This window comes from Serinus canaria, chromosome 7, assembly GCF_022539315.1.
Source record: "Serinus canaria isolate serCan28SL12 chromosome 7, serCan2020, whole genome shotgun sequence".
NCBI classification, from domain to species: Eukaryota; Metazoa; Chordata; class Aves; order Passeriformes; family Fringillidae; genus Serinus; species Serinus canaria.
In genome coordinates this window covers 10,850,425-10,987,760 of record NC_066321.1, presented here as the reverse complement: position 1 = coordinate 10,987,760, position 137,336 = coordinate 10,850,425, and the positions used below count along the sequence as shown (strand labels likewise).

Below are 137,336 nucleotides of genomic sequence, written 5' to 3'. Positions count from 1 at the left end.
TACCGTCCTTTCGTATGTGCTGCTTGTAACCAAAGGGCTTGTGCTCCATTCCTCACAGCCCACAGCACTTCTTGCTTCTGTAATGCAGGCTCTGAGTTCCCTCTTCCATTTGAGCTGAAAACTATTAAAGGCTGTTGAGAGCTGCAGAACCAGCTGGGTTATATCTAGTGAAGTCTTTTTTTTTTTTTTTTTTTTTTTTTTTAAATTCTTTTTTTTTCTTCTGTGTTCACATCCATCACTTACAGCTCAGGAGTGAAACGCTGCTCCAGTCTTCTCCTGTCAGCTCTCTCAGGAGAAGGCTGGGCTTTTAGCTTTTCTATTAAACACTTATCTGTGATACCCTTGGTCCTAATGTTCATTGTTAGCATCCCTTGTTAGCAACTAAAAGCCAGGGATTTTAGTTCCTTTCTTTGGGTTTTTGCTTCAGTCTGCTCAGCATTTTTACCTGGTGTCACTGTATTACACCTCCTGGGGTCCACTGACCTGTTGGGCTGAAAATGAGCAGAGAAGACATCCCAGTGGTTTTAAAAGATGCTCAGCTCTGAAAGATTTGAGCTTCTTTTCAGCTTAGGGAAGAGCAGGCACTTTTTCATGGAAAGGTTTTTTTTTTCATGCCTACTGCATCCTGCTCTGTCTGGGAGAGGATGCTGCCAGGTCAGAGCAGCTCCACCATCCACAGCACTTTGTGCCTGCTTTTCTCTGGCTCTGCATTTCCTAGCTTGGATTTTCCTGCTCTTGGTCTCTCCTTGGTGGGTGTCTCACAGCTGTGATATTCACTCTGAGGTAGATATTGCCTCCAGCAATTTATTTTACCAGTCTCATGTTGTTGCTTGTGGTGACACCAATCACAGGATTTATTCTGCCTTTCTTAGTCTCCACTGTTTTTCCAGGTTTCTGCTGTGATTTCTCTTGATTCAGACTGTTAAACTCTTGCCAATTTTGTCTTCCTCCTCATGGTTTCCCATTATCAATGCTGTACTTGGAGTCCAAGTGCCCTTCATGCCCCAAATCTGCAAGATAAGTAAACTTAGAAAATCATTAGGGTGGACTTTGACCACTCATGTCTCCATCAAAGACTTGGATTAAATGAAGTCCCTTTGATAAGCCAAGCTGATGGGCCCATTTGGAGTGCACATGTGTATTAGGAGCCTCCCGGGACTTATGATTAAAAGACACGAGAGAACACAGTTATTTAGAGAGCTACCAGGAGATTGCTGTAGCTCACTAGTCACTTCCTTATCAGAACAAAAGAAGAGTCCAGTTCTCCAGGGTGACATGCCGCTCTTGGGAAGTGTCCGTGAGTCCCTAATTGCTGCGGGAGGCGGGGCTGCCGCTTTGATGTGTGCTAGAACTGCGGGAGGGTGCTGCGGAGAAAGCCGCTCCTGTTCCCAGGAGTGGCCATTTCTGTTCCCAAGGCATTTGGTCCAGGACTGAAATCTTCCACACAGGTGGCTTCTTTATCTCTTTCTATGGCTGCTTAGGTTTGTTTGGTTTTTTTTTCCAACACAAACTGCAGTTGCTTTTGCGGCAAGATAGAGCTCAGCTGGGTTTCTTTGCTGTGATCACATCCTGACCGGCACAGGGAGCTCAGTGCAACCAGGACTGACTCCCTGCATCAAATCTTCAAGGCTGGGCTGGATCCTGACCCAACAGGAAAAGTCATGTTAGCTTAGGCTATGCAGCAAGACCTGGAGATGAGAAATGTCTAATTGGACATAAATACAATTCTGCCCGTTTTTTTTTTGGTTTTTTTTTTTTTTTTTTTTTTTTTTTTTTTTTTTTGGTTGTTGTTGTTGTTGTTTTTTTCCCTCAGAGTCAGGCTATTGAGTCAGGGCTGGATAGCATATGTAATTGTAGCAAGGCTATTTTTCTCTCTTTTTTTTTTTTAAAGGAACATTCATGCTGCATTTTAATTACAGCATTTAGAACATGTCCAAATAGCTTGAGCTCAAATTGATCTTGTTTCTCAGCCAGGAAGCTTGTTTTTCATCTATTATTATAATAAATGTGCAATTGATAATAGTTTAGGTGCAATACAGCAAAGCTTTGTGTTATGCATCAGCTCTGGAGGCTCAAAATTTTCTTATTATCCATTACTGACATGACAGTTTACAAATATTTAACAAACAAATTACCAGGTTTTCCTTGTTCCCTCTTAGTTTGCAGTCTCAGTCCTTTTGACAGCTGAATTCAGGATTGATGATGATCTTGTTTAAGACGATTGTTTGCTAGCAAACAGGTTTATTCTCTAAACCTACAAGTACACTAGGAGAACTAACACTGACACTTTGAATTAAATCTCATCCTCAAAACAAATTTTTTAGCTTTATTCCATCCAGTTCTCCAAAGAAGAAATTGGATTTGCCTGGTAAAGTTCTTAAACCTGTTAATAATTTTTCAGTTTATATAGTCATTTTAAATACAAACACTTAACATGAAGGGCTGGAAAAAGGAGTATTTTTTCTCTGCCAGCCCTGAGCTTGCTGGGTCTAGTCAGGCTGTAAATGTTTTAAAATCCTTTCTGAGGACAAGCAGGGGAGCAAAGAGACCACCTTGACCCTCCATGGAAAAGAGAGATGCAGAAGGAGAAGCTGGATTTGAGTCTCTGTAAAGCACTGGGAAACACTGAGCCCAGGTCCTGGGACCACATCCACACTTTGCATCAGCTTCTTCTCCACCTGCTCCAGATCTGAGCATGAGGTGAAGGGCACGGAAAGGGCTGATGGCCAACATCTGCCTGGGAAGGTTGCTTCTGCTGTAGATGGCTGCAGGTGAAGCAAGGAAGGTCCTACACCCCCGGAAAAGCCTGATGCATCCCCAGGGGAATCAGGGGCATCTTCTGGGAGAGAGCATAGAACCAGAATAGAGACTGAAAGAATGTGTGAAGCACCCCCTTCAGAGCACGTCCTGGGCACTGGGCCATCTCTGCCCTGTGGCTTCTGATCTTGGGCTTTGCATGCACAATACAGGAATTCACTGGTGTGGGGGCCTGGCTTTGGAGATGAGAAGTGAATTTGTTCTCAAGAAAAATCACTCTTTGTTGGCAGAAAATCTGTGAGTTGGGTTCCCCAAGGGCATAGTGTTTGAAAATCACCGATGATTAAAAGATAACACATTTGAGGATTAGTTTTGTTTTGTGTTGTTTTGGGGTTTTTTTGCTTTGTTGTTGTTGTTTGTTTGGTTTGGTTTGTTCTTGAGGAAGGTGTTTGTTTTTTTGCCTTTGGGTATGACAAACTGAATGCCACACATAAATTTTTCCACAGCTGACCTGGCCAGAAATTTATTTTTTTTTAACACAAGAAAAACTGAGACTCTCCTTAAAAGAGGAGGCCTCCCACCTGAGCTCTGAAATATCAAATGTCACACCAGCAGAAATAACTAAAGCTGGCAAGCCTCAGTGTAGTTTATCACATCAATCTTAAACAAAGATAAACCAAATCAAATCAGACTTGATGAAATAGAATAAAATCATGCTTGGCTTGAAATAATGTGTTAATAGAGAGTATTTCTTATTATATTTTATTTTATAAGCAATAAAACCACAGACTCACAGTGCATACAGTCGTTTGCAGTGCAAGCACTCATTTCTCACTTCCCATGGAACCAGTTTGGCCAGCATGGAGCAGCAGGGACAGGGACAGGAGCACAGCTGAGGATGTCAGCATCTCCTCCCATGTGTTTTCAACCCTGGAATAATCCCATAATATGGGCATCTTAGCCTGATATTTAAGCCTTCATCTCACTTCTTTTTAAGGCTTGCTTAACACTTTTCCAGTTGATTGATACAGCATCAATCACAGTAATGTGCCAGCTATGATGTTCCTGTTAATAACTCCTGAGGAGATGGGTGGCTCAAGGCCCCAGGCTGAGCACGGGCATTTTCCTTGCAAATGCCAGGGAAGATTCACTGACAACAGCAACTTGCAAAATGTGTGAGACAGCAGCAAGAAAGTGCCCATCATTCCACCCCCAAGCACCTCCCAGTTTGGGAATATGCCTGTCACTGGGCTTACATCCACAGCCTTTTTCTGCTCAGGGGTTTAGCCTTGAGGAAAGTTTGTGAAGTGCAGCTACCAGCTGGACACACCAAGGGTAAACTGGCTCCAATTGCCTGCTTTGCTTATGCCAATTGCCATGTATTACAAATCAAGCCACTCACAAGGAACCAAACTATTAAGCTGCTTTCTCATAATCATTAATTATAAAGATAGCATCACTCGTGTTTGTAAAGTATGAACTATCCTGTGATAGCTGATTTACTTTTTTTCAGTTCAGTGAATTGTGATGGTGAGGCTGCAAACAGTGTTGGCAAGTGATTCCCACAAGGATCAGCTCCTGCAGGTCTGAGCTGGTGAAACCCCCCTGTTCATGACACAAAGCAAGCACAGTGACCTTGCAGGTAGAGATTTATGCTCCCCCCATCCTCCTGGCCACCCTGCACAGTCTCTGGGAAAATCTCAACCCTGCAGAAGAAGGTCAGGTAAATATTGATACCCTTTCAGCCAATTTAAGGAGAACCTTTCAGGCTAAAAGGGTATCACCCTAAAGACTTCCTCTGACATGCTGAGCACCCCAAAACTTTGCTGGGATCCATCCCCATGGGTACTGATTTCTCCTTTGCTTTGCCATCCCTAATGTGTTTAGGTTCAGAGTGGCAGCACAGTGAGAGAGGCACTTAAACCCCTCCCACAGCAAAGGCAACAGTTCTGGGGAGACCCCATGTTTTTTCAGCCCTCTCCCTATTCATCCTGCTGGTGTTCAGCCTTCCTTACACACCTCTGCCATTTCCTGCTGCTGGGTAGGGCGGCCAAATGGGTCAGAATAGGAAAAGCCCTTTAAAGCTGCTCATCCCACCAGGTTAGTCAATGATCTGGAGACTGAACTTCCAGAATGATTTGCCACCACATCACCTGGGACAGTCCTGCACAGTTTTGAGCCAGTGCTGCTTTCTGGACAGATGTGTGCCAGCTGCTCGGTCTGCTCAGACTGCGCAGGAGTGATTGGATCACTGATCGATGCTCCACTGCCATCTGCATCTGCGGAAGAAGTGACAAATCTTCCTCCCCCACAACAGCCATACCTTCCATGAGATTTTGATGAATGAGATCTTTATTGGCTGCTGGGCTAATTAAATAGAAGTTGCATCAGCTTCTAGCTGACAGGCTTTAATTGCTCCTGAGCAGATTTTGAGAGAACCAGATGAATACGAAAAAAAGAGGAAGGACTGTGAATTGGATCCAAGGATGTCTCTGGCTGCATTGAGCTTCAGCTGGAAGTTTGTTCCACCTTTTCCTGAGGAACTGGAAGGGGGACAGGGGGCTCCTGTGCTGTGAGAGTGCTGTCAGAAAAGCCAAAACTAACACAAATAACAAAAAGGAGAAAATAGTATCCTGGTTTTGGATAAGAATTTCTAAAGTCTTATCTTTGAAGTCTCCAGCTTTGGCTTTGACCAGCTGGTGCCCATCCACTCTGTGCTCCTGTTCCCATTTATCACACAGGACTAGCACCTGCTGAGCTACCTGGGATGCTCTGACACAATATGTATTCCTGAGACTGTTTTTCTCTTCTTTCCCCCCCCCTACCCCTCCTGTTTCTTTGAAGTCCAGAGACTGCAAAGGGTGTGTCAGGCATTCATCAGCCCCAGTAGCCAGGCCCAGCCCTTGCAGTTCTGCTGAGAGCTTAGGAGTAGGATGCTCCCCTCCATCAACAAGGACTTTGAGCCTGGCCATGCATTGGCACAGGTCCTTTGAAGACAGAGATGCTGTGTGTGTCCCACAGTGTGTGCTGGCTGCCAGCAAGGGCTGCACAGGCCTCTCAGCCCCTTGCTGCCTTTTCCCCATGCAGGAGCAGGGTAGGGGGCTGATTTGCATCTCCCCTCAAAGCCCACTAGATCTCCAAGTGGGTTATGTTCATGGCTCAACAGGAGAGCCACTGAAAGAAAAAGTTTCTGGGTACACAAGGTTCAGATTGGTGCAGGACAGAGACAGATCTGGTACAGATCAGTAGATTAAAAAGTTAACTGAAATTAATGACCAAGCCCTCAGTGACTTCAGTGGTGTCATGTTTTCCCCAGTGGACTCTGCAGTCTATATCTAGGCACATCCAGCCTAAGAGGCTTGTTCCATGTTTAATTTATGGCATGATGGATGAGTTCTTAGCATACAATGCACTTAATTCTATTTTGGGCTGATTTATGGTGTGATGTGAACTGCACGTGAAGTTTTTAATTCAGTAGGTGGTGACTCCGATCCAGTCTATGGAGTGTGATGGAAGAGATGATAAATTTGGTTCCAAAGGTGATGCATCAACTTCAGTGTGTAGTGCATCAAATGTATCACAAGGCACATTGGTTTCAGTGCATGACACCCCAGCAACGGCAGTGCCAGGACAGTTCAGTGGGATACTTTGACTGCATCTCCAGTGGTCCCCCACACCCACCACCTCCTCAGAAGTAAATGGCCCTTGCTGTTCATCTTTCATTTGATCTTGCAGGTCTTGAACAAAACCATAAAGATGGCCCATTAGGTGCCGTTCAAAATATTTGTCTTCAACTTAATACATGCACCAGGTAAGGCCTTTTGATATCCCACATAATTTCAGATCTCAGGAAGATGCTGCTGCTCTGGGGAACCTCAGCACCAACCAACAAATTGGCTTAATTTTAAGTTAATTTTATCACTCAGTATCTTTGCTTTTAGCTCAACATCTGGCTGACCTATCACACGTCTTGATCAGGAGTTTCTAATGGCATTCACACATCAGTTGTTTGGGACTTGGTGCACACAGTCTGAACAGCCCAGGGTGTGCTGGGCACTGAGGGGCTCCCAGTTCCCCCAGCTCCTTCCCCATCCTCACACTCTGTTACACCAGCACCACTGAATCCAGCTGGGCACTGCAGAGCAGGGCAGAGCACTGAGGCAGCCAAGAAAGACATGAGAGGGCTGATGAGAGGATTTGGTGACAAGCTGAGCAAGAAGTAATTGCTTTTCTTCTTCTCTCCTCCTTTTGCTGCCACAGCCTCTGTGGCAGTGAGGATAAATGCAGTGTACTAGCAGCAGTGAGTGGCAGATTCACTGGTCTGCAATTTAAAACATTGTCTTCCCCAAAATCCCACTGGAGGACATTAGGAAGTTAGCTAAATAAAGGGGGATAAAATTATGAGAGGGTCACTGTGGAAAGGTGTTTGGAAACCCCCAGAAGAGAGGCTGTTTTCTTCTCTCCAACTGTGTTGCTGAGCTCTGAGGGAGGGGTAGTGCTCCTATACCAGATATTAAATTCAATCCAGTAAGAAGGAGCAGATGTTGATGTGCCAAGCCTGTCTGCCACCATGTCTAATGCATAAGGATGGCTGAAAAATCTTCCATCAAAATGTTTTGATTTTTCTTGAAGCAAAAATAAACCTCTGCTGGAAAAAAACAACAACGAACCTTCAGGGCAGAAAACTTCTGGCTGAGAAAACTTTGTCTTCAGACTGTTGATAAAGGGTTGCTGCTGTCAGAGGGGATAAAGAGGAGGATGTTTTTCATCAGTCATGTTAATCTGATCTATCCCTACATGCAGGCTTGTGCAGACAGATAAAATAAAACAGATACTGATACTCTGATGAGCCAAACTCTATCTATTTCCAAGGGACTTTGAGCTGTCTGGATGGAGAAGCAGGGGGTGGATTTGCTTTGAACTTAGTCCCTGGTGAAGGGTGTTAAGCACTGGGAAAGGCACTCAGGCTAATGTGCATCTGGTCTGCCTGGAGGGAGCTGTTTGCAGGCTTGGCCTGTGCTCTGTGCTCCCAACACCTCTATAGCAAACAGGTCATGCTGCTCCTGCTGCTCACAGCCCAATCCCTGCAGGAAGGGGAAGCTTTAAGCCTGGTGTTCCCCTCTCCAAAAGGGTTAAAATCCCCCACAAAGGTATGGTATATATGGTTTAAGGAGTACAAGGAAGGGGAAACACTAAAAATAACTCCTTTCAATAGCAAAAAATGCTCATGAATCTGAACTCCTATTTCAGCACCACCTTGCAAACAGCTTTGTTCATGACCAGGGTAAGAACCACTGAGTATGGGAGGTTGCTGTGCCTGCTCCTCTGTTCCCCAGGGCCCCCCACTGAGGGGATGCTGTTGCCCCACTTAACCCTGGCCGAGGGGAGCAGACAGGCTCAGGGATGCTCCACTGCTGCCATCCACAGAGAATCTCACTGTCTAGATCTGGCTGGAGCTGGCACCAGGAGAAGGGCAGCAAGGAGCATCCCAGCTGAACAGCATGGATTCTGCTCCTGCATCCCAGCCCAGTGAGCCCCTGGCACACACACACTCCTGCAGGACTGTGGAGAAGCCTCCCATGTTTAAGCTGTGGAGAAAATTTATTTATTCATCTATTTGCTTTGCATGGGAGACAAGGCTGCTGGTTTATAATGTGGAACAATCATTTTAACTGACTGAAGTCAGTCCTATAAATCAGTTGCCCTCTCCAGAGCATTAACCAGACCCAGGGATCAGCAGTTTTATGATACCTTTCCATGTTACTCTGGGTGGATTCTGGGCCAGAGTCTCAGCTGGTGTAACTTGGTGTCACTCTCCAAATCCAGGTGATTTACACTATCTAATGCTGCTATGAACTTCTACAAGTTTGACAATCTCGGGTGCCCTAGTTTTTACTGAAGAGTTCATATTGTTGTTTCAAGGTGTTTTAAAATACATTTGACTGAGAGAGAGCACACAGGTCAAACTGTACATCCCAAACAAATGTGTTTGTCACTTCAAAATTAGTCCAGGCTGAAGGACTGGAAGAAAGGATGTCTCTCTCCAGTAGTATGTACTCCAAAGGCTACTGGTCCCAATTAGCCAGGTCTCCTGGAGCCTCAATTCCTTCCTCTTTGCATTGCTGAGGCTCTCAGCAGGTTTGATGGTTTTCCTCCAAATCCTTTGACTATAACCAACAATGAGGCTGCTGGTGCAGCTGGCTGATAGGATGGCTCCTGCCTCCTCCTTGGTTCCCCCTTGTCCACTATTTCCATCCATCCATCCATCCATCCATCCATCCATCCATCCATCCATCCATCCATCCATCCATCCATCCATCCATCCATCATCTTCTATTCAGAGTGCAAGATCCTGGGACAGGGAGTGTCTTTCCTTTTTCTCTTTTATCCCATTCCTTGAGTAGCAGGTATTTATTCACTCACAAATACACACAAAGGGAATTTCTGCCCATGATCTAAAGGATGTGGTTGAGTGAATCTTTTTCCAAGCTGCTTAAGGGTGAGCCCTCACTTCTGATTTAAACTGCAGTTTTTAATTTCTGATGGCTAAAATGAGGAGTTTATGCCTTGTGAGCCACACTGGGCACCCACATGGCATCTCCACAACAGAGTGCGCATCACCACTGGGGAGTCTTCCTACATGCAGGATCCCTCACATCTCTCATGATCAGATGGTCACTCTGTGCTGTTGGATTTCCCGGGGATGTTTGAGACCTGGGTGATTTGCACCATTTTGTCCCTCTCCATTTCCCCATGCTGCTCTGCCACTATTTTTTTTATTTTTTTACACAGAGAAGAGGAAAAAAAGATCTGAGGACTCTGAGGGATACTCATCCTCTGCAAACAGAGTGCAATGCACACTCAGATGGACATGGGCCTGCCCTGGCTTTTGACATGTTTTCTGGTCAGATAGAGCTAAGCTTAGTTTCACCTATAAAATTTCCCATTTAAATGAGAGGATGTTTCAGTTAACTGATAATCCATGATGATGACTTTTCTGTGAACCTTAGATCCCAGGACGTTTGAGGAGAGTGTCTGTTTCTCCCTTTGACATAAGGCATTTGGGAATGGCTGAGTTCCAGGCTGTTTTCTGTACCTCAGCTTTTAAAGAGTGGAAGTTATAAAATTTGGGCAGTTCCTTATTTTGAATCACCTTTCCCCAGTTTCCACCACCAGCATCTCACCTGGCTTTGGCACGTTTTTAATGTATAGCTTCAGCTTGCACACTGAATTGAAATTTTCAGCCACACGGTGCAAGATTTGTAAGTGGTAATTGCATCAACTTAGGATCAATGGAGCAGAATAATATCTGCCCACTATTAACGGCTTAATAAAATTAATAGTGCTGGCTCTGCCATGAATTACTTTAAAATAGAGATTGTAGGATAGTAATGTAAACAATCATTGATTTTTCTTGGGAGAGTACTGTGAGTTAGATATGACTCTCTTCAGTGTGTAGTTGATACCAGACAATGCAGAAAGTGTATCTGAGTACTTTTAAGGTGGGTGGAGAGGGAAAAAGTGAAAGGGCCCCTGTGGCACTGGGGAGGTGATTAGATAAATGAAAGCAACCCAGACCAGAAGATGAAAGCTCAGAGCCTCCTGGCACTCAATATTGCTGCCACCCAACCTGACCCAATTAATAACACATTAGCACAGGACAGGTCTGTTCAATGGTTCAGGTCTGTTAATTGAAATAGTGTGATTAATGGCATTGGAGGGGATGAGGAATACTTAGAAAAATGACAGGAGTCTGCAACCCTGTAATGGAGTTGATGCATTACTCAAGGGTGAGGGAGATGGGAGGTGGCTTTTATTCCCACTGAGATCCTGCCAGCATCCCAGCACTGAGCTTGGTGTCAGTGCCAGAGCTGGAGAGCTGGCAGCTGGAAGAGCCAAATCCACCCTCAGCCCTGCCCACAGGCACGGGGGAACTGTGTGGGCTCCATGGGCCTGTGGGGTCCCATGCTGCTGTCTGGCTGCATCTGGATCTGGGGCAAAGGCATCTGGAGTGAAGGTTGGGCTGGGCATGGAGTCACCCATCTCATGGGGGGCAGCACCCACTGGTACCCTTTGGGGGACACTGGGGCCCTGGCAGCAGCATGGGTCTGTTCCCACCACTCACACAGAGCCAGCATCCCTGCTTCTCCTTCCAGAGGCCAATTTTCCTGTCGATTCCAATTAACCCCAGTGCCGACATCTCAAGGACAGCTCTGGAGGCGGCTTTGCAGAGGAGCAGCAATTTGGAAATGTGTCGTGGGGCGGAGATGGCACTTTAGAGCCCAGCCTTAATTACATCAAATGGCCAGAAAGAGCTGTGCAGTGGTTTGAGCTATTGCCATTTGCAGAATGATTCTGCTGCAAGATTCCCTTCAGTCCTGCTCTTGTCCTGGTGTCTTTCCTTTGCATCGGTGCCTGTGCTTGAACTCTGGGCTCAGCACTGGGGCAGGTGTATGTGATGCACACCCTGGGTGTTTTCCTGGCAAAAACAAGCCTTCTCTTTCTTCTCCCTGTTAAATATACACCCTGCAGCTGGTGCATGAGTGTGTGAGGGAGGGGGCCAGTGGGCTTTTCCAGGGCAAGCTAGCAGCTCATCCCAAACAATTGCCCCTGATTGTAAGGAATGAATCATCATTTCTTCAAGATTTGCTCTGCCTTGGTCCTTTCTGCTGTTTCCATCAACCCCATGAAAGGTGCGGGGGGAGCTCTCCCCCTGTGTCAGCCATTCTCCCACACCTCCCATCTGGTGCATGTGTGGCCACCCTATTTGAAATATCCAAATCCACAAGTTTTTGAAGGACAGTATGGCTAATGGGGACAGTTTAGGCACCTTCATTCCTGGCAGAGGCTGCAAGAGCAGCAGACATGCTGTGTTTGTTTTCCAGTCCTCAGAGGGAAAGCGACAGAACTTCAAGAGCAGCAGCAACACCAGAGAGAAGCGGGTTCAGAAGGACAAGCCAAAGCACAGCTTTTAACTTGGGGAATAATAAATGAATAGAAAGACCCACAGCGCCACAATAAAACATCCCTGAAATCCTTTGTTTTCATTTTGGATGATAAAGGAAAACCATTAGGGCTCAATTAGTCACGAGAGACAGGGGTCCTTATGCATTGCACGGGCTTGAGAAAGCGCCTCCTCTTCAAGAGCACACCCTCCCCATGCAGTGGGGGATCATTAAATATCAAACCCTTTATTTGTGCCATTTGCATTGCTCAGAGTGCCCTTGTGCAGGATGGAGACTTGGCAGAAATAATTGATGTACATGGATTTAAAGGCGCCTGGTTCTCTTAAAACAGGCAGGGAAATGAAGGAGAGGCTCTAAGCAGTGGCTGCCAGTTCTGCTGCAGCAGCACAGCGGGGCAAAAGAGCAAATAAAAAGGGGAAGGAGGGACAGAAGAGTTTAGGTGACCCTGACACGAGGACATAAGGGTTTTGGGTACATTACCTTTCACTTGGGGGTGGAGAGGAGGGGACCAGGTGGGTGACAGCCACTGCTGGACATGATGAGACACAGCTGTGCCACTGGTCCCAGCTTGTCACTGGGATGAATTGGTGCTTCCTCCCTGCTGTGCTGGGGGGAAACTTTGCTGGAACAGGCCATGCACATGTGAACGAGGCCTTTAAATATTTATAATGCAGCAGATGATATCTAGATTCTGGGCAAGAGACTGAGAGGATTCCCAAAGCCCTCTGCACACTGGCCCTGCTGCAAACTTGTTTAGTGGCTGCTGGAACTCTTGGCAATGTCAGCAGGGGGCTCTGGCTTGCGCTGAGCAGACAGAGGACACCCCAAGAGGAAATAAAGGAAATAATCCATTTTAAAATCCTCTGCATCAGAACAAGCTCCCCAAACCCCCCTCTCTTCCCAGAAGAGCCTGTGCTGCACAGAGCCTGTGATTTGTTGGTGTCACCATGTGAAGCACAGCAGCAGAGCATCACTTACTGCTTTATTACCCTTCCTGCTCCCTTCATTTCTTTGCCGAGACTGCAAATAAAAGAGCAGACAAATGGTGGCTGTGCCACTGTCCCTGTCCTCAAAAGCAGGGTGGGCAGAGATGGCCAGAGGGGCAGAGCCCCAGGATGTCCTTGCAGAGAGGAGCACAGGGCACAGAGTGGGACAAACAACAGGGCTGTTCCTTGTTTTGGCACCTGAGAGCCTGTGATGGGCAGAGAGAGCAGCTCCAAGCAGTCACCTCAGGACAGGTCACCACTGGAAACAGGCTCTGGCACAGGGTTACAGCAGGAGCAGGAAGGGCATGGGGTGGAGTTAGGCACTAGGAAGAAAGATGTTTGTGCTGCCACAGGCACATGGACAGCTCTGGAAGGAAAAGCCTGACTGAACCTGCCCAACCTTAAGTAGAAGAGACCTGCTGTGGCTCTGGGACTCAGGGATTTAATTTTTCCTCTCTCTGCAATTTTTTCCTCCCTGCAAGCAGAGTCTGCAGCAGGCTAAACAAATAAGGGGCTGTAATGTAATCTTAGACATATGCTCTTGAATTCACATTTAGAGTGCAAACCATAATATTTTGGTTTATTATTTAATTACAGAGCTTGTAAATGTAAATTAATTTAGACCCTTAATTTTAGGAAGCTTGAATTACCTTCCATTCCTTGTTTAATATTCAGGTGGAGAATTTCCATGTCTGGCTGCAGCATGTTTGGGGTGCAGCAGAGCTGGGTGAGCCAGGCATTTTCACCACTCTGTCTTCTCATTTGTAGGAGCTGGGCCAAATTATGTTTTGCTGTAAAGTGTCTAAAATTAATTAAGTGGTATAGCGTAAGGAGTTGGTTTCAGTCCTTCTTCCTCCAGCAGCACTTTGCAAACTGTGATAACCTCCCTGGTGAAAACCAGGAGGAAATTGAGCCCCCACTCACCGGTTTTGCTTATGCACCTGAAAAAAAATATCCTGTATTTCTCGAAATGTTCCCTTATTAAAAATTGTTTGCCTAATATTCATTGTGTCAGACAAACCCTCCCCAGCTTGAAATGTGGACTCTGTTCCTACCCAGTACTGGTAGCATGAATCTCATTTTAAAATTTATCAAAAAGCTTGAGCATGTGTGTGGGACTGGTGCTGGATTGTTCCAAAGAACTGCTCCTATTCAGTGTGACTGAGGCTTCATGACACCAAAACCTGAGTGGAAACTGCTTTTGAGGCCTCTAGTCTGATCCCCCTGCTCTTGGGGCAGCTCCTGCAGGGGCTGCTGGGGTCACTCCCACAGCAGGAGGGCAGCACCCACATGGCCCCAGTGAGCCCAGGCTCCCGAGCCATGTGCCCCCTGGCCATGCCTCCTGGACATGCCACCAACCAACGGAAGGGAAATTAAGGGAATTGATTCCTTGCCTAAGCAAGGTGCCAGCAGGAACACTGCCACCTGGGAAAGAGGTGGTTATTTAGAAAACTCCATCACTGGGTATTGGCATCCCCCTCCCTGCTGAGCTGTCCAAGTCAGGTCTCACAGAGCCCCTGCTGTGCAGGCTCTTGTCCCAGGAGGCACAGCATTGCTCTGAGGGTTTGGGATGTGGTCCTGGAGGTCCTTCCCTGCTGCCTCCCTGGTGACCACTTGGTGTCTCCACAATTGGACTGAGGCAGGTTTAGGGATGCTTTGCTTGTACCCCATGAGAAGAGGCCTGAAAGCAAGCTGCATCCTTTCCTGCTGTGACCAGAGGCAAAAAGTGATTCATTTTATCTATTTGGAACTGTTGAACTGAGGCTGCTCATGCAATCCAATTCCCATCTCCTCAGGCTGCCTCCCAGCATGAGTGATGTCTGCAGGCAGCTGGTCAGAGCTGTGAGTGACTCCCCAGGGACACTGCACACGGACACATCAAAACCTCTTATTTGCTGTGCAGGCAGACCCCGGCCAAAATCGGGGAGGGGGGCTGCAATCACATCCATGTCTTATCAGGCATGTGCCCACTCCCACCTGGCTTTTGAGCAGAAAGCTATGGATAGTGTAACCTCCAGGCCAGCTCTTGTACACAGAACTCCTGCTTGTTCCCTGCTGAGTAAATAATTTCTCCATGAGAAGAGTCCGTGGAGGGACCTGCTGAGATTGGTAACATATTCTCTGGATGTACACTAAGGAATAAATGTTTATCTTTTCTCCCTCATGGACATCAGATTTTAGCAAAGCCTGGTGGGGGGGTTCATTGTAATGATATATGATTTTAAACTGCTGCATTCAAGCAGATGTGCATTTGGCATCTGGATAGCCAATACAACATAAAGTAACAACCATCTAATTCCTATCCATCTAGATTCACCACATAAATAATCAGAGCAAAGCACCTGGAGAAGGGAGGTGAGGGGGCTGAGCCCATCAGCAACAACGTGCAATAAACAGCAGAAGAAGATGTCAGACCCACACGACGGGTCAGCCTTGATCCCTCACTGCAGTTCAGTACCATAAAAACACCCCCCATTTGAGTTTGGGCTGTTTACACAGCTGGAGCATAAATATTTAGATTTGCAAGAGAAATGCTTGCTCAGCCGAAATCGCTGTGAGATCTCTGGAGGCAGCGGGGGGGGTGTGGAAAGGCCCAGCATTTCCTTGGAAAAAAGAGAATCGATAATAATTAGAGCAGGGAGCTCCATTTCCACAGAACTCCTGTAAAACTAACTCAGCTCAGGTTCTTGTGGGGGTGTGGGGAACTCCTTGTGAGGGTGGGCGAGCGCTGTGCCAAAGCTGCACAAGGGCCACACATGGGGACCTCAGGGACACGGGGGTTGGCATGTGGGGGGTGGTGGGAATGGTGCCAATATTGCTCTGAGAGCTGGAGGTCCTGGGAGAGCCACAGGCGCCTCTATGGGACAAGTTCAGCCTGTGGGACAGCAAGGAGTTTGTCCAGAGAATTTTGTGTCTGTCAGGTGCTCTGTGAGTGGAGTGCCTGCCATTGCCCTGGCCAGGAACCATTGTATGGCCATTAATTGCTTTTTTCCCCTTGCCTTTTGCTATCATAAACTTGGCTGTGGACCCAAGTTCATCTTTTCCCACCTCTTGCCTGGGGAAAGGAAGGCTTTCACTACTCCTCCGTATTACACAGACAGGTAAAGCATCCTCCACCCCAGGGAGGGGACGGAGAACCAAGTTGGCTCCTTCCCACTGAATGATGACAGCCTCCTTTCTAGAAGAAAAAAAATGTTTAAGTGGATTTTTCATCAGGTAAACCCTCACTTTAGGAAAACCATAAGGTATAGCAGTTATTAAAAAGATGATTTCTACTAATGCATCTGCTGCATCTTCATTATGTCAGGGCATCTCCATGAAGGGATTTGCAGAGGAATCCAGCCATTCATTTTCACACATAATTCCTCAATAGCCCATTTACTTCAAAGACTTTTATAGACTTTTACTACTACATGAATCCCCAGATACTTATTTTTTAGGCTCCAGGGGATCCATTGAAAAGAAATTCGTTTTCTGAAGTTTTATGACAAAGGTTTTGCTCTGGATAAAAGCTTCCCGTTACTTCCAACTTCTGTTCTCCACAAAGATGACTTTGGCAGGTCTCTTCATATGGCTGCCATGGAGTGTGAGACATGGGTAGAATTTTAGGTCCCAGAAATAAATAATATATTTAATTAATATATTTAATTAATAACTGGAAAAGGGTCTTTCTTTACCGTCACTGCTTTCAGTAGTGTGGACATTTTTCTACAGATATACAAATGCACATGAACACCTGGGTGTTCATGTGCATTTGTATATCTGTTCACGGTTCATGTGAACCGTGCTTGTTTCCATGTTCTTCCTGTCACCCTCATCTATCTCATCACCTGACTCATCTGGCACAGGCCAGCCCTCCAGGGATGGCCAAAAATGCTCTTATAGATCCCCTTTGTGCCCTCAGTCCTGCCTGAGCAGTGGTGCTCGGGGAGCTGCAGTGAGCAGCAGCTGGTGGAAGAACCTGAGGGTAGGTAGGATGTTGGCCCCTAACCAGCAGGATCCCACCTGGAAAGAGAGGCCATGGAGATGGTGAAAGTTAATAAGAAACAGGCAAAACTAGTAGTAATAAAAACCTCTCTCCCCATTTCCATGATCCTAGTGCAACATTTAAGCCACACAAGGGCAAGGCAAACTCGCAACACTCAAGGAACATTTTATACATCAAGTAGTTTTTTTTTCTTTTGGGAAAGAGCCAAGTCTCTTCTCATTTTGCTTTCCTAAGGATTGGGAATTTCCAAAAGCAAATCATATGCCTTGAAAAATAGGCTAATGTGAGTGTGGGGATATCACACACATTCTCTAGCAAAACAGGCACTCAAGGGAGTCCACAATCCAGGTGTTCCTGCCTTGTGTAGCTCCAGGGTAAGGATGATCTGTGTAAGCTGGAGCAGTCAATGTGCCTTGTTTAATAAAAATATAAACTGTTTGGTACAATCCTGCTCCTGCTGAAGTCCATCAAGATGGCATTTCACTGTCTTCAATAACAGACTGAGTAAAGTGAGGTGATGGAGATGAGGCCAGCAGAGGGTGAGAGGGGAGGATTAGAGGAGAGCAAACATGGCCACACCAGCAGGGCTCCAGAGGCAAAGCCAGATGGTTACACTGCAGCAGCATTGACACAGATAAAAGAAATATTTAGCTGGACTCATTTGCCATGAGGTGTCACTGGAGTTAAGATCCAACATGTCCAGCAAAGGAAGAGGTGCAGCCAGCACTGGGGTTTATGAGGGATACAAGCCACCACACTTCAGAGACTGAGCCAGCCACATTGGAGGGAGGGGAGGAGGAAAGATGCTGTGGACAGGCAGGCAGTTTCTGGCTTTCTCCACGGAAAAATGTGCTGGCAGAAGCCATGGCTGGGTTTGGCGTTAGTTTGCCCAGCGGCGCCATGGCAACACACCAAGGATCACCACTGGCAACTGGCTCCTTATGGAGCTTCTACACCAAACCCAGCTTCTTCCTGCATCCTCTGGCTTGGTCTGTCAGAGCCATGTCCCTGCCCCTTTGCCTGCCCTGCCCCAAGCATCCTGGCAGGGCTCCATGAGCAGCAGTGGGACCACAGTGAGTCCCATGGAAAATTGGGCAGCCATCTCACCCTCCCCGCGCCCGTCCAAAGGACAGCTCCAGACCTTCACAGCCTGATAGTTCTGCCTCAGAAACTGCAACTGGCAGCAAAACAGGGCAATTAGCCATAATCACCCTGAATTATCACAAGTCCTCCTCCGTCCTGGCTTTTCTGCCTCTCCTCCCCCCCGAACTTTGCTCTCTCATTAATCGAAACAGAACCTTTCTGTCACCACTGATTGCACCGTCCAACATCAGCTGCCTGGAAGGATAAAAATAAAAGATGGAAAGTGTGTGCTTTTTGTACAAATAAATAGATGCCAGAGAAGGTAATTTAATTATGAAGGGATTGAATCAGGTGGAAGAAACTGCATTATGCCCACAAAATACCTGCCCTGATGATGGATTTGAGGCATGGTCTCCGTTTAACCAAGTGATGGGGTTTCCTTGGGAGGGCTTGGAGCAGCATGCCATTGGGGCCATTGTGGATGCCTCATCCCCCTTTTTGGCAAATCTGGCTGCTGGCAGAGTGAGGCTGGCATTAAAATGCTCTTGTTGTTCACTACAGATTTTCTGTGCAAGGAAAAATTACTTTAGAGTGGATGAGCCTGATGGCTGGGCTGTGTCCCTCCATTACTGCACCTTCCGTGGAATTAAATGAACAAAATGGAGCAATTAATGGACAAAAAGGAAAAGCTCATCATGGATATGTTCTACTGAAAAGTAAAAGCTATGAGAAGTTTATATATGGGAGGGAAAAAATATGGATTTATAGCCAATAAAGGGTTTCAGGGAGATCCCAGAGCCAAGTGCCCTCATGATGTGCTACAGCCTCAGCACACCTCTAATTAGGATGAATTTCCCTTCTGCTGGAGTTAATGCATTATGTATTGAAATAATTTGTGTTCATTTGTAGCAAATAATTACTTTTAAATGTTATCATTCATTTGGATTTTTTGACTTCTCTATTAATCCTATAAGTAATTGTTTAAAAGATTGTGTTGAGGTTGGTGGAAGGCATTCCTGTTGTGTTGCTGATGTGGTGGAGCAGCTCCCTGTGGTGAGACCATCTGATGAATCAACATCCTCTGATGTGTTGGACCAGCAGAGACCCAGCCTGAGCCCTCCATCCCCAACAGCTTCCCAGTGCCTTTTGGTGACAAGGAAAACACACCAGATCAATGCTGGAAATCACTAGGTGTGTCAAACTTGGTGCCTCTCTCTTAATTGTTAGGAAATGCTCTGATTTCCATATAAAGATGCACCCCTGTCCTTGTTTCCCCTCGCTGTAAATTTTCTGTCCCATGACACCTAAAAGCAAAAGCAATCTTCTTAATCACAGCACTTCTGAGCACAAACAGAGGTACAAGGTAAGAGGCACAGGGCAATGAGCTCCTCTGTTGTGTGCCCTTCAATCTGGCTTGATAAATGGAGAATTTGCTGGGAGATTTTTCATGCATGAGCATTAAAAGGGGAGCAAGGCTATTTTCTTTCCTTGCAAGGCGAGACAAAAGAGCTGTGCTTTCCAACTCAGCAACACTAGTCTTTATTTCAATGGGGGAAATTAAATAAATGAATCTGAACACAGAAAGGAGGGAAAAGCCTTCAGAACAGGATTTAAAAGAATTATTTCTGGGGTTCTTCATGTCCTCCTGCTGTTTCAGCCAAGTCCATAAAGCATTAGGGAAACACATGGATCCTGTAGGCATCCCACCAGCAGCCCCTGGGTGGGCACCCAATGTTCCAACCCAGCAAGCTGCCAAAATTTTAAAAAAGTAACCTGTCAATCAGCAGATTCTCTCTGAAGAATTTAGTCTGGGTAACTTAAAACTTCAGTGAACTTAAAAGCTCACTATGTTTAATTTGATCAAGGCTTTAATAACATCTGGCTGGATTAGTATGTGGGTACTCCTGCTGCCAGCAGTGGGGCTGGAACTGGGTCCCCAGCACCCTTCTTTGCTGTGCTTGAGTCATTTCCCCCCAAGCTCATGTGTTTGCAAGTTAAGAGGAGGCTGTGTGGTTTCGGTGGCTCCTCTGGGAGCTGGGGGTACTGCTAGCACCGACCCCCACTGGTGCTGAGAGGTGCCAGGAGGTGGAGAAGCTGATCCTGACAGAGCCCCTGTCCTGGACTGGGGCAGGAGAGGTTCTGTGGGGTGGCTGAGGGCACAGTGGGGGCAGGGGGGTGCAAGGGCAGGGGATGGGGGCTCAGCCCCTCCTGCATCTTGTGCCATCACTTTGTCTTTCTGTGGGGGGCTTCTCCTGGGGAGGCATCACACACCTCACTCCAGAGAGGGATTTCGCGTGGCCTTAAATCACGCAAAGATGATTTAAGGAACTGAAAGCTTCAAGCCAGGGTTTCTAACTGAAAAGACACATTGATTTTCTGTAGCTGATGGAATAAAAGAATTACTGTGGCACAAGAAAAAAAAAAAAAAAAGGAAGCAAACTTTGTTCAAAAAGCCACCTTGGCACGTGCTGTGCATCAGTGGGGCTGGCATTCCTGGGACAAGATCCTTCAGCAGCCCCAAGCTGCACCGACATACTGGCACGGTTTTGGGTGCCCTGTGGTGGGAGCAGGCAGGGCCCAATGCCCAGAGGAAAGCAGGGCAGTGATGGGGAACCAGGCTCCTCCTTTTGGGAGCGCAGTCTCTACCCCACCCAGTCTGGGGTTTGGGGTAGAGACTGCCTCTCTTAGCAAAGGGGTGCAAAGGGCACCGGGCTGAGGGTGGGGAAGCAGCGGGCTGGGGGTGGGGAAGCAGCGGGCAGGGGCTCTCCTGCCCCCGGGTCTCTCCAGGGGCTGGCAGCAGGCTGCTGGAAGGCTCTCCCTGCCATGGCAGCCGCTCCCTGGCTGTGCAGAATTGGTCTCCCCGGCCGTGCCCCGCTCGCCCCTCACGGTCGCTCCCTTTCCCGGGCAATGTTTGATCCCTGCCCAGGCTCTGGGGAGGGTCCAGCCCGCCCGGCCGGGGGAGAGGCTGGCATAGGGCAGCACAGAGCACAAAAACGCCCTAAAATATGCCCGCAGGGCGCCTCTGGCAGCGATCCCGAGTGGGCCTTCCAGAGAAGGGTGGAACGGCAGGAGGCCGCGGAACGGCCGAGGGGGACCCGCAGGCCCCGGGCCCTTCCCGGCAGGGCTGGGGCTCCATCCCCTGCGGGTCCCGCAGCTGCACAGGCCGGGGGCAGCTCCGGCATCCCCCCCCTGCCCTGGGCTGTCGCACCAGCCCCAGGAGAGCCGGAACAGCATCCTGCAGAGCCGTGAGGAGCTGGCAGCGCTCCCTCGGCCCTCCGCAGAAGCACTTGTTAATTCTCTATTCTCCCTTAATTACGCGAAAGCAATGACCGTTCTATCATCGCTTTACAGCGCTTCAGCTAAATCCACTATTAAGGCAGGAGTGTTGTGGCTCAGACACTTTAATTAACAAGAATGATCTCACCTTTGTCCACAGCATCTTTTTACGTGCTATTATATCAGGTAATTGTTAAACTATTCACTGGTTTGGAGAGGTCTATGCTTTCATTAAAATGTCTTGCTTTTTCTGACCCGGCAGATTACCCACATTTTTACACTTAGAATTTTCAGGTGATTTGAGTTAAATCAATCTGCAGGAAACCAGATGAATTATTTAAAGCGCTAGTGGCCTCACACTAGGAAATGGGATTTGGTCAATGCTTCTCCAAATTTTAGAAGTTTCAAGGTGCTCCCAGAGCTGGCTGGGAAATCAACTCCCTATTGACCAAAGCTATCAAAAGAACTGAATAGTTTAAATTCATTTGAAAACTCCCCACACATGTGGGATAAAAAAAAGGCATTCATTAATTTTTAACATACCCTTTCTTGTTTCTTCTCTCACCAGAAAAAAAGGCTGGGAGAGAAACCAGGGGCTCTTCCCTCAGGAAACAAAAGCCCTCCAACTGTTTTGAGCTTTTCAGAAATGCTGCTCATGGTTTTTTGTTGGTTTTTTTTTTTAAGTGAAATTACACTGAAAATGTGGAATGATGAAATAAAACCCAGCCCAAACCCCCAGATGATAAGTCCTTTCATGTGGATGAAACTTGCTTCTGACCAATTCTGACCACTTGAAAATGTCTGTTCTCTAAATTCAGGGAAAACAGAAATAATTTTTGTGTAAACAATCAGGACTGGCTAAAGCATCTTGGTTGCACCCTGTGTCAGCCCTGAAGGTGGGCAGTGATTAAGCTTCTGTGTAAAACACAGCCCAGGGGGCTGCAGGAGGCCTGGTCCTTCCCAAGAGCATCTCCAGTTCCCGCTTCCAGCATCTGGTGAATGATCAGGTGAGAGCAAGACTGGGATACAGGCACAAGATGAGACTTCTGCCTCAGCTCTTTAAGGACCAAAGCACTGGATAAGCCCTGACATTTGGTCTGAACACCTGAACCTTCATTTCCTCCTCTTCCTCACCCTGAGTTCCTCCTTAGAAGCAGCAGCAAAGCTGATTTAGGACAGACAGGGGAGAAAATCCCACTGCCCCTGTCTTCCCCATCAGCAGCAGGAGTATCACCTGTCCCCAGCCCATGGCAAGTACAGAAACAGGAGCACCTGGGGACCTTCAGGGCCTTGTCCAGACTCAGCTGGGACACACACCTGCACAGGGCACTGGAGCCTCTTGCAGCCCACCCCAGCCACCAGTCAGAAGGGCCTTCCATTACATCATCCCATGGACCTGCTGCTCCCCACAGTGAGTTGTTGTGCTCTGGGTGGTGGTGAGGGCAGAGCTGTGTGTGAGCCACATCATTACCCAAGAATCAGCCTGGGAAAAAGGGCTGGAGGGCACCCTGCATTAAGGGACTGGCTGAATTTTGCCTCCTGTTTGACCCCCACGGGTATGTGCCATTCCCAGGGCTGGGGCAGGTCTGCTGCAGTCACCCATCACTTTGGAGGTGCAGCTGAGGCCTGCAAACCATGTTGGGTGTCAGGGGTCTTGGGCTTTCCTGCCCCTGAGAAGAGCCTCTGGCACTGCTGGGCTGGGGGCCACCTCCATGGCTCCCAAACCCATCCCCAAGGAGAGAGGATGGGGAGTGGCTCTGCCCCTCAGCCCTGTGGATGTGGCTAGGGACAGGGCAGGGAGGCTCCTCTGAGGGCACGGGCAGCCTGGTGTGGCAGTGATGAGAGTTGTGGTTAACTGGGTTAATTATATTCATGTTGCTAGGAACACGGTGAATTATGTTAATAGCAGCATCTGGGGAAATTACATCTTCATTAATTGGTCCTGATTGCTGCTTGGCAGATGCGAGATGTTTCTGACTTTAACATGCAGGACAAAATTTATTGTAATCAGCCCAAGCAGTGACTGCACAAATGCTGTTACCATGCCTTGCTAATTGACTCTCTGAAGAGGAAGGGATGGAAAAGACCTGCATGGCCATCTCATCCTTGCTCTCCTGCCCCAACCAGGACAGGCTTGTCTTCCACTGATTCCTGTTCTAGTGCTTCTTCTGCTAGAGCTCTGAACATCTTTTTGAGTTAATAATGGTAATAATTTGTTTGACAGACACAGGAGAGCAGTCATGGGGCTGAAGATGCTTCTGTTGATGTGGTATGCCCTTGAGCTGGCCTTGCTCTGGCCTTGATCTGCCTTACAAGGCTCCTCCTCATGGATGTAAATTGGGGGCAGTTGGGTCTGTTCACATGCTTGGAGTCAAACTCATTGGTGATTTGGAGACCTTTGATCCCATCAAGTCCCCAGCAGGGCAGTGAGGAGGCTCACCCAGGCAAGGCTGTCCTCAGGGCCCCAGCCTGGGTGGGAGATGGGGCTGCTGGCATGTGGGGAGAGGCCAAAGCAGGGCTAAGCTACCTGCAGTCCGTGGCATTGATCTTTGCAATGCTGCAGCTTCCAGTCAAGGGAGCAGCAGCAAACAAGGAACAAACCACACTGCAGTGAGCTATCACAGCGTGGCAGAAAGCGTCCATTCTTAACCAGGGCAGAGATCCTAATCCCTTTGGATAGACCCCCAAAGCTCCAAGCAAATGCAGAGGTAATACATTACATCTCTGGGGAAGCAGGGGCTGAAATGCAGGCAAGGCACCAAGTCCTTCGTAAGTCATGAGGCTCCTCTGGGGACAGCAATAAGTTGTGTTACAGCCTCCCTTGCTCGGCCTTCTTTTTACATACCACCATCCTTCATTTTAATAGTGATTTTTCAGCCAGCTTTGTTAGGGCTGCTGCTAATTGGGCTGGATTCATGTGTCCCACCAGGGCACAGGATAAGCCTGGCACTGCTCAAAAGGGAAGGGTTTTGCTGCCTGGTGCTTTCAATGGGCATAGCCCAGGCTCTGGGGAGCAGGAGGAGGGGACATGGCAGGGGTGAGAGAGGAATTCAGGAACAATTTTAACTCTTTACCTGGCCTTGAAGCTCATATACCCTCCCTGATGCAGTGATGCAACAGAGAGTGACTCTTCCTGGTACTGGGGGAGGGAACACACCAGGTCTCCACCAGCCAAGAACATCCTGGATGTGTGTGGGGAGATGAATGTGCTAGTCCATCCCACTGCTTGGACTGGCCCTGGGCTGGAGCAAGGCTTTAACTTCAACACCAGGCCCTGCAGCATCCATCTCTTAACTGTCATTCAGCTACAGCAGAGATGACAAGCATGTCACCCCTGTGACCACCCCAGTGATGGCTCTGGGCTATGATCTCAACTGCTGCCGTGCCCACTGCTGACAGTGAGTGGGAAATACTCCTTCTTGGGGGAGAAAGTTTCTATCAGCAGTTGCAGAGGGCTAGCACTGGGTTCCTGCTCTTCTTGGAGACAGGCTGTCACCAGAGAGATCAGGAATCATTTATTTTTAACGCTATGAATATGTAGAAACTTGTCTGAGCTTCTGCAGGCAGTGGCCATGAATTTAGAAGCGGCGTCAGGAATGGTGGCACTCGGCACGCTGCAAGTCGGGTCAGAGCCATAAATTTCTCTTGCTGGTGCACAAGCCATTTGCCATACGTGACTTGCTGAATTTGTGGTCATTTCTCTCTCTGCCCCCGTGTACAGAGTGTTTGGCTGAGATTTTATATTGCACCTCTGAGACACAAAGTCCTTCTGATGCTTTTGCCTTGCATCCTAAACAGCCTCACTTGCTCTTCTCCCTGTCCCCTTGGCTTAATGGCTTCTGGCCACAGCCTGGCCCTTAAATCATGGGCTGCACCTGGACAGGCATAAACTGTGACTGTCCCCAGACAGAGAGGGTGTGATTGGAGTGGTGAGGGATGTGACTGAACACAGCTTAGCCTTGGAAGAATGCTGCTCCTACACTGAGCCTGAGATGGGTCCTCTGGCACAGGCATGTGATCAGGGCAAGTCCTACAAAGACCCCTGACATGTTCAGTGAGCTTTTCCAAGGACAGTCATTTGGAATACAGAGGGATGAAATGTTCAGTGTGGATTTTGTGGGGTGTGTTAAGATGATCTGTGTGTTGGGAGGAAAGCTTAAGCTAAGCAGCTCACACTGTGGGGACTGGAATATGATGCTGCCATCCTCCTCCACTTTACTGCCTGTGCTTCTCCTCCCCCACCTCTATCTGTTCTAGACATAAAAGCTTTTTTATTGCAAGACTATTTTTGCTCAGTGAATTAAAATGAGGCATTTGTAACCCTTCCTTCCCAGTGCAACTGCTTCCAGCAGCAGAGCTCTCTAGGTGGTCCCAGCCCCTGCGGTAGCCTGGGAAAGGCAAGCCCAGCAGTAGGACATGAGCAGGGTCTTGCTAAACCCAGCTCTGCTGAGATGTGCCTGTGTCAAAATGGGTCTGCCCTGTTCCACAGACAGCTCCCTATGAGCCTGGTGAATCACTAAAGGCAGCAGAGGTGACCAAGATGTTTCCTAAGTGATTCCTGACTGAATCCCTTTGTCACAGCAGTGCCACCACACAAACAGGAACTGTATCAACAGGGTTGTTTATTAAATTCTAGTCTGGTTGCAAGGGTGCAACCCCTTTGGTGTAGAAACATGAAACAAGAACAATGGATTTTCTCACATTGCTGAGGTGTAACACCTCAATTGGTCTGAGCCCAATTACCAGGGCAGAGCAGGACACTGGAAACTGCCCATTTGTGGGTCAGAGATGGAGCTTGTGTGGCATCTGCTGCTAACTCACAGCCACTCTTCAAAGCCAGGGTCTCCAGGAAACTACACACACAGCTCTGCTTCCATCAGGGTAAGGTTTCTGTGCTTGTTAAACGTGAACCTTTGAGCCTTTTCAACTTAATCCTCTTCCAAATGTATTAGGTTTTTGGGGAGATTTTTGAAATGGCAAGGTTCCCTGAATTTCTGATTTACTGGTGCATATCTAAAGCCCTTACCATAATTCATCAGGGCCCTGCCAACAATGCAATCTGAATAAAAGCAGAGAGAAAGCACCTTTGCAATCAGGAGTTTTCCACTATAAATTAGTAGAAGGTGATCTTTGTGAAAACAGCACTAGCTACATGTATTTAGCAGGGAATACACACCAAGCAAAGCTGGAGTGCAAGGTTAGGGCTATGGGAACAGGCTGATGATAGAAATTGGTTTATTGGTCTCTAGCAGACACAAGCAAATAGACATTTGAAAAGCAAAGGTTTCACAGGAGCTGAAGCTGTCTCTTGAAGCTGCAGTTAGGGAAAATGCCTCTGTTGCCACCGCAAACAGAAATCAGAGGAGGTGAGCATCCTGGAAGGTGCCAGCAGCTTTCTTCCCAGGTTTTGTTCAAGTCTCCATGCATAGCTTCACGTTAACAAACCTCTTGCCTATATTTCATGTTCCCTAACTTTTCAGTCAAAGAACAACCCAGCCCTCAAAAACAAATCCAAGGATTACTGTCCTTAGAAGAAAGGATGATCTTGTACAGCAACCATTTACAACCAAAAGAAAAAAAATAATATATTTTGATTCTTGTGGTAAGGAGAAGGACAGAGGTAAAAAGTCATAGCTGTTTTGCTTTGTTTTTTAGAGATAGGGGACTGTGCACATATGTCTTTAAATAACTAATAGCAGGAACTTCCCAATGCCCTTACTCTCCCACCTTCAAGAGTTTCTGAACTAGCTAAAGGCTACTTTCTTGCTAAGGGCTTTTGTGTCACTCCAACGTAGAGCTTTGTGACAAAACTGAAGTTATTTAGTGGAATGGAGGAAGTAAACGCATTAGTGAGTGCATTGTCTCTTGGCTGAGGTTTAGGTTTACCTGAATTTGTTATTTCTAATGTAGTCAACTGATTGCTTATTGACCATTTTACTTTAAATGTGGTCAAGGACTACAGTCTACAGTCAGTCAATCTATCTACTCCCACCCTTGGTTCCCCTTTGCTGTGACCATGTCCCAGCACTCCTGTTTTCCATCATCAAGCCATACTTGTTTTGCAGCTCAGAGCTGTAGAACACTGTGAAGATCCCACCTGCACAGCACGGTGGGAGTGTGACTGTGTGTGCTCTCTCTTGTTCATAACACTGAGCAGCTCCCTGACTAAACACACCTTTCTATTCCCAGCCATCACTAACCAGCTATTCTTCTTTCAGCTCAACTTCAACCTGCACTTAACCATTAACTGTGTCTATCTGTACCTAAAAATTACTTGAAATGGAACATTCAATTATTACAGATCTTAAACACGCAGAACAAGGCTGCTGTTTGATTTCTGTTTCAGCAATGATGAAGCACTGCAGCATCACACTCTCATTCTCTCCAACAGCAGCTGAGCCACTAAACTGATGACACGAGGATTAACCAGACAGTCTAATAAGTCATTGGTAGAAAGGGCTGTTTGTGAGGTGCATGGACTACAGTCTGAATCCATTTGATGTGCAGCTGTCTCACAGTCATTACTCATTAGCAATCTCTTCCTCTTGCACTGTAATTTTCCAAAATGTTCTCCTTCATTTTCATGGAGAAGATCTCCACCGTCACTTTCAACTGCAACTGCGCCCACCACACTGGTTTTGTGAGACTGTGGTAAAACCTGAATAAGATGAGGCCCAAAAGGTATGTTCTGCAGCTCTTCTGCTTTGGGTGTTGGAAAGTCACATTCCTGGGTTAGTAATGTGCAGCTCTCTGGTTCACAGCCAGCTTCCCTTCTCTTCCTCTTGCATGAGGTGTCTGTCCTCTGCTTTGCACCATTGCTGCTGGAACGTGCCTGTCCTGACACACTTGTCTCCTGACACTTGAGGTATGCAGACACTGCTTTATTCAGGTACTGAAGATTGATTTCATGGGATGTTGCCTCAACCTAAGAAAACACCCACAATACTCAGTTAAAAGGAGACATGTTTCAATTCAGCCTCGTGTGACTATCTTCCATGAATTACTTTTGCTACATGAAGGGATGGAACTTAAAACTCTTTTTCTCAAAGCAGCATAAAGACTCAGGGGGAGCTAAGCAAAATGTCAGTAATTCTTTGTTATTGCTGCCATAATGGGAGCAGCAGAGGGCTTACCTCCGTGGGATTTAGCCAGAGATCTCCATCACTGGGATTTTCTGCTGATTTTATGGCGCATACCAGCGTTCGAGTTATTGCCTCTTCCACACGGGCTTCATGATCTGCATCCTGCCTCAAGAGAACAGAAGGTTTTAGGGGATAAATTAGCTCATGGATCTCTGCAAAAAGCTGAAAGATCTTAGGAAAAACATAGATGGCCTTAGCTTGAAAGCCACACTCATGAATGGGAAGTCAGTAGAAGGTTTCTGACTCTCTTCCTGTGCAAACCCCCAAACAAGTGACAGCACAGGCTTTGGTGTTGACTGCTCATCTGAATAAGGATTTGCAAAAAACAGTATGTGTATATAATCTTTTCCCTTATTAGTGTTTTGTTAATTAAATCTGGTGCTTGAAATTATAATGCAATATTAGCATTTAATTAATGTGTGCATTTAAACAGCTCTTTAGGACTAGAAGAGCCATAGAGGTACACAGCAAATCTTTATATCTACATATTATGTCTAATTTAAGCAATTAAAACACACAGGATGTTCTAGCAAGGCAGCAGCTATCTAAGGGCTACACAAGCACAAAAGTGAATCTTAAGGAAATTTAGGAAATATTTTATCATGTAACAGCAGCTGACAGACTGCTGCACTTTTGAATAACACCAGAAGGAAAAGCATGTTTGCTCTGAAAAATCTCCTGCAAAACTGAAAATTAACTTATTAAGTTAATAACAGACTCTTTGTTTCAGACCTTCACTTCCTTCATGATCTCCCTTGGACAGATGGATACTAGCTAGATTAGGATAGCAGAAAAAAAACTTTAGAGGATCCTGGCTTTCTTTCCCATTTGAGTTTCTTCTATGAGGAAGGAATGGTAGACTCTCACAGATGGTGGTTTTGTTATCTCAATGAGAAGTACCTAGAAGTGGATGCATATATTTGATTTAATTGAGATGCTTAGATGTATTAATTTTGGAGGGAAGATGCAACATGGTCAACCCACAGCCCTGACCAGTCTAACTGTGGCTCCAGGGAACCTGTCAAGCAAACCACACATCTGGCTAGTACAAGGGCTGAAAGCAGCAAATTGTGCTTGAACCCTAAGCGGAATTTGGGATAGAAGGAGGGGAAAGTGCTCTTGGCATTTTGTGGGTTTGGATGCTAGGCTTTTTAATGGCCTTGTATAAAAACCCACCAAAATACAGAGTTTGTTGTCGACATGTGGAAACTATTTAAGGTGCTGCATTCTTGGTATTCATCCTGGCCTGCTGAACAACAGGGCTGTACTGATTGCATGACAGTATGTTAGAAAGCAAGGAATACTTTTGGGTAGCTCACATCCAGCTGAAAACAAATTAAATTTCTACTCTAAACTCTTGCCAATATAATTAATGGTTTCACTGGGACTGTAATTGTTGGTGTGATTCACATCTGTCAATATGAAAGCAGCTGGTAACAGCTGTGAGCAAGAACTGCTTGGATTGGTAATGCAAATGTTCTCAGAATTGTCTTTTAGAATCCAGAATGTCAGAATTTATTTTATAGATGGAGTGCCCAACTCCTCACAAACAGTGCTGCATCATCAGTTGCAGGGGTGATTTCTGTAAGGACCTTTCACCTGGGCTGCAATAGCCACATTTGCTCATGGCACATACTGATATCTGGGGAGGTTGTGTGTCATTTATCAGCAAGATCCAGCAAACACTCCTCTGCTTATGATACCACACAGCCACTGACTCCTGCTGGCACCAAACAAGATCTTGGTGACTTCTGCAAGACCTTTATGACAGAAAAGGATGTAGAGTTTAGCTCCACTTTTTTGTTTTTCCTATGCAACACATAAGAACTGCAAGAAATGCTCAGGTCCTGCCCCAGCACCTGGGAGCTACCAGCCAAGCTGATCCCACCACAGCCTGCTCCTCCAGAGGAGGACAACTTGTGAGGCCCAGCTTAGGGCACAAGTGTGTGGTGACATCAGGGCCTTCCCAAGTCCAAGGCACACAGCCAGTTCCTCTGAATTACCTCAAAGGCACAAATTCAATGCAGGCTTAAGTGGCTGCTCTAGAATATAATTGGTGCTTTCTCTGGCACTGCAACAGCCTGACTGCATTTAGGGCTGTGTGAGAGCCTGGTCTGGGCTGTGGGCCTGCTGTCCTTGCTAAATACACAGGTTTCATCTCAAAAATTTCTCCATGAGGGAAATATCCAAGTGAGTTCCTCTGCTCTTCTTGGTTTGATGTTGGTGTGAGAAATGCATCCTCTGGTCTTGGAACAGCAGCTGAAAGCATGTGTTCTTTCCCCTGCAGATTTCCAGTCTAATATAGGTTTTAGAAGTAGGAAAAAAAAAAAAAGGCAAAAAGGCAGTGAGTATTTTAGTGAGGCCATTTCACAGGCCATTTCAAAAGGTTTTGTTTTTTTTTTTTAATATTAACCCAGGAATAATAATAAAGTAATGTTAATCAGAAAACATTCTGGAGTATTGAGATGATCTAGTGGAATGTGTCCCTGCTCCTTGTAGAGTGATTGGACTAGACAAGCTTTAAAGGTCCCTTCCAACCCAAACTATTCTATGATTTCATGATATCCCTGGAACCATCCCATATATGCTCATTAACATGAGCAAGAAAAAGCCCAGGGAGAATAAAATTAATTAAATACATGAGGAAATCCAACTTCAGCCAAAGCAAAACTATCACAGAGGAACAAAAATTCAAAAATCTTCTTCTCCTGCCTTTCTATTCACATGAATCTGATTTAAATTCTAATTTAGCTTTGCACATAAGCTTGTCCTTGAGGTGAAGTTCCTGGTTTTTTGTTCTCTATTCAGCACAAAGCTGGCTGGCCCTTAAGAAACTAGGCATGAAAATTTAGCTTGTGTTTAATTGTTTACCTGATTGAAGTAAACTTGAAAGGGGATTCCTGCTGAACTGGGGCTTCAGATCTGGAACCTTGAAAGGTTCTTCTAGAAAAAAATTTATCCATAAGGGCTTTTCCCTCCCCAGCCTCTGAACACAACACACCCAATAGGACTGAACCTGGCAGGCAAGGGACAGAAATCCCTTGGAAGTGCTACACCCCCAGAACATTAAAAGGAAAATACCAGCTCAATCCAAGAGTTGATGCTGACAGTGACAGGATCAATGGATTCCACATAGTGCCACCAGTGCCTTGGGACAAGCAGGACCTGGAATTGGAGACATTGCATTAGGGAACAAGCAGAAGCCTGAAGAAAGACACAGTTTTTTAATTTAGGTGATGTGGGATGTACAGACAGAACAGAGGCAATGACACAGGTGAGAGGTGATGTTTATTTCTCTCTTTTAAAGAGCCTTTTCTCCAGACAAAAATGCCCACTCTGTCAATACTATCATGTAAGAAATGGACATAATCCAGAACTACCTTTCATACAAACTCCTTCCCATATAGTCTCAAGCAGGACTATAACCTTTAACTGCTGTGGGAAAGCAACGTCCAGCAGTACAGAGGGGTGCAGCTGGTGCAGCAGTACATCAGGACTTCAGAGAGTCCCAGCCAAGCAGGAATTATTTTGTAGACCCTCCAGCTGAGCAGACAGACCCTCCAGCTGAGCAGACTTCCCAGTTCCTGTAGGACTGCCAGCTGGTTTTCCCAAAAAGCAGGCATCCCTCTGCCCATCTAGGTGACTAGGTGACAAAGCATAGCTTTAATTCTGGTAAATAATCACCAGTATTAAATTTGTAACTTTTAGTAGACAGGATTTTAAAAGAAAATGTCATGATTTCTGGGACAATCTATTTTAGATCAGAGCTTTACAACAATATCAGGATGATAGCTGTGACAGAAAATTGATTCCAACCCATGGTTTTTATGGTACAAGACACTGATGTTGTTTTGATGATAGAGGACAAGCTTTGCAGATTACTGAACATTAGAGTAACATGGAGCTATCAAGGAAAGCATAAAAGATATTTTTGACAAGTTATAAAAATGGTCAGAGACAGATAAAAATATATACTTCACAACGGGGAAAGTGAAGCAGTGATCTGTATCTGAATTGCAGACAGTTCCTTCTCTTGGTAGACACAAATTACTTAGAAGAATGTTCTGCTACCCAGATAGCCCTGTGCTTCATTACATCAGAACACAGCAAATGAGAAAATGTCTGTGGGGCAAACAATGGCACCAGTCCTGCAAACACTTACAGAACACTTAGAACAGGACACTTAGAACTCTTATTTTTTGGGGCAGATGACAAAATGTTCTCCACAGGCTTAAATTTAAGTCAAACAAAAAGAAGCACTGGCTCTCCAAAGGTCAAAATCATTTGGAAATTATTCTTTAATCCAGTACAGCACACAAAACAGAAAAGGAAGTCAGTCACTAGTTAGTCCTGACATCTAAGTGTATGAAACCCTACAGACTGCAGCCAAACCATGTTTTCTCTGCTGAACAAGTTTCAGAGTTTTGTTTTTATCAAGGAAACATCCACTTTAAATGAACAGTGCAGTTGCATTAGCAGCAATGGGTTTATCTGTAAGGAAGTGTTTTCCAGTTTCACTGACAGCAGAATCATACAACCCCCCCCCCCCCCCCCCAAAAAAAAAAAAATACCCATCTGCTCTGTAGGGGATCTTACACTGAACTCTGCTAAAGACTCTGGGTGCCCTCTAAGTGACTGGGTGTAAAGGTGAACCCTGGCAAACTTTGTGTTACAGCAGAAGAAAGCAGAGCTCCTGTGAGTAGCTCTTTGCACCAATGGGATCCTTCCTGTGAGCCCTGTGCAGAACAGTCATCTCCAGAATGTGGAGGAGGGCAGCAGACACTGGGGAGGTGGTGCAGAGGGACCAGGCAGCAAGGGAACATGAGCAAGAGACAGATTAAGGGAAATGTATAAATGTTTCAGTAAGAGATGCTGCCTGGAAAACCAAGAAGGAAATTAAGCATGGAATGTGCTGGCTCCACATGACTCACATGCAAAATGGAGACAGAATTGCTTTGGAGTGAGCAGGTACAGCCAGAAGGAAAAATACAATCCCCACAACTTGTTCTGTGTTTTCAAACCAGAGGAGGAGCTTGGTCCTTTAGAGACTAATCAGATTTCCCTTGCCAGCAGGTTAAGGGTAATAACTGCAAAGCTGTGTCTCTCTGCAGCTGGCACTGTTTGCTAAGGCAGTTTATAGAAGAGCTACAGAGCTGTGACTCAAATAGGCAAAAGAGGGTCCATAAAGACACTTGCTCTCCCTCCTTTATTGTTGAACAAGCTTATGCTTGTTAAAATTAGGATCTATAGCAACAAGAAGATTGAAATTATCAAAAAGCAAAAGGACTAAAACTTTAATAAAGATGAAGAAATGGAAAAAGGTAATTAAAACTATAAAATACAGTTGGCAAGAGAGCAGAACTAACAAGACCAAAAAAAAAAAACCCTCCAAAAACCCCAACAACCCAGAAAATAAAGGTAGGATTCTTCTACATTTACAAACTAGTATTCTTCTAGGTTTTCAAATTAGAAGCAAATAGAAGCACAACAAAATGAAAGAAACAAAAAAACCCACAACCACCGCTGCCTCTAAGGATCAATTTCACAATTAAAAAAAGCAGACTTCCATATGTTTATGAATATGGGACACAGATTTAGCTACACTCCTATAGGAAATGTCAAAGTAAGCCACAGTGAAACAACATACACAAATGCAGCAAACATTTTACAGGGAAAATGTAAAGTGCAACAGCAAGACAGAACTACTCCAAGCTAAGAGATAATCTTGTGCTAGCCTGCTTTCCACAGAACTTATCTAACTTTATTCGTGCTGGGAAGATACTGATCTAAACAGTAACCAATCAGATAATTTTAATATTTAGGCTAGTGACAGCCAAATATAGCAAATGAAGTTAAAGTAGGACAGAAGTCCCAGAAAAGATAAAATGAGATGCTGTAATGGGAGGAAAGAAACCAAAGGAACAGTTGGGAGAGCAAGTGGAGCAATGCTGAAGACTTGTACAGCACAGAGAACAGAGCAGGTTTGAATTCTCAGTGGACATGATTAACTTGATACAGTGCAAAGGTAGGGCAAAGGTGGAATTGCTTCTAAAGGAGAGCATACCCTGAAGTAAAATATTATACCAAGAAATTCCTGCTCATTAGAAAAAGATATTTAGGTAAATGTGCACAAAAAGGAAGCCAGTGTCACGGGAAGATAAAGACACTGAGCCATGGCGGGGGGGGGGACCCAAGGAAATCCCAGAAGTGTTTGCAACCATGGCAATGAAACATGAAATGAAGTAGGTGCAGGCATAGCCAATTCTGTGGGAACACCACCTGAGGACTGTGTGTGAGCCCTGCAGCCCCAGCCTATGCCTCATCCCAGCTGGAGCCTGGCTGTCTTGGGGCTTGGAAGGTGCTTCTCTCCCTGCCTCCTCCTCCCTCCTGGTGTCTTCCCGCCCACTGAAACGGAGCTCCAAGGGTGACTGGGGTCAGAAACATGGGCACAGCCATGGGGAAAGTCAAAGTGAAGAGGAGGGAGTGGGGCTGCATCAGGCCATGCCCACAGTGACCCAGGTGAGAGAATGAGGGAAGCTCAGGGAAGAGGTGGAGAAGCAGAATCAGGAAATTTCAGCTTTGACCTTTCATTTTTTGAGGCATTCATGGAGTTTTCCATAGGTGTTGCAGGTTGAGCAGTGTTTTTATACCACCAATCCTAGCATAAATTCAGCTCCTGGACTCTTCTGCTTCTTCTGTGATGGAAATCATAGTTCTGGTGTCCTGAGGTTGGGTTGGGCTGTCTGCCTTCTCTATGGGGTGAGTTGGAGCCAGCTCTGCAGTCTCCCATGTGAAAACTATTCCTTCCCCAGAACAGGATTACCAGTCATCTACTATGCATTATGGTATGGCAAACTCTGAATTCTCTTTTAGTAAAATCACTTAAATTCTTCTCCAACAAAAGTGGGTTTTTTTACTGTAACCCCTTTTAAAAAGTCTTTTGTATACTTTGAGCTGGAACATTACACTACCTTTGAATTACTGCATTTCTTGACTTACTAAAACACTTTTCTTTGGTATCAGTTATATTTTTCTTGGCTATCCAGGCTGTGTGCTTCTGTTCCCTACTTTAAGCCCAACCTGATGTTCTCACACCCTTTCTTTAAAGGCAGCACATAGGGAAATCCCTCCTTGACTTCATGAAGATTTCTTGCTCAGGGCTAGGTCAGAAGTCAGAGGTTTGCCTGCACTGTTGGGAGCTCTGCTGCTGAGCAGGATCCCATGGTGTGTTAGATTCTGCAGCAGAAGTCCAAAAAAGAGAAGATACTGCAGCTAAACACAGGAACTGAGTGACAATTGTATTTGTGGCCACATAAATGTGTTTCTCTTAGACTTTGCAAAAGCAGGGGAAGGGAGCTTCTGAGCAGCAGACCATGGTGAGAACCAGCAAGCAGTAGTGTTCATCTTTTTCTAAAATTGTTTTTTTCCCATCCAATGACAATATTCTTCAAGGCCAGAGGGAGGGCATCCTTCTCTAGCCACTGTGCCTCTTGGCTACCTCAGTTAGGCCTTTCCTTGCACTTCTGCACTGCAGCTCCTCTGGCCCGAGGCTGCACTGGGGCACAGGGCCAGGCCACAGGGCAGGCAAGCACTGCCTCCAGCAGCACCTGCCTGGGGTAGCAAGAGGGGGAATGGGATTGCTCACAGGGGCACAGAGTGGCAGCTGCTTGCTTTCCATCCCTTCAGATAAACTCAGATCACTCTGTAGTCTCCCTACCATTGTCTAGTTATGTGGATATGGATTAACAGGGAGATGGATTAAGAGCAATTACATTAGTGAGCAGGAAGGAAGCCAGAAGTCAGTGAGAAGTGGGGCAGAGGAAAGAATGATCAATTATTTTATCCTTCTACAGCATCTCAGTTTTTTGTAGCTTTTTCAGGTGGTATTCATATTTCCTATTTTTAATCATCAAAAAAGTTAAGCATCTATGTGCATAAGCTCCTTCTACAGCCGGTGCTGAAGGACAAGGTGGGATGATTGCTCCTGCAGGACTGTAATTGTGTAAGACAGGAAGGATGAACCACCTTGTTGGGCTGCCAGGTGCCACTGATGGCAAGTAGGACACCTGTCCTGAACAGGATTTAAGCTGAGGGTGACAGATCCCTAACTCTCTTAACACTTGTCCCAGAGCATGGGTAGAAGGTACAAGAATAGATGTGTTTTGTCCCATTTCTGGTCTTTTAGGGAGTATTTTTATATTTGAGAAAAGATTCAAGGTGTTACTAGAAATGCTTCTCCATACTTAATCCTCAGCTTTGCAACCATCACAGACGTGACCAGGTCCAAACATTTATAAGGACCCCCTACATTTGTGTGACACAACCTGAGCTTGTAACTTTGTGGATATAGTCATGTACTGCTGCAAGCTCTTCCACTACTCAGCTGCCTATTTGACTAAGCTTGACATCTAAATGTTTTCATGATTTGTTTCAGAACAGATCACTAATGTATAACCAGAAGTTATGTCTGTTGAAATGTGACTGACAGCCAGTGGTCAGGTACAGGATGAAACCTTATAAAACCTTAAGTCTCAATCAGCTATCAAAATTCATAATAGAGGTTCACCTCTGAACAATACAGTGAAAGGGCACAAAGGATCTATACTGACTGTACACTGGCACAATGTTACATCAAGGAATTCTGCTTTCAGGCAGAAGGGTGTAGAAAAATGGCTGGTAGCAAACATTGACCAGAAGGTGGCATTAGACACATTAAGTTTTTGATATTCAAAGCTGCACTCACTCTACATGCAGCTGCTCTCCTGAATACCTAAGAACACCTTTGTCTTCGTTTTTTCAGCCTTTTATTGTTACAATCATCCAAAATGTTCTGCATACCCTCTGGGAATGAGTGGAGATGCTACATTTTATCATAAAATAAAGATGCCTTCAAATTCTGCAGTAACTGGGCTAATTCTATGTGAAAACCACTGTTAAGCACATATCAAGACATTATTTAGGAATTCTCTCCCTTTTTAATAATGAAGTTCTTCTAGGTCATTCCTTTCCTCTCCATCAAATGGCAGCAGCTCTCAGCCACCTGCCCTGAAAGCTTCTGGATGAGATGCTGGCAAGCACCACACAGAAGGCACTGATAAAATGGACAAAGGCAATACCTCACTGCTCCATCATTGCTTCTGCATTACTTTCCCCCCCAAGAAATCCAAACAGTTCATGGCAATGCAAACAAATTGTATTACTGAGCTGGCTCAAGATCTTTATTCCTAGCAAGATTAATTTGTAATTGCTTTAAGCCTAATTAAAATTAAGATCATATTAAAGGTTCACTAGTACACTTGATCGTTGCAAAGGAGATTATAAATTCAAATAGTATTGGGGATCAGGGATAACGCAGTGCTGAATGGATGTGGCATTTTTATCAATAGTAAAAATTTGTTCTTTGTGCTTTAAATTACTGACTGCTGCAACCTTACAAAGTGCTGAATGTGAAACTAATGATTTGCTTTAGAAGTATGAGTATGAGCTAATGTAGTGCAAACAGTAAAGGCTGATCACAGATTCCCCATTTGCATCTGTACCAACCGCAGAGCATACACTTCCAGTTGAAGGGTATCATCCTTTTGTTGGAAGCTACTATCCTGCCCCACTCTGCCTCCTCAAATATAACTTAATTAGCAAAAATCCACTCTTTAAATTTTTGAAGGCAGCTGGGTTTGCCAGTTAGGGACAGGGGAATGCTCATACAAGTTGTTAAGCTGAGGTCAAAAGAGGTGACAATATCTGGTAGGAGAATGGCGAAAGGGCTTCAGCAGCAGCAACTCCACTGTTTGAGCAATGACCATTGCAAAATTCCTTTGGAAGGGCCTGACAGTTTGAGATGCACAGCAGTGCCTTACCAGGACATGCATGGCTGAACAAATGAAAAAGGGTAATTCAGACTCCAAATACAGACCTTGTTGATTAAATAAAGAAGGACACTATTTACAGCAGGAGACTGGGAATCAAGAGTCCTGAACCCTACTCTCACACTGCTGCTGCCTGCCTGTGTGACTGTAAGCCAGGCACATACAGTTGAACCTTCTCAGTAAAGCAGGATTAAAAACATCCTCACAGCCCTGTAAAGCACCATGAAACCTGTGAATGGTGTGCACTCTAAAAGCAAGTATCATCATTAAAGTATTTATTAAAGCAACAGGAGAAGGCTATTCACTACCAAAATATGAGTTCTTTTGCTAGCTCTATATACTCATTAACCAAATGCATTTTATGGAACATAAATAGAGTATGAGTAGACAGGTCAGAGTTCGAGAAAGTTCTGAAGTAGACAAATTTGAGGCGGTTGCAAGACAGGTGGTTGTATGGAATCAGGCAGCTGATTGAACTCTGATCTATGAATCAGTCAGCTGACTGATGGCTCTCCAAATATCTGCAGCTTTTGTACAAAAATGTCTAGGCAAGTAACTGTCAGTGAAGAAAGCTTCTGTGCTGAGAGAAATCTATAAGGTCTGAATGTGGAGTGAAGGAAGAGGGAAGTTCCACAGTCAATTTGTTAAGATTTCCTAGCCCTTAATTAGGCAGTTAAATAGGAAATTAAATAATGTGAAGCTCGAATGTCAGTGGTACCTGTCCTGGACTGAGGGTAACAACATGGGCTGTTGAGTTCCTAAACTTGGGAAAGCGTTTCAGATCAGGGTTGGCAATGTTGACTTTGCTGAATATGCTGGATTCCTCATAAGGGATCCTGGTAGGATAAAGGAAACTGGTGTCACCAGGTGGGAAGAGGTGCCATCTCTTCCTGAAAATAGAGAGAAGACAAAAAATGTATTCAGTGCATGTCACTTGCAGCAAAGAACTAAAGGCACTAGCAAGGTTTTCAATAAAACATAAATCTGCCTTGCTGTGTGAATCTCCTACGCAGTGAGAACACAGCCAGTGCTTACAGGCTGTCTCCTGAAAGTGTTTTTAAAATATTCCACTTTTTATTTTTTTAACTGAGAAGATTTACAGCTTCTCACCAATCATTTTTAAAGGCAGATAAAATTTAAAAAGCCTCTCCCGTCTGGTTTCTTCTTCCTCCTTTTTACATGCAGCATTTACAGATGCTCAGAGCATTAAAAATTGCTCTATAAACTAGAGGAAATAGTTTTGTTACAGACAATGTATTTTTGTTCACTGAATGAAAAGCTTTCAGAATCTGTATTTGTTTTGAAAGGAGGGCATAGTGTGTTTAGGATGGCAACAGTAAAAGGGTTAGACATTATCTTCTGTTTCCTTATATGGCTGTTAGCCGTGAACCCCCCTATTCTTAAAAATCACCTTGATGTTTCCATGCAAAAAATGGAATTAATAAAAACCCAATACATCCATAGACACAGAAGTATCCTTAAACATATGTAATTTTCTGTGTTATCAGTACCACATGATGAAAATGTGGCTGGTTGTGCATTTAAGAACTTACTGGTGTGACTGAATGTCAGGTGGAGCAGGACAGGGATGTTCTGCTCATGAGGGCACTCATTGCTCCTACATGCCCAAAGAAGCACATGAATGCACCACAGTGCAAAGGCCAAGCAGAGCTGGGACCACACTTTATCCTCAGGAGCTAATGTCTCTATTTCACTTACATAGACCAGACAAAGAGAAAAAAAAAAAAAGAATATGCCAGAACTGGTGGTGCCAGTTTTATGGGCATCATAAATTAAATATCTTAGCAGGTACATATGGTATTTAGAAATAAAAGTTTTAAATGGCAGTACTTTAGGTGGTAGAAATAACCAGAAGGAATACACAAAGAGAATTTATTACATTTAAGAGGTGCTAGACAAACAATGCAACATAACCAATGCACTAAGCAATGGAAATGTAAAGGCAGCACTCTCCAGCACAACTGGAGAGCTTGTGTAGCTCTTCTCTTTTGTTTTGGACTCTAGAAAGGGCTTTTCTTTGTGTCCTTTCCCTTGGCACTCACTTCTTGAATTTTGTCTACTGCTTCTGGTTCTCGATTCTAAGTCACAGATCTGAAAATGGGAGCAAAGCAACCAAATTGCACAAAATCAAAAGGGACAGGAACAGAAGAGATAGGAATAGCAGGATAGTCAGAACTACAGAGACCAGCACAGATGCAAGTGCCATAGGCTGCTGATATTTCTTGGTAATTACCAAAGCAACTGCTGGATGCAAGCACAAAAACCACTTCTCCTGAAACTCAAGCCTTACTGCAACTTTATTTTGCCCTCCAAGCTAGATCCTCTGAGGGGGCAGGGAATGACTAGGTTAGGAGGCTCAGGGTTAATCCTGCAGGCCCACAGCAAAGCAATATCATAAAGCAAAAAATTAAGAAGCCTAAGGGATGCAAGGAGGAAATTCAAGATAGCAACAAAGGGCTAAGGAGCTGTCCCTGGCTTTCCTGCAAAGGCAAATCTATTTAAGTTTAGCATAAGCTTATACTCTGTTACAAAGCCTGTCTTGTTTGTGAGTCTCAAAAGGGAATCTTTCTGCTCTGAAGAAGCACAGGATTCACAAGCTTGTGGAAGTTTGCAATCTATTTACAGGCTTTGTTCTGAAGAGGAAAACAACTTTGTCTTTTCAGGCTGTGCAAGGGCTTTGGATTTCTTTCCCTGAGAGGAAAACGGATTTTGGTCTACTTGAGAGGGAGGAAGTGCCTTGGGAAGGTGGACAGAATTGCTGCATGACACTGGAACTCTGGCTCGAGTTCAACATCTGAAGGTACAGATCAAAGAGGCTTGGCAGGTATTGTGTCTGCTACATCACTGTACTTATTTAGTACACCCAGTATTTAAATGAATCCTTAGAAGATTATGGAATTTAAGTCTCATGGTTTTCATTGAGATTTCTGGCTCCTGAATACAGTAAAGTGTCTGGACTTCAATGCACGATGCTTACTGATGTGATCTGAAGTCTACAGGATTGGCTGCAGCACAGCAGTGCTGAGGGAGGCTTCTAGAATGTCTCTGCTGCACATCCACCCAAGGACCTCAAGGTTGTTTACATACATGACTGAAAACCCTACACAGAGCTACCCTTCTTAGGGGTAAGATGATGACAAATTCATTTACCTCAGGCCTTAAAGCCAGTCAGCATGTGGCACTGCCCAGCTAAAAGGCAACACACCTGACTTCCAATCCTGCACCTTAAAAACACCACCACCACAATCTTACTGTTCTATAAAATGGCAGAGTAATTAATCCCATTGAAAAACCCATAGCAAATTTTTCCTTCCACTCTATACCATCAAACATAGAAAGTGTGTGCAACTTGTTCTGTTACTCTAGCACTACTCTAGCAAAAACAGATAACAACCCAAAAACCAAAAAAAAAAAAAAACCACCAACCCTGAAGCCAATATGCAAGGAAGGGAGAAAAACAAAGAATGGGAAAAAAAAAAAAAAAGACAGCATGCAAACAGGCAGAAAGATACAGCAACAGCCACATGCTCCCAAATGAGTTTGGAGCCTCAAATGTCCCTTTCAACTTTGCTCACAGCTGGCTGCTCCCATCCTGATGGTCCCCTTTTAAATTAATTCTAGCAGGCTATTAGAGGATCTTGCACAGACAATATTGTAAAAGTCTAAAGTAGTTTATTTCTATTTTGTTTGGGGGCTTTTTATTTTTAACTCTTTTCTTTCCTAATTCCAAATTCCTGAATTCATAACTACTAGGAAGATTAAAGTGTTTATAATTGGACCATTTTACCCACAGACTAGAAAATAAAATTGTGTAACTTCAGAACGCCCTGAAGTTCTGCCATTTCCTGTAGAACAGTTAGGGTGCTCTTCAGTCATTGAGAACTCAGAAAACTAAAATAATCAGGACCTAGAATTAATACTAAAAGAGTCCAAAACTAACTTTATGCACAGTATAACTCTCCCCTGTATTTACTGTATGTCTGTGCACTTTTTACCTTCCTTGTACTTGCAACACTAAGTTGCAGCCGTAGGAGTCCAAGTGGCAGGGGGTGTTTGCTCCTTCAGAACCAATCCACAATGTGCTCTCTTTTCCACTTCTTCCAGGAAAACCAAAGTCAGACCACCTTACATCCTACAGCAACAAAAAGGTTTATTTATGTAGGCTGTTGAACTGATTGACATCCTATCCTTAGTTCTGAGTGTCTCCTGTCTTCTCCTTCCACGGCTCATCACTCTTTATCCACTGCAACTGTTTTTTCTTGGTTGGGTTCTGGAACACACACAGTCTGTTCCCCTTCCTCCAAAATTCTCATTCCCACCTTTCATATTACTCAAGTTACTCCTTTGCTCTACAGAAGGATTGCCCAAATTCTCATGGCCACATGGGGCTTCTTTTCCTTTTCAAACACTCTTTTTTATCTTTCTCCACCCTTAACCATCCACCCAAGCTCAGGATTGCTTTTAGAAAAATTCTTACATATGGCATTTAAAAAGATAATGAAAGGAAAGAAGGAAAGAAAAATCCCTATTCCCTTTTCAAACAATTGATAATCTATGTGGAATTTTTGCTCTCGCCTTGCTCCTATTTCAGCTTTCTCCATGTAGTCTGGGAACACAGACTTTACCCCATCTGTGACCCAGTGTTATGCCAGGTTAAGTTTCTTATTATTTAATGGACACATTTGCAAATGCAGAGGCAGTGAACTTAACTTGATGACAGGGTAAGAAAGGGCAGAACAGGTGTACACATATTATGAACACAGTGCTGGATCTTTCCAGTCTGTTGACCCTCCCACAAGCAATCCCTTGGGGCTGACAGTTGGAAAGAGGCACAGTGAGGCATTTTTCAGACAATCCAATGGTTTTGCAGAATGGTTCTGTGTAGCTTGGATAAGGCTTTCCCATGTATCTACAGCTCTCCCTGCCACCTGCAGGGCCTGATCATTTGTTTATTGGAAAGCACTTGAGGAATACTGGCCAGAGATGCTGGCACCTTTTGGCTGGAGCCCCAGACTGAGCCTTAGAAAACAGAGATTAAATTTCTGGCTTCCTGATGATCTTGGGCAAATCACTTCATCTCTGAGTTTTATTTTTCCCATCTTGAAAAGGAAGATAATGGTATTTGTTCCATTTCAGTAAAGCACTTTGGGGTCATTCACATCACCTAACTTTAGGAACCTAATTTAATCTTGGCTCCTGCTCTAGTCAAAGCACTCTCAATCAAGCCTTGGAAAAGCCTCTCTTTTTCTGCTGTCTATAAAGAGAAAATAGGAATCTAGGAGTCCTAATTTAAGTATGTAAGCTTGCTGCTTGCAGACAGGTGGATGACTATCCTTTTTTAAGATCTATGGATGAGGAAAACTACAGCTAGACATTATAAGGATGACTTCACCAGGACTGTGCATCAAGAGAGTCTCAAAGTGAGTGATAGCCTTCCCAAAAATTAGGTGTTGCTAAAGATTCTGAATTTCAGAGTTATTGATTTTAAAGATATCATTTGAAAAAATGCAGAAGTGTAATATAAACATTTGTCAAAGACAGCAAAAAATAAAAAAAAAAAGTTGCTCCTATAGATTTCAGCAGGCATAAAATTTGAAATTCAATACAACTATTTCAGTGAAAAAGTTAAGCGTAGCACCATTTCTAGACTTTAATCTCACACCTAAATAGTTTTTATATTTTGTTACAATTTAAGTGAAAAGAAAGCACACATAATCAATATTAGATTTAAAAGAACTTTTTGAAGATGCTCCTGCTGTAGTTGAAGTGATTATGGGTAAAATAGTTTTTGACCAATGAACTGAAAAGGAACTGGTAGTATTACTGAAATCTTGTCACACTGGGTTCCTTTTCTACAATAAAAAGCCACAGTAAGAAGAAATGCACTAAAAGGTGTTCCAACCATAACAGATGGCACATTACTTGTGATATATATTGATTTCATTAGCTGCTTATAATGAAGTTAATCAGTACCCGTATGTCACTTTAAAAGGTCTCATTTCTATTTAAACCTCATGCATGTATCTTGCTCCTGATTTATATCTCAAATTCTGTAATGAAATATCAACTGAACAAAAAATGTAAGATGCTAGATATTGCTCATAGATTAGAATAATGGAATCATTACCTTAGCCCACACAACTGTAAATGATAAACAGTGCAATCTAAATTTCAAACAACTACTAAATGGCCCTATTAATCACTATAAATAACAGTGCAGTTGGCCTTCTTTTCCCCTTCAAATAACCTCACGTAAATCTAAATAAAATCTAGAAGGAAAAAAAGGAGTTATCATCAAATTCACACAAGAATGGAAGAGAATTTCTACAAAGAACTCCTTTGGCTGGTATAAATTGTATAGCAGTGTTTCAAAAGCCGTATGAGTGTGGAACTGATGAATGCATTTCTCTCCCATGCCTGTGAAAATGGCAGATGACATACACCATATTTGCTTGCATAACACCACCAGTTCTTTCCTTCCCAGATTCTGCTTTTCAAAAAAATCCATGGCATAGCCACTACGTGTGTCTGTTCTAAAACTGTAGAACAATCTGTTGTGTGTTAGGTCAGGTGATCAGGTTGTGGCATGGCACCTGCACAGACTCCTGGAGCCTCAACTTAGATCTTGAATGGGGGCAAGGAAAAGAAAGAGGCAGAAAAATGGTTGTTTCCTTCAAGTGTGAAGGAAGCAGTAGGATATTCAGGACTTCTGAGCTGCTATTGGCATGTGCTGGAAGACACATGGAAATGCTGTCTGTGGAAGCAGAAAAAAAGAAGACCAAGACAGGACCACAGAGAAAGTTGTGCAAAGATCTGGAGAAGCCTGAAACATCCCTGGAGCTCCCAGTTTAGTTCAGATAACACAAACCAGCCCAAGGTTATGTGATCCTGGTTATGTTTCAGTGTGCTCAGGAAGGGAAGGGGGAAAGAAAGGTAAGATGATCTCTGTGACCAATCCTTACCTTCTGACTGAAAGGAAAATCTGAAAAGTCTGAAAGTCTGAAAAAAGACTGATCACTGAAAAACACCAATTTTACAAAAGAATAAAATACATATGAGGAGCATGAGAAATGCTTTCTGAGGAAATAATTAATTTGAGAGAGCTCATCAGTTCATACCCATTGTCACCCCAGTGATACAGTGATTTTACAGGGAATTATGATTCCATTTTCACCTTTCAAAGTATAGAAGTGAATAAGCCTTTACTTACTCTTTATATCTTTTGAAGAAGCACACCTTTTGTATAGCTGTCCTTAATTTTGCCCTCTTACAATTTGCAAGGAGATGTAGCAGAAATGTAGATGAAGCAAGACATTGAAATAGGAGATAGGCACAGAGAAAATAAAAGGCAATACCTTGGGTAGTTGGCCTACTGTGTATGGTAATTACATACTTCCATGGACAGGTTACTTCCTGTATTTTACTGCCTCCACAGAATCTCTCCTCCTCACAAACAGTTAATCTAATTGTATTAAGGGAAAGATCTGAGCTACTTAAGAAAATGAGCCACAAGGCAAAACATGGAGCAAAGCCATGTTACAGCCTTGTTACTACAATGAAATACATGCCATCAATCCTCCCTCCTGAGTGGAGCTATTAATTTGGGTACCATTTGGGTGTAAGGTGGATCTGGCCTAAATGGGAAGAGAGTGATGCCAGGCTGGTAATTATTTTTTGTCACTTGGGGTGGTGTTTCTAAATTTATAAGGAGACCCAGAATTTTCATGGCTGCCATTTGGCAGATTTTAGTTAGCCTGAGAGCTAATACCTTTTATTTCAGAATTTTAAAATAAGTGGCCAAAGGAGCAGAGAGAGATAGCAGTAGAGATTTCAGAAGCTACATTAGATAATTGGCAATGGTTCAGCTAGGAAGAGATAATAATAATGTTTTACCTGGAAAATTTCTGGCTTGTCTTCAAATATCCTGGCAATGTACTTGTAGTCAGCATAAGCCCAGTATTTGGAGTAATCGTAACAACTGAATGGTCCAGAGAGACAAGAAGGCTGCCCACAACTCCAAGCCAAAAACTCCTCAAGTGTAGCTTTCACATAGCTACAACTGGTTTCAAACTGGGGAACTAGAGCAACAAAAGAAAAAATCAAATATTAAATGAGCATTGAGCATAGAACCAGTAAAAATAATACAGGTTCTTTCAGTTGTGGTTAAATGGAACATCAGATACAAATCTGACTAGGTAGCTTGACTCTGGTCAATAAAATGGTTCTCATGACCTTACTCATAAGTAAAGTCTGAGACTATTGCTTTTTCATTAAGGTTTAATTGAATGGCTGTTACCTTGAACTTGCTTTGAGACAAAAGCAGGCCAATAGTTAGTGTTGTTCTTCAGCACAGGAACTCAATAACACACCCAAGTTCACTAAACAACTTTGCTTCATCTACCTTCCTAAGTGTGAGTTGCAAATGTGCACAACAACTATTTCTGTATCCTTTATTTTGCCTGCATAGATTTATGCAGATGGGCTTGTTCATCTTACCCTTTCCCTAAAGCAATGACCAAACCAGTGTGGTCATGCATAGAAAGTGAGGTATGGAACCACACATATTCTGCCAATGATCCATTTTAAATGCTGTGTGCCCTTATTTTTCATTTGGGACTGACAAAAGCATATTGCAGTGTTCCTTGGCAGACACAGAATGTGTTTACCAGCAGGGTTTTGCTCCCAGCATGCTTTGGTCAGGCTGACTGATACAGCCTTTCAGCTCAAGGTCAGGTCACTTGGAGGGCCTGGAAGGTAACCCACATCACAGTATATTTTAATTGCAGTTATTCAGAGATCTTCATTTCCTGCTGCCACTAAGTGTGCCATCTTCAAAGAGACTTATCCAGTTTAAAAAAATATTACTTTACTATAACTACTACTGGGGAAAAATTACTGCAGCCTGCATGAATGACAATGACAGAGCTGCAATTTAATCTTGTGTAACTTGCATAGAGCTTCACAGAAATGGGATCCTTTCACTGCTGTGCAGCAGCAGCCCTTGGTTCTTTACCACTTTCATTTTGTTACTGCAGCAGTTCTCACAGAGTCTCATACAGCTTTTACAAACCTTTATCACTATTATTTTCCATTGTAGTAGCATAGGTAGTGGTTTCCTTCCCACTACTATCAAATCATTACCTTAAAGTGTCAGTGGATGGGCTCCCTACCCAAGGACTGCATACAAGACATATAAACCACTTGCAAGTCACAAAATCACAGCCAAAACGCTCTGTATTTGATCCCCTATCTGTGTTGCAGTCCCTCTCCTGATATCCAGGTTTTAATGCAATGTTTATCATTTTACTAAAAGGTGGTCTGACAGAAAGATTAGACAAAAGATACAAGCACTACTGAGGGTGCCTTAATATCTGTATTACTTTCATGAGAAAAAAGAGGACACTTTTTCACTTCATGACACTCTTAGAGCACTGCCTATTTTCCAAGCTAACTCAGAAGCAAATGTTTTAAAGGCAAGAAATATGCTCTTTCTACCTCACAGCATATTTCACTCTCAGTTTCATTAAAAAAAAATCAAACTATGAAAGGCAAGACTATCTTGTAGAATACAATCTCCTCAGGCCAGGGTTCTTGGTTTGATTTATACCTTATTCAGTACCAAGGTGTGAGTGCTTATGGAAAAAAAATAGTAATAAAAACCATTATTTGGGCAATCTAGACAGTTTGCTTAGATGGGTTTGTAGGTTGTAGGGTGCAACAAGGGTGAAAATGTTAGCAATGAGCAACAGAAACCAAGAACATTGTTAACCAGTTTGCTAATACGTAATGATTTAAAGCTGAGGGTGTTTTGTAATTGACAAATTGCAGATTAAGCCATGCAAGTCTAAAGTAGGCTGCCAGTTCTGTCTGATGACATGGTACCTCAAGGCATAACAGTCCTCCTCTTTCCCCTAATACCACAGATTGAAATTGGAGGGAAGGAGAGAAGGAAAAGGTGGGTTTTAGAGAAGCAGCTCTTCTCCTTAGTTAAGGTCTGGTTCTGACAGTTGCCAACATCTGTTCTTCTCAGAGTGTTTGCAATGTGTACTAAGGAAAATGTAGGAAAAAAAAAAGGTACAATAGCCTTAGAAAACACCTAAAGCTCCATTAAGAATGCAAGTGAAATATCTTCTCAATTTCTTTAAAGAAAACCAAACCCCTATTCACAGCTGCTGGGGAATTAAACAGATAATCTAAGCAAGAAATAGCCACTTCATGCTTTAACAAAGCACAGGCGTACTCACAAACAAAAAAACCTGGCCATGCACATCCAACTCCAATAACCACTTCAGATCTCAGCTTTATGCAACATTTAATCAGTGTACAGTATTTGTACTGTATTTTCAGCCTTCTATTCAGCTACTGATTCTGCAGCCACCTTTGCAGTCTCCCTCTATATCAAACATCAGAGATCTGAATTCTTTTGCCATCCTTAGTGATAAAACCTCTTGGCAAGATGGTCAAGTTGCAGCCCTTTTCTATCCAACTGCACATCTGACAGCATCAGCTCTATCCAGCATCAGTGAGAGAAACATCCTCCAGAGATCCTGTGACTCAGAAACTGATTAGCATGACAGCTTCTTGTTCTCTCCAGCTTCTTCACAGTAAACTCATTGTTGATTCATTTTACTATGCAACCACCAAAAACGGTCAAAGCAAGAAATGGCTGCATACAGAAGTCAGTTCTGTGTAAGTTTTCTTCTTACTTTGTGCTGGTGTGCTCCAGGTAGCCCTCAGACACAATGGCTGTAATGCCACATTTTCTCTGTAAGAAGCAAAACTTCTGAAGCTTTGGCCCATCCCTTATCCCACATCAGAAGAATAAATCTTTTAGTGTGGCTGGAACCAGATGGGTAGGGATTTCCTGATTAATAGCATCTTCACTGTTCTTGTAATGAACTCTGGTACTCTCTTTGAAGGTATGTTTTGTCAATGCTTAGTCCTCTGACTGTAGGTTTTTTCCTCTCTTATGGACATAAACTGTTTAACCTGTATAATCAGACAGAATACTATCAAACACACAGGTACAAATAATGTACACAAATAATACTGCTAGCTCTCACATTTTTTCCATGTTTTGAATGTGCCATCCACGTTGATATGCTTCAGGAAGTTACAAACTAGTAAGAAAAGCAAATATAAAATCCTTGCAACTCTCACGAAGTTGCCCCATTTGCAATTCTCACTCTTGTACATTAAGGAATCTTCAGCTTGGGAAACCCATCCAGATGCAGATGTGGCACTAAAGAAAGATGAGGAGTTGCTGCAGTAAGAGATCTCCATGAATTTTGAGTTTTCCAGATGAACCTCACTTAAATAACCTCAGAAACTCTGAAGCTGCCATTTCAGAGTGTCACTAGAATGTGCCTTTAAGCAGGAGAGTGAATTTTTTCTTCTGCATTTCCAATTCCATAGCAGTAGTGGTCCCACCTAGTCTTAAGGCAATAAACCTCTTGTGGATATGGAAGGAATATTGAGAGAGAGATCAATGCAATTTTAGTTGTATTCTAAAATAAAAATTCTGTTCTCCCTCTGAGCAGATGACTGGCTCTGTTTCACCCAGGAAAGTTAGCAGGAACAATAAGAAAGAGAGGCCCTCATTAAAAGTAGTTTTAAGTATGCAATAGTGAGATCAACCACCTTCCAAATGACAGTGGCACATGGAAGGTATTACATTATTTCAGACTGCAAGATGGCTTGGATAATGGCTTCACTAATATATTCTTATATTGAAAATTTTTTATGGCATCACAGGTCTCATTCAGTTACAATATAACCCCTGAAGGCTGTACCAATCTCCTTGAAGACAATTCCAACCAACATTACCACGTAATGGAGGTGCCTGGAGACAAACTGATTGCTGCACAGGGATAAATGGCTTTAGGAAAAAGTGAAATGCAGTTAGATGCTCCAAGATGTAAATTCCAATTTAAATCCATTCTGTATCTCTAGTGACTACAAGTTATTGTTAAGTGATGACTCTTATCTACTCAGTTGGTAACATCAATCTGTGACTTAGCTACATAACACTCCACCAGTCCAATCAGAAACTCTGCCAGTTGGAACATCCATCTGGCTCTCAAAAAGTGCCTACTAATTAATGGAGAGTAGGACCAAAACTACTTTTTTTTCTGGAAGGCCTTGTGTGTTACAACTCAGATATATTAATGAGGTGTAAGGTAACAAGGTATATAGGGAACAAGGAAAATGTCATATATATATATATATATATATATATATATATATATATATATATATATATGCGCTTCACCTTCTCTATTGGCAATGGGATGCATTTCACACTTAGTGGAAGAATTAGGTGGTACCTCACTGAACTACAGAGATATTGCAATGAAGATGTGTACCAAGGATTTAATTCTACACCTCAGTTTTCCCATCTGCAGAAAGCGAGTAAATAATATCTGTTCCCCCCAGGAATGGCACAGAAATCATTAATCCAGGCTGGTAAAATGCTTTGAAATCCTAACAAGCCAAGCATTTTCCCTCTAACACTTCTTTTTCATCACTTCTCTTGCAAAAATTGAACATGAAATAACATGGTCATGATGCTGTGAAGAAAGCAAATTTCACAGTGTTAAGTAAGACAGTATGATGTAATCCACTTTCACTAGAACTGGCAGACCCTCATCTGGATTCTTTTTGCAGACTCTACATTCCAAGAAAGAGGAAGTCCAACTGAAAAAGGTTAGAAGACTACAGAAAGAATAGTTGTGTGGGGTCTAAAAGACCATGACATATTAAGTATTTTTAAAGTGGATTTTTCTGGCCTAAGGGTTAAAGAAATTCTAAAGGTAGTCAAGATACTTTATAGGCAGAAGGGAGAAAGTGCATGGCAAAATGTATTTTGGTATGTTGTTGGGAGGGCAAAGGATGTAAAGGGCAGGGATAAAGCAGTGCAGATCCTTTCAAGTAGATAGCAGATGGAACATGTTTCTTCTATCTTCCCTCCATGGGAATGAAACTCAGTCTGTCCATGGACACACTACTGTGTGCCTACAGACAGAGATGAAGTTGTGGTATTTAAAATCCAGTCAGAAAATTGTCTTTCTCCCATGGCATATTCCAAGATCTAAGAGTGAATTTGGAGGGTTAGCAGTGAAATTATTGCACTGGTGTCAAATGATTTTCTTAATGCTTTATACTTCTATCATGTCTTTCATCACAGGACCTTAAAGTACTGAAAATCACCTAAGTCTTAAAAACCTCTGGAGGAAGGTGAGAATTACCACCTAACAGATCAATACCCCAAGTCTGGCTAATTATTTAACAGATTCCTTTACACAGTCAGGCTATGGATATGGAAGCTCAGCTTGTGTGAACAATCTGACCATGTGTAAGACTGGGACCAAACACACACTACAGCGCAAGGAAGGAACACTGAGAGACTTGGTTCTTAAATGCTGGTGTTACCCACCAGACCTCCTACTAAGGAAAAACACATGAGAAAGAGAAGGGAGAGTTCTGGGGCCAAATCCCATTCCTAAAAAAAAGGCCTGCAATGAAAAGCAATACATGAGAGAAAGAACAGGTATAATGAAAAAGCAGATAATTGCAGGACCTGGAAAAGAGGCTTGTGACATTAATGCCTGTCCACTTCATTCTCACCTAAATCCACTGTCTTCAGGCCCAGCCTAAACTGGATTGTCTTTCCCTCCAACACAGCAGAAAGGTATTTCACATTCCAGTGCAGGGCTGGCCAGTTGCCAGCCATGTTACAGAAGACTGCAGGTTGCTGTAGAGACATCACAATTTCCTTGGTTTTCTCAGGAGTAAATGGTTTGACATCTGCATCTATGTAAAGAAAAAAAACAGATAGAGATGATTTATCATACATGAAGTGTAACTTACCATCTTCCATGGGACAGAAAACAATAAGGACTAAGACCTTTGTTTATGACTGATTGATTGTTTTATTACATTTGTAGATTTTTTAAAAATCAAAGTTGTACTGCAAACACTGGAAGAACTAAATTAAAGTTTAAAGCTTTAATTAAGTATTAAGCTTTTGTAGTGCATAAAATATAAAGAAAAAAATAAAAATAGGCACATGCTTAGAATTTTCACTTGTATGTTAGGCAATAAAGCACTGTAGCCAAACTGCTTAGAAATAGGGTAACAATAAAACAAACTTGCACATAATGTTCAGAGTTTAGAGAATGTAAATTTAATGAGTAGAGGTTTTTTTGCATGGGATTCTTTCCAAAATTGTAGTGTATTGTCAGAGGTAGCAAACCAGCTCTCCATGTTTTCTCTTTAAACTGAGGAACAGTAGCACAACCAATCACCAGGTATTTTTGAAGTGATTTAAAATTTCATCAACAGAATTTTAGAAAAAGGAAATTATGCCAATCCAAGAACTAAATTAACCCAAGATTTCCATTTATTTCTTTGCTGTTTAGAGATCTATATGCCCCACTGAAACTGTCAAGCTGAAATGCTGGCAATCTTGAATTAACTCAGCACCTTCAGAACAACTTTTCTTAAGGGACACATTCAGAAAGAAAATCTGGAGTGTTTTAAGAGGAATGACATCTCCATTGAGTGGAAGAGGTGGACTGCAGCTTCAGATCATAAAAAAATCCATTCATTATTTTAACCTCTATTAAAGTTAACTCATCCAGAATTTGTATTTGTATAATGGCTAAGATTTAACATACTGAATTGATACACGTGGCTCCTCCTGACTTCCAGCAGTTTATTTAAAACAAACAAACCCATTCAATTCAATCATTGTATTTAGGGGTCAAATGATGGTCTGGCATACACGATGAGTTAAATAAATACAGGCCAAGAAAATTTCCTTCCCCTCTGGATGCTAATTTTGCCTGTCATTCCTCCCCATGAATGGGAGATAGCAGAGAACCACCCAGTGGCACATGGGGCAACCCTGTGGAGACAACTGGGGGAAACACTAGATGACCCACTGGGAACAATGTCACTGAGAAAAGTTCTTCAGGATTAATTTAAATGCAACAAAAATCCAAAATAAATCTATGAATGCTGAAGTGGGAACGGCAGGAATAAGAGGTGTTCTGTGCATGCTGTGTGCTGTATCTTGTTGGTAACTTTTGTGAGTCCCTCTTCTTTCAACAGGGCTTATACTCCCACATAGCTGTGCTTTTTGGTTTTCTAAATTAGGCTGCTATCTTCACACAAACTCAATGGGTCTCTTATTCCACAGACTTCCAGGGAAACCAAATCCCTCACTTTTCCCCTCATGAAAACTCCATTGTGAAGCTTTAAAACTAAAGACCTCTGGTATTTTATCTTCATGGACATAACAATTTTAAATGGCTTCTCTTTCCTAAGGCAGACAACAGGAGGGAATTTGGATTTTGGTATGTTTTCCACATTTGCTCTCATAGGCAGAGCAACACTTGACAGGATGGTGTTGCTGTGACACAGAGATGTCTCTGACACTTGGCCTTCAGTCTCACACCCAGCCACTGACACAACCAGGACATAAGGAGGCCTCATGGGGACCATATGTCTCACCATATGCTCTTCCCTACCCCAGGAGGAGACTCTGGGGCTTCCCAAGGAGCAGGTTGGCACACCTAGGGGAGCAGCTCCAGAGCAGGCACAAAGGCCATCTGCAGACACAGGGCACATGCTGCTGAGCCACCAGGAGCTGCCTGGAGGCATGGCAAGAGGGGAAAGCTCAGCGTGTTTATTCACAGCCATTCTGGTAAGAGCTAACACAAGACTTGGTCCAGATATGAACTCCCCCAGGGGGTTTATAAAACTTCTGTCTTTCACCAGGGCAATTATAATATTGTACAGAGGTGCTTTCACCATGTGGGACCTGGCAGGCCTTACCTACCTTTCAGATTTTCCAGCTCATAAAAATGAAATCACATCTGCTTAGGCCATGTTTATCACTGCGTGGTTGTCTTTTTGACTACTCAGGGTTTTTTTTTTTTTCTTTTAGGGCACTACATTTAAGTATTTTAGAGAATGTAAATGCAAATAAATGCAAGAAACTGGTGACACCTTTTTGGAGGATTTTGTAAAGCTGACTTTTATTGCAAAAGTTTCAGGTTTATCCTGTAACTTCAATGAACAGTTGGGATGTGCTACAAAAGCAGAAATTTTACTGGAAGAGACAGGAAGGCTCTTTGAAGCCAACTGTTGATTCTGTGTGGCTTTCTAATGTGATTTCCACATGCACATCATGCTTTTGCAAGGTGTGGTTTTAACCATAGGGCATACACACACAGTGGGGAGCTCAGAACTGAAGCTACTTGGAGACTAGGCCACTGGCAAACAAAAAACCACAATTAGGCTAAATAGCCTCTCCTCTTCTGAATGATTGTCATGTCACCATGTTTAGTTGTAAACATATTTCCCTATAAAATCAAGGAAAAACAAAAGAGGACAGTCTGTCTTACTAAGATGCTAATAATTCCTATCTTCAAACAGTACTAAAATCTTTGTTAAATGAGTATATATCTTCTCCTGATATAGATAATCACATACAATACCTGTAATGCACAGTGACACCTGAAACATTTTAGAAAATTTAAAGACTTAAATAAATATACATAAGGGATTTTTGCAAAGACAAATGCAGATTCTTGCTAGATCTGTGTGAAGAATCTGTGTCTTGATTCACCTTTGTATATTTCTTGGTGAGAACAGAGTCAGCTAAATGTAATTCTTTCCCTATAACACTTGTCATGCATATCTAAGTGCCTGCTAGAAAAAAGACACTTGATAAAAGGTAAATATCATATAATACAGCAAACAGATATTATGATAATTTGGAGAACTCTGCTCAAGACCAACAGAGATTTCTGATGGAACCATATGCTGCTGTAGGAGTGGAAAAGTAATTAAAAGATATATCTGAAGATAGAAGATCTAAAGAGAGATTAGCAGGGTTATAGTTTAAAATAATAATTTCCTTAGTTATTGTTATCATAGTTTCACAAAAACCTTATAAACTGGGCTGTTGCCTCTTGGTATTTTTTAGCCTGAGATTGATGGTAATTGAGTCCAAGGCAAAACCTGAGGTTGCGTAGCATGTATAAGCACACACATTTTGGATACAGATGTGCATAAGTAAAAGGTGAACAAATAAAATGTGTAGCAAAGAAGAAAAAAATCCATTGCACATCTTAGGCATTAAATATCAAATTCCTGGGGGAGACTGGGTAGCAGGAGAGAATAGAAATGCATATTCCCTTGAAAAAGAAAAGCTCTGTGGGAGTCTTCATTTTCGCAGCTGTACTCTGATCCACAAGAGAAAAGGAATACTTCAGCTTAGCTCTTTCTATCAGGCTCAACAAATGGTGTGACTTCACAGTACAAAAGGAAGCAGGAATAATTTGTCTCATGTTTTGACTTTACCCAAGTCATGTACAGAATCCAACCAGGAACTGAAAAAATGAACCAAGTTTTAGCTCAAGTTTTGTAACTGTAGCAGCTTATATAATTGGGAAAAAACATAGGTGTTCTTTGGAAAGACAACACCTGGCCAAATAGATCTTCCAATTAAAAAAAGAAAGCTCTCCAGTTGTCTTTACACAAAGTACTGTCAAACATTAAGCCTCATCCAGACTTAGCACTGAGGGCAGGTAAAAGAAAAGTAATGAATTGGCCAAGTACTCTCCAGTAGACTTTGTGCTTCTGAAACAGAAAATAATTTAATGTTTCTGATTAACAATTTTTCTGAATAACTGAGTAGGGTTTGGGAATTAACAGTTTAGCACAGCAGGCAGTCTGACTAAAAGTGGACTTGATCAAAGTTGTTCAGAAGTTAAATGTACAGTCATTAAAAAGCTAAATGTACTGTCATTCATTTAAAATAATTTAGCAAATTATAAGAGTTCATTAGTGTGTGGCAGTTGGCTTCTGCCAAAACACCCTGCTGCTTAAATATGAGATTTAATAGAGAGGTATTAAAATTATTTTCTAAAATAGGGAGTACAAGGAAATCCTGGTAATGTATTTGGTACATGCATCATCAAATTGTTTTTCTAGCAAATCTGTAATGCTCCCTTTTCCTTACTTTTATTAAAAAAAAAAAATAGAATTTAAAAAATACATTTTGAATACATTAATACAGAGCAGCCAGGTGAGTAAAAAAAAAATCACCTTAACTATTAGAAACTCTAGAAATTTAACTATTCAACAACCAGGAGTGGGAAAAGAGAAGGTATGGGGGAAGATGAGCAAACTCCCCAAACTAAATATAAGAGACTTGCTTTGGAGGTCAGACTTAATGGTTTCACAGTACATTAACTCTGTAAATTAAAAAACCAACTTTAAATAATCTGCATGTGATTACAACACTATGCACTATAATCAGCCTCCTCTGGGCAAACAGAATGCCTCTACATATACATGTGTAGTTTTCAGGATAGGCTGCACCAATGTCTAGGTATTAGCTGCTAGCCAGCTATTGCTGCTGCTATTAGTTTTGGCTGAGGGAATGTTAATGCTGTGAATGCACACAGCCAGCAGGCAGCTACCCCAGATGTGCAGATGTTTTGGTTGCTGAAGGAGAGGTGGCAGTTGCTTGGAGACTCTGGACAGACCAGTCTGCACTTGTCAGACTGGCAGGCACAGCTCACTCTGGCAGGCTGCAGCCAACACAGCCTTCCTTCCTCTCCAAGACTGCTACCGCAGAAGAAGGGCAGCCAAAGGGAGAAAAGAAAGACGCTAAATGAGGAATTTGGACTCAATTTCCAGTGCTCCTGTGGCAGGGCTGAACATCTTACAGTTTTTCTTACAGGAAGTTGAAGTGACTTCAGACGTGAAATAAGATAGAAGTGGGAGCCATGCCCAAACCTCATCTTGTCCTTCCGATAAAGCAACGGGAATTGCTGCCAGACTCTTTAGGGGGGAGTAGGGGCTGAGCCCAGAACACAGCCCCGGGAGGGACCTCCCCCCGCTGCTCTAAATGACAGTGCATCATCTCAAGCATAGGAAATTCTTCCCCTAAATGCCCTAAGGCTCCTCCTCGAAAGCTCCTCCTGAACCCCTGGCCAGCTCCTGCCTGGTGTCTCTCCTCCATCCTGCCGTGCAGGTTTAGAATGCAGTCCTGCCAGTTTTCAGCTCATGAACTGAATGCCGAATGACCTCAGCTACTCTGGTCTCCTCCAATAGAAGAAATGCTTGAAGGAAAAGGCTGTGGTCTTTAACCAAAACCTTCTACCAGGATATAAAAAGATAGAGTATTCTTCCTTAAGCTAGGCTGCCAAAATTCCACCTTTCTGTTAGTCTGTGGGGTGTAAATTACACACACCTGCTACTGAGGAAATTCAGTAGCTGAACCACTTCTTCCCACTAGCTCATTGGCACTGATACACATTTCTGACATTTCCCAATAAACAGAAAATTTAATACAAAATTCAATACTAATATAGCATTATAATTGAGGGTAAGGGATCTGACATGTCAGGAAGTTAGTATGTATTTCTAAGAAAAAAAACCCAATTTGTTAATATTATAAGAAAAGTTTATTTGTATTAATTTTTTTGCATTTCTTTTTATTTGTATTTCTATTCCTTGTCAGTAGTAAGTATGAAAGCATTACTCTTAAATAGATGAATACATTGTATAAAATTCACTGTCAGTAACTGTAACCAATTGTGACTTTATTGTTGTTCAGTCCTGCAAACTTGACTGACAAGAACTCCAAAATGGCAGCAACAAAAGAATCTAAATCTCATTTCCCATAAGCTGTGTAGTAAATAGTCAATAGTATTCTCAAAATACATGTTTTTTTCCCTACAAGCTATTGTAATAAATAGTAATTAACACAATGGAGCCTTTTGAATTTGATCCTAAGAGGAGTTATGATGGTAGTATACATGACCTTGTTCACCATCATACTGCACAGGATACAAATTATGATTAATGACTGAGTCAATTAGAAGTATAATTAATTGTCAGAATGAAATTATACTTTAAAAGAGTATAAGAAGTTTTTGAATTACATGGATTATCGACTTGAAAGAGATCCACCATATGAACCTCAAGAACAGTTTCTGGAAAGCACAATAAGGGAATTAGATTCAGGGATTGCCTGATTCAGGGATTATTATATGAATACTAAGGAAAAAGCATGGCTATTATTTCATTGTTTACATCATTCCATTTCTTTCAGCTTGGCTAAAACAACCAGAAGTGCCTTTAATCTTTGCTTCAAATTGCTATTTCTGTTCATAAAGAACAGAAATATCGTGCTGCAACATGAATTCTGTCAGTGAAAAACTGTTAACAGTGCATGCTTTGAATCCTGGGGTTCATATAGACCCAGACCATATAGGTTCATGTAAAAATATTGCTTTGACATAATGTCAACAATACACTTGACCAAAACAGCCCACAAAAATGTGAACTACCAAGGTTTTCTAATTTAATTTTCAACCTTAACATGTTCATGTTAGTTCTGGTTTTTAATATAACTATTAAACATAAACTCTTCTTTAGCTGAAAAAGCACAGCCTTTTTACATAGAAGCTCATATTTCACAACTTTGTGATACATTGAACTGCTGCTAGTGATGTCAACGTATCTTTAGCATTTTCCCTCCAGAGATTTCCTTTATCTTTTCTTTTTCAAATAACAACTGCCTGCGAAATTTCTCTATCTGTAAACACCAAGACTAAATATCAGAGAAGATCAAGGACTGCAGGCCCAAGTTTCTACTCAGATCTCCATGAACTCCTGTTGTAATCAGCTGCATCTGCATTTCTGGAGACTGAAGGTGACCTTTAATTATACAACAAACTATGACAGTGCTGCTGCTTTGAATTTTGGAAGTTTCTTGCAATATGCAAAATCTACCAAAACTCAGTATTTTTCAACCTATCAGTAAATAGGGAAAACTCCTTACAGTGGAAGAGTTTCAATATTTTCATATTCTTTTTAAACATTGACATCATTCAACTCAACATTGTCTGATGTAATACTACTATTAGAAGGAATTATGTATTTTATGTCTGATCTTCAAAAGTATGAATTTTACATAGAATTTTAAGATAACCCCCTGAACATTAGCAAAATAATAAAACTGCGAAAGGTTAAAGTTGCACTTTTATACCAAGACATCCAAACTACCTTACCACTGCTCTTTTTAAAAATACTCTTACAGAACCCAACATCTCATGCTACCATATCTACTCCCAAGAATTTCATTGTGTCTGTGATCACAAAGCATAGAATAGTTTAAACTATTTATTAATATATGTCCCTGTTGAGAACAGCACAGACAAAGAAATAATCGATTCAGCGTCTTCTTTCTATATGAAATTACATGACAGAGTCACATTTTCAAAGACACAAGCAACATTTTGTGAGCTTTATGTCCTCAATATGGATTTGATGCCAAACATCTACCCAGGCAATCCGGTCTTCAGACAACTCATTTGCAGAGCTCACAGCATACCTATGGTATGACAGCTAAACGTGACTAGACCAACAGAAACAAACTCCCTAATGTCTACATTGTTAATTATAGTGAGAGAGGTAATTAAGTTACCCCTTGTTGCTACCATGTAAGACAACAGGAGAACAATGGCACAGTTTGATAAGAAATGAGAAACGTGCACCAGAGACACAATGGACAGACAAGTACCAGAGCGCCATGACTCTCTTCTTGCTGCCACCAGAGACAATGAGAGCTGCACTGAGGCAGTCCTAGTGCAAAAAAATGGTGAAGATTTTCACCTTGTACTTCCCAAATCAAGCCTAACATACTGTGACTCAGTTCATTTGCATAATTCTCAGGTTTTCAGGAAGACAGGAAACCATCAGCCTTTGAAAATTAATTTCCTTAACATAACTTTGGGGTGTAAAATACTCCACTGATGTCATTTGCGGTTACTTGCACATGGTGGCCCTGAATAAAATGAGACAATATAGGGGCAGTAGTCTGCTGCAGCTGGAGTTCCAGCACAAACTCCCTAAAATGTCTAAGACATGGAGCCTGAAGGCTAAGTGAGGTAGGGAAGTAGCCAACAAAATTACCTTGATGAAAGACATAATGTATCTTCTACCTCCCCCTCAAAGAAGATACAATCATCACTTACATGTTCATCATTAAGAAGGTGATGAATGGCAGAACAAGCAGAAATGGAGCTCAGAATGCTTTAAATGTGCTCAAAGCCCAAGTGAGATGTGACTTTTGCATCTTCCTTTTGAGAGCTGCAGTAAAGAACCTACAGTGTGGTGTACAGGGAATCTAGTGACACGTCTTTCATTAGCCAGCCACAAAGGCAGACTCCACAAGAAAAGGTGGAAAATCCCACCTCTCCCTAGAGAATCTTACAATGGGCATTGGCTCACCACAATCCTGGAATCATCTACACTACAGTGGTCACTCTGCAGTGGGAATATACAGAGCCTGCAATCAAAAGGTATAAATGAATTCCCCACTGGAAAACACTGAAGTTTGAATTTAAGAATAAAACTGCTCAGCTTTCATAAGCTAAAGCTGTGTCTGGTCTGTATTTTTGCTTCCTGTTGATACTAGAAAAAAGGAAGCACTGTAAAACCTGAAGGACCAGGAAATCATTGTATGACGGTAGAGCTGTAGTTTACATACCTCCCAATAAAAAAGAAAGGCAAGAAAATATGCTGAATGAATACACAGATTGGAAGGTGCCCAAACCAGAGCAGATTTTAACCAACCTGTTCCTGAGCAACTAGAATAGAAACAATGTCAAAACTTGAGGAAGGAAGAACAGGATTTGCTCACAGCTCACAGGCTCACCTTCAGAGGTGTTTTTCAAGATGGGGTGTAAAGAACTCACCCATTACAGATCCCTACAACCATGTTGTTTATGACAGCTCTGAAACTGCACTGTCACAATTCCAGCTGAAGTCTGGAAATTGAGGGAAATCCCTAGTAAAGAGAACTTTTTTTAGATCCTGGAAGGAATTTTCAGAATCTGCAAAATACTACTTTTCAATCTTTGAATTGATTTCGGGTTCTGCCCATTTTGTGCCAAAATGCTTCTAACCTTTATGGGGTATGCAATGACTTGCTGCTTGTCACACTGCGAGGTAGGAGTTGACACAAGAAAGGATAAGATTGTATACATGACATTAGGAGCTGTTGGGAGAGAGGTGTAAGAACCAAGGGGACTCTGGCATTCACTGAATCTCTGAAGAATGTCACATGGAGGGCAAATCTGTCAAAACCATGGTGACAGGAAAGAGCAAATGGCCCTTCCTAATGTGCTAGGAACTGGGGGTTGCCCCACAGGAAGGATGCTCTCCTGGACTGCTGAGCACAACCATTACATGACAGATATGTTTTAGCTGAACTAGACTCTCCAGATGCCCCAAGGTGGTAACAAACCATCAAAGCCTCAGTTTATATTAATAAGCCAATCTTAAATCGGCACACTGCAGGTGCCAACTTGCAAACAGATCCACCAGGCCTGCCTCAGGGATGGCAAGAGCATTTGGAAGCAAGAACAGCCTCAGACATGTAATTTTTGTCTGTCACCACTATTCTATCAGAGCTCCAGGTGACCAGCTCCTCCTAAGATGAATTCCTGAATGTTTTAGGTCAGACACAGGCAGACAGGCATGAATATGGTCACACAACCACCTCAGAGCTTGTAGGAAATGAAGGCACCTACCAATGGACACACTATTGTGCTCAGGCAGTTAGTACCTGCATGGGGATCTGTATCACAGTTTTAGATCTAGGTGTCATTCTGTCCATGCAAGACCTGCCATAGACATGAAAGTTATGGGCCAGGAGAGAAAATAACCTTTCTGCTTGCCTGAATATATGTGCATTACATCTGATAATATTCAAATCTCTTTAGCTACATTATAATGAGGTTAAAGCAAGAAAAATTTCCCCACCTCAAATATTACAAATGTCAGTAATGAGAACAGTAAAAATGTCACCACACGGAGAAAAGAGTGAAATTAGCATATTTAGAGGAGTATTATACCCATGAGTGAAATAATGCAATCACCTAGCTGCAAGATAAAGCTAATTTGGTTTCCAACAGTTTATCAACAATACACTGCTCCTTTACATTAACAAATTTAACCAATACCATATCCTGCAAACAAGAATAATTCACACAGAATATTACACTGTGTTAATTAAATAGCTGGAATAGAAAAGGTCAGGCCATGACTGAAAGATGCACATATGGGTTGCGAAGCTATGAAAAGATGGAGCGATTTCAAATCAAGCAATTAAAATAAATTATTTAAATCATCATTAAGTCAATAATAAATATACTTAAATATTTTTGAGCCTAATTTGACAGCCCCTTTAGTTTGTTGCTGTTTCTCAGAAATTTCTTTCCTGTTGACCTATAAAAGAGTCAAAATATCTTGAAGCCCATCATAAGATGAAGTGTCTTGGATAAGTTATCAAAGAGTTATCCTGCTTATACTCAAGTTTTCATTTGACAATATGCAGACAATATGAGGCATGAGACAAGTTTTGCAGTTAAAAAGGACACCACAAAACCCCACTTGTCTTATTTCTTGATAGGTTTCCTGCCACTAGAACCATGAAACCTCCACAATTACTACAGTTAATTGAAAAATGTTCAAAGAGAGAAGTACTTTTTCACATTGTTTACTTCTTCAAATAGCAGCACTTTGTCTTTGGATGAATGCCAGCAAATCACTTAAATTATAGTTGTAACATACCCTTTTTAAATTGAAAGAACATTTTGGCATGGGCTAAAGTATGCTGAGGTGGTAATGTATGAAAAAGACTTAGGAAAATGGGGAATTAATCTTATTTGGAGCTCCAAAGCACTACTAGAATATATATCAGTCATGAACAAGTCTGAATCACACCCTATGTTTTTACTGTATTTTGTTACTACAGCTGTACACAGCAGCCTCAAATTTGATTTTGCTGTATGTCCCCCATTACTTAATTATGTGTGAATTTTATTTTTCATGGGCCATTTCCTGAAGTTTTGTAGACAAAATATAATTTTCTTTTGATCATAGTTCTCCTGATTTCAGTCAGCATATACTTCGTTGTTGCACTTTCGGTCTAGGAAACTGAGCTGCATGGACTAAAAAAAATGTGATTCTGTTATGTTCTGAGAAGAATTTCATGGGAATGAAATGAAACCTCTGAGGTTTTGGCTGCAAAATTGTGGGATGATGGCCATGTGTAAAATTCAGCTGTGCACTGCCCAGCACATCAACAGTTATGACACTGACACTGGACATAAAACCAGTCTGTGGGGATCCCACCGTTCAGCTCTCCTCATTTAATTACATGGGCATTAATCAAGCCAACTTGCAGACTTGGTGACAGAATGTCTAATCAAGCCACACTGAAATACCCAATATTTTAGGGAACATGAAGCACTGTGCAGCATATGAGCCATTAATTTTATGACAAGTACAGATGGTTGATATACAGATAAATTCTCACATAACCTAATCTAATGAATATATACTTCAATCTATTTAAATGATAATACTAATGAGCATAGTGTTCCCCACATGATGGTATATTGACCCGAATTATTTTTAAATGGACTTCTGTGGATGTTGTATCCGAACCCTGCTATTTTTATCCCTTTCACTTCGGACCATGGTTGATTTGTATCCACCAAAGCAACACGACTTCCTTCTCCCTTTAAGAGGATCGATACCCGAGGGATGCCCTGCTGCAGCACCTCCCTGCGCGAAGGTACCACACTGCGGTGAGGGGCCCGCGGCCGACAGGGACGTGTCGGAGGAGGAGCTGATGGAGGGGCTCGGCGGGTCCGGTCACGGGCCCGGTTATGGCTCCGCTTCAGCCGCCGCTTCACCCTTCCCATATCCGCCCTCGGCCCGGGCCTGGAGCCCCGCGGCGCTGGGGCCCGGGCGGGCCGGGGCGAGGGGCACCTACCCGACGCGGCTGGACGGCAGCTCGGCACCCCGGCCATGCTCCGGCGGCTCTGCCTGCGGGGCGGCTCGGGCGGGCCTCGCTCAGCACCGCCTTCGGCGGCGGAAGGGGCAGCGCGGCCCGGGAGTCGCGGCGGGGCGGAGCCGGTGGCGGCGTGACGGCCGGAGCTCCCCGGCCCTGCCGGTGACAGCCGGGCGGCCGCGCCCGCGGGCCACCGCGTTCCTACCCCAGGCTCCTCTCCCCGGCTCCCCACGGGGTGGCGGCCCGGTGCCTTCCCCGTCCCGCACGCCCTCGCTGCCCGCCGGCGCGGCTCCCTCCCCGCGGGCGGCGGGCCCGGCTCTCCGCGGCGCCGGTTCCCTCCTCCCCTCGCCGGCGGAGGAAGGAGGCGGCAGCCGGCCCTCCCCGACCGCGCATGCGGCAGTGCCGGGCCGGGGCAGCGCTGCCGTGCTCGGGGGCTGTAGTGTGGGTGTCCCTTCCCCCGGCCCCGTCCCCTCCTCCCCTGCGGGCCCCCGGCAGCGCCCCCGCAGATGGGCTTGGGCTGGAGCAGCGCGGAGGAGCGGCGGCCCCTCCTGCCGCAGCCGCCGCAGCAGCCGCGGCCGCAGCCGCGGGGGCCGGCGGGGGTCCCGGCGGGGGTCCCGGCGGGGCGGCTGCCGCCGCTGTCGGGCCGGGTGTACGGGCGGCGGTGGCTGGTGCTGCTGCTGTTCTCGCTGCTGGGCTTCGCGCAGGGCCTGGTGTGGAACACCTGGGGCCCTATCCAGAACTCGGCCCGCCTGGCCTTCGGCTTCAGCGGCTGGGACATCGCCCTGCTCGTCTTCTGGGGGCCCATCGGCTTCGCGCCCTGCTTCTTCTTCATGTGGCTCATGGACAAGAAGGGTGAGCGGGGCCGGGGGCGGCTGGGCCGGGGCTTCGGGACTCCCCGACCTGCTCCTGTGGCTTTCCCCGGGCCAGGCGGGGTCGCCGTGCCCGGGTCCCCCGGCGCCGCGGTCCTGTGGCCGGTGAAGGGGACGCTGCCAGACAGGGGACACTCGGGCCCAGTGGCCTCGGCCCTAAAAAGGGTTGACTAATACTTAAAAAGCATTCTGACTGCTGTTTTCAGTACTCTGCCCAAACGAAGACACATCAAAGTCTATTCACAAGGAAGATACTTAAGCTAAGCGGAATTAGGGCATCTGACGTCGAATTGGAGGTGTGGGTCTTGGAGGAGTGTGCTCCAGGCCGGCATTGCCATCCGGCTGTGACCTGGAGATGGTCGTGATTTCTGGTTACCAGCTGTCAAACAAACACGCGCTGATGGTTCGATCAAGTAATGCCATTGCTCAGGGTGGTCATTGCATTTTGAAAGAAGTTCTTCATTTTTAAAAGCAGGCTGGACATGAAGTCGGTGGTTTTCTTTTCATTGTACTAGGGAGATACAAAGACAGGAAGCACAAGAGAAGTTGCGCTTTGGTGTTTCGAAGAGGAGTACAAGGGAGGGTTTCCTAATTTGTGTTCAGGCCATTGCATCTCGGTAGCAAACTTACAAAAATGGTGTTTGTCTCTGGAGAACTTCTCCAGGGTCTGTGTGGTTCCTCTGTGGTCACCCAGGGGACCATTCAGTGAGGTCAAGCATCTCTGTTTGCAGATTTCAGGCTTTGGGTCTAAATCCACTGAAGGGATTTTTTTTAATTCCTGTTTAAACAGACCTCTAAACAGAAGATAGGCACCAGTGGACCCTTGTGGCTCCTGATCCTAAGTGCTACTTATTCCATTTATTTAGGAATTAATAGCTCATTTGTGGGAAAAGAAGGGGAAGAGGAAGGGAAAGTGAAAGCAGGCAGGGAGAAAAGTTGTATTTGAGAAGGCCTGTTTGAAAACTGGAATTACTTTTCCTAAAACTGAAGAGGCATTGGGGGAATAAAATTTACTGGGTTGGAAGTACATTCTGGAAATGAGTCCATGGTGGCTGTACATCCAGGCTTCTCTCAAGCAGTTTAGACTTAAGTTGGCAATATATGTCTCGACTGATACATAATAGTGTTGTTAATGATCTAAAAATTAAAGCAAGTTATTTTGGTTTGTACAGTGAAGACTGACTGCTTATGGCATGAAGGAAATAAAGGTAAATGTGAACCTGTGCTTAGAGAGCTGAGTCTGTGTTTTTATTTCTACATTTTCTGTGAAGTGATCCTGAGCAATGCAAAATAATACTGGAAAAGTTTTGAAGCAATTAATGGGAAAAGAAACTTAAGTATTTTGTTCTTTTATATTATGATTAGTAGTCTTGTTGTGGGATTTCTTGGTTTCATGTATAGGTTGTTTTGATAGGAATATGTGTAGAAGTGTTTTTCTCATTTCCTTAACTGATTGCTTTGGAGGGTTCTTTTGTGTGTTTGTTTGGGGTTTTTTTATTAATTCTCATGTTCATTGGAGGTGCATATGAGCAAACCCTTTATTCTTGGTTTGTTGCTGTCCTTATTGAGAGATTGTTGGTAGGTAACCTGAACAGAGCATCTCAGCTCATTTGGCCATGTGCATAAGGAGTACTGGAGCAAGTTCTTTCCAGATTTTGTGAGGGCCCTGAATGTTTTCTGATATTTGTTTCATGCTGTTTTCTGGGTCTGGGTGATTCCCACAGAGAATGTGGTGCTGTTCACTTTGGAAGTGATAGTGGAGTCCTGTCACATGGTTCATCATGGAGTAGACATGAGAGCTACTGAGTCTCTAGTCAGCCATGGGGCACACTTAGTGGAGGCATGTTGTGGTGAGGACTTACCTGCTCTTTGGAGTACATGTGTGGCAGCATGATCTTCACTCTACCGCTTTGAAGCTGTAAAGTTGGTTGAATCTGATCTTGCAAGTGTAGTATTTCACTTGCTGTTACACCGGATTTACTCTGGAGAAGCTACACCATTTACTCTTTGACTTGAATCATTTGTCATTGGAGTTGGCTAGTAAAGGAGCTGTCAGGAAAAAATGTATTTGTGAAGTGTCAACATGTAAAACCTGGCAAGTATCAGAAGTATGACACTGTGGATGAGGCATGTCAGAATCTGAGAGGAGATTGTGCTGTTAGATAGTCCTATACTTCACAGTCAGAGGTAAATCTAACTGATAAGTAGCTGCCTGCTGTCACTTAATCTGATTTTGTGTTATGATGCTTCAGAAGAAGTTCAGAAGTATTGGTCTTTTTGGTTTTTAGTTGTACATTTTTAGTTCTACATTTGCAGCACATAGTTCACAGCCTAAATCTGGTATCCATACCAGATTTCTGTTGTGCATTTTGTGCACCTGCTCCTTGTTTCAGTACTGGTTTGGTCCCTGGTAAAGGTTTGGTCACTTTTTTCTTCTTTTTTTTCCCTTCTTAACTAATTGGAAGTTGAAAGAATACATATTCATGAATAGGCATGCTAATAGTTAAAAGAAGCATTTCTTGGACTCCATGATCCACTTCCATTATAGCTTCTCAGAGAAGCGTGGTGCCCTCTGAGAAGAGATGACAGCAGTGTTTACTTATAGTGAGAGGTGTGCTAAATAAGCTCTTTTCTTCAGGTCGGTACAGAAGGGTTCTAGGAGGGCGGAATTACAATTTTTTTGGTTTTCTAACCTCAGAAAATTTATTGGCCTTTGTGACCTTTTTCCCTGTGGCCTGCTGAGGGTATCTCCTGGATTCACTCTGGAGGCCTGGTTGCTGCCAGCCCAAGCCAGGCAATTGGGGAATGGCAGGAATACGTGGACTGGGAAAGGTGTATAGATGGTGTCACTTCTGGCTCCCTTGTGGCAACTGTACGCCTCCCCAGAGGATGACCCAGAAAGGGTCTTGGTGCCAGAAGCAGCATAACAAAAAGTCTTGGTTGACTTAAGACCATGTTCCTATGGATCCATAGGGAGAGCATGTTTTTATGAAATTGAGGATGATTTTTCATCAGGAAGGTAGTGATGGTCTTTACAAGGTATATCTTCACAAAGTATATCTTGCTTGAAGATCTGAGCAGACTCAAAGAAGACATTTTTTGAAACGTGTTCAACACTGTTTTAAAGGGTCTTTGAGGCACTGGAGGAAGCCTGAATTTAGACCATGTCTCTGTAAACTGTGTAAACTAAAAGCTCCTTTGTGGTTTTGCTGAGCTCTTGTTGTCCAAAATACATGTGTTTTCAGATGCATAGTCAGGTTCACATATCACAGCTGAAAGTTCCTTGGGGAATGAGCTCTGTTCCTGTTCCTGCCTCCCAACTTCCTCTGGCTGAATTGTTCCAGCCCTTGGGCATCCTCAGGGGTTTCCATGTTCCATGGCTAGGTGCTGTATAAGGACAGTGGTGACATCTGTCACATTTCTTAGTCCTGTTCTGGGATGGGTGCATGATGAAAATCAGCAATTATATTTGCAAATGGCACTTCTGAGTATGTGCCATTTTGGGTGGGTTTGAAAACTCTTCTATGTGTAGGATTAAAGGTGTTGTCTTGGTTGGTTTCTTAGTGAAGAAAGGTGAAAAGATAGAGGGTGCCATGGAACTGCATATGTTTTATTTGGTGTGTTTTCTTTAGCAGTAGGATTAGAGAGTTTTTGTTTAAATTCTAATTATCTTTAGAGATTTAATAAGACTGAAATTAAATGGGAAATTCACACTTCAGTGTGCTATTGGATGGAACCTTGTTGTTTACATGATTAAAATTAGCTACAATTTGTCACGTGATGCTTGAGTGTTTATGTACATTTTGTGCCTTGAGTGTTTCATTTCCTGAGAACTGTAAATACAACCACACAGGACTGTTAGGATGTTTATATGTCTAACTTGAAATCAAAAGCTTACATGTTTCCCTGGATCTAGTTCAACAAGGGGGTTTTATTAAGCTCCTAGTTACAAAGTGAGGCCTAGAAGCAATATATGTCAGTCTTCATTATGTTCCCATATAAGCAAGAAGAGGCAATGAAGAATGAAATATTTTATGATAGTTTACATTAAACAAATTGAATAGAATGGTGATATTTTTCATTAATTTTGGTATACAGTGAACAGTTTTATATTGAATTTGAAGATGAGACACATTACTTGTAAAAGTGGAATGTAATCTATTTCTTGGTCCTTTTTTATAAAATTATATATGCTTATGTGGGTTGCATAGACAATCTTAGTAACTTTATTTTGATGAAAATGAATTTATTCAGCAATGTTATTCTAGTGATTACATTATGAAGTAGAGAGAAAACTTCAATAATCAGATTCTGGTTTTAATCAAGATTGGCTTGTCCATTGACACCATGAAAGTTTTTATCTGTAAGAGTAGGTACTCCTTTCCTGAATACCAAACTCTTTATTTTTTTGCTGTCTCCTAAATCATGCATCTTGGTTTCCTTCTCTGAAGACGTTTGATAGTTCTTTCTCTTCCACCTGGGAATTTTGAGATTAAATCCTTTAATGCAGTCTGACAAAATTGTCATGAATATTGAGTACAAGTACAAAATCAGACCTTACTAATACAAAAAATGTTCTTAATAACTGTACTCTATAAAATAAACTGCACATGATGTATAAACAGAACTGTGCATGGCAGCTTTGATGTTTGGAGTTCCTGGGTTGTCACTTGGTGCTGCATGCTTACACTGGTTTTGCTTTCAGGGGACCTTTGGATACCTCTACCTCACATAAGGTCACTTGGAAAAAAGGAAGGTGACACCAAGTGAACTTGTTTTCTCCTGAGATTTTAGTCTAGGAGGTGTTTGTGAAATGCCTTTGGGTTTATTTTGAGAGATGTGAAAGTGGGTACAGAGAGAAAGCAGGTTGCCATTCTAGAAGTTGGTGAAAGCATGAATGGCCAAGTGAATCCAACAGGTGGGGAAGATTTTCTAAAATGTTTCCATTATGCTTGGCATTTCAGAGTCCTTTGCTGTCATTTAGGGTTTTGGACAATGTAAGTATAAATTGGAGCATGTTACTAATAACTGAGAAGAATTACTGCAAGTGTAGTTGCTGATAGGTTCCATTGTTAATATAGATGGATTATGTGAAGTAATTTCCATGGTGGCACTCAGAAGAAAGTGGGAGTTTTTGATGGAAGTATTCATAGTTCTGTCATGACACAGATGCTTAACAGAAGGACAAAAGAGGTGACTTGTGAACTTTGAAAGTCAGAGAATTTTCACCTTTGGCAAAGAAATGCATTTTCATCTCCTTTTTGTCATGATCTCAGAAACAGACTTTTCTTACATCAGATTCATGACTGCAAGATGAGTGCCCAGTATTTCAAAGTAACTAATTTGATAATTCATGTGCTGAGTTCAAGTGTGAGCCTCAGCTAAAAACATCTGGGATAAGACTTGGCCTAAGGCTGTAAGACTTCAATTTAGTGGCATCAAGCCAAAAGGATTTACATGCTTCCACAGTAGAAGTTTTTAGGCATTCTGGCTTTGGCAGTTTAGTACAGCCTACAAGAAATACCCATGGGAAAACTTGGAGATTCAGAAATGTGAGTAGAATGGCGAGAGAGCAAGTAAGAAAGGCAAGTGTGATGCAGACATTAGAGAGTAGTCTCATAATAGACAGCTGATTCTACTTAGTATTTATGGTGTTAGGATCCAGTAATTATGATTATTAGAGAGATGCCTCTGCCTGAATTAAGGTGCAAATGAGACCATATGTCCAAGTCCATAGTACGGATTTTATTTAACATAAATGTGAGGTAAAGAGAGATGGGAATAAGAAAAAGAGAGGGAGAAAGGGAGTGACAGATTAAGTAGAAAGGTATCCCTACCCACCGATCCAGACAACATCCCATTGGTCCTCTTCTTGTCTTCTCAGTGGTGGGGGTCCTGAGGTCACTCCAGACTTTCACCGTTTATACATCTTAGCAAACAAAGGAATCAGTGCTCATTTGGCTACACAGTTCTTTTATTCTATTGGTTAAATGATGCCCTCTATTCCAATATTAATTAGTCCCATGTTCAGTCTTTCTCTTTTGAGTTGCTGGGCTTCCCAACTTAAATGGGTGGGCTATGGCCTCCACCTGCTGGACCCAGTCAGAACTTTCAGCCCAGTTTCTGTGTTGGCTTTCAGTGTAGATTCTTTGTGTTTATTACCAGTGCTCCCCTTGCTTGGCTTTTTCTTCCTAATCTGAGATAATTGGAAAATAATACCAGCATTATCTTATCTCAAGTTTCCATCAGGTGGCATAATTTAGTGTCCAAATTCCCAGGAAATCACGGAGTCGTATTCAAGGGGAAGGGGTAGGATGGGGAGCTTGGCGGTCACAGATGAGCAGTTGCTTCTTTATACAGTTTGCCATAGTGGGCAAAGTCCTTAAAACTGTTCAGGCTATTATGACCTTTATGTCTCTTACAAATGGCAAAGGTTTTAACACCAGCAAGAGCAGCAAGAAGCTCTTTGGAATTGAATGAAAGTTAAATGTGAACTTTGGGCTTCAGCTAAGAAAGGAGTCAGGGGAGAATGCCTTGAGTCAAGAAGTGAAAGCTGCATGTTTTTGGTGAAAATGCAAGTGGTTGATGCACTTGAACCAAATACAAAAGAAGTAAGAAGGAAAATACCTTCTTTACTGCAGTCAGTCTCTCTCATCCTGCAGACAGCTACTGCATGCTATTAATGGTCCATATTTCATTATCTTTTAAGTGATACTGATCCACGCCTATCAAATCCTGTGAAAGGGATTAATTTTCCTATGCTAACAAATCTTGGAAGAAATGAGATGAAGTGTTGCTTTTCATGTGTAGAGATGAAAGAAGCAATTAGAGAGCTGAATATAGGTAGGTCCCACTAGAGCAGGTATTTGATCAGCTTGGTTTTACAAAATTTATTTTGATGAGTGCTGGTGTGCATATTTGTATAGGCATACTTTTCCTCTGTATCATCAGAAGAGAAGAAAAAGGAAGACTGAACCAAACTTGGCTTTTGTTGCTGAATTTTATTTACTGTGGCTATATAATTGTTCACAGAATGTTTGTGCAAGTGCTTCCAGAAGTGAGACTCATTAGAGAATTGATTGGCCCACCCTCCTTGGAGTCAGGCATGCTGCAAAAGACCACTTGATACACAGTGATTAGCAACACAGAGTGCTTTAATTACGAGCTTTTGAATTGTATTAACTTGATTCTGCTTTGGTTCATCATAGCAATGCTAGCTTGATTCTTAGTAGTGCTTCCCATACCTCCTGCTGGGCCAGGTTGAGTTGAAAAGCATCTGGCTGTAGATAGATGTCCTCTACTGGAGCTAGGTCTTTCTGTTGGGTGGGGTTCCACCCAACAGAAAGACCTAGCAGCTTCCATACAGCAGCTTCCATACAGCAGCTGCTGTGCATAGGAGAGCAGCATAAAGAGAGAATGTATAGAAAGAACTAGCTCCAGCAGAGGAGCTAGGTCCTCTTTTGCACTCCTCACATGGGTCTTTGCTGCTGAGTAGGGGTACTGGGACAGCTGTTTAAACACCACATGGTGAGGTATATCAGGAAGCTGCATGCTTGATTTGAAAGAACTTTTCCATGGTGGAAAGTAAAATAATTCTGTTTGCATATAGCTCATGTGACAATTGTAATGGCCATGTTATCTGGGGATAATGCTCTTGGGCTTTGGTGCACTGCACATACAAGCACAGTGAGCATGGGGTGATGGCCATAAACTGAAACACAAGGAGTTCCACCTCAGCCTGAGGAAGAAGTTTATGTTGTGAGAGGCAGAGCACTGGAACATGCTGCCCAGGGAGGTTGTGGAGTCATGTCTCCTCACTGGAGACACTCAGAATCCATCTGGATGCATTCCTGTGTAACCTGCTCTGGGTCACCCTGAGCCTTGGCAGAGGGGCTGGACTAGAGGATCTCCAGAGGCCCCTTTCAGCTCTAACAGTTCTGTCATTCTGTATGCCACTTGAAATTGGGAAATTGATGAATAGGGAAATAATTTACCAGTGTAAAATATGATTCCTTGCTTTTCTTGTGCAGCTGCTAACACAGGCAGAGTTAAAGCACTGAAGTATCCCTGAACTGGGTCAGGACACACACAGGAAGATATTTTGTCAACAGAAGGTTTTAGAAATTTACTGCAGGGGTAGTAATACCAGGGCAGCTGTGTACTGATTGTATGCTCACATGTTTTTACTACTCCTCATAACCTTCTCTTGACCCAAGTTCTTTCTAATCTGACTGCTTCTTCTCTACTTCGTACCTCACCTGTCTTGTGGTATGCCCATCTTGTCCTCCTATTTTCCTCTGTTCTCCACTCCTCTTGGTTCTTGAGGAGTAGGAGATGTTGGATGCAAGAAGCTCAAAGGAGTGAGAAAAGCTTGTGGATGGATGAGAAGAGGGATAGAAGGGGAGAGTGTGGAGCAAGGTGGTGGGTGAAGTATGGGAGGCATGAGATTTGAGGTATGAAGTATGAGATGCAGAAATAAGACCTGGAGCCAGAGGGCAAGAAGTGCTGGGAATGGGAAAGGTGGAGGAACACGTTGAGTTGGAAGCTCAGGGAAATTGATACTTTGAGGGGCAGTAGGAAATGGGAGTGCAGCAAATGGGGAGAGGGCAGATGCCTGCACAGCAGTGTAGGTCAGCAGCATGGCTTCTGTGGACTGTCTTGAGAGGCACTTTTAAAACCAAGAGCTGGGAATCTCTTGGGACATAATTGACCTTTTTGCCTTTTTTTATCTCCAGCAAGATCCTGGTGGTTTGGCTCTTCACAGCCAAACCTCTGAACTCTGTCTGGCACTGTCTGTTAGACAAAGGGTGAATTGGCCCTTCCTTCAGCCATGCCTCCCCTGAGGTGTGGTGGGCTGCAGCTCCTGCTGTGGCTGCCTGCAGGACTCTCCGGGCACTGCTGACGCAAAGGAGGGCAGCTCTTCCTTCTGGTGTGGCTTTGGTGGTGACTGAGGTCTGGCCTCGTGATGGAGGCACCAGTGGGATGCAAAAGAGGATGTAGCCCCTCTGGCTGGTATCTCTCTCCTTCTGGAAAGCCTTGTGGAATGGGACAAAAAGTGCTAAAATACTGTTTTGTTTTGCGCTGCCTTGCTGCATTTTAAAAACATTGAATTTTTGCCAGTCTCCTTTTTTTCTGGGAGTTTTTAATAGTGTGGCATCCATGCTGCATAAAGGTAGTTGGTACTAACTTCTAATGTGAATGACAACAATAATTTCTCTATTATCAAAGTCCCCTGGGCTTTCTCATTGGTTTTTATTATGGAAGTAGTCAAGTACTTAGGAAAGTTGTATTGCATTCATTTTGCTAGCTGTATGTTTATACTGTATTTATAATCCCAAGCTATTAGTTTAGAATTCTATTAAAGAGAAAAAGAGTAGATCAGCTCTTGTTCTGCAAAAGCTGAATCTATTTCCTTTAAAGAAAACTCAGGCTTTTCTTCAAAGAATTAACATATTATAATGTTTTTTCTATCAGAAGAAACTAAGTATGAACAAAGAAAGACAATTTTCACTTGGTACTGCTGAACTTACTGAACTTTACTGATTTCTGAATTCTAGTAGAATCATTACACAACTGCATAAGCAAAATAATTTTCATTCATTATTTTCAGCAGATGTTGTTTTTAGGAGTTCATTTTGTGTTACATTTTAGGTGTGAAAAACGAGTCTGAAGCAAACACAAAAATGAGGTTCATTTCTCATTAATAAAGTTTGAATATTTTCTGCATTGCTGATTTTTCACCTGTGGTTTTTTTTTCTTGTAAGAAATGCCTTGCTTGTGGGAAAGGAGCCATGTGAAACAGGGGTATTTGCTTACCTTTTCAGACTTACAAACAGTGCATACATAACACAGCTCCTGAAATAATCTCCCCTGTTGTGAAAATTTCTAGTCTGACATTGTCAAATAAAAATAATTAGTTTATATGAAATATTTGTTTAAAAACACCCAAGCTCCCAAAACCATGGTCAGTGCTGAAAAGAGCAGAAGTAAATTGAAGAAATATGTTTTGGCAGCTGTTTCATTATTTTACAAATTTTCTTTGAGACTATTTGAATTCTTCCACTGACAGTGTGGTATTGCCTTAACTGAGCAGACCAAAGACATGATAAAAAATTCTTTAAGAAGTTTTGTAGTTATGATGATATGATTATATATTATAAATCATATATTCCCAGCACCAGGGAGATTGTGGCTTGCCTTGCCTTTCTCCTAGTGGTGACATTCAGAGCTGTTCCATCACTTCCTGCCATAACTTTGGTTTTTTAATGCTTCTTGCATGCATGTGCTATTGTAGCTCTGTAGCTGTGCTGTAGCTATAATTGTGCTGCAGGAGCTTGTGATCAATGCTCCAACTTCCTCAAAAGCTGTAAATTAAGCTTTCTCATGCAGATTTTTAGTAGAGAGGGTTTTTTAGATTTTTCCTGTTTTCAGAGCTGGAGATCTGTGACTCAGCCAGAGGGAGTGATGTGTTTCGAAAGTGAGAGGTCTTCTGCTTTTTGCAAAGAATGAATGCTGGTGTTTTTCTGGTACATAGGACATCAAGTACAGCCAGTTAGAAACTTTTTTGTTTTGCTTCTTTATTTGTTGATGAGAGCCATCCCTTTAAAATACTTGAGAAAGGTGGTGGTGTTATAAATTTAATTAATCACATGAACCTAAAGAATTGATCAGGACCCTTAAAAAATATGATGGGTTTAGGACTCCTTATAGTGCTGCGAAAGATGTCTTTTAGAATGAACTATGTACCCTGAGTAGTGCCTGATGTATTTTAATGTTCAAGTAACACTGAAACTGTTCACACAGAGAAAATGTGAAAGCTCACTTCAGTGACCTTTCCTATAAGTCACAAGACCTGCATGGATATTACATTAGTGAAGCTCTTGCAGCTCTTTATTTCCCCCTCTCACAGCAGGGAAATAAAAGGAAGAAACCTTGCACTTAGCAGATGCACTAGGCAGTATTTAATGGAGCTGCCCATCCTTGCTGCACAGTTGCTTCTTGATACTCTTGTTGAGGCAAAGCAAAATGCCTCTGTACCTCTTAAAAAGAAGAGTTTCATGCACCATTGAGTGGTGTAAGTACTATCAAGGTAACAACAGAACACCTTCCCTGGAAGGTACGTGTAAGAGGGATTGCTTTTGCTCTCTGTTGCCACAGGTAAGGCTCTGTAGTTAGTGGTGTGGTAACTGAGCCTGCTGTGCATTTGGGAGTCCTTGAAAGGAGTGGAAAGAGAGAAGAAAGTGCTTCGCTCCCCTTGTGTGGTGCTGTAAGTGCTTAAGTTGTTGGTGTTCATTCAGGAGAGTTCGAGCGAAGGCTTCTTGTTGTGCACTTTCTGTCAGCTTGTTAGTGACATCCTTTCTTTAGCTTCAGAGTTAAGGAGGAGGTTTAGCCATTTTTGTTAATTGCTCTGCACCTCTCTCTATGTACACACTAGCACGTACCATTATGTAGATTTAATTTTATCAAAAAGCAAAGATGGATTCAATGATTCGCCTGAATTTTCATGTTTTATTAGATACTGGTGTTGAGACTAGAAAGCAGCTGCCTGTGGTGAGAGAAGAAAGAACAATTCAAACAAACGTATGTTAATATCACAGATTTAGGAAGTACTTAAATAGCTCTTTTTTGTTGTATCCCAGCACTGCACTCACCTCAGGTGAAGATAAAACCTGATTTAACAGACTTTCTAATACTCATGGTGAGACTGGCTCCTGTTTCCCTGTGTTCATAGCCTGAATAAACAAGACAGAGGGCAGGGGGTAGCAGAAGGGAATTGGCCTGCCCAATTTCATATGGCATGTTGGGAGATGCAGGTCCTGCTGCCCCAGGCCTGTGCTCTCTTCTCTCAGTGATGCTCTGCAAGCATTAGGAGAGGTTCATTGCACTTGGATTAATTGCAGATAAAAGGGATGCTTTCTGCAGTAAAATGTGTAATAACAATAATTGGCTAAAATAATTGGTCTCCTTTGAAACCAAGAAACGTGTTATTAAAGAATAGAAGATATTCTAATAGAAGGTCTAAAACTGATTCTAAAATCGTCATTTTGATCTTCAGGCAAATACCATTCAGCTCAGCACTTTGTTTATCTGTTCAGGCAAAATGTCAGGCTCTGGATTGCTGAATAGAATTTACAGCACTTGTATAAACTTGCAATGCGGATTTCTAATTTACATATTTTGCCTTTTTTCCCATTGTTGATGTTAAACTGTTAGGATGCTTCAAAATCCTTCACTGCCATGTGGAAGGAAGCTTCATTACTTGTAAGCTATCTTTTTGTATGTCTGAAAGCTTAGATTAAGCCTGTTCAGTTCTTAAAACCAAGACTTTTTTATTTACAGTACCAGACTTTTAAATCACTGCACAAACTCTGAAATACTGCTTTGTATTTACATGTGTAGAGTGTCACCAACCATGGTTAAATGTCTGGTAGTGGAGGCTACTCTGTAAAGAATTTGCATCATTAAGTCTGTAATTACTAAATGTAGAGGAGTAGAGAGCAGGAGAATTAAGTGATACTTTCCTTGACATATTTTTGGAGATTAATTATGTGCTTACCTAATATTCTGGGATAATGTTAAAAACAGTATAGGTCCACTGTTCATGTGGGCTTGGCTTCATCCATGCAAATGAGATAAAAGCGCCCTGCAGCCTCTTGACGTGGTTCTTTTAGCTTGTTGTTCTTTCTAACAGGTGCAGTCAAGTTCTTGTATCTAGAGCAAACAGAAAAATAAGGACTTTAACATGCTTTAATGAATGTTGGGGAGATGTGTGTGGAGAAGAATAAAAATAAGTTAAAAACAGTATTTACAATACAAACCAAAAGCAAGTCATGCATTTAGAGTGTGTACTTAAGTGTCTTGGTTTCCTTACAATTGAGGTGTGCATAAAAAAAGATGCAGCAGCTCAGGAATTGCAGAGTGGTTGTGTCATTGCTGTAATAACTCTCAATTGCATTCTGTTTAGTTTTGTTTCTCACAATTATGTTCTGTCAGCTTCCATATCTGTTTTAGTGGTTATATGTGTTCAGTTACCTCCCTCATGTGTCTCTGTGAAACACCTGACAGGCTAAATTTTGTGCTTTGAGGCTCTGAGCTATATTGTGTTTTTTTACAAAATTCTTAACTAACCTCAGAATTTGGGAGGGATATCCTCCTTACAAGGATGCACATGATGATGTTTATGCAGAGTGCATGTTCCTCATCTGAGGGGTACACTGGAAAAAAGAAAGCATTTGTATTGGCCTCATGCTTTCAGTTTGCACACAGCCTTGCTATGTCGGTCCAACAAGTGGGAGCAGGAGAGATTACTTTGTCTTTGGGTCAGATCTGGCTGTTGTTACCCCTGTCTTCCTGATTTGGCAGGGACTTCCCTGTGGGTTCCCCCCATCAGTGGTGATGACACTTCTGGGATGTTGGCTCTACTGAAATTTTGACCCTGATGAGAAAGTTTGTCCAAATCACAGGAACTGTTTTACTTGACCTTGTTGTGTTCGTGTACTGAGTTTGCTTTCTCAGATTTAAATTTCGCAAGTAAATCAATTTATATAGAAATGTCAAGCTCCTGCTGATAGCCTTGCTGTTAACTGGGCAGCAATTGCTGACAGATTCTGTTGCAACAGCTGTAAGATACTATAAAGAGAAATTGCCCCTCTGAAGACCATTACCTCCTACGCCTACATTTCAAGAAATTTCTAGTACATATTTCATTTGAGTATCCCAGTCTGCCAGCTGTTTATGTCAGACAGAAATTGGAGCAGTGTCAGGTGGAATCTGCCCTGCAGTCCTCCACTGAAAGGTGGAACTGGACTGTATTGTGGATTAGTACAGGAAAAGATCTTGTGCCCTAGACAAGACTGAGGGTTGAAATGTAGCTCTGGGTTTGATTTATTTCAGATAGGTTCTGTGTGATAGAGCTCGGTTCTTATATTTTGATGCCAGGAGGATGCTGTCACCTGTCTTGCAGAATGTTTAAATTGAGTTAGCTTCATTTTCAATTAGAAAAAAAAAGTACTCAGGTCCTAAATCTTTCCAGTTGAGATTGGGATGCTGTCTTGACAGTGCCACATAAAGCCAGGGAAATGAATGGAAGCACTTGGCTTAAGATTATTTTACAAACAGAGGTTTGAAATGGGGCAATAACAGAAGCATCAGCATTAAGTACTTGGGGAGAAAGGGAGGTCTAGGTTGTGCTTAATAGCACCTAATGGTAGAAGCAGCAATTAATAGCACTAATGATATCTCTGTAATTTTGGATTAGCTACATACAACCTGGTAGTTGTTCTCTCTTGCATTCAGTGTTTGTATTTGGTTCCCAGTTTTTATTGATGCTATTCTTGAGAATGTATTTATTTTCCATTGAGTTTCCAAACACAATTTATGCCACTCTGCAATCAAGTGCCTTTGTGGAATCTGAGGCAGGCCCAATATACTGACTTTTCAAGTTTATTCCATGTGTTAGCAGAAAGACTGGGACCACATCTCAGCTATGAAGTATTTTTACATCAATGAAAAGGTTCTTTTCTTTTGAAAATTGTATTGCTTGATGCAAGGATGCCTCTTCTGAACGAGGATTGCCACTTATCCTCTTTAAATGGCTCTAGTCAATTTGGCAAAGAGCAGGCACAATGCAAGTTTATTCACTGTGTTTAGTAGAAAGCTTTTTTTTTTTGGTATTTTAATCATGGCAAAGATAATTGATGTTATGAGAGTAAATGTTGCAGCTATTAGTATAATTTTGCTAGAATTACATTAAAAATCCAAAGATTTCTGGAGGATGGCATGTGTGTGCAGTGCTTTCAGGATTCCCTGATAAAGAGAGTTGTTTAATTAAGCGTTTTCAAAATTATAGCTAAATGTGTAGGGATATCTTAAAAAGGGACAAAAACAGACCCATTATATGAAACAGAGAACTGGCATCCAGCAAAGAAACCCATTTAAAAATAATGCTTGAGCAATAAGGAGGGTTTTTAAACAAGACATAAAAACAATTCCAAGTCCAGAGAAAAATTGTGGAAGACTTGGAGCTCAATACTTTATTTACTGAACCTAAATGTAAAAGTTGGTTTTTATAGATTAATTTCATAGAAGGAAACGTCCAGGACCTGTGGTTTGTTTTGTAAAGAAGGGCAAAACAAGAACTTTGAATTTGCTTTAAATTGGGAGGAAAAGCACAATTTAACAGTGAATTGTTGAAACAGCTAATGCAGTTTGTGAGTTTTAAATTTCCTGATGTGTGTGGACCAAGACAGACTTTTACATTCTGTTTTCTCTTAGCTAGATATGTTTTAGTCCAAATGATGGGGAAGTCAAGCAAATGCTCTCAGTTCAGTGTCAGGAGGAACAATTTGCGCTTTCAGCCTGGTCTTTAAAAACTGAAAAAGTGCAGGAGCCTGATGTCACATGTTTCTACTCAGAGCCTTGCTGTACTTGGTATTTGTAAGAACTCATATTAGTATCTGCAGGGGAAGCTAGGAAAGCCCTCAAATGTTACTGCATCTAAGAGCAGGTATGTGAGCTGTGTTAGGGAAATCGCTGCTGCCATGCCAGGGGAAGGCCTGAATCCAGCAGCCTTTCCTCTGGCTAATCTTCTACTAAAAAAAAGAGAAAGGTGAAAACTTGTCTGTTCTGCCCATCCAGCTGGGATTTCTCCTAGGATGAATGCTTCATTGTAGGGGGGAAACCAAACTCAAACAATGTGTGCCATGTGTGTGATGCTCTGAGCTAGAAGAGGCTGCTTGCAGCTTGTAGCAGTAGTGGGGAACTGAGGGAGCTGCTGTGCTGGGCTCAGGTGGGGGATGCTCAGGAACAATTTAATCACCTTCTCCTGGTGAATCACAAACTAATGTATAAATTGTTGGAATGAGGACAACAGCATCATTTGTTAAGTTTCTTATTAAACTGGGCATAATAATTCACTCGTTGGGTTACAAGTCAGTAATGTGGCGTGTGGGGGAATGCATTTTCTTTTCATATACTTTGAAAAGCATCTTGAAAGTAATGCATGCTGGAGGAGTTGTGGGGGATGAGCACCCACATCCTGGATGCTCTTGCTTGATGTTGCTGTGAGGGAGCTGAAGAGCAGCTGGGTGCCACTGGCAGCTGCTGCCCCCACATTCCGGCATGGTGGGGTTCTGCTTCTGCTCTGTGTTGGGCTGTGGGTGATGGGGGGTTGTGTCTTGAGAGTTTGGTAAGTCTGTAATAGTGGCCAGAGTTTGGAGACAGTTGTTTTAAAAAGAAATATAAAACAGCAAATGCAGCATTGACTGCTGAAGTCATAAAGCAGATGGTGTTATGAGCCACAGGAGGGTTAAACAGTTGAACAATATCGACTGTTGCACTCATAAATGATAATTAAAACATCCTTTTTATTACTGACTCAATTTCTGCTGCTAGCTTGGACTTTTCGGTTGCTGTCAGTGAAGTTCGGCTGTTCTGAACAAGGCCATAGTTTGCTCAAGAGCCACTGCCACCTGTGGGGCCCAGAAACCTCCTCTAAGAAGAGGATGGGAAGGAGCAGCTAAGGAGACAAGGTGTATAGAACACAAAACTTCCCACATTGGCAGAAAATCTTGTTTAAAGGAATTTCTTTGCCTTCCAGCCATGTGTCAGAAACCTCTGATAGAAAGAAATAGAAACTGAATGATGGATTTTAAGAAGTTGTACTCTCCTCCCTCCCTCCAATTTCTACTTGCATTTACAGGGTAGAATTAATGAAGTTAATTACATCTACACAAAATCTCTTGGTTGAGTGAATTACTTAGATCTTTTAAACTAGAGACATAATTTTCTGCAAGGTTCACAGGCTGTTTTTCAAGCTTGGTTGGTTGCTTTGGTTTATGGTCCCCATGATGCATGGTTGCTATCTTAAGCACTCTGGGGTGCACCTTTTAGAGTAATACAAGCTGTCAAATTCAATGTAGCTACAACTGCAGCATTCAAAACAAAAATACTGAAATAAATAAAAAGACTGGTTTCTGACAAAGATGAAAAAGAGTTAAAATGTAAAGCAAAATAACAGGGTGAAGTGCTTAGAGAGTAAAACTATATTGTGTAATTAGCAAAGAAAATGTCTAATATGCCGCTTGTCTGACAATCTTTTGTTCACTTTGGTGTCATCATTTTCAACATACAGCATTAACCAAAGGAATTTGCAGGAGGGCATTTTTTTTCCACATGTTAAGGTGGAAACAGTAAAAAAGGACAAAGAATAATCTGGGTAATCAAAACATTTTAAAGGAATACCTTACAGTAAATAGTATTCAAGATTAGGACTTCAAAGAATAAAGAGATCAGACATACATGATTGTAAAGCTTTAACAGATAATTTTACTTTAAAATTATCTGACATATGAAGTTGACATTAAAGGTAGGCCTGAATTTAAAGCTGGAGGCAAACTTCAGATTCTAATTATTTTTTTTACCAAATTGCTTATTGGGTTTTTTTTAAGGAAAATTTTGTGCAGATTTAGTTTAAAACTTTCTTGGTTTGTATATATTTTGGTGTAGGGATTTTTTCTTAAAAATTGGAAATTAAGTAGGAGTTTTTAATATGGAAACACTCATTTTATGTCTTGTGGTGATTTAAATTTAAATTTCTGTTTCTCATTTACAGCTGTGTCCTGGGCTTGCCCCTGGCTTGCACTTCAAGCAGGGCCCCATGAGCAGCACCCTCCATGCTGTCATTGTCCTTCTGTCTCTTGAAAGGCAGATTGCACCATGTTTTGTGAAATGTACTTCAAGAAGAGCCTAGTTTAAATGGAAAATAAGGTGGTGTGTACATTACTAGAGCTTCCCTGAAAAATCTGATAGCATTTCCTAATGGAAAACTTCAGGTTTTTCAGATAAAAGATTTGTATTTCAATTTTCCATCAATAAAATTTCAATCCTTGCTGCATACAAATTTTCATTATATACAAAAGCAGTGCTAACAAAGATTAATTTCCAAGAAGAAAAGGCAGAAGCAGCATGTATGCAATGCAGATATGCATAATTGCCCCAGCACAGCACAGGCAGTATGGCAGTGTGGAGTTAAATGTCGCATGAAGACTCATGGTGGCCTGGCAAACACAGGAACATGAAGGTTTTGAACAGCTATATTAAATGGGAATTTATTTAGGGCTCTCTGAAGACACTTGAAAAACCAGTTTATCAGCAGCATTTGCTGGTTGAGCACAGCCAAGCAACTAAGCTGGGGGAGGTATTGGGAAATCCTACCAGGAAAGAAATGTTTTTGGTTGATGATAATTCTTCAGGGCATCAGGGATGTGAAGTGTCCTTTGGAGTCACATCACTGCAGCTGGCATTCCTTGCGTTATCAACTGGGCCTTACCAAAGGAAGTCTCACTTCCATTTCAGAAAACCTGCAACTTAACTTACTAACTTATTTTTCTTTGGGTTGTCTTGGGCTATGCTGGTTGATAGAGAAGCTAACCTTAGGTTTGGTTAGTGCAGTGTCCACCACCAATACCCATGAATGAGGTTCATTAAGAACTGTCACAATATGAGCAAAATTATATCTCACCCAGTAAAATCACATTTTAGTAAAATACCTGGAGACAAAATATTTAATGCAACTATTGCTTGAATTGCACTGATTACAGGAGTCACTAAGAGGGGGAACATTCCTCTGAAGATAAGCAGCTTTAGAAAGAATCAAAGCAGTTTGTTTGATAGGTGACTTATGATACGACAGGTTCATTTACCATCTGTATTTTGGATAATTACTAGTTTTACCTAAATGTTAGAGGTATTGCATGTTTGTCATCATTAATAATTTTTATTATATTCTACTAAGAACATGGAAGCCTTTTATTTTCTATTTATTACTGTGAAATTGTTTCAAAATTTACAACTTCACAGATGCAGACTCTTTCTGTGGATTTTAATTGTGAGTATTTATGATTTTGGTGTTTTGCAAGATTTTGGAGCTTAAGCCCCTCAGCTGTCACTGTTCTCTGCTGCTGATGGAAACACCTTAACAGCATCAAACAAATTGCTGGCAAAAGGAATTGCAGCATGAAGATAAGGTTGTTTCTAATCTAAGCACTTCGCAGTTGAAAATTGCACGAGGGAAAAACATATTCAAAGAATCAGTCAATTGTGGCTTTTTTCTAATGTACGATATTTACAACCTCTGACAATTGGAGCTGAGAGCAGCAAAAATCTGCTCTAATTGCAAGGACTGCAAAAAAATACTTGCACTTTTTTCCCCTGAATAAATGGTTGTTTCTTTGGGATGAAATGCATATCTGCATTATGAAAGAAAACAATAACAGTGCTGTGTCTGTGCTCGTTAAGTGGTTGGAGAAGAATGAACAAGTCCAGATTTTTCTTTGCGTCTGCCCAGATTTCAGATAACACAGTAGAGCGTGTTCCCCAGTGCCTTCAATTCCAATGGGAATACTGTACATTTTGATGATACTTTTATTATTACTTTTCACTTTCAAGAATGTCTGTAAAGATTTTGGATACACTCCTGTGCGTTACTTTGCCAAGAATAAGGTTTTGTAATTCTGGAGTGTAAGTGTAGAAAATAACTCAGGATTTCAAAATGTGTCTGGAATTTATACCAGCAGCAAAGTGCTTATGATTTGAAAGAAACATGTATTATTCCTGTGAGACTGCATGTAAATATATAAAATAAAAAAAACCTATAAAAATCTATAAAAGCAATGTTTCTTTTGCAACATTACTGATTTAACTTGTAAAATCCTGTTATTTTTTCATCTTAGGTCTGAGGGTAACAGTGTTACTAACATCATCCCTCATGGTATTGGGAGCTGGCCTGAGATGTGTTCCAGTTTCAGACCCAGAAATTAGGAAAAAGTAAGTGAATTAATTATTTTTAATACACATATTTTATTCTTTCTGCTAATATGATTTTTGCTGCTACTGCAAAGAAATGTTAGTACCAATTTTTTGTATCAAGCTGATACACCAAATGTTTGTTGTGTGGCCATGGGTTTACATGCTTCTTTGCTTCTTAAATGGATTTTTCTAGTCCTTCTTCTCCATAGTATCTGAAGATCAGAAAACCCTTTACAAGCTTGAGTTAATTTAATCTCACGCCATACTGCATAACTAATATTAATCTGCTTTGCAAATAAGGAACTAGAGATTTAGCGAGGTTCAGAAACTGGCCCAAGATCACACAGGGAGCCATGCCTCAACCCCAAAAATAAGTAATTTGTATGCAAATGTTAAATAATTAGTTCATTTTCTCATAGTGGATGTATGGGATCATGCCGTGAGGCAGATGAATTTGTGCAAAATGGCTTTTTTCATGTAGTCTCTTCCAGTCCATGTTTCAAAGTAGCCTTGTACTTTTTCTGCAGTGAAGTGATTTTCTGCTGTACACATGCCCTTTATGAATCTGTGATAGAAACATATTCCTTCCTAAAAATCCCACAAACCAAACAATTTAATTATTCCATTAGAATATCCTGAATCTAGGAATCATCACTAAGTATAGTAGCACTGCTTGTTTTGTAGAGCCAGGGAACATGGATCACTTGTTCACTTAACTTTCTTTGCCTCTTAGTGTGAAGGAGGTGGGAGTTTGGAGGCATTACTACTCTTTCCTGCTACTTTGAAAGCAGCAGCACTGGTTCTTTGCTAGTTATGCTTGCATAATATGTAAACACTAAGGAAAGGTCTTACAAATAAAATGTTTTATGTGGGCTGGGTTTTTTTCCCCTTGAATTCTCGTCAGTTTGAATTCTGCCATGCATGTGGTGTTTTATGTAGCTTTTCATTTATGATGTATGCCAGAAGACATGTGCTGCCCTAGGCTTTACCAAAACAAGGATGAAGACTATAAATACCTGAGAAGATGAAAACTCCCAGATGAGATTTGGATGTGAGGTATCATTTGGGAGTGGAAAGGAGAGTTTCCAACTTTAAATAAAATTTTCCAGGGTAGCTGCAGGAAGCAGGCCTAGGAAAACAATGAAATACATAGCTAAGGAGAGACATTCAAGGAACAGAGAAAGGCTTTGGACTCTATAGAGTCTGATGGGTGAAATGTATAAAATGTGATGTTAAAATTTATTGAAAACTATATGGGGGAAAAAAGAGTATGAACAGAATACTGATGGAAAAGGTTAATAGTTTCATATATTCATGCTGTGAAAATATGTATCATCTCCAGCTGAAACTGATAAATTTGCCTACTTATCCTACTCCCAAAAAAGAAATTTGCCAGAATTGTAGATCTTCATGGGGAAGTAGCTTGATCTTTTACAAAGTTTAAAAAGATTAAAAAATCTACCAAGAATTAATTAAGGCCAACTATTCATTTGTGGGAAGCAAATGAATAGTTTTCAGTGAAGTTTCTTGAGACTTTGTAAATAATTGTACAGACTGTGTGATGCTATACCATGGAACTTCCATTGTTTTGTGGGTTAAGGCTTAAGGCCAGTTTTCATCCATTCTTTGAAGTGTGATACCAAATATTTATTTTTCTTTTTGAGATGAGCATTTTTGAGTGATGCATTAGCCACAACTGGCTGAGCACCAAATTATGCACTCATTCTGAATGTGTCTATGTCTTAATACAACAATTTGAATGTTACAGAGCCTGTCAGAGGGACAAGATCACATGCAAGCTAATTGGAAGCCAGTGTAACTGGAATTTCTTTAAATGCTTTTGTGTGTTTTGTAATGTGTTCCTTCAGTCTGAGAGTAATCTGTGGGAATATGCTGAAGATTTCCATGGGAAAATGCTGTCTGAGTTAATATACATAAAATTATAAGATGTTCATGACGTTTGTAGGGCTTAGACTGGGGGTTTTGTACTTTGTAGCAGTCTCTGCTCCCTAAGCTCTTGTGATTAAGGTAAAGGAGAGCTACTAAAGCCCACCACCTATCAGAGCAGTCATGGACATAAGGAAATCACTGTTAAGACTGGCATTAATCCTGGCTGCTTTACCTCAAACAGACCTGTAATATCCTAGTGTATTCTTAATCCCCTTTCTAGTCCATACTTACTCTTTTGGTTGTAGTATGTAATATCAGACTAAGACCATGCCCAGTCCTCCAAGTAATGTTTTAAACACGGACCTTAACCTCTCTTTTCAGTACATTTGATGCCTATGCATATGAGGAAAAATTCAAGTTGCACATTTCATTGTGTCTCTTGAAGCAGCTGCGAATTTTCTATGGTGAATTTTTGTTCTCTGCTAGTGTGTGACCTAAAATTGTACTGGAAATCCATGCCAGAACTGCATAAATTCAGGGCAGGCAAAGTGGGAGTACATGGTGAAAATGTTAAAGTGTGAACTTGCATGTCAGATGGAGGATCCATCCTTTAAATGGACTAATAAGTCCCTCTCATGTACATATATGCTTTTACCTGTTTCCCTCCCAGCCCAGTAATCTGTGAGGTTAATGAGTGTATCATACAAGGATGTTAAGAGTAATTTTTCTTAAGTACCATGTGCTTCAAGGAAAAAAAGATGTTACCAAATTGTACCTTTCCCGAATCTTCTTCCCTTCCCTGGAGGTTACCAGAACATCACTAATGTTTTTTTACCTGCATTTTGTCCAGTCCTTTCCTTTCTGACACTTGCTTGTCACTGAGTAAATATTTTCACTGGACTCTTTTTGGATTTGATTATTTTATCTTGAACATTAACATTACTCAGAGGCCATTTTTTTATAGACTAAATCAAAGTTGTTTTTTCTCCTCCACATAACACTTCATATTTACCTTGTATTCTGTGTTTAGGAATAGATTTACATACATCTTATGTCTTAAATCTAGGCAAAAAGCTGTATGAGCTGAAATGTGTAAAAGAAGGAAAGAAAATTAAGAAATCAGCCCACAGCCATAAAACTTTGGCTTTTAAGACTGATTGTGTGATGTAAGACTTCTTAAAATGTTTTGAAAGGCAGGATAATTAAAGGCATGGAAGTAAAGGATGTAACATAATTTGTCATTTGTATTGAACACATTAATTAAGCAATTTATTAGAACTTACGCTGTGGGCTGGTAGTGTTTGTCCTTCACATTAGATTTCACAAATGAGAAGCAGTTATTGAGGACCTTGAATCATGGCAGTGAGAGCATGCTCCTTGGCAGTAAGTACCTTTAAAGTGTTTGTTGGGAATCCAGCAAAATAGCACAGAGGATTACAGTGGAAACAGAGTGGTTGTTTACACATTTATAGGAGACACCCCAATAGCTGGTAGATCCTGTAAATGGGTCTTTTTGTCAATATCAACAGTTCTTAGGATTTTGAATATTTCTCTTTTACATATATTGTAGTGAACTCTTTACTAAATTTGGAGATTCACTCTTAGCACATCTTTGGTACCTTTTGGTTCTATTGGCTAGCTGCAACCTAGTTTGTATTTTACTCTTGTTAGACTGACCCTTTAATGATTCCACATTTTCCCCTTTTCTGTTGCTTAAAGCCCTAAAGAATGAATGGGATCATCTAATTATTTGTCTTTTCTGATCCTAAGGCTGCCATAAGCCACCATTCTTATGCATGGAAAATGCAAAGGGGCATCTCAGAAGAGGTTATTTCAGTAAAGGAAAGACATACTAGGATTCTGAAATTCTCTGGTAATAATGAACACACTCCTGTGCTCAAAAACCCCCAAACAATCCAAATTGGAGCATCTGTGGAGAAAAAGAATTAAAGTGTTCTAGGGAATGAGAAGAGCCTGTTAGGAGAGGAAGGTAGACAAATCAGCCTGTAAGGAATAAAGACAGAGTGTGCTGGGTGTTTTGTGCTCCCTAACTCACTGGGGAAGAGAAATGAAAAAAGGATTTAATCTAAAGTGAGGGTCTAATAAACATACCTGTTTGTGTGCTCTAGCTCAGCAAGCAGAGGGGGAAAAACAATAAAATTGAGCACTTGCCTGGTGCTTTTGGTGCTGATTTGTGCTGCAGTGCTGGGGGAAGGCTGAGCTGGGTTAATCCATGGCATCAGAAAAATAGGAAAGTGGGGAAAAAAGGAAACAGGTCATTCATCAGGAGGTTCACATGGGGGATATTTATTTTTTATGCCTCTGTAATGTAACAGTTTGTTGTGTTTTTATTACTTCCACCGGCTTCATCTTGTACACAGGGTTTATTGTTTAACCTCTGTTCCAAAGCATTTGTTTTAGATTAGAGGTCCTGTATTCTTAAGTGGTTATGATTTTTTTCCAGCTTTGCTTATTTGTTGATGGTAGTGGGGGGTGATTTAGTGTCCCTCTGGCTGCCCAGTGGTCCCGCCTGCCACTGCTCGGGCCACATGTCCTGTGATGCACCTCCTGATCAGCTTGGGGGGCAGCCAAATTGGCTTCTTCTTCAGCTGGATCAGCCCCAGTGGAAAAAGGAGATGACTTGACAGCTCTGGTCATAAATGCTCTTTTTCTTTTGCTCCTGTCCTGGACTTTGGCCATGGTACTGTGGGTGTCATCCACCTGCAACCAGCGTGCCTGCTGAATTAGCAATTTACAGACCCTCTATAAATTCTTGGAGTACATTAAAATAATCTCAGAAAGGGCTTGGTATTGCAGCAGTATTTAGTGGGCAGCACTTCTACAAGGTCTCAGTTAGTACAAGTCTGTTCTGGAAGGAAAGAGAATTTATATTCTCTGTGGAATATTTAGCTTTATCTCATATAATGGCAGGTGGTATCCTTAACTGTAGAATGCTTTTAATTTTTTAATCATACTGAGCTCTTTGCCTTAGTTTGTGAGTCATATTATGGTGGCTAATTTTTGTCCTTAAAGAATTCATATTAATTGAATTTATATTGAAGTTGCTGCAATATAATCAAAACACCCTCTTGCTCTTTCACTCGCTTAAGAAAAATTATTCAGGAATATTTAAATAGGTCTTGTTTATCCCATTCCTTAATTTGCTACATCTCCTGTACACTCCTACTCTTTTACTAAAAAATCCTACTTAGGACCTCTTTTGTATTAAGTAATCCTAATCAGCTTTCTCCCACAGCAGCTCAAATAGCAGCCAATCCTGGTGCACTTCCCTGATAATTTTTTTCAGTATGTTTTGCCTCATTAGCCCATAATGTAATTGCCTACTTCATGTTTACAATGTTGTGTACTTTGGGTCTGTTCGTATTTGATGAGCATGTCCTCTATTAGTGTTGCTTTAAATATTTCTTCTTTTACTAATGGGTTTGTGGAGTTGGTTAGTTTTAAAAGAAGAACAAGAAAACAGAACTTAATACAAAAGCCCCTCAGCTTTGACTTTATGTGCCCTTACCTTTCAAACCTGGATAAAGTGAAGAACCACCCCCCACAGGTGTGTGACAGGTGTGATGGCTGCACAATAACACAGTGTGAGGACACAAGGGAATTTGTCACCACAGTGCCAGGGGTCTCCCTGTACACCCACCTCATCCCTTTCCTCTGTCAGGATGTGTGATGGACACCTCAGGCTCTTTGCCTGAGATTGCTGCTTCCTCTCCTTACAAATACTTGTCTCTCTCAGCGGGCTCTCAGTAATAAGTTTTGGAGTAACTCTGGTTTTCCAGTCCTTTGACTTTAATCCCAAAACTCACTAGCTTTTAGACCATTAGAGCCATGAGGCTGGGATGCCTGGGATGGAGATGCTGTGGTCCCTTCTAAGTCCACTCCCATGATGGTCTGACTGACTATGCTGAGGGGTAAAGCATGAGCCTAATTCATGATGAAAATGACTAAATGTGCATTTCTAAGTTTTTCTCTTTTCTTTTTTATTCTATTTCTGGAGATAATGTACCAAACAATGACTCAGGCTTTCTGCTTTTAATAATATTTCTTACTGATGGGGGAAAAAACAGCTTTAAATTATTCCACATATCAATGGTCCATGCATCAAAAACAAGCTAAAAAAATGCTAATGGCCTCAATCTGTGAATATCCAGAAGGCAGAAAGCTTTTGTAGTATAAATATATATCATTTAATGAAAATATCGAAACGAAGTGCATTTCCATGAAATTCATCTATAGAATGTTATTTTTAATAGATGAATTCATTGCTTTACCCAGAGATATTTTTCTTTCCAGTCTTTTTCCAGACATAGAGCCTTGGTGTTCTCTCTTTAGGGTACAAACAAAACATCATTTGCATTTGCCATACAATGTAGCAGTGAATTGCAGCAAAGCATGAATTTGACCTCCCTAATTTTCTTTGCCCTAAATGTGCCTGAAAAAGTTCCTCTTACTTGGAGGTTCTTTTGTTATATTTATTTTTGTGAATTTAAAGGAAAAGCTCTGTCTACTTCTAGTAGCTTGATTGTGAAGAATCAGAAGTGGTTATTGACAAAACTAATGTTGTTTCCCTCTGAGGTATAATCAGTCTCCTAATATATAATGTGGATAAGTCCATGGCTTTTCATGTGCCTTTTTCTGGGCAAGCAGTTTGCATCAGGACAGACACTCAGTACACGTCAGTACAGACACTCTAGAGTAGGAGGTATTTGCTTGCTTTGTTGCCATATAGTCACAATAAATTCAATAGCACTTGAAAAGTTCTCTGAAGTCCTCCAGTGGAAGGGTCTCTTTCATTTGCTTCCAGGAGCTCCCACAATGAGCTAATCACTACATAAACCTATTTGTCTTCCAAATTAGTAAGAGCTGAACAATCCACTTGTTTCAGTGAATGAAATTGTCAGGCATGTGAAAGAAATATTAGCCATCCATTTCTATAAAACATCAACTTCTTTATCCAGAATTGCTTTTTGCTTTAATTGTTAGGATCAGCAGTTCATGTACTAACCTTTTCCATAGGAAGTGCCACACTGTAGCCCTGTCTTCTGCAGAATAAGCACTCTCCGTGACTTTATTGCTCCTCACACTTTGCCCAACAGCAGCAGAACTGAATTGCAGTTAATTTGTGTTGTATTTGCAGAGAAGTTTGAAAAGTGACTTAAGTGGTCGATTCTCATGGCAGCGAGTGGAAAAGCATGGTAGAAGTTTCATGAACAAAACCTGCACCAGAACCTCCTCTTCTCAGGGCTCTTGAAATGAGCTCTACTTCCTTCTAAGATGAAAAGGAATTGAATTTTCCAGTTGGGCTGGGGTCATTGTGTTTAGAGAGTCAGAGCAACACCCTGGGGTTGGCAGCCCTGCTCCTCACTGTGTTGTCTGCCAAAGAAAAGGTGAAAATGCTTTTTCCACACTGTGAATCAGTTAAAATTCTGATCCAACTTCTCCAGTCTTAGCCTTCCCAGAAAAAGTTCACTTAACATATCTTAGAACTGAACTTATTTTAGTATTGTGGGTTTTAAATCCATTATATCAAAAGTAATTTTTGAGTAAGTAGTTCTCTTTCCAGTGTTGCCATTTTTCCCCCCTCTGAGAACAGAAACTAATGAGATTTTCTTTCATTTAAAATTCTCCTAAGTCCAGGCATTAGACAGTGGTAGGAACACTAAATGTCTGGATTTTTTACCTAGAAAAACCACTTATGTAACACACAGCTTTTAAATAGCTTAACAAATCCAGTACCTGATGTGACTGTGACCATGCATGCAAAGTTTCAACTTGTACAAGGAGAAAAAGAAAAATAAAGCCGACTGTAAATGGAATTGCTTTCCCATCTTAACTGTATGGTATTATCATCAGTCACTAGAACCTTTTTCCAGTGTAATCTCAGTTTTTTCATACCCAGTTTGCTCAGGTATATTGTAATTCCAGCATTTATAGCCTTACATGGTTTTCTTTGTTGCTGCCTGTTAGGATATTTCAACAGTGACTGCAAGAAGTGAGTAAGGAAGGTAGAGCCAGGTCAGTTCCTGATACTAGTATCAAGTCTTCTCAGGGAAGTGGTGAAACTGCATAATTAAAGTTATTTATAATGTGACTTGATAAAAAAAAAATTGGGAAAGATGTGACAGTATAGTACAATAAGAGTTTTTCTTCTCTAATTTCTATTGCTGTATTGGAACTGTCCCTTGTACTATATTTTTGTAGTTCAGAGGCCAGTTCAGGAACAGAAGTGATCTTTATCTTGTGCAAAAATGTCTGTGTTTGTCCATATGTGTATTTTCTTAGACACATAATGTAAATATGTAAGTTACTCATTACTGTGATGCTCTGCCGTGTGATATTTCACACTACCATTTACCATCAGTCCTCAAATATTTATTTTTTTTCTTTAAAAGGGCTCATACAGGGCTCACGCTCAATTGCAAATTACAAGTTTGGCAGAGCACATCAATTCGTTAGTAGGGAGATGTGCAAAAACCTTGACATACCAAAATGAGTCCTGACCTGGTCACTGAGACAGTTAGAAACAAAATATTTTACATAGATGTTTACTTCCCCAATTTTGCTTTAAGCTACAGTCATCAATTATTTTGTTAAGTTGAGAATGAATTTCTGGTGTAACTTTTTTTCCAATTTTCTCTTTCATGATTGTGATTAAAAAGCCTTCTGCTCGTGTTATTTTCTGTCATTTGACCTCAATAGCTTTCTACTTTTTGATACATGAAAATAATTAAATTATGATTGGATAAATAACACATCTGAAAACAGCACTGGGAAAATAACAGATGAACATTACACTTGATAGTGCAATGAGGCTGAGAAATGTTTTTCCATCTGGGTAAGATCGTGAGCTAAAGTTATCTTTTCATCCCTTTCCTCAGGAAAGGGAAAACTTGTGCAGAATGAAATTGGAATAGTGATGGAGAAAAGGCAGTTCCTCTTTGCACCTTTCCAGTAGCAGAAACAAGAAGAAAATCAGGGGATAACAGAAACAAACCTCTCTTGGTCTTGGAGCAATTTTTAGCACTGATGGTGTACGAGAGGAGACTCACAGGCTATGAGACCAAAATCTATTGCAGTGCTGATAAGATGTTGTAACAAACAGCAAAAAGCCACCAATACTGTTATGTTCATATTTTTCTGTCAGGTGGAGCAGCTGCTACATACATCTCCCAGAGCAGCAGCTTAGTAAATGCTCTGAATTGCATTTTGAATCTCTCATCCCTGCCTCTCTGGGGAAATGAGTTAAGGATGTGCAGAAGAACCATGCAAATAATCTTTTTCTCAGGAAAAAGTAGCTTAATTCAAGTCAGTATTTAAAAAGAGATAAAATAGGGTTTAAGCTGTTATCATATGCAGAGATACTTGAGGTAGTAGTCTGTCTATTGATGGCAATTTAGTCTGAAAATAGTGTTTAATAACTCAAATAAGTTGGACTTGAGAAATTAAACAATATGAAGATAAGAGTTGCTCTACCCTGGATGATAATATGAAGCTTGGTAAATGCCAAAACCACAAATCTGTCTGAACAGAGCACACCAGGCAGGAAAAGGGTGGAGAGACAGCAGCCAGGAAAACACCAACAGAGTGTTTGAGAGAGGCAAAATTGGCTCACCCTGTGAAAAAAAAAACCCAACAAATCCAAAACAACAAAGACAAAAAGCTAATATAGAATTAAAATTCTGGATTAAGTTGCTACTTTCTCCCTTGGGATCTGCAAAGTAAAATGAACATTTGTTGCTCCCTTTGAGTATGATTGGTTATAGAGCTTTATTCAGATGATGGAGTTTGATAGGCATAATCTTAAATCTGAAGTACATGGCAAGAACATGTAATCTTCAAAATATATAAATTTGGGCTTTTGTTTGATGGTTTATTTAGAGTTTTTTGTACAAAACTTTTCTTCTTCTGTCAGATGAAGTGCCTACATGACCACAGATGCTGCAGAACTATTGTACTATTTTCTGATTTTACTGAGTTTTATTTGCCTTTGGGATGACTACAGAGGAGGCATATTTGGATTAAACCAATAATACCAGAGTGGTGTCTGTGAACAGAAGTGGTAGTACACGTAAAGCTATAAAGGTTATTTTGTGGAGACACAGTTTGGAACAGGAGGAAATACTAAAATAAAATCATTATATGTTGCAGTAGTTATCTCACTTGCTACTGAAATGCAGTTGTTTCTGGGGATGTGCTGTAGCTCTGCAAATACCCTGGAACATTTTAGAAGTTTGACAATAACTGCAGTGACATAAGTAGAATGAAAATACCAAAGTGCAAAAGAATACCTTGGTTTGTCCCAAATATACTGGAGAGTAACCATGGGATATTGATGGATATTGATGTAATGTATCCTCCAGAAAAATACCAGAGCATTGTTTATATAGAACTTTTTCTTTATTTAAAACAAGTTCATTTTAGTTTAGTGTGTGTGAGAGAGTTTAACAAGCATTGACAAGGCCTGACCATGCCTTGGTGATGTCCATCTGAAGCACATCATCAACACCAGTAATGAAATCTGTCATTTCTGTGTGAGGATTTAAAAACATCCAAAACCATTGAATTGCTTATAAGTAAGAGTGGATATTATTTCTGTCCTAGCTCAGAAAGAGTTGCCTTTAGATGATATATAATAATGCTTCTTTTTTGTATTTTTATAAATTTTGTTTAAAAATTTAATTTCCAATCCACTGAGAATCAATAGCGTCTATTCCTTTCTATTGCAATCTATCTTGTTAATTCCATAAAGAATCTGTAGGCATTTCTTTTGCATATTGTGTTCCTTTGTGTGCTTTAAAAACTCCTGCTACACTGTATATTCAGCCATTTGTGGCTTGAAACACTGCCTAAATGCTGGCTTATGTTTCCCCATTTTCAAGATGGAGCTTTTTATGTCTCACAACTCAAATCTTGCAGCAATAACACTGAGTTCCTGCTATGGCTAGAAAAACACCACCCATTTGAAAATATCATCTGCCACCATTTTATTGCACAATGAATAGATTTACATTGGAGGGTTGCAGTATCTCATGTGACTCTCTAGCTGTGTTTTAGACATGAAGTTTTTATATAAATTCTGAAATTGTTTTACATTCTATGGCTGATTACTTTTTTGAAAAGTCACCGTGGAAGATTTTTGACTGAATTCCATACGTAGGAGACTTCAAAAAGTCCTTTCTGTATTTGTTCATTGTACTAATATTAAGCCAAACTTTGCAGAGACTTCAGTGCTTGGAAGTACTATCTCTGTTCTGTCACCAGCCTTATCTGTTAAATCCCAATGAGTGTGAAAAATGAGAAAAATCTGGGTTTACTTGGCTGTTTCAGCAGTATGTTGAGAATGGCCAGATTGCTGCAGAAGACGACTCTCTTGGAAACCCTAACAGCCCTGCCTTCTCATCTGTAGGCACATAGAGCTCATCTGAGTGTGTAAATAAAAATAAATAATGCAGTGAAAAAATATGCAGAGTGTTTTGCTGAAGTGTTTCAATTTTGGATTTGCCATAACTAATTGAAATCTTCTGTTGGGATTTATGCAGGCACGAGGGTCAGTCAGGCTTACAATGTTTGAAATTTAAAGCTTTTCTCCTACTACACCTTTTCTACTTTTATCTCCTGTCATGATACCTTTTTGCTGCAAAGAAGGTCCCTTTTATTCCCTTTTCCTTTTCTGCTTTGAAGAGAACATTTACTTCTCTTTTTATATGAGGTAATGAGATCAGAGTAGCTCCAGATTCTTTAAATCAATCTAATTTGGCTTCTTTTGGTGAATAGAATATCCTTCTTTTGCACAGGCCTTTCATTTCTTTGTGCAGCAGCTCCATCTCCAGCACTAGGTACCTGTGAAAAATGCATATTTTATGATTGGCTTTTCGCAAATATTAAAATGAATATTATATGTGCGATGTTAGAAAGTTATGCTGTATTAATTTTCTTAAGTAGTGTGTTAAATATAATTTTGGGTTATAACATAATATTAAAATAGAAACTATGAGTATAAGATAGTTTTTTAAAGAAAGGATTTGCAGTGAGATAGCAGCCACAGGACACCTAAATCTTTCAGAGAAAAAGAATTTATTTTCTTATCAGAAAAAACTAACTTCTTCCCACCTCGTTCAGCCGTGAAGATGCCGTTTAGAGGAAGAAGTTGACGATGACCAGACAGAATCCTGTGTTTGAATGGAATTTATGCATCATGTATGGGATGTATGAATATGCAACAGGCTGTTGTTTTTAAGGGTTAATCCTTTGCTAACGTATGTTATTTTTCGGGTTTGTGCTGCCAAGAAAAAGGTACCTGGACGTCCGTAACTGTTTCTATTGTCTCATATTGTCCTAATCCAAATTGTCCAAGTTATTTATATTACTATTTTTATAACCATTTTATTACTACTAATCTTCTAAAATTTTAAAAACAAGTGATTGGCGTTTTTCACAGTACCTCAGGTGCCTTTTTAATCAAGAAGCCCCAGCGAGCGGTTCTCACGCAGACGCGGCGGTCTGTTCTGTCTTGCAGGCTGATCCACGGCGGGCAGCTGTTGAACGGGCTGGCGGGGCCCACGGTGATGAACGCCGCTCCCTTCCTTTCCACCACCTGGTTCTCCCCGGACGAGCGCGCCACGGCCACGGCCATCGCCTCGCTGCTCAACTACCTGGGCTCCGCCGCCGCCTTCCTGGTGGGGCCGCTGGTGGTGCCGCCTCCCAACGGCACGGCTCAGCTGGCGGCGCCCAGCAACACCCAGCACATCAAGGACCGCATCGAGGCCGTGCTCTATGCAGGTGCGGGGCAAGCAGCGCCTAAAACCACCAAATGTGCATGCTTTCCTTCGTGCTTGGTGCTTGAGAACCACTACCCTCTAGTGGCTGGTTTGCACAGGATCTAGTCTGTGCCTAGAAGAAGATAATTAAGTCAGGAGGATTAATTTTTTTAAATAGCCTTTAGTACAGACTGACTTGAAAAGAAGTAGTTCAGTTGTTTGGATCAGCTGATCTTGGGAGAATGTCTTGGAGTTTCCCTGAGCTTCAAAACTGGTTTTTGCTTATTGAATTTTCATTAAAAATATGTTTTCCATGACAAGTTTGGTTTCTTCTACTGTTCCTGTAAGGATGGAAATTCAATAGTCTTTTAGCTTGAAATTCTATTCTGCATTAACTGAGCCTTAATTTATGACCTGCATGTGCCTTTCAAATGTGATTAGATAATTAGTATTTCAGAATCTACAGAATCAGAAACATTGAAATTAAAACATGATAGATTTTGGTTTTCGCTAAAACCACGTAATTCTTACCGGTGAGTAATTTCAATGAAGTGACAACAGTTTAGTGGAAAAAATCACTGATATAAAATTCACCTGATAAAACTTGGGTTTTATATTCTTGCTCTTTTTATTACAATGGCTTCTATGCTTCTTCCTGTCACTTGGAAAAATTAGCAGCAAACTTTAAGGAAACAGAATTGGTTAAGTGGTTAAAGTGTCTACATTCTAATTTTTAGTGAATATAAATTGGTACAGCATTAAGAGTTGCACATGTGATAGGGGTTTTCCCCTCTTATAATTGCATCCTCTGAAATCCAGCCAGGAGTTAGTCCTTAGTGTTCCAGAAGTCCTACATATATATACTGTGTAGTTTATGTGGAGGTTTACTGGATTGAGTTAGCTGTTTGTGATCATTTATTCCTGGATGCTATCCTTATGGAAATTTGTCAAGTTAATATTCCTGTTGGGTGAGGGCCACTTTAATGTTTGTTTTAAAGAAAGTGCAATAGAATTTGGATCATGACTTCAGCAAGTATTTTTGAGTAAGCTACTTTTTACTGGACTCAAATGGAACAACAAGGAAATTCAGGTTTGGCTAAGCCTTTTTCACAAGTAAAAATGGTGTTAGGTTCTGAAAATCTCGTGGCAGATGAAAATGTCTGGTGTGAAAGAAGGAAAAATGAAAGCAAGTCAGGTTTTGTCCTGAGGAGCAGTAGATAAGGGGAGGAAAACCTTAGCAATTTGAGAAGTGCTTTAGCTCTCCCTCCACAGATTTACCATGGAGAGGGAAGAATTCATCTGCCTAAGGAAATACTGTGCTGTGCTTGAAACCACTGTTTGGAGTCTGGTAGCAGTAGAAATGTTGCCTTCAGCAGTGCATTAGATTCCCTTTCTTTTCTGTTTTCTTTCGTGAGGTTTTCCTAAGCATTTTCCTCAGAAACAGGGATGGATGTTGCCACCAACATTCTGCCTCACATCTCAGCATGGCTCTTTCTACCTTTCTGATCTGGCAAGGGTGTGGGAACACCCTTGTAGACCTATTTGGGATCACTGGTCCCAGCAGGTGATGATTCTACAGCAGCTCTTCAGCTTCCTAGGAATTGTGTTTTGTGGGGCATCTGTATTTCTCACTCAGTATTTGAAAGTGCTTTGAAGAGAGATAGTTTCTTTGTGCTGGTGTTTGTGTCCTATGGGATGTGTATTTTCAGGAGCTGCAAACCCTGTAGCTGTTCAGACAATGACAGAGCGTTGCTTTGTGAACATTGCTGGCCTGCAGTGAATCACAGTAATGATGGAAAACCTCCAACTGGTTTAAAATTGCAAAGAACTGTCAAAGAGGAGTTTGCTTTAAATCCCTCATGGGATTTGTTCTGTCTCAGCTTAGCCCTGTTTCCCTGGAGAGCTGAAGGCACAAGGTTCCTTCTGGCTGCTTCCCTGTGCTCTCTTGTGCCCTGTGGGGTCCAGAGGTGGAAGGACAGCTGCTTCATGGTGGGTAACCGTGAACAGACAGCTCTGTTCACCTGTGGGACAAAAAATACCTGGTAGGTGTTGTAGGGTGCTGTTTGTCCCCTTAAACAACTGTGCAGAAAACTAGGCTCAAATTGACTTCACAGATTAGAAGTAAAGGTTTTGCAGAATGTAGAAGAACAAGAAGCTGGACCCAAATGTCCCACTTCCCCACTTGTTCAGCCAGTGTGGTCAGGTTTGGTATGACTTGTTCTTTCAGATACTATGGGAAAGCCAGTTTCACAGGGTAAGCACTCTGCATTTCTAATAAGCTTGTTGCTTTTGTGTGAGCTAGCATTAAATAAGCAGCCTCCAAAAGTTAGATGATGTCTTTTAAAAGACAGTAACGATGTGAATTGTTAACTTGGGATCAGTAGTGTGCCAACAGTGTGCAAATTTTCCAAGGACTTAAGCTCAAACATGATTACAAAGCAATTGCTTATAAACCCATTCTGAAATTGCTCTGTTAACTCCAGTCTCTTCTGTGTTTTAATAAATTGCTGTTTCTTTATCTCAGACACGGACTCAGAGCTCAGCTGAATTGCCACAGCCTCTTTCTGTGTCGTCTGTGTTGCTGCACATTCTGGTTCACAGCTCAAGTAGTATGGATGTAGCAAATCAGGATTGAATTGTATTACCTGAATTGTGTAAGGAAATGAATTATTCCAGACTGCAGCCAGAGCTTTTAGCCTTGTGCTTTCCTAAACATCAATGTAAAATTATTATTTGTTAAAAAAAAAAAAAAGAGGGTATGTGTGTAAGGGGCCCTCATGCACCCTGGAATATTCCCACAGGACAAGGTGGGGAGGAGGGTTTCTGGAATTGAAAATGTTTTTGTGCTATGAGTAGCCTGTCTGAAGGAAAAATACTTTGTTATCAAGGAGTCTTGAACCTCTTTTTTTTTTCCTTCCTTTCTTTTTTTTTTTTTTTTTCTGGTCTGTTGGGGGTTTACACAAGCATCCTGGTGCCTGCTTCCTGGGCTGAGATGCGGGCATCTCTCACATCACAAGTTGCTGTGGTGTGGTACCCAGCTTTTGTGAAGCATTCCAGTTTCACTCCTCAACAAGTACACAGATGTGCACATATCTTTGCCTTTGCACACTAATTTATGAGTTGCCCCATTTCATGTGCTTTGCCTTGTTTGAGAGTATTCATTGCACTTTTGAGAAGCTGGCAGCTTCTAAAGAGCCTCTCTCTTGTGACTGCAGCTCCCTCGTTCTCAGCATTGACCTATTTCTTACCCTCTCAATTTTGCTTACTTTCCCTCACTACTTACCTGCCCAGGAAAAGTTTCAGATTGTATTCCTCTTCCTCTAGTCTGGTAAATTAAATGATGGAAATAAGGGTGTGGGTTTCCTATTAAGGAAGGATTTCAATATGTAAGAAATCAGATGTGTTTGGCAGTACCTGGACTTTTGATAGAGGTGTAAGTATTGTATACAAAGCTAAGATGGCACTAAAACTCATATTCTTCAACAGAGGAAGATGCTTTTATTTCCACAGTGAATTTGTCACTTTTCATTTGGGCATAGGGCTGAGCTATCTGGGCAAATTTGTTAGCCTGCAAAGTATAACACTGGGAAATATTAAAGAGTTGCAAGAAGGTACTACAAGGACAGCACTCTGAACTTAGTAATTTAAAAAAAAAAAAAAAAAAAAAAAGAGAGTTACTGTACTGCTCCTACTACAGCAATTTGACTGGTAGAAATCTTGAGGCAGTGTATAGATGAGACCCCAGATGGACACCTGTTAGGAAATATTTCTATGATTTAAATATTTCTGTGAATCTGCAGAATAAAAACCTGGCCTTTCCCCTTATAGCATTGCAGTATGTCAGTTAAATACTAAGTACCTTGGACAAAATTGATGGGATTGTGTGATCACATTCTTGATTGGCTATACCTGTCTGCAGTCTTAAATCTTCCTTTAATATGTGATTAAAATCTGTGTAATATGTATATCTAAAAACCTATATGTAGACTAGAGGCAGGAGGTGGGGGAATAAACAGCTTTTACTAAAGAACTGTCTAGAATCATCCTGTAGTGACAGAGCATCTCATCCCTTTCTTGGGTCTGGGGTGATCAGTTACTGCCAGTTCTTTATTCACTGCTCATGGTCTCCAAAACAATGTGTACAGAGATAGAAATTCATCTATTTTCTGAAGAGCAGAGTAGTGAGAAGATCTAGTTTAAGTGCCCTTGGCCCTTGAAACATGCAGTTACACCACAGCAGGAAAAGAGACACCACGTAATTCAAAATGAGTCCTTTAGTATTTGATGATGAAAAATGGCATTGTCACACTCCCGATATGCCTTTTTTCCCATATGCCAAATAGAAGCATTCATTTCCCTCCTCCATCTCCAGCTGATCCATTTAGACTCTGAGTGTTATTTACTTTTAAGTTTCCTGAATTTATTTTCTTCTAGTTTAGCAGAAGACCTGGCAAAGTGCCATGTTCATATTGATTTATTAAAAAAGAGAAGAAAAAAAAGAAAATTAAGGCAATTGAGTATCTAGCTCTGCTGGAATTTATTTGTGCTGTCAGTGAACACTTCTTTGTTATAAGATCACAAGTTCTTTTAAGATAACACACTTCAGCTATACATTTTTCTCTCTATCAGCAAAGAATCTTGTTTTCAAAGGCAATAGGAGAAGTACTGGGATTGAGGACTGTGGAGAACATGATATACATTGTAAAGGGCCTGTAAAACAAATTAATTAGACTGACTGTGGGTAGAGTTATTTCTCTTCAGAGTGTCTGCTCATGGGACTTGGTGTTTTCTGTGAAGTGCTCATCACTTCTCAAGCTCAGGTCCAAACTTCTGCTCTGAAATTTTTCAAAGATTTGGAATTCCTGCTGCTAAACAAGCAGAGCATGCACAAACAGCTGTATTCTTTCTTTTTCCCCCTCTTACCTGTACTTTTTCTATTCACAAGCCATGGCTGCTTCTTCTCTTCGTTCTTTATATTCTGTTGCCGTGTAGTACTGTTTGTGTTGGAACGGCTGCCTTGCTTGACCTTTTGTTTGCCTTCATCATCTTGTGCAATGAATAATTGTTATTCCATGCCCTGGGGCTTCCCCAGTCCCATCTGTTTCAAGTCTCTAGCATGCTGTTACCTGCACTGAGTTACTTCCATCGAAAGGAAACGTGGCCAAATCCTCATATTGTGGTTTTGGTTCTCTCTGAAGAGAAAAAGGAAAAGCTTTCCTTTTGCTTCACTCAGTTCTCTGTGTGTGAGCCTTGTTCTCTGCAGCACCTATCACTAGAATGGACTGCCAGTCTCACTAATTCTCCATCTCAATTTGAAATCTTGTTTGGGGAAGGAGAAAGAAATTCCTCTTTCAGGTTACAGAATTCTGTTGTCAGGAGCAGTCAAGCAATTGTGATGGGATTTATGTCTCAGAGGCTGGCTGATAACAGCACTGCAGTGAAATAAGTCTTTCAATGCTAACATCTGTTCTTGGTTTTGTTTTTCTTTGCCCTCTTGTTTAGAATTTGGAATGGTTTCCCTGATATTTTCTGCAGCGTTGGCCTACTTCCCCTCGCGCCCTCCATTCCCCCCCAGCGTGGCTGCAGCGAGCCAGCGGCTCAGCTACAGGAGAAGTTTTTGCAGACTCTTAAGGTAGGACCTCATTGGGTTTCCACTTCAAAGCAGATCAGTGCCTAAGTAAATAAAAACAAGTGTGCTTTAATCTTCTCATTGAGCAAACAAGTTGGTTTGTAGTACTTTTAAACAAAATAAAATTAAATATTAATGTCAAGACATAAAAGGATGCTAACTGCTAAAGAGCAGACATTAAATTTTAAACTACTGTGTTTATCTCCACTCTTCATGCCAATCCTTCAGCACCAGCAGTGCTTTAGTCATCCTGTTAGCATGGCTTTTCTTATGCAATGCTTCTGTTACATCAGGTTATACAAGATTGTTAAAAGTGAGCAGTGAGAAAACAGTGAATAACACTGGGAAAAAGTAACTTCTAAGTAGTTTTTTTCTGTGCTTATTATATTGGAATGAATTTGGGGTTTACTTGTCTTTTGAAGGATTATTCAGCTTTCATTCAACCGTAGAAGCAATGAACTATCTAAAACTGTTATATGATCTATTAAATCTCATTAATTGTATGTTAAAATACAAAGTGGGAATAGGAAAAATGTCTTGAGGTGTGTTTCTGGATAGGCTCAAAGGTGAGCCAGCTTGCTTTGAATTTTTAGGTTAAATAAAAAGAGAGGTTATAAAGAAAGTGACAGTATTTCAACTTCTCCCTCTTGGGTTCTTTTGGTAAGACACAGTCCCACTTCCCCCAGTGTTTGTACAGTGTCTTGTGCAATGTAAATATGATCTGAGAGGAGCAGCTAAAGCAAATGTAATATTAAGGGTGAATAATTGTGAAGGCCCATGCCCTGTAGATGATACTGCACAGAGGAGCTTCTGGGGCAAAGAAGAGCTGCTCCCCTGGTACAGAATATGACTGACCTCACTGGGAAGCTTCTGACTCTTGCTGTAATTGTTGAGTGATGTAGGAGCTGAATCTGCATATAAAGGGTTGCTTGAAGCTCCATAATTGTGCAGCTTTAGACATTTTGTTACTACAGGCCTATTGTGGGCTGTACTTTCAATAATTGTATTTAGAGGCAGTGAAAACAACTCATCCCTTGTCACTGGGTTTTCTTCTGTTTTTGGAGGCTTTTTTTTTCGTTTGGGGGAGTAAATAGTTGGCAAGATGCTTAATCCTGTGTGTTCATCCTGGAGCAGGCTGGCACTCAGGAGGTGTGAGTACAGCTGGGTGGTTAGTCTGCTAAGTGACCTATTCAGGGTACTAAAAAATAGCAGTTCCCTTAAGGACACTTATCACACCCAATAATGCTGTTCTGCACCCAAGCTGATGTGCTGTTAGACCCTGCCTGAGGGCTGTGTTGTAAAAATGTTGCTGTTGAACAGAAATCCAAACAGCAACTGGCTTCGCAGGTGAAATATAAAATTTTAGTTGACAGTGCTCCATTTGGGAGTTTTATAACCATTAGATTCCATGTTCAAAGTGTTGTAAACAGTGGACCTGAGACACTGGTAAGGTCAGGATGTAAATAGCAAAGCTGGCTTACTGTTAACAATAACCAATGAAACTTAAGAAAACAAACTGGACTTTTCAATAATGAATATAGTTTACAGTGTCTCCAAGAACCAAGAGGGCTTTTTTAAAATGTGGACAGGTAGATAACTAAATCTCTCTTGCCTCGGGTCTTGCATTCTTCCATGCTACCCTTTATCAAAGGCACTTTTTCATTCCTCTGTACATGAAACAATCAACAGTTCATCATCAAACCCACTTATCTTGGGGAGCTGTTCAGTAACAATCTGTCATGCAAGGGAGTTTTATAAAAGAAAATGGTATCTGCCATGCTTCAAGAGAAATCCATCATCTGCTTCATTAGGCTTCTAAGCTCTGTTGCCTGACTAATCTAGGCTTCATCTTGGTTTAGAGAGACTTTCTTTAGACTTGGTGGTGTGGACTGAAGGTAACCAGCAGTTGAGTACTAAGAAATCATTATTTCCTTTAACTGTAGACTTACCCTTTGGTGTAAGAATGTGTGTAAGGCATTCAGGATGTGTGTGAGCTGGTGGGCTGACCCAGCAACGCACCAGATACAAGCATGAGAACTGACATGTTCATAATTTTCTTGTCTTCTCCACCAAACTGCAGTTTTATTACTTCAAAATAAAGCAACATAGCATAACTTTACCACTGAAGTCACTGACCTTTTCTCCTTGGACCCCGAGGGGATCTGTCACATCCTTGCAACTCCCACCCTCCTTCATGCCTTCAGGTCCTTTGGCAAGTCTTCTACATGAGGTGCTTCTTGCAGAGTTATTACACCATCAACAGAGGACAACCATCCCCTGTGAGCCCTTTTTGGGGGACTTTCTTAGGACCTTGATTCTTCTGATTTGGAGGCTTCCTCCTTCTGACAGATTGTAACAATTAGTTGATGTCTCATTATCTCCTGATACCAGCTCTCTCAGTCTGCAGTGGGAGACAACAGATTGATCGTGGATTGGGAGCTAAGCCCAAATCTTTTAACAGTCTATCACACACTGTGACAAGTGTAGTTTGAATTTCCATTAGAAAATGTGTGGTGCCCTGTCTCAGTTTCTTGGGTGAAGCAAATATGACTTGTTTTTATTTCCCCAGTTCAGGATATTCCACAAACTTCAATGGAAAAAATTCTAGTACAAGTAAATGTATTAGAAACATTGAAACCAGCGTTAAAACAAATGTGTTGTGATTTTTGTTTTGAAGTAATAAGATACTTTTAGCCAGTTACATGTCTTTTGTATTTTCTAGGGACTATGTAAGCAATTTTGAAATTTTGTATCAGGGGTTTTATGCATCATTATTGCTTTAATGACACTTTCATCAACAACATCATCCAGTAATGGAAGCTGCTCAGAATGTGCCTGATGTTAATAGGCACTGTCAAAGTTACTCTGAAAACGATGACTGACTTTGATGGGGCTCCCCTCTGAACCAGCCTGTCTTACAGATTCTAGTGGCGTTAGGTTTCATATCCCAGCAGAATGGTTTAACAGGGAGGCTAATTCTGATATCCTGTCATTGTTGATAGGATGGAAAACAGTGTGGGTTCAACAGCTGATGGTGTGACAGACAGCACATTTTTCTACTTTCAGTGGAGCAATTGCAAAATTGCAAAAGCTGCGCACAAGTGACTGGAGCCATGAAAAGTGGAGCTGCTACTGAAGATGTGTGTTTGGAATGGCTTTAGCCAGCACGAGGTATTGCTGGGCAAGGGGGCAGACTGGCACCTGGTGATCAGTATCTCTGTCACTGCCAGGCTCCCTTTCTCCTGGTCACCTTCCTTGTTGTGGAGACCAGGCAGGGGAGAAGGCTCTGTCCCTGGAGATTGTCACCATGCAGAGCTGTTACTGTAGGATTGGTACTAGGGGTTGGATGTGGCACAGAGCAGCTATCCCACATCACAGTCTGTCTTGTTGCTTGAGTGACACAAAACAAATACCGCACAGAAAACACTGCTCAAGTAAAGGACAAAGTTCTCCCTCAAAAGTAGCTCATTAATGAAGTTGAGGTACAGATAGCCAAAGATTTTGAATATTCAGCAAGTGTTATTTCAGAGCACTGCATTCAGACTTATTTCCTCCTAGCAGTCTACAATATGGTTCTATAAGGTCCATGCAAAATTCCCTTTTATTTTATTTGACATATGTTGAAATGGCTTTCACATGGATAGTATTAAATAACATCAAATGCCAAGGTGATACAAGATAGACTAGGATAAGAGTATGGCATTCTTAAAAAAGGAGAAAAGTTGTCAGGATGAGAGTAGCATTCAGAGAAATATAACTAATGTGTAGAAGAGCTGAAAGTTTGAGTGTTGTTTTTCTTTGCATTAAAAGATAAATCTGACACGAATGATATTGAAAGCGGAGGATATGTTCATGTGATGGAAATGTGTTATTCAAGAAGAGGATGTGTGGAAAAGAACAGTGCAAAAAGCACTGGCTGCTGCTGTGTTGTGTGTGGAGCATGTAAGGGAGTAAAGCAGCGTAAACTGCAAACTTACAAATGTTTAGGAGAGTAATTGAATCTCTCTCTCCCTCTTGGCTTTTGTAACTGTGTGCTATCAAATTGCCACTGCTTGCCAAGGAACTGGTACTGATCAGGATCAATTTTATATAAATTGTTTGAGACCAGAGGGAGCCATGTTTCGGGTTACACAGACATCCCACGGGATAACCGACCTTGGAATCACCATAAAATCTCTTCAGTTTAAAATATCGCTGTTTCAGATTCCAAAGAATATTTTCTTTCCCATTTGAGACATTTTTGAGGAAAACTTGGATGTCTCTTAGCAAAGATTTCACATTTGTTTTCAGTTACGGTGAGTGGGGAAAATCTTTGGTTAAATTCCTGTTAAGCTCTATACATTGAAGGTGATGATACAGCTTTGACTGTTTCACCTTCACTGAATATTAAAGGCTGAATAATTAGGGGGGAAAGCAAATATGTTGACTATTTAGAGTAGAATATTATATCTGTCTCTGGTTTTTGCCAGTTCAAATTGTCAAAAGTTTCCACTCTTGCAACTGTATCTGCCTCATTTCCAGAGTTTTCCTTGCCTTTCACCAAAATAAAGTGAATTAAAACAGGCTTGGGTTTTTTTTTTTTTGATTTTTTAAGTGCAGTTCAAGAGGGATGAATCTCTGATTTTATTTTTGAAATAAGCTTTTAATCTTTTAAATTAGTGCTTATTATTCTTAACATACACTTAGGCTAAGTAGGTTGCCCATGCCAATGCGTGGAAGAATTGCTTGCAGAAATGAGAAACATATGAGCCCAGCATGTTACAGAAATCTTTGAACTATGTGGAGAGACTGGTGATTTCTATTATCAGTGCTAAGGTGGTAACATATCAGCCACTAGGAATTCAGTGGCATGGCTGGATACCTTTCTTGTTTCCCCTGGCTCACTCCTGCTTCAGACCTTTGCTATTTTTCTTGGTGGGCAGAATATCTAGGGTGTGATTTACTCTCCTGGCTAATCTTGGTGCAATTTTAAATATAAGCTGAGGCTGATGGCAACATTTTATCTTCACAGCAATTTCCGATTCTTGATGATTGCTTTGGCCTATGCGATACCACTGGGTGTTTTCTCTGGCTGGTCTGGTGTTCTGGATTTGATATTAACACCCATTCATGTAAGCCAGGTAAGAATCTCCTGACTGATAATCAGCAGCTGTTTTGTAAGTGGCATGTTTTTATTTTGCACTAGCATGCAGTTTTATCAGGTTTTTGTGTTTAACATGCTGTTAATACATATGGACCACTTTACTCCCTGAAATTTTAAACAAAGTGAACTGTAGCTTTGGCATCCCAAACTGTCAAAACTCTCCCTGCTGACTCTCCATCAGTGATGAGTGTTTTCAGAACTGTACATGCCTTTTAACAAAAAGGAAGAAGTAGGTAAAAAAATGGGAGTATTGTTGGCTGCTGCATCTCTAATGAAAGAAAATAATGTATTTATGGTAGAAAAGATGAAGTGGGGAGAAGATGATTTCTAAGCTTTTGATAGAGTATTAAAAAAAAACAGAGGACGTTACTCAGATTCCATAAAGAGAGGTCGCATTTAGGGCATAGAGTACTTAGTCTTACTTTCTTGTGGTGAATTTATTTCCTTTCCCACAAAAAGCCTTGCACTCCAGATTATTGTAGAGAGCTGTTGTTAGCAGTTTGGAGCTCCTGCACAACACTTGTTTTGAAAGTAACATCATCTTATTTTCTGAGCTTTAACACATTTCTCTATGTTTTGTTTTGGTTTTTTTCCCTGTCAGGTGGATGCAGGCTGGATTGGATTTTGGTCTATAGTTGGAGGTTGTGTTGTTGGCATAGCAATGGCAAGGTAGGAATAATTACAGGTCCTTCTCCATTTCTTCAACTGTGATTGTCATTTAGGTTATCCTCTTAAGAACAGAACTTGTTTTCTCTCATCTTTCAGAAACTTGAAATGAAAAATTCCTTTTGGGGTTATAATGTGTTTCTAGTAAAGCAATAATTCATACCATGTTAGTGCTTGCTGGGGATTGAGAACTCCACATGCATATACCTGAATTTGGAAGTCAGATTCTTGTTCCTGACAATGGCTTCCTGTATGCTGCTTTTAAAGACGGCTCTGGTGAATTCAGCTGCCTGGTATGAGGGGGGAGAGCCTCATTGTAGCACATTTGGAAAGCATTGAAGAAATTATTTGCTGTTTCCTTCCATTAACACTTTTGGGCATATTGTTTCCCAAAGGGATGTAGGGAATGTAGCACAGGCAACCTACCCACAATAACATTATGTTCCTCCACAGAGAAATTAGTCTAGGCCCATTTTGTGCATGTTACTAGATTCCTGAATAGCCTAACTATTTTCTCCTGTATCCTATGGGCTACAGTATGGGTGTCTGCATACTTTTTGTAAACCCAGCCACAGCTATCTCTGGCCATCATGAAAGCTGATGACATGGGGAGTGGAACAGCAAGAAAAGGATTGCCCTTCCAAAAGGCTGCTGTTTCTCATTCATTGAGGTCCCCTTTAGGAAAAGGGATGGTGGGAGGGAAAAAAAGTCTTTTAGGAGGTACCTGAGCAGTGAGTTTATTATGTGATTAAAACCAATGACATGTTCCCCTTGCTTTGGGATACCTGGGATACCTGAGTGTTGTCCTGGCTTCTCCGTGTCCACTCTTTAGACTCCATGTGCAGATATCTGCAGTTGTTGCATCATCATGGTGTTGTGGATGGAGAGAATGATCTTTTTAGGACTCTCTTTTTTTTCTTTTTGAAACTCTCTTGTTTTCACTAGCTTTGCTTCATCAGAGTACACAGTGTATAAAGAAATGTGAGGTTTCACATCCTGACATTTTGCAGGCTGCCTAGCAACTGCAACAGGGAGAGGGAAAAACTCCTGACCTAGGGAAAAGAAACAAGGGCTTTTCTCCCATCCACTCCTGATGCAGGCCAAAGAACTTTATCTAGCCAAACAAAGTTCATGCCTTGATTTCCTCTAAAAAGAGTTGCTTTTGATTAGCCAGGCTCAGATACAATGTTTTCTCTGTAAGAGAATAGATGTTTAAAAGCAACTGCTGCAAGTGACACAGATGCCATAGGTTGCATGTTGAAGCAGGTAGACTGCCATTTTTCATCATGAGTTAATCTCTAGTATATTTGCAGCATTTCAATGGTAGAGCTTTGAAGCTCACTTAACTTTACTAGGAGAGAATCTGCAAACTCTATGTCAACATGCAAATCTCAGACTTTATGGTAGATTAATTTATTTAATATACTGCCTGGGTTTAGTTTCAGGAAATGCAGGCAGTCCGTTTAACTGCTTCAAAATTGATTTCAAACCTTGTTAAATACCTGTATTTTGTAGCATTTAGTAAATTTAAGAAATACCAACAGTCTGTCTCCAAATATGTCTTTCTAACTTGGGCGATGCACAGTTCAGATGGGAGGGTTTGCATACAGAAAGGAAGGGAGGAGGTGATTTGTCACTTCTGATGGATGACTCTCCTTCCTAGGCCTATTCAGCATTTATCTGTGTAGGGTTGAATCAATGATGAGTCTGACTGTAATCTGCTGAAAGTTGTAATTAGGAAAATTAAGTAATGATTCTTGTCAAAGCTGACAAGTTGATATATTTCAGTCAGAACTGTGATTTGCCAAGCAAGCAGCTCTCTCCCTTAACCACCTCTCAAGAAGCTGTTAGTTTTGGGGTGGATTTTTTTTTCCTTTTTTTTTTTCTTCTGCTAATTTGTTAAAGCAAAATTGGTGCATCTTAGGAATTTGTTCCTTCCATTTTTGTCAATGCAGATTCTATAATTTAGAATTTTTAACAACCTGAACCTTGCCCTGGACCATTAGGTCCTGTACATCACAGTAGGTGTTAAATCATCTGTATTTAAAGTAATGCCCAGTTTGGAAATTTGTTTATCTATCTAATTTTCAAAATGCTGCAAGTTCCTCTCAGCGTTATACATAAATCCTTCTACTCTCCACCCACTGCTGTCCTGATAGCCATGAACTTACATGTTTAGCTAATGTGTTTGATGCATTTTTATCATTGAAAAGCCTGGCCTATTTTGGGCAGCTGGTAGATGCTGTACCCTTTGCTGGCAGCTTTCAAATTCTACTAGTTTGAAGAAAAGCAGTGTCAAAGAGCAGCATTCCTATAATTACATGGAAACATAAATCTATTCCCTTTTCTCAGATTTTAAATTTTTTTTCCCCCCACATTTGCCAAGGATCATAGATATTTCTGAGGTTTTGTCCTCTGCAGCTCAGTTTCAGTTCCTGCTTCTAACCTGCAGTGTAGTCAAAATGCTGAAACTTTATGGCATGGTGATAATTTCCTTAGCAACAGACAGTGTTGTCAGCAGTGCAGGTTTGTGATTTTAACTGTGGGATACAACCTTGGGCTGGATCTGCTGGGAGGCTGAAGACTGTTACCAGCAGTAGGCTCAGAGGTGTGTGTCTGGCAAAGTGTACACCTTCTCCCCTGTTGTGCCTACTTCTTTAGCAGTTGCAGGCAACCCCTTACGTGCCAGATGATGTAGAAGGATTTATACAGAGCAAAGGTTTGAAATCAGGTACAGGATCTGAGGATAAAAGTAATTTCTCATATTTTTTGATTAAAGCAAGTATTATGAAGAGTATACTAGATTTACAGTCTTCTTTATTCTCCTGTAACCAGACAAGAAACAGAAGTCCTTCAATTACCAAGTTCAGACTAGGTTATTAGTCATCTTTTTTCAATAATTTCTATTGCTGGCTGAATCCAATAGCTAAATAAACCTTTACTTTGGGGTACATTTGACCCTTTTGGAGTTCTGTGATATCTGAGAGAGCTTTGGAGCACACTGCTACCCAAAAATGGGATCCTTGTGTCAGGAAGAGTGGCAGCTGCTTGCAAAAGGTAGGTATTTTCTCCACTTAGCTGTCATGAGTGGATTAGATGCATATCAGCCTCCCATCCCCACATATCCTAGGTGGTGGGACTGAGACCAAGGATCCTTTAGAGATCACCCCCAGGCCTGTAGTCTGTGAATGTCCCTCCCAAAAGGCTGATATTGCTCCCGTTGTTTCATTAGACAGGATCCACGTCACTGCCCTTGCCTGTAAGGACAGTGATGTTGTCTGCCAGCAGGCAAAGCGGGAGTCTCTGTGGAATAAGCTGGAAGTTTACACTTCGAGATGCTTCTGCAAAGCTTTTAAAATTGCTGATTTTGACCCTAGTGATCCCAAAGAATAATTAAAGAAATTCACTGGCAAACCAGTGAGGCGATCCTGGCTCCTCGATTGGATTGTCAGAAAAAAAGTCCACCAGTAGCAGCTGACCTCTGGCTATTGGAGATGAATGCATAAGCCACTTGAACACTGCAGTCATAAACTTCTCAGATTATATGCAGCATTGATCTCCCACTACTGCTTATTGAATTGCTCACTGCTAAATTCAGTGTGGAATTCAGGCATGGGGAGAATCAAAATACAAGGAAAGAAGTTGGTTTGTGGGAGCAGAGAGTGTTTGAGTGCATTACTCCTACATCTCATATGCTATATTTGGAAGTTCTCAAAATTCTGGCAGCATTTCCAGTTTTATCAAGTAATCCATAAGGTATCTGCTTATAGAATGATCTTTGTCAGGGTAAAGAAGGAAGTTAGCTGGTAGAGAGACAAATTTCATCATGGACCAACCTAGGTGGACTATGCTGCCATTAGCCTAATCAAGGTAGAGCCTGTCAAGGGGGCAGAAGATATGCTTTAGAAATACATACCTAACCTGTCCATCCCAAAAGCACATCTTCTAAGCAGGAGATTATAGAAAATTACTCATGAACAAATGACATTGCTTTTTCTAATATATCTTTCCCAGTAGTTAGGTTGACATCTCCTGTGAAAAGAGCAGTTGATAATTATGCCACACAAGAGCTGCTCATTCTGTTCCTTGAAGGAAAAAGGAAAAAAAAAAAGATGAAAAAAGCAATTGTACCATCAGGTGGTATAAATATCATAATTCCCTCTATATAACAGCCAGACTGCCCAAGGACTTGTGGGGCTGTCCTCCCCCAGTCTGTCAGCAGGGTCTGTGTAGAAGAGGCGCAACACCGAGCTTGTGGTTTCTGGAACTTTTCAACCCAAAACAGGCACTGGCAGAGTGATCCCCTGTGTAAGGAGTTCCTTCCTTGCCTAAGGCACCATGAGCTTCATCACCAATGCATCCAAGGGTTCAGAAGCTGTTCCTTGTCATCTTCAACTATGGATTCTTTGGACTTTTTTGGAGTTTTTCCATTTCCCACAGGAATGAATCTTGACACTTAGCTATGTCTTGAATGAAACGTGGCAGCCTCCTCATATGCTAATGGAGCTCTGTGTCTGCCAAGGGAGACTGGCAAATGCTGACAAAACAGTGATGGAAGTAGTAGTGAGATATTGTGTCCAACAAATGCAGAAGGAAAAAAAACTCTCTTCCAGTGTTTTCATGTGATGCCTTGAGAATTGCTTGAGAATTGTTCTGGTTTGTTTGTTACTTCGTGACAGCTAAAAAATCCATGGCTCTTCAGCTTGACAGCTAGAAATATCACCATTCTATAAAAATACCTTTTTTCTATTTCTGAAAATGAGAAATTACTTTTAAATTACAGTCTTCAAAATGTTTAATAAGGATATACTGAATTAATTGTCAAGCATCAGATTTAAATAATATGAAAATCGGCTTTTGTACTGCTCTGATGTGTGTTTTTATTTTAGATTTGCAGATTTTATCAGGGGCATGCTGAAGTTCATACTGCTGCTGCTTTTATCTGGAGCAACATTAGCATCAACCTGGTTCACTCTCACCTGTCTTACTACTGTCACTCATCTGCCTTTAACCACAGGTATTGACAATGACTTTAATTCCTATTCTTTATAATTGATATTGCGGGCAAATATTTGCAGTCTTCAATATCTTATAACCTGGTTTGGTATCTTTAGTAATATAGCAGTTTAACTGAGACAAAAAAAAGTTTAGAAAGTCTATTGAACCTGAAATATCTTCAGTGCTTTGAATAATTCAATAAAAAGATTAAAAACTTGAAAAACCCAATAACAGGAACCCTGAATACACATTTAAATTTGATTTGGGGACTAAGTGTTTTTCTGCTTTTGAGTCCTTTGGAATAACCGAAGTGAGAAATAAATCAAGAAAAATCAGATGAACGAGAGTAGTATTGCATATAAGAAACAGTGACATGTCTGGGAATTTAGGGGTTTGAAACTTGCATTAGTTATTAGAAACACATGGTGCATTTCAAACCAAGGTGACCCATAGTGTTTTCAGCCATCTAAATCTGTCCCTGCACAGTGCTGTCCTCTTTTTTTGCACCTGCATGCAGGTTCAGGGAACTCTTCCAGCCCAAAATTAACTCAGCCTGCGCCTCAAAAAGACAGAAAAAAAGCAGTTGGCAGGAGTGGGGGAAAAGCTCAGAGGTCTAGTTGGGCTGCCAGCGAGCTGTACCCTTAGTTGAAAGCTAGCACTGCTTAGTTCTTAAAAATCTGTCCTTCACCTTATTATCTGCACCAAAGATTCCAAGACCTTCAACAGAATAGCAAATTACAGTAAAACCTAAGCCATCAAGATTCAAAAAAATTTATTTATATAGTAAAGAATGCTATAAATTCATTTTAAATGAAGGGCCATCTCTGTTGCAAGCAATTTATGCATTCTAGGAGAAATGAAAACTTTTTTTGCCTATTTTTAATAAAAGAGTTTGGTGGGGAGAGTAGTATATATAGAGTAGTGTTTTACTCAAATTAAGTTTGAGTTTCAGTAAGTGTCCTTGGTGCACTGCAAATGTCACAACTATAAACTAAAGTGGGTACAGCAAATTGAAATACATGATCAATTCAGGAGCAACACCATCTGGATGGATAGGTCAAATTTGTGCTTTATCTTGAAATTTCAATGCTTTCAAAAATTCTGCTTAAATAAAACATAATTTAATCAATAAATAAATCAAATTTCATGATGGCTGTTGTCATACTAAATGACTACACATTTCCATCAAATCTAAAATAAAAGCAATAAAAGCTTTTTTCTCATGCTTGCCTGCTTCATCACTACAAGCCTGCAGTAATGTAAATTTTTACAGTAACTCTATCCTCTGAATTGATGCAACAAACCAAACACATAAATGACCCTTCAAGTCTATGCATAAGAATGAAGCAGAAACGTTTCAAGAGGGGAAAGTCATTAAGTACGTACTCACCAGTGTTCCAAAACAAAACTGATGGAGCTCTCTCTGAGTTTATTTTATTGGTTTTTTTGGAAAGAATTCAGCATGCAACATAGATTCTGTAAGAATTCTTATTTTTTATAGCATGTAGTTCCATTGTGCTGGGTTTTTTGGAAAGGTCATCCACTGTCAGGACACAAAAGTAGGTAGGGTGTTTGAGGTTTGATATATAGTGTCCTAAACTAGCATCCCTTGATTCAAATACAGAGATTGGGTTGTGCTTTACATGCAAATACCATTTATCTTAAAATGGATGATTCCTTAGACTAAGTTGTAATTATAGATCAGATTTTTCTGTCAGTGCTTTTCTTATGTATGCTACTGTAAATACTGAATCATTTTCTTTAAAACTCAAGCTTGTTTTGAATAGAAGTGCCAGGAATGTGCTGCATTCCTCAAAAAAAAAAAAAAAAAAAAAAAAAAAAGAAAAAGCAGTCTAAAGCATCAGAGTCTAATGTGCAGCCAGAAAATCAGATCTCTTTTTTCTTCTGTTTAAATTTCATAGATAGGCGGTGGGGCAATCTTCATATCAGGCTTTTTTCATTAAAGTTCTTAAAAAATAGATGTAATGTGCCTGTTCAATTTAGTTCCTTGTACACAGAAAAGCAGTGCTATATCTTTATGAAATACGCTGTTATGGATGAAAACACACAAGCTATTTAAGCTAATTTATAGGACTTCATGCTAGATTATTCCTCAGTGTAATGATGTAACATGATGATGACCTCTGCATTCACAGTAATTGGGAGAAACGGTACATTTGAATTGATTTGGATGAACTTCTTTTTATTCTTCTCCTTTTAATTAAAAGTTTGAGATGTGGAGTGTATTGGAGTATAAATCTAGGAGGTCAAATGCAGGCTGTGGGCTGGCAGCTTTTGGAAGTGATTAGTGGTAGCTGGTACAGGTGGAAGTCACTCTGCATATCAGTGGGCAAGTGTTGACAGTGGACTGCCAAGTAGTTATTCTCTGTGTGTTTTGTAGAGCTTGAAGATGTGCAAAACAAAAGCGGACATCATTGTGGGGCTTTTCCCTCATTCATAATTTTAAAATGTTTTTGGTTGATTTTTTTTTTCATCTAGTATTCTTTTTTCCTCTTTCTTTTCTTTGCTTTTTTTTTTTCTTTTTTTCCAGAAAAGGTCCATAAAATAGTTTTTATTCCAGAGCCATTTTGCAGGCAGCACTGGACACCTGCTGTAAAGCAGGGGTTGTGTTATTCAAGACAGGTTTTGATGTTGCCAGAAGGTTCATAGGCTCCTCCACTTCCACTTGTCCTGTGGCAAAGAGCACAAAAGTTGGGCTTGGCAGTGCTACAGAGCCAGTGACGGACCTCAGTCCACACTTTCAGCCTTCTTCAAATGCTGAGGCAGAGCAAGCAGGGTTCAAAACTGACATGAGAATTTGTGGGGGTGTACATTTGATCTTCCAAAGAGGTTTTCCCTTCCAGCCATGAAGCTCCTGTTTTGGGAGGGACTTCCCCCTCCTCTCTTGGCCTGCCTCCAGTGTTGGTCTCTTGAACAAGTCAGGCTTTGCCCTACAAAGCCACAGGTGTTACCATCTTCAGCAATACCTGAGAACTGCTGAAATTGCCACATGATCTGAAGGATTGCTGGTACAGTTAAAAGGCAGCTTTTTCACAGGACAAAACAGTCATTTCAGGGAGGAGACAAGACAATTTGTAGGAGCTTTTGTACTGGCCCAGGTGTTAAGGCAGGCTTCACCACAGAGATGAAGGCTGGTTAGGACATCATCGTCAGCTGCTGTATCTCCCCTAACAGCTGCTTGATCCATGAATAAAGTTTGCATCTATAGGCAGACCCTGACAGGGGTTTCCCCAGGTCCAAACTCAGTCTCTTCCTTTAGCATGTGAATATTGGGTGACATAAGCTCATAAGCTCATTTCCATCTTCTGAAAACCTTCTTGCTTGGCTCCCACCTGGGCTCAGAGCAAGCAGTAGATGGATGTGTTTTTATGGAAGCATAAAAAAGATGAGAGAGTTTGGCCAATTATTCACCCTAAAAAAAAAAATCTCAAAATATTTGTTTTTAAAATACAAGCAAACCAAAACCCTCTTTTAATTGGTGTTCTTTGTGGCAGTTTTAGTGATATCTGGTTTAAATACTGGGGGAGGGAAGGTATTTGAAAAAATGGTCACAGCAAAATATATTTTCCTCACCTTGTTTGTGTAATATTCTCCTAATTCCTTTTAAATAGGCACAACATCATTTAAAGATATTTTCTACAAAATGTAATTACTTAGAATGGAGACCTTTAATGCAGTTATTAAAAATCAATGACTGCATTTGTGGTTTTAAATTATAGTGTTTAGGATTGTTTGTGTTGAGTAATGCCTGCATTGCTTCGTATTTGCATAATATACTCCATTTTTCCTCCTCCCATGGAGGAAGACAAGTTTTGTTTCATTTGCTGACTTCTTAATGTAACTCCAAAAGACTTTATAAGAAGTGTAGTCATAGTTGTATATATGAACCATAACAGCCAGTGTGGGGAAAAAAAGAAAGCAAGGCAATAATGATACAGTGCCAGCTACTATATCATCTGTCTAAAAACACCTCTCATCAGCTAATCACAGCTCTCCAAAAACCTTGATTCTGGAATTGGTTTATATTTTAGGCAAGCCTGAATTTTATTTTAAGAAATTTTAATTTTAATGTATATTATTTGCATTTCAGTTTCAAAGACAATTTTATGTACACATAGAGCATTAAAATAGTTTTCTCCATTGAATTCTCAGTGCAGCTGCTGATCTGTTTTTCTTTGCCAAGTTCATTGTTAGCTTGCTTTGTACTGAACTTCATTATGTGAATTTATGTACAATGGGATACTTCGACCCAAAATAATTGTGTAAGGCATTGTATTGCCAGTTTCAGTATCTTGCCACTTTGTATTGCTGCTAGGATCTCTGGATACAAATACTAGCATTTTCCAAAAATTGATATGCAACACTAGTTGCTTGCAGCTCAGATTGAATGTTTTCAGTGTAGCATATAAGGAATATTCTAATATTTATGAGCACATTCAGCAGAAGTTTGCTTTACAAAATCTTTTCTAGTGCTGCATGGCAGACACTGAATACAGTGGCAACTCCATAAGCTGATGACTGTATTTAGGTTAAGCAGCCCACACTTTTATTTTCAGGTTCAACAGATTGAACATTGTAAACACATCTGTCTCTCTGTCCTCATCTACAAAGCACAGAAAAATTGAGGTGTTAATAATATAATTCTGATAGGTTTATTATTTCAGTTTAATTTCTAAGTTGTGCTTGGTAAGTGTAAGGCAGGGGAACCCAGAGAATAAAACAATGGCCTGAAAACATTAACCTGCTTAGGGGTTTGGACAAGTCATTACCCCAACTCCTGCTGTGCTTTTCTCACTCATAAGATGGAAATAATGACCTGTGTTTTGCTGACAGCTTCTTTAACTTCACAAATAGAAGAGTGCTTGAACAAGAACTAATTCAGGGGGTTATTTTCTTTAAAAAACAGTGTTTAATAGTATACAGTGCTTGAAATGTGGGAGGAGCATTTCAGAGATGAGTACTTATGAATCTGGGCACTTTAAATATCCATCAATAGCAAACCTCAAATATTGTGTAATTTCCATCCTTCTCTTTTATTTCTTGAGGCTTACTCAGTAATTTTTTCACTTCTTAGTTCTCCAAACCAAATGCTCTGCTTTCAAAGCAAGTTCCACTTGCTTTTCTCATGAGAAGAATGTAGAACAAATCAAATTTGATCAGATTTTTGGTTACTTTCAAAACTATATCATGAGATAGTAATTTGATCAGTGCGTGCTGGAATGGAAATCCAGGCAATGAAACATATTGATGTTATAAATGTGCACTACAGAGACATCTTTCTTCTGTTGTGTTTTTTCATTCCCCTAAGTGAATTACAGTAAAATTTACTGTCTTACCTTAAGGGAGTCACATTTCTCATGGAAAAATTAAGGGTTACTTCTTCCATGACTTTTCTTACCATGGCCAGTAGCAAGAGTTAGATTATAGGGAAGTTTCATTCTACTTTAATGGACTTTAGATTTTGGCAGGAACTAACTTGAATTGTTCAAATTGGTCATGGGGATACTGAAGCACTGAAGTCAACAAAGCTTGCATCCACATGAGGCATCATCCTTTTACTTTGATGTTTGGAATACAGTTATAATGAGCACTGACAAAGTGCCCTAGATCTCCACAGGTTTTGCTTTAAATCGTGTGCTGCTTCCAAGAGAATATATTCCATTGTATTTACTCTCCTGTTTATCTCTATAAAATTTGTGTGAATTTTGGCTGAGTGTGTCTCAAAAGAGAACTGCTACAAAATGCACAGAGTTCAAGAGATTCTGGCAGAGGACTTAGGAAGGAGATACTGTACCACTTGCTTGCACTTGATACAGCATTTCCCATGTAAATTTATCTGAAAACTGGGTTTTTTTAAGAAATGGTAATGCTTCATGTTCTTTGTTAAAAATCAGCCAAGATGCATGTGCCAATGGTTGATACAAACTAGTAACATCAGTTGAGGTCCTTCCATCAATTTCATTTGGGTTTGGATCAGGCTCTGTATTTATACATTTAGTGATGGTATAATTTAAGAGTAAATTGCTAAACATGTTGTAGAACATCCTAGAAAATTCTGGAAAGTTGTTTGTATGTCAGAGATAGTTGAGTCTCCTTCTGCTACATTGAAAGCTCATCTGAGGACACCAAGTGAAAGCTGTCATTTAAATCACTTCCCTGTTTGAATTCCTAACTTTTCCCCCACCTTTTTTTTATTTTAATTGGTAGAAAGCTTATGCCTCAGTTTGTGGCTGGGAGAAGAGGAAGTCTTTCTGGGATGTGGGCATGTATTTGCTATCCAGTAGCTCAAGGCCTGTAGGGGATAAGCCAGTCAGGACCCTTCCTTCTTGGCCCTATTTCTCCTCTTTCTGCTAAGCCACTGTATCACCATCAGTCCCAAGTCATCTAACTGGTAACATCTCTAGTGCTATTATCAAGGCACATTTCATTCCTTGCGTCCTTCCTGGCCAACAGAAAGAGTGCTGAGGGACTAGCAAGGGTTACCTCATACCTCAAGCATGAACATGACATGATGAAACATGGCTTGAGCCTCCTGTTGCAGCAGCTCCTGCCAATTGTCTGAAACAGCTGTGCTGTGGATGGGGTTTTTGCCTTTGCTGATCTTTTTGCAGTGGTCAGCCTTAGAAATAGCTGTTTAATGCACACAAACATCTTTTAAACTATTTCAATTAATATCATGTTTTAAGGAACCTAGCCCAGTTCCATTGTTGATGTCCATAGCTGCCATTGTCTTGGATACACAATCTTGCACAGAACTTCATAGGCAATTAACTGATTCCTTTTCCTAACAAAAAGTGATTTTTTTTTAATAGTAGTAGCATGACACACTTCTCCAGTGTATGCCTATCACACTGGAGAAGTGTGTATTATTTATCCATTATTCTTTAGGACAGAATGTTAGCTTCTTGGTGAATCATCTCTTTTTTTTTTTTTTCTTTTGTCAGTGCTTATATTCATTTCCAAGGACTGTCATTAAGATTGTCTTAATTGAAAGAACATTTGCTGTAACTTGAGCAGCTGTTCCTCTGCAGTATAAAATCATGGTAATTGTTTGTGTTCGTTCAGCACAAGGTCTCTGTGATGGAAAGCAAATGGTCCCTGTTAATAGGTGGTATCTCCCTGCTGTCCTGTCACCCACGAGCTGGAATATGAGATACACTCTTTAGTGTGTGAAATAAAAAACAAAAACCACTTCTGAACTCTGATTTTACTTATTTCTGGGACTTACTTTTCTAGAACTGTGTGTATCTTATCTTTGAGTTGCTGTCAACGACCAGTTGGATTTGTGACTCAGTTGCTAAATTAGTGGAATAAGCTTTCTGTAGCACTCAGGATAACCCTAACTGATTTACAGATGCATGAGATAAAAAGCAGTTTCCCATCACTACAATACCTACCATTTAAAGAAAGCTTTCAGATGTGCACATCTTCCTCATTTTCAGAGCTTCTTTTTGTGGTTTTCCAGTTAAAAGCTATCATTTCCATTAGATGTTAGAATTTAAATTGGCACCTACTAGATGCTATATTCTGTCTGTCCTTTTGCTGTGACATTTCTGCTTATTAATTCCAAAGGTGTGTGTACCTGTACTTCTCCACAGACCTTGTTTTCTCAGTACTAGCTGTGATCTCAGCTGAGGCGCTGTCGTTGGTATTCAGCTGGCAATTCCTGGTGTGCACACACAAGGCAGGCAATACTTTGGGGCAGCCAAAGGGTGATGCCAAAGCTGCTTTGCTCCTCTCAGTGTGGAGGTGTGAGCTGTGTGCCAGTGGGTGTGTTCCTGTGAGAGTCCTGACAAGAAATTTGAGGGTGCTCTTTCTAAGGTACAGAGTTACTGCCCTTGTTCACTTGTGGTCTGATCATCTTAATACCTTGCAGTGAGTGGTGAGCAATGATGTAATTCAACTGGCATATTTTAAACTAGCAAATCTAGTTTGAAGGCTTCTTCTCATTTTATGGAAACCTTGGCACCTACTGTATTAAACAAAATCTGAAGTCTTTAAATGGCTGCTGATTTTTGCTTTCATCTCAGTGACTCTATGTTTCTGGAAATTATATGTCTAGACATTGTCTCTGTTCAGAGGTATGAGTTCCCTTTTCCTGGCTGTTGCTCCTTCTGGAAGATGTTTCAGCCTTCTTGCAGGGGTGTTGCTTCTGACAGTGTGTTCAGTGTTCCACTTTCAGTGGTGCTGTTGGGGCTTTCAGCAGCTTCTCAACTATTTCCACTGTTTGAGTTTCTGATACAGAATTACAGCTGGGTGCCACCTTCTCTTCTTTGGGAGAGGTTCTGAAAACGTTCTCTAGAAGTTACAAATCTATCTATAGACGTCTTCAACTGAGTGTGATAATAAGGAGCAAATGTTCATTTGTCTTAAGAGATTCTTCTGTTTCATTTATGTGTTGGTCTCTCAAGCCAATGCAAAAATTTCCAACTACTGAGTGAGATTGGATATTCTGGGTACACCTGACAGCAGTTAGAAAGATTTAGAGCAATATGCAGCAGTGCTTGAGGTAAATGGGAGCTCAAAGAGTGGTTCATGAAACTTTAATACTGGTGAGGACTTGCAGCAAAAATCTATGGATCTTATAACTAGGGAAGCAGGTCTCCAGTGTTAGCTAGAGGAGTGCATTAGGAAGAACATCCTAATACTGTGTGGGTTTTTTTCTTTCCTCTCTGATGACTCCTGGACGTATCTTGCATCAATTTCTTAGATTTATTCTGCAGTTTATAACAGGAGAATTCAAGAATAGAAAAAGCTACCATGGTTTTTTTGAGGGAGTTGGTTTTGTTTGGTTTTGCAGGTTTTTGTTTGTTTTTCTTAACAGCTCAGAGTACTGTGGTATATTCAAAGAAGTGGGGCCACGTCTCCCTCCTTTGTCCTGTCTCGACAAGTCCTCTGTTGAAAAAGAAATGTTCTTGTGCCTTGGAAGCAAACCACATGAAATAGAGGATGTAATAAATAGCCCTTTCTGCTTCCTAATCCCTTTATTTCTTTTCCATGATTTTTTATATTTTAAAAAGCTGTTTTAAAATTTTTTTTAAGCTGAACATTTCCTGCTTCCCGACAGTTTCTCAGTAGGAAGATTGAGCAGTGCTTAACAAAAGATGAAGTAGAACTGTTTTTGTTTTTCCCTTTCTAAGACAAAAGAGTGTAAATTAAACTGAAATATGTACACATATATATATTTATATGAAAAAAAATTCTAAGGGTTTTGTACCATAGAATCTTTTCACTGCAGCGAAAGGACACTATAAATAATTCACCTCTGACTTCATAACACTTTTGTATTTGAAATATTTTTCTTAAGGTTTTCTTAGTATTTTGGTGGGAGCCTCAGAAATTATTTCAGAGTTTTCTGGTTATTTAAAGCCTTCTCATAATTTCCTTCTTCTTTTTACTTGGTCAGTAACCTCAGGTTATTGAGGTTGCAGGTCAGGAAATCTTCTCTGTCCAAGACAGCACTAAGAAAAAACTTACTTGAATTTCTAAATATATACTAAATTTTTGTGAAGTTTTGTGGTTTTTTTTTTGTTTGTTTTTTTTTTTTTTAGTCCAGAAATAACCATAATAAGTTTATTAAATGATAGTATAAGCATATTAAGCTTCTGTATTAAGTACTGTGAAGTATTTGGCAGAAATTGTAGAACAAAATAGTTGAGGTTGCTGAAGAGACGTCACATTTGTCTGTTGGTTTGTCCAAGAAAAACAATTTGCTGTACAGCAGCAAATAATCTGCATTATCAAATCTGTCCCGTTCCTGTCTGGAGCTGGGTGCCCTTCATTTCCTTTTGAAGCCAGAAGGGATTCAACGTGTTGCAGCTCAGGCTGTGCTGAATACTAATGTCTTGATAGCTGGTAGATCATTAGTATTTATTTGTAAAATGGAAGCAAAATTAGTTTTGACCTTTAGAGCTAAGTCAAAAGGTTAATCCATGTCCATTTCCAATTCGGTGCATTAATTGCTCCCTGTCCTAATTGTGTCTAGGACAATATTTTCTGTTTGTTTCAGAGGTAAATTAAACTGTAGGTGATGCTCTGCATTCATAATTTTGTTGTTTGTTTTACTTATAAGTGAAGTCCAAATCACTGAATGTATCTTCATGCATTCTGTTTAAATAAATAGATAAATAAACCAATCAATATTTCTGATTTTTTTTCTCACATATCAATGCATGCATTCTTCCTAAAGCTAGTGGGATGTGATGTTCTTTTTGATGCACAGAGGATAAAAATAAGATTATGCATTTTTTGGTTATTCAAATACTACTATTCTTGGCAGCTCTGAATAGGAGGGGAAAACACCAGCATGAAATTAATAACTGATTTTGTTTCCATTGTAGCTACACTGTACACATCCTGCATTTTGCTGGGCATATTCCTCAACAGCAGCGTACCAATATTCTTTGAGCTCTTTGTGGAGACAGTCTACCCTGTTCCAGAAGGAATAAGCTGTGGAGTTGTCACCTTTCTGAGTAATGTGTTCATGGGAGTGCTTTTGTTTTTCCTCACATTTTACCATACAGGTAAGAAATATAAGGCACTTGAAAAATGTAATACTCCTTAAGGGCATACCTTTGTCAGTAAAAGGAAGGATTTGCACGTACAATTTCTGTTAATAACCAAATGTTTGAATCCAAGCAAGGGCAGCAAGGAAGGAGAATTTTAATCATTCTTTTCTATATGCATGCTTATAAAAACAAAATTTTTTAGATTCAGGGTAATTCTACTTGAATCTGCTGTAGCCAGAAACCACCAAAGTACACAATGTCATCAAATTTTATAAAGGGCTGGGTAATGTGACCATTAATAATGTTTGTACCTGTGGGTGGTGAGAACCACAGTAAAGCTCACCCCATCTCATGCTCTTGGGTAGAGCTGTATTGCCCAGGAGGGGCAGAGCAGAAATGCCCCATTTACAGCCAGCTCTGTTCAGTGGGTCAGAGGTCCCACTGCCCAAAGACAGAACAAACATTCCTGTGGGAAATCCTGTGGCCTTTTCCAGCTCAACAGGATTTCACTTCAGGTTTTTGTCAATTCATTCAGACTTCCTTGACTCTCAAGTATTATTTGCTTCCTCCTAACTCATAATCATAACTTAAAATTTGCTGTTTAGTAGACTATAATACATATTATTACTCCAAATTGTAAAATAAGAACCCAGCTGGCTTTCAAAGGGAAGTCTTTATTAAAGGTTTTCAAAGACACAGATTTTTTTTCTTTGTATTTTGCTGTTATAGTAAACATTTGCTTCACGGTGTAATATTTGTAAACCATTAGAAAATGTGAGCTTTTATGTATTATTACTTCTTAAGATGTTGTATTTTATAACTAAGAGGAGAGTGACAAATTTCAGATTGAATTCTGCTATAAATTATCAAGATTTCAACCTGGGGCAGATTTTCAGCAGGGTTTGTCTTTCTGCCAGGAAATTGCAAGCAGGATGACAACCTTGTTCCAAATTGTGGTCTGCAAACACAAATGGAGAGAAATTATTTAATTTTTTAATACTGATGCTGAACTGTATCATGTAAAATCTGAATGCCATCTGGACTAGCCTTGGGGTGATGTGAGAGTTAGTCTTTACATTTTAAAGTATACTTTTGATATTAATTGGTGTGAACTCTGTTCACACATACTGTTGTTTCTGAAATCTGTACCTGAACTGGAAAGATGACACAGAATGTTCAGAGAATTTTTTCAGTGTTTGGCATTACATAATAAATGAGGATGGGGATATGGTGTCTCACTTCTGATGAAAAAATTACAATAGAGTGGACTCATTCCCCCATAAATAGAGTATTTGGAACCATTTTTTATCTCTCATATTTCTTTCCCTATGAGATACCACTAAATGCAGGTTAGGATAAACCTGAAATTGGTATACCCATACACTTAAAATATTTTCCCTATTTCTTCAAAAGGAAAGAAAATAAAGTAATTTGTTTTTAGGAAAATTCATTCTTTGATAGAAAGTATGAGAGAGTGTGTGGTCACTGAGGGGGATCAGTGCCAGGGGTGCTATTGGCTCCTCTGATTAAAAAAATCTGTTAGAAGATAGATAATGATCTTAATCATTTGCTTTCATTTGATTCAAATACATCCTGTAATGGCATTTAAGAAGCTTACAGATAAACCAGAACTCAGTCAAATTCATCTTATTCCCTTGGTCTTTCCTTTTAGCCAAATAATCTTTTAGTAGTTTTCATTCCAATTTCTCTTTTTCTCCTTGTACTGATATTGCAAATGCTATGAAGGACCCAAACCCTGGAAGCTTTCCAGTGCACTGAAGATTTTGGTTCAGCTAGCAGAGTGGGGATGTAAACCTCCCTAAAGCTCAGCCTTGCTGCTAGTGCTGTGCCCCAAAACTGCAGCCTCTGGATGAGGTTTCCTTTGCCTTTTCTGCAGGGATTTCCAAGGGAAAAACAAAAGGAAAATGACGTTTCACACGATTGATGCATTCCCTGCATCACCAGTGCTGGCACAAATTCTAGATCAAAAAAGACATGAAGTATTCCCAAGTTAAATTTCATCTTTTAGGATATTTGAGTTAAAATCTGTTTAATCCAACTAAGGAGGAATGTTGTAAGGAAAATAATAGCAAAGCATTTGCCTGTTGACTTCTGGCATTGCATAAGTCTTCTCCAAGCCTAGGAAATTTTTACTATTGTTTTAGTAATAATACTGCCTAAACAAATCCATAAGGGTTTTTGGTGGATCGGCGAGAATTTTGTTGAAAGTTACTGGTTTTGGAAGGTTGATTTTTCAGGCTTTCTGACTGTTGTCATTTGCCTTGTTTAAAATAAATCAGCAATAAATTTCTCTCAGCAAATATAAATTGCAGATTTAAGAAAGTAGCAGTGATGAAGCCTTAATTTTGATTAACTCAGATTTGATTAACTCTTCTGGAGGGAGAGTTTAGATTCTCTAAAATTAAATAATAATAAGGGAAAAAAATAATAAAAGTATAAATCATGGAAAATTTGAAAAAAATGAGTAAAACACTACCCAGTTAAATGAATGTTTTTTTTAGTAAATTTAGACACATGTAGAAAAAAAGAATTTGTTGTACTTGTTTGAAAAAAAAGTGAATCAAACTGCTAATTATTAGTCAAATATCAGATGATAGGATTTCTTGAGTACAGAACACAGACTTTTAAGAGCAGTACGTTACATCAAACAGCTGAAAAGAGGCTTCCAAGGACCTGTTTTTTGCAATGACTTAAACTGAATTGATCCCATTATGCACAAATTTCTTCTGAGGAATTGGTTTTCCCTCCTTATACAATGTAGCAGGTTTGATTCAAAATCAAACCCAGTTTCTCCCTATGCTTTTAATTTTAGTTCTCAACCCATGGAAATCAAGGGACTAATGAGCAGAGTCTTTGGAAGTGGTTTATTCTCCATTAGCAATGATAGATTTTTTTTTCCCCCCATTTTCTTCATTGGCAGGTTGAATAAGGAGGATTTACATTAGCTGGAGGATTGGTTATAAATATCTCTAACTTAAGGTGTCCATGGAGAAGGCTCACAGGCCAAGTTAACCATGGATTGATCAACTGGGAGCTGTCAGGACTTTGTCAGAACACAGTGCTTTCCTTCAAACCTGCCATCAGTCCAAGTTTTGGTTGCTTTAAGCACAGAACATGTTTGATAACTGAGGTTGGGTCTCTGTTCTGCTTTACAGAGTTTTCCTGGTTCAACTGGTGCCTGCCAGGGTCGTGTCTGCTCAGCCTGCTCCTCATCCTGTGCTTCCGCGAGTCCTACGACAGACTCTATCTCGACGTCGTCGTCTCCGTGTGATCACCCCGCACTGGTGAGGGCTTGGAAGAGACTGGAAGTCAGCTTTGCAGTCTGCACATCTGCCTGGATTTGCACAGCTGAACAGCAGAAAAACAAAGAAATTTCAAGACTTAATTGTGGCTTTATTTAGAGAGGATGAGGGATGGGTCGTTCTTACGTTCAAGACCATCTTGATTTGCTATAAATGTGGAACTGGAGTGGTGATGGTGACACCAAATGCACAAAGAGAATCTCTCTGCTGTCCAGGTCCCTGTGCAGGGCTGGGGCTCTCTGTTGAAGAGGCTGTTGATGTAGCAGTGAGGTGTATGTTGTGTGTGTGTGTCTGTGTGCTGACTCACGGTTATACACACCAGGGTACCAGTAATCTTCAGAGTCTTCTATCAGAATGAAAATAGGGAATAATCTTAACAAAAGGAAAAAAAATAAGAAAAGAAAACAAAAATCTTTTCAAGATCTCTTTAAAATCACTAGTCATTTATATGTTGAATGTTCATTAAACATTTAAGCTAATATGATTTGGTGCTTGTACACTACATTTACATTCTAATAAAGTGGGTTCTGATATAAGACACTGGTACCAGGGTTTTTAGCCATACTAAATACCCCAAATAATACCTAAATACCCCTGCAAATAATCCTTGCAGTGTTATTAGAGGTGTATGTTACCACCCTGGAGCACAAGTAAACAATAGCTTTAGATGCCACTGAATCCCAAACCGCACCCACAGTCATCTCTGAAATGCCACCATGGTTCTATCTCCTGAATATGGAGCTTCTGTGGTGTACTGGAGTGTCACTCTAGGTAAATGTTGCTGTTCTAAAGGCCACCACTGTGTCACGTTTCCATCCTCCATCTCCAGTACTGCCTTTTTTACTGTTTGTGCCACTGAATACTGTGGGTGTGGATGTCTGAATCCTGCTAGTTCTCTCCTGATACTCTAAGGTGTGTGTGGTTTTAGGATTAGTTTATGACTGAGGGTGCCTAAACAATATTGCTTGTAACCCAGGTCTGGAGAAATCACTGTTTCCTAAAAAACCCCTTCCAGTTGAGGAGGTGCATTGATGGCGAAATGACAATGATTTTGACAATGAGTAACTCACAAATTCTGGCATGATATGGGAAATTGATGCCAGCTCTTTTTATCAGTACTAATCTGTGGTCGTTCTGGCCCTTACTTGAACATAAATATTAAAGACACTTTGAATAGTTTTTTAACTCAATTTTTAAACCTGCTAATGATTTGTTAATTATATTCTTAGATTTCAGTTCAGCATCATTTAAAATATTTCTGTATGTGTGTGTGTTCTGTGCTTTGTGTTACGGGGGTGTGTTTGTGTGTATGGGGGCGTGCATATTTATATCAATGTATAAACAAATAAAACTTATATATATAAGATAGATATATATATATATATAAGTTGTGCAAGGGTATGTGTTTCCCTAGGTTTACTCCAGGTGATCCTGTCTAGGGAAGGTGATGTGCCCTTGTTTGTAACCAAGCCAGTCACTGCCGTGAGTGGGAATGCCTTGTGTGACAGGGATTGTTTTCAGGGAATGGTTTCCTCTCCTGGCAGTTCTGTGGCAGGGGGTGGGTGCATGTGTTGGAGGAGGCTCTGCATTTCTAGAAGTTGAATCAAGCACCCTCTGCTCCTGTGTGGGGCTCTTCTTTGCCCCTGGGGCAACACCAACACGGTAAGCTCGCTCAAATAAACCCAGAACTACCTTTCAGACACGGATCTGTTCCTTCTGCCTGCTCTCCTTTTGCAGAGAGAATACACCTCTAAGACTTAACTCAGGAGTGTCTCTGTGCAGTAAAATAAAACAAGCTGTTCCCTGCTTTTATGTTTTCAGAGCAATTGATGTACTTACTGTAGTAACTGAAAATGGATTTAGCTCATTGCCTGTATCAGCTCTAAATAGTCTTTCCTGTCTTGAAGCAGGTTCTTTGTGGCAGTGGAGCTAACCTGCATAGGGAAAATTAAATCAGTCCAACCAGCACATTCAGATCCACTGGCATCATCCCTTACTTTTCAGATGAGTAGTGTTAACTGTCCAGCTTCTTTTTACTACATTTTAGTGCCTGGATTAATTTCAGTATCCACTAGCTGCTGCTACCTATTGTCCCTGAAACGAGGGATCGTTTGCCAAGAGACTGGAGTTGCATTGTCATGGCAGAACTGCAAGCTGGGATGGCTCTTCAGAGCTCTGTTTCTGCAATTTACTGTAGCTATATAAAGATTAAAATTGCTGTCCTGAGTGACAGAGATTTCTAATCCTTTCACTGTCCTGACTGTTTTAAGATGGAGAAGCATTTTACACAATACTTAGACTACAACCTATTATTCCTCTGTTCCAGAAGGCATCAAACAATTCAAAATATTTGTCAGTGCTTCCAGGTGCAGGCTCTCCATAGTCAGGGGAGAAGAGTGAACCTCTTGTTTCAAGCCCTGTTGATTGTTTTTCTGAGTCAGAGTGAATGGCTCACTGTGACTGATGCTTTGGTATCTGTTTCTCTGTGTGGTGAGTTGACTGTGGGTGGACACCACGTGCCCAGCAAAGCCACTCTGTCTTTGCCCTCCTCAGCTGGGCAGGGAAGAGAAAATACAATGGAAAGCTCATGAGTTGAAGTAGTGACCATCATGGGCAAGACAGACTCAACTCGTGGACACTAGTTCAGTTTACTAACAATCATATCACAGTAGGATAAAGAGAAATAAACCCTAATCTTGAAACCACCTTTCCCCCATCCCTCCCTTCTTTTCAAGCTTAACTTTACTTGTGGTTTTCTCTCCACCCTCCCCTCAGCAGCACAGGGGGACAGGGAATGGGGGCTGTGGTCAGACCATCCCACATTTCATCCCCTGGGGGCTCCTCACATTCTTCCACTGCTCTAGCATGGGGTCCCTCCCAGGGGAGACAATCCTCCACGAATTTCTCCACTGTGGGCAGAGACCTTTGGGAACAGTCCTGCCAGCTCCAGCCTGAGCTCCTCTCTCCATCCTGCCAGGAGTCTGCTCCAGCAGGTTGCCCACAGCCTCCTTCGGGCATCCAGCTGCATGGCAGGGGGTTCTGCACAGGCTGCAGGTGGATCTCTGCTCCCCATGGGCCACAGGGACACAGCTGCCTCACCATGGTCTGCATCACAGGCTGCAGGGGAATCTGCTCCAGTGCCTGCAGCAGCTCCTGGCCCTCCCTCTGCACTGACCTGGGTACCTGCAGAGCTACTCCTCTCTCCAGCTGTGCAGTAACTTCCATTCCTTTCTCTGTTATCCCAGAGGTGTTATCACCGTGGCTGGTGGGTTCAGCCTTGGCCAGTGCCAGTGCTCCATTTGGAGCCTGGCTGGGTTGGCTCTGTCCCTTATGGGGCAGCTCCCAGATGCTCCTCATGGACACCAGCCCTGCAGCCCCTCACTGCCAGAGCCTTGGCATGCAGAGCCCGTGCCCTGTGTCTGCCTGGCACTGCAGCTTGGTCTGAGTTACAGCCACCAGGGCCTCTGCACTGGAGCAGGGACCTTCTGCAGGGCTGGGCAGCCCAGCCAGGCCCTGCTGGAAACCTGCATGGGGTTCACAGGCACTCTGCAGTCAGGGCTCAACCCGAGTTCCCAGCAGCTCTGATGGAAATCTGCCCACGTGAAAGTCTCAAAGGATTGCTCCCAAATTACTTGAAGTTGTGCAGGACATGGTTGCATTCTACACACACAGTGTTCAAGTTTTGGATTTTATTAGATTAGCAAACCTGGCCTAGGATGGAAATGAGGATTATAAATGTGCTTGCTGAGATTTCTGAAAAACACTTCATCCCCATCTGTGCTCCACAGCAGCACCCTTCTGTGGAGGAGCAGTCCATTTCATGTCAGTAACACAACTCAACCCATAGAAATATTTTTGGATAAGCATTACTGCCTGGTCCAGCCTTGTTTGGATTTAGCAAGAGTCCAACCTGCCAGGTTACTTGCACTTCTTTGGAAGTTTGAGTTTGAAGCACAGGGAGAGCCCTTAGCAGTGCAGATGCAATTAGCAGTAGTGCAGAATAGGCTCAAAACAGTTAATGCTTTTCTTAATAATGAAAGTTTGAAGTCTCTCTAACTTGGACCAGTCATAGCATTGGCTGCTGCGTGGCCTGTGACTTGCCAGCAGAGGAAGGTGCCCTGAGAAGCCCTGGAATATTCTTCTCTTTGTGGCCTGTAAGTTCACAGCCCTGAAGAATCTCTTCCCCAGCAGCGCGAGCCCCTTAACACAGGTAATGGTGTTGTGGTTTGTATTGGGAATGCTGGGAAGGTTGCTCCATGGTGACCACTCTCTCCTAATGGTTCATTGCAGACATTTGTTTGGCTCAGTGACACTCCTGGTTCAGCTTCCAGTGCTGCTGGCTCTCCTTCTCCTGAGCTCTGGAGCTGTGCAAGCTCCCATGCTGTTCATGGGGAGGCTCAGGATTAGGAAATGCAGGCTCCACTTGCAGCACTGCTTCCTGTCTCTGGTCACTGCTGTTACCCATTAACTTCCTCTGGCATCCTTTGCCCTCCCTCGGGGCTGCCTGCTCCCCTAAGCTGGAGGTGTGGAGAAGAGCTTCCTTGCTTCCAGAGCAATCTTCCAGGGAAAGGAGGTTGGCTGACCATGTACTTAATGGACATTAGAATAGGGATTTTTTTTTTTTTTTTGAAATCATGCCAGTTGGAATAAAGTGCAGACCCAAAGGATTCTGCACATATCATGAACAGATAATCTGTTAGAAGCAGCCTGTAATTTACCTGAAACCTGTGATTTTAGCTCCCACACCTGGAGAGGCCAAGCAGATGGGCACTATGTGTGTCAGGAATTCAGGCTCACAGCATCACAGTTATTCCCAACCATTTGACAGAGCTGAAAGGACTGGGAGTGGGATGTCTTGAATCTTGGAGTGGGTTGGAAAACCCCAGACTCTGTCAGTGTTTGTAGTGGTAACTTGGGGAAAGCACTAGGTTGGACTGAGTAGCAAGAAGTGCCCAGTTCCAGGTGGCATTTCAGCACTGAAATATTCCACTGGACTGGTGAAGTCCATGTGCAATTTGAAATTTTGTGGTGACAGGGACGTTAATGCTGGGCTTGTTCTGCAGTAAACTGAGCAAGTGGCTGCATGGCCTTGCACTGCAACATAAACAAGCTGCACTGATTGATGTGCATGTGTTGGTTCTTGCAAGAAAGGGAAATGTGATTTAATTGTCAGGAGTGACTGAAAAATGAATGGGAATTACACAGTTTGCACGGTGGATATAACTGCTCTGTAATGGTGTGACAGCAGGGCTCTAATTGTTAATTTCTTTTGTTGGGTCACTTGCAAATTAAGTAAGTATCTCTGACAAAGGCATTTTTATGTTTCATTAGTTTTGAGGAGGTTCCTTTTATACTTAGTACAGACCATTGTAATAACTTGGCAAGACAACTGCTACACTGTGAGGAAACCCACACCAGTTCTGGGTATTGATTTGGTATTTGATGTTGGTGCTGCCATTCTCAGGGTTGTTAAAGCACCACATGGAATGTGGGGTGTGCAAGGAGCTGTGTGTGTGGATGCACAGTTGTGCAAGGGCAGATGCCAACCCTGCCAAAACACACAAGAACTTTGTCACCTTCCGTGGGTCCCAGCATTCCAGCTGTGGGGGAGAAGAGGGAAATGCTCTCTTGTGGCTGCTGCCTCCTGTCCATCAGAGACAGCCAGGCAGCCTCCAGGTTCCCTGCTTCACCTGAGGGGACCAGGGATCATCACCATCAACACAGATCCATCTCACTTCCCTGCAGCTGTGACTGCTGCCAGCTGGGTTGTGGGTGGCACAGGAATATCTGCCTTGCTTCCTCCAGGAGTGTCACTTCAGCTGGCAGAGCATTGCCCCAGAGCAGGCACAGTCACAGTGAAGTCAGAAGAAGATGTCAATCTGCTCACAATTTTTGCAGTTTGTGTTTCAAGACAGATGAAACTAATAAATAAAGGAAGAAATGTAACTCTGTCCAAAGTTTTGACAAGCAAAAACAAATATTTGCACAGATGTGCTGGCTGCTGCCAATTACTTGGGATTGCAATGTTTTTGGATCAATTCATGCCCCCCACAGCCCCAGCACTGTTTCTTCACTGCTCAGGCCCAGCAGCACCGTGGGAAGCTTCAGGCCCTGGTGGAGGGCAGGGACTGCAGCACAGAGGGAGAAGAGAAGGGCTGAGCCAGGATGCCCAGGAGGGGGAATGTTGGGCACCTGGGCTATTTGCACAGAAGGGGTGTCTACTTCAGCCCAGTTGTTTCAGAGCCTCATTTTTTCCTTCCTCAAGGATGAGTGTTTGACCTTCATTTTCTGTTTGTGATGGGATTTGAGCTGCAGGGACAGGGACAGCCATGGTGGTGGCACATGATGTAGAGGTGCTGGTTCTCCAGGGTGCAGCAGGGAAGGCAGGTGGGACTTGCTCTCTGTAATAACAGCTCTCCCCAGTGGCTTCCTCCATGTGATTTATCCTCTTGTTGCATCTGGACAGACTCACTGCACTCACTTTGCATTGCTACATGAAGACAATACCAGCAGCAAAAATTTTTTTCTTTACCTTCAGGCTGAGGCCACTTCTCCAGTCTTAGTCCATGTGTTTGTCAAAGCCACCACAAGGCCAAGCTCATGTTTTTCTTCTCAGAGGGGATGTGCAGGTTTGTGTGGAGCAGGTTTGGGGAAGGGCTGCCAGGTGGCTTGGGGTGCCCACCCATGCCAGGTGAGGGGGATGCTCCATGTCCCTCCCCAGCAGGGACAGCCTGAACGTGCAATATCAACCAGAGCTGTGTTCCCTGCCCCCTCCCCACAGCTCTTCTTTCTGCTCTGACCTTTCTGCTTCACCTGGGCCAGGCCAGCCCAGCAGAGCTGCAGGGTGTCCACATGGGCAGCCTGCCATCAGCTCCTGATCCCATGGGACAATGATGCATTTTCCAAACAGATCTCTTTTCTCTGCCTATGATATTTGCTAGATTAAAATCTCTTTTTCCCCTACCGTGTTTAATGTCTTCCACTGTGCATTTTAGAAAGAAGTACTTGATAAGGTCATCAAAACAGCTTTTGATTATGGGACACACCTAACAGTTGGGGTTTTTTTGAACTGCATGAACATATGGAGAAGGAAGAGGGTTTTACATGTTGGAGAGCATCTTTGTAAACTATCCTTGACTTGTAAGACTGTTCAGTTTTACTGGAGTTTGTATGCATTTTACTTTTGTAATTTTTTAAGTGATTTGATAGCATTTTATTTTAGGGCAAATTCTACATTTTGTATGCGATATTCCAATGTGGTGTATTTTTACTTTTGAGGAAATAATGTTGAAACCTCTATATACTTGTCAATGTAACATATCCATTGTGTAATTCCTATTTAAAACTGGACTCTGACCATGAAGTGCGTGTTATTTTACGTACTGGTTGTTGCACATTAAAGAGGTTACTCAGTTTGCTGCCATCACTGTTCATCACTTCCAAGAAAGCACAAGGGAGTAGTTTATTTCTGCAATAATGCTGCCAAAACCCACTGCAGTTCCTGCTAGAAATGGGGGTTGTTTAGTCTAAATGAATGTAGCCTCATCCAATCTCCCAGCCCAGCCAATGAAAGATTTCCATGGCTTTTCCTGAGGTTTTGGGGGGATGGTCTGGCACTGCAGGTGCACCCCTTGGTACCCCCCAGCAGGGAGGGGAAGGGGAAGGGTCTGGCAGGGGTGGCAGCCTCTGCAGCCCCATCACATCATCACCCCTCTGATTTCACACCCTGATTCCTCCAGGCTCAGGGCCCAGGATGCTGCAGGCCAGTTGATTTTGCTGGCTCCCACTATCCCTGTCTCTGTTGGGGCTTTTGGAAAGGAGAGCCTTTGTAAGAACCTTCCTTGTGTTTATCCTGCGTCTAACTGAAGCGGACCCAAGCCGGCATCTCTTGATCCATGTTTATTTTCCAGGACCAGCTCTTCAAGAATGGCCTGACTACTTATCAGGGCAAATTTAAAATAGCCTCACATCCTATTAGTGCTGGGAAGAAATCTGTCAACTCTCATGTTGTGGAATATCTGGGCCCCACTATTCTTAGCAGCAGTCTCTTTCCAGGCTATATATGGGAGCTTAAAGCGCCTCTAATGATGCAGTTCCCAGTTGTATTTATCTTTGCAGTGTTACAGAAATCTCCATCCTTAGGGGGATGAGAACTGAGGATCTGTCTCAGAGCCCTGATGTAGTTCTGTGTGTTGGTGAAGTCCCTGTACTCGTTCTTTCTCAGGTTTTTTTTTCTATCTTCTGTTTTATCTTTGCTGCTGTTAAGTCTGCTCTTTCTCGGGCACATAAATGACATTTATTCTGTCTTTCCTGAGAGAGTGCCGGGTGCTGGCATCTCCCTCTTTGACTGTGCTGCAGTTACACATGGGGGGGAGTAGCTGGGCTGGGGCCAGCTGGTTTAAAGCTCTTGGTGCTGTGCCCAGATGTGCCCAGATGTGGGTGGGCTCTCACAAATACCTCATGTCCAATGGCCGTGGGACCAGCAGAGGCTGGGGAAAAGGTTGGGGCCACTTGTAAATGCTGGGTGAGTGTGTTTTGGCATCTTTGGGCTGCAGCCAAACACCCAGGATGCTGATGCTGGGAAACATGAGCAGCAGCACCCCCAAGGTAGAGGGACCTGCCTTAACCCTCCACCCTCCAGCCATGGGTCATGAGAGCTTAGCGGCTGCAGGGCTTTACCTGCTCCAGGAGCATGATTTGGGTTTGCATCAGGGACTTGGGACCCAAGGCATTCGCCTTTGCCTGGCACACACCACTGATGTTACTCTGCACCCACCACCATGTGAACACAAATTTCCAACCAGGGATTTCTTTTTTTTTTTTTTTTTTTTTTTTTTTTTGCCAGAGCTTGAGTTTGAGCCGACAGAGGGGAAGGTCCAGAGTGTGCACCATGCCAGGACTCTTCACACCAGCTGCCAGGAGCAGCACATTCTCCCAGTGCAGGCCTGCCACATTGTACACTCAGTGTATCAGAGATGGTTTTATCCTGGCTGGGGTGGGCTCTGGGGCTCTGGGCTGGCGTGCAGCAGTGATGCTCAGAGTACAAGTTTGTACCTGTTCACTCCAGACCCTCCTTGGCTCCAGCAGCTCCTGGCACAGTGGGGCCTGCCAGGGACTGAGCTGCTCCCCAGGACAGGCAGCTCTGCCAGGCAGGAGGTTCATCTCCTCCAATGCCAAAGGAGTGATGGATCAGCAGAAGACAGCAGTAATTGCCAAGAGGCTTTCAGGCAGAAAGCAAGGCTCTCGCTCGAGGACAGGCTGATGTAAGTCAGCATGTAAATTGGGGACAACATAAAAATAATTCCAGCCAAGCTCCTAGGAAGAAACCTATGAACAAAAAAATGTTGTTGCTAAGAAATGTGAAAACAGAAAACAATAATGTGGCTCCTGGCAGGGTAATAAAAGTGTATCAGCGTTGTGCCTGCTCTCCCGTACAGACCGCTTGCTCGTGACAGTAAATTAAGTACTGCCAAAATGGGAATGGTTTTCTCTGTGGCCATTGATGCTTCACATCATGGAAATATCAAATGTTTCTGATGGCTGTTCATTACCCTGCGCTTGAGAGGGGAACAATCCTTTGCAGGCTCCATTATTTCCATGACAGCAAGGAAATGACTATGGGAGGTTTGAAAACGGAGGAATGCAGCAAGGTTAGATGGATGGAACCTCAGCAGCCTGTTGCTGTTCACTGTGCTCCATGCTAACCCCGACTCTGGGAGACACCTC

General features: G+C 41.6%; 2 protein-coding genes and 1 long non-coding RNA gene across 3 annotated transcripts; 1 reads left to right on the top strand and 2 right to left on the bottom strand.

Annotated features, from left to right (window-relative positions):
- Positions 1–25,660: 25,660 nt before the first annotated feature.
- Positions 25,661–60,130, bottom strand: HSPBAP1 (HSPB1 associated protein 1). The gene is given in 12 exon segments (XM_050977014.1): positions 25,661–27,981; positions 28,190–28,300; positions 30,240–30,494; positions 31,280–31,363; positions 38,783–38,954; positions 41,063–41,098; positions 41,100–41,153; positions 42,081–42,217; positions 45,979–46,163; positions 51,712–51,897; positions 54,586–54,590; positions 59,600–60,130. Coding segments are annotated over 12 exon segments (1,890 nt in total). The 5' UTR covers positions 59,707–60,130; the 3' UTR covers positions 25,661–27,423.
- Positions 60,131–64,374: 4,244 nt separating this feature from the next.
- Positions 64,375–135,033, top strand: SLC49A4 (solute carrier family 49 member 4). Its single transcript, XM_009087837.4, has 9 exons — positions 64,375–64,831; positions 84,579–84,672; positions 97,082–97,344; positions 102,825–102,954; positions 107,963–108,071; positions 108,696–108,763; positions 113,650–113,777; positions 124,120–124,302; positions 127,464–135,033. Exons 1-9 carry the CDS (start codon positions 64,486–64,488, stop codon positions 127,577–127,579), a joined length of 1,437 nt encoding a protein of 478 aa, XP_009086085.2. The 5' UTR covers positions 64,375–64,485; the 3' UTR covers positions 127,580–135,033.
- Positions 95,964–97,155, bottom strand: LOC115485583 (uncharacterized). Its single transcript, XR_003946336.2, has 2 exons — positions 97,007–97,155; positions 95,964–96,405 (listed from the first exon to the last, which is right to left on the bottom strand). It is a non-coding gene; the product is annotated as an uncharacterized LOC115485583 (long non-coding RNA).
- Positions 135,034–137,336: the final 2,303 nt, after the last annotated feature.

What these genes read in the sequence shown, in the direction of transcription:
- SLC49A4 (XM_009087837.4), top strand. Translation starts at nt 64,486, where the DNA reads ATGGGCTTGGGCTGGAGCAGCGCGGAGGAGCGGCGGCCCCTCCTGCCG. An exon ending in GTTGGCATAGCAATGGCAAG is followed by an intron (nt 108,764 to 113,649) that starts GTAGGAATAATT and finishes TTTTTATTTTAG; the next exon opens with ATTTGCAGATTTTATCAGGG. An exon ending in TCATCTGCCTTTAACCACAG is followed by an intron (nt 113,778 to 124,119) that starts GTATTGACAATG and finishes TTTCCATTGTAG; the next exon opens with CTACACTGTACACATCCTGC.